At 46.9% G+C, this 144179-nt stretch overlaps 1 protein-coding gene across 1 annotated transcript; it reads right to left on the bottom strand.

Annotated features, from left to right (window-relative positions):
* Positions 1–54639: 54639 nt before the first annotated feature.
* Positions 54640–110939, bottom strand: LOC141191613 (uncharacterized). The gene is made up of 7 exons (XM_073661537.1): positions 110879–110939; positions 71167–71316; positions 70862–71041; positions 70650–70773; positions 70469–70566; positions 62390–62480; positions 54640–57077 (listed from the first exon to the last, which is right to left on the bottom strand). Exons 2-7 carry the CDS (start codon positions 71242–71244, stop codon positions 55300–55302), a joined length of 2349 nt encoding a protein of 782 aa, XP_073517638.1. The 5' UTR covers positions 71245–71316; positions 110879–110939; the 3' UTR covers positions 54640–55299.
* Positions 110940–144179: the final 33240 nt, after the last annotated feature.

The raw sequence follows: 144179 nt of genomic DNA, 5'->3' as shown, positions 1-144179 counted from the left end.
CCTGTTCATGGCGCACTGCCGGATGGTCATTACCTGTTGATGGCACACAGCCGGAGGGTGATGACCTATTGATGGCCATAGCCAGAGGGTCATTACCTGTTGATGGCGCACTGCCGGATGGTCATTACCTGTTGATGGCACACAGCCGGAGGGTGATGACCTATTGATGGCCATAGCCAGAGGGTCATTACCTGTTGATGGCGCACTGCCGGATGGTCATTACCTGTTGATGGCACACAGCTGGAGGGTGATGACCAGTTGATGTCGCACTGCCGAATGGTCATTACCTGTTGATGGCACACAGCCGGACAGAGGATCATTACCTGTTGATGGCACACAGCCGGTCAGAGGATAAGATCTTTTGATTGCATACACCGGGTCCCTCCCTGATAACAAGGAACCCTGGGGAATACTGGTCATCTTGATCCCCCATTGACTATATACTTGCTTCACCTCAGCCTTTACCATCATGGAGGACACTTCCACCTGTGTCCACTGTAAGGTTGGACTTTCTTTTATAATTACAGCAGATTAATAAACATCATAAAGCTGTAAAACTATCGAGTAATTTATTATAAAGAAATATAAAGTATAATAGATAGCTATAGAGGGCACATAAGACGACTAACTATAGAAAGCATGGTATCGCCTGATATATACTGTATATTCTAGATGGCGCTATTACACTAAATACATCACAACCTCCAGGGTGATATCACCGTACAATGCGAGATCACTAATAATGGCCACAGATTATGAGAAAATGACCAGCTCCATAGTCCTGGAGTTATTATAAATGTCTCTAGTGTGAGGCAGGGACTGGACGAGTGTTGGAGGGAGGTATATTCCCCCAGGACGTCCTTTATGTATCCATGCTGTAGAATCTGCCGTATACTTCTGTTCTAGCAGTCAGACATTTCACTCTGCAGATCAAAGGCTCAACATTGTGTAAAACTACCACCGTATATAAGAGCACTCAGAATAAAAACTAGCGGCATGCCGTGCACTGCCCACGTCATGTGTACGGGATACAGGACCTGCAGGACCTGGTACGGCCATTATAGTTGACAGATTAATGATACCTGTGCAGATGAAGGGAAAAAAATATGTGCAACAACAGGAGGAGAAAGTCTCAAAATGTAATTTGAAGAGTATAATAGAGAAATGGGAAACTTCTGGAGATGCAGATAAGTGGTACCAGGGCGAAACGTAAGTGTAGTCAGACAAGGGAAAAGTGCAAATGATCCAGCGTAAAGGTTTGTTTAGTAGAAAAAATATTAAAACTTAGCTTTTATTAGCCATATAAAACACTGCTCCACAAAGAATACAGCAAATGTGCAACCATCATAGCTTACAGACCTACGCGTTTCAACAAATCATGTCTTAATTATGGCCCTACTACTAGAATGACAAAAAGGCATATATATATATATATATATATATATATATATATATATTAACGTGCCTGTATGACCTCCCTACAACGCCTGGGCATGCTCCTGATGAGGTTGCAGATGGTCTCCTGTGGGATCTCCTCCCAGACCTGTACTAAAGCATCCGCCAACTCCTGGACAGTCTGTGGTGCAACGTGACGTTGGCGGATGGAGCGAGACTTGATGTCCCAGATGTGCTCAATCGGATTCAGGTCTGGGGAACGGGCGGGCCAGTCCTTAGCTTCAATGCCTTCATCTTGCAGGAACTGCTGACACACTCCAGCCACATGAGGTCTGGCATTGTCCTGCATTAGGAGGAACCCAGGGCCAACCGCACCAGCATATGGTCTCACAAGGGGTCTGAGGATCTCATCTCAGTACCTAATGGAAGTCAGGCTACCTCTGGCGAGCACATGGAGGGCTGTGGGCCCTCCAAAGAAATGCCACCCCACACCATTACTCACCCAGTGCCAAACTGGTCATGCTGAAGGATGTCGCTCTCCATGGCGTGTCCAGACTCTGTCACGTCTGTCACATGTGCTCAGTGTGAACCTGCTTTCATCTGTGAAGAGCACAGGGCGCGAGTGGCGACTTTGCCAATCCTGGTGTTCTGTGTCAAATGCCAAGCGTCCTGCATGGTGTTCGGCTGTGAGCACAACCCCTATCTGTGGACGTCGGGCCCTCATACCACCCTCATGGAGTCAGTATCTAACCGTTTGTGCAGACACATGCACATTTGTGGCCTGCTGGAGGTCATTTTGCACGGCTCTGGCAGTGCTTCTCCTGTTCCTCCTTGCACAAAGGCGGAGGTAGCGGTCCTGCTGCTGGGTTGTTGCCCTCCTACGGCCCCCTCCACATCTACTGTTGTACTGGCCTGTCTCCTGGTAGTGCCTCCAGCCTCTGGACACAGCCAACCTTCTTGCCACAGCTCGCATTGATGTGCCATCCTGGATGAGCTGCACTATCTGAGCAACTTCTGTGGGTTGTAGAGTCTGTCTCATGCTACTCAGGGTGGTCAGGCCAATGGTAGTCTGCTATGCGCTCCAAATAATGTCCGACTACGCCAACCGTGGATTGCGGTTATTAGGAACCGCCGCTGCAAGGCAGTCCGCTGGGGCTGATGATGGGTGCAGCTGAGGTGATGTGACTCCCCACGGGAAGAGTGCAGCCCCAGGGCAGTGTAGTGGATGTTGGGAGTGATGGTAGTGCGAGTCCCGGTGCTGATAGTGCTGGAGGCGCGAAGGAGCACACAGACAACAAGTTACAGTCCAGGGTCTTTACTCACAGTTCGTTTGTTCCAGGTCACTTTGGCCAGCAGTGACCGCCTGAGCCGTGCTGCGTCCACCAGGTGAGGGGCTCGGTCAACTCCCAGGCAGTTCAGGAGCATGGCACAGGACCCCCTTTTATCCTTTCTCTGGCCTGCCTCACCAGTGACCCACTTTTGTCCAGCTGCCGCGGACCTGTGCGGTTAAACGTGGGCCCCGTCCTCCGCTGTCCTATATGGTGCCTTCCTAGCAGGTTTGATGAGGTGTCGCACCAATATATGATCACGACGACCGGTCTTTGGCTGAGGGTTGTTTCTCCTCCACCAACTTGGGATCCGGTACCCTTAATCTGCCTGACCCTGCACCCTGGATTCTCATGGGTTCTTAGGGTCCCTTCCACCTTCTTGTTCCTGAGCCCTTCTGTTTCTCTGTCTCTCCTTCTTTGCAGTTCCTTTCTGTTTCTGTTCCTTTCTCTTGGAGCTGAGATGAGCCAGAATCTCAGCTCCCCTTCACCTCCTCCTCGGCCTCTTCTCCAGGCCCACTTCTCCTTCTCCTCTCAGGCCCCAGCCTCTTCCCTAGGCCTGCCTCTGGAGCAGCACTCAGCCTGAGCTGCTGCTCCCTGTCTTCTCCTCTCCACAGAACCTAGATCTAAGATGGTGCCCACCTTTTATACCTCCCTCTAGCCATGAGCCCAGGTGACCAGCAACCAATGGGCTCCTTCCTACGCTCAGGAACCGCCCCCTATCTGCCCCTACAGCACTGGGTGTTCCACCCCTCCCTCCCCACTCCAGCAGGGACATGGTCGGTCGTGCCTGCACTTCTGTCTAGTGGGAGCACCATTGAGCTGTCCCTCGGAAATGGGGTGTGTGTGCTGCATGCAGCTAACTGAGCCCTGGTCCACACTCCATCCTTACCTGGGAGTGGAATATCACACCCCCGGTCTGAGGTGCAATACCCCTGTAGCGGCCGAACCCTCGGGGCGCTACATTCCCCCCTGGTAAAGCACAGCACGTCCTCGGGCTGGAAAAGAGCAAAAACAGTTGATTACAGGACATGCAAAACTTTTTCAATAACTTTTTTTTTTTTTTTTTACATTAGAAACAGACGTTACGGTTCAACTCCCTTTATGGGACACACTTTTCTTTTCACTAGACATTATAGAAAACTTTTTCAATACTTGAATACTGCAGCTTCTCTTGCTTCACCCGCCGCTCTCGCTGCTCCTTCTCAAACATCTCCAGCTGTTGGCGGCAGGCCTCCCGCCGCTCAGCTGCGCCCGCTCGCGTTTCTTTCGTGAACCCCATCAGGTCCTCCCCTGTGGGGTCCCATTCAAACTGGGCATCTTCCAATGGCAGCTGGGGGATTTCCTGAGGCGCCGGAGCAGGTATGAGGGGCTCAGAGGGTACTTCGACCTCCGCGGACGGGCTCCTCCGGAAGCGGGGGTTGACAAACTCGGGGGGCCAGATGAAAGGCAGCCCATCCGGAGTGGTGTATTGGGCGAAGAGATCCGCGCCCAGTGGTGGTACTGCAGCAGCAGGGGGCGCAGGTGGGTTGGCGGCGCCCGGGGGCACGTGACCTTGCGACCAGGCCCGTGCTGGTTGTTTCCTGGTTGCTCCCAAGGGCGGTACAGCAGGTGCAGGGGGTTCCGTCGGGGCAGCGGCGCCCGGGGGCGCAGGGCCTTGCGGCCGGGCCTGCGATGGTGGTTGGCTGAGCACGCCCGGGGTCAGAGGGCACGGTGTGGGGCGGGGCTCACCGGCAGCGTCGACGGCCTGGGGGCCGGTTGATGGCGGCAGGGGCATGGTGTAGACGGCGGGTCCCGGTGCGTTGGGCTCCCTGACGGGGTGCAGGGGCAGGTCGGCGGCCTCAGGATTCAGTGCAGGGGCGTCTCCGTTACCTGCCTCTGCTGTCGCGGCCTCCTCCGCGGCGTCGTCCTCGGCCTCCGCTCGGCCTTCACTGCCCTCGGTGGCTGGTGCGCTGCTCGTCGATGGCGCCTTCGGCTGCAGGATCACAGCCCGCCGGGCCACTTCCTTCTTCCATCCGGCGATCACGTCCTGCTGCGCCCGGACCATCCTCCGGTCCAGCTCTTCCAATGCCGCCCGTGTATATTCGGGGTCCTCCTTGGGGAGATGGGCTAACAGCTCGGTGAGGCTGCATGGTGGTGTAGCTTGCAGCAGGCCCTTTGCCAGGGTACCGGAACTGGTTTCTCCCTCCATCTCCAGGTGCGGCCTGGCCAGAATGATCCAGACTGCGCCCTGCCCCACAGTTTTCTTCTCTCTCCGCCCCCAGAGGGGGTGGTCCTGGGGCATTCTGCTGACAATCACTTTCAGGGGCAGCCCCCCCATGTTGATGGACATCTCCACTGCTGCATTCATGGCTGGTGGGGGTGGGCTCCTTCTTTGGCGCCATTCTGGGACCTGGCCCACGATGGGAGGTGGCTTCCAGCTGTCTTTTGGTGCGCACATAATGGCGTCCGCTCTGCCAGGGCGGGAAAGACGGATGAAGATGGCGGGAAACGGTCCAAGATGGCGTCTGATGGCAGGAATCGGCTCCGGGTGGCGGGAAACGACTCCGAACGGCGGGAAACTTCATTTAAGGTACATGTGCAATTTTCTTCAGGCACGCAATACCCGCTTGTGGCGGGTTGGTAATGATCCTGCCGACTACGCCAAAGCTGACTCGCCCCCTGGGCCGTGGGGCACGCGGATCCGGGCGATAGGGGAACGATGGGGGTAGTAGTAGTGGCGGCCCGGTCCCGCGGCTCAGGGTGGTCAGGCCAATGGTAGTCTGCTATGCGCTCCAAATAATGTCCGACTACGCCACCCGTGGATTGTGGTTATTAGGAACCGCCGCTGCAAGGCAGTCCGCTGGGGCTGATGATGGGTGCAGCTGAGGTGATGTGACTCCCCACGGGAAGAGTGCAGCCCCAGGGCAGTGTAGTGGATGTTGGGAGTGATGGTAGTGTGAGTCCCGGTGCTGATAGTGCTGGAGGCACGAAGGAGCACACAGACAGCAAGTTACAGTCCAGGGTCTTTACTCACAGTTTGTTTGTTCCAGGTCACTTTGGCCAGCAGTGACCGCCTGAGCCGTGCTGCGTCCACCAGGTGAGGGGCTCGGTCAACTCCCAGGCAGTTCAGGAGCATGGCACAGGACCCCCTTTTATCCTTTCTCTGGCCTGCCTCACCAGTGACCCACTTTTGTCCAGCTGCCGCGGACCTGTGCGGTTAAACGTGGGCCCCGTCCTCCGCTGTCCTATATGGTGCCTTCCTAGCAGGTTTGATGAGGTGTCGCACCAATATATGATCACGACGACCGGTCTTTGGCTGAGGGTTGTTTCTCCTCCACCAACTTCGGATCCGGTACCCTTAATCTGCCTGACCCTGCACCCTGGATTCTCGTGGGTTCCTAGGGTTCCTTCCACCTACTTGTTCCTGAGCCCTTCTGTTTCTCTGTCTCTCCTTCTTTGCAGTTCCTTTCTATTTCTGTTCCTTTCTCTTGGAGCTGAGATGAGCCAGAATCTCAGCTCCCCTTCACCTCCTCCTCGGCCTCTTCTCCAGGCCCACTTCTCCTTCTCCTCTCAGGCCCCGGCCTCTTCCCTAGGCCTGCCTCTGGAGCAGCACTCAGCCTGAGCTGCTGCTCCCTGTCTTCTCCTCTCCACAGAACCTAGATCTAAGATGGTGCCCACCTTTTATACCTCCCTCTAGCCATGAGCCCAGGTGACCAGCAACCAATGGGCTCCTTCCTACGCTCAGGAACCGCCCCCTATCTGCCCCTACAGCACTGGGTGTTCCACCCCTCCCTCCCCACTCCAGCAGGGACATGGTCGGTCGTGCCTGCACTTCTGTCTAGTGGGAGCACCGTTGAGCTGTCCCTCGGAAATGGGGTGTGTGTGCTGCATGCAGCTAACTGAACCCTGGTCCACACTCCATCCTTACCTGGGAGTGGAATATCACACCCCCGGTCTGAGGTGCAATACCCCTGTAGCGGCCGAACCCTCGGGGCGCTACATTACCACGAGTATGAAAGCACAACCAACATTCAAAAGTGACCAAAACATCAGCCAGAAAGCATTGATACTGAGATGTGGTCTGTGGTCCCCACCTGCAGAACCACTCCTTTATTGAGGGTGTCTTGATAATTGCCAATAATTTCCATCTATTGTCTATTCCATTTGCACATCAGCATGTGAAATTGATTGTCAATCAGTGTTGCTTCCTAAGTGGACAGTTTGATTTCACAGAAGTTTGATTTACTTGGAGTTATATTCTGTTGTTTTAAGTGTTCCCTTTATTTTTGGAGCAGTGTATATAGATACATACAGTGAGTACGGAAAGTATTCAGACTCCTTTAAATTTTTCACTCTTTGTTTCATTGCAGCCATTTGATAAATTCTAAAAAGTTCATTTTTTTTCTCATTAAAGTACACTCTGCACCCCATCTTGACTGAAAAAAACAGCAATATAGAATTTTTTTGCAAATTTATTAAAAAAGAAAAACTGAAATATCACATGGCCATAAGTATTCAGATCCTTTGCTCAGACACTCATATTTAAGTCACATGCTGTCCATTTCCTTGTGATCCTCCTTGAGATGGTTCTACTCCTTCAATGGAGTCCAAATGTGTTTAATTAAACTGATAGGACTTGATTTGGAAAGGCACACACCTGTCTATATAAGACCCCACAGCTCACAGTGCATGTCAGACCAAATGAGAATCATGAGCTCAAAGGAACTGCCCAAGGAGCTCAGAGACAGAATTGTGGCAAGGCACACATCTAGCCAAGGTTATAAAAGAATTTCTGCATTACTCAAGGTTCATAAGAGCACAGTGGCCTCCATAATCCTTAAATGGAAGAAGTTTGGGACCACCAGAAGTCTTCCTAGACCTGGCCGTCCAGCCAAACTGAGCAATCGTGGGAGAAGAGCCTTGGTGAGAGAGGTAAAGAAGAACCCCAAGATCACTGTGGCTGAGCTCCAGAGATGCAGTAGGGAGATGGGAGAAAGCTCCACAAAGTCAACTATCAACCACCAGTTGGGCCTTTATGGCAGAGTGGCCAGACGGAAGCGTCTCCTCAGTGCAAGACATATGAAAGCCCGCATAGAGTTTGCTCAAAAACACATGAAGGACTCCTAGACTATGAGAAATAAGATTCTCTGGTCTGATGAGACAAAAATAGAACTTTTTGGTGATAATTCTAAGTGGTATGTGTGGAGAAAACCAGGCACTGCTCATCACCTGCCTAATACAATCCCAACAGTGAAACATGGTGGTGGCAGTTGTTAGAACCCTCCGGTTAGTTTTTTCTATTTTGTGGTCACGTGACCTTCTGTCTATTTATTCCAGCTCCGCCCTTCAGGCTTTGCTGGACTTCAGTGTTACTTTGACTCTTAATCTAGCCAGGTGCTTTGTACCTACTGTATTTCTCTAGTTTGTTTGGTCCTTGGACCACTAAGTACTTTTGTCTGTTTGTCTTCTTCTGCTACTACTTCTGCCAGGAGGTGTCCAATTTTGTCTCAGTCTTTAGTTCTTTTAGGGACCCCTCCCTTTAATCTATGGGTCTGCGTTCAGACTAGCCGCGGACGAAGGCGGGTCTCTTCACAAGGAACAGGTTGCCCACTGCATCGTAGGGAATCAGCTTAGTCCTATTGTATGGACAGATTTCCTCTCTTTCCTTAGTTCTTGTAGCAGATCATAACAGCAGTATCATGCTATGGGTGTGTTTTTCAGCTGCAGGGACAGGACGACTGGTTGCAATTGAAGGAAACATGAATGCGGCCAAGTACAGAGATATCCTGGATGAAAACCTCTTCCAGAGTGCTCTGCACCTCAGACTTGGCCAAAGGTTCACCTTCCAACAAGACAATGACCATAAGCACACAGCTAAAATAACAAAGGAGTGGCTTCAGAACAACTATGTGACCATTCTTGACTGGCCCAGCCAGAGCCCTGACCTAAACCCAATTGAGCATCTTTGGAGAGACCTGAAAATGGCTGTCCACCAACGTTTACCATTCATCCTGAAGGAACTGGAGAGGATCTGCAAGGAAGAATGGCAGAGGGTCCCAAAATGCAGGTGTGAAAAACTTGTTGCATCATTTCCAAGAAGACTCATGGCTGTACTAGCCCAAAAGGGTGCTTCTACTCAATACTGAGCAAAGGGTCTGAATACTTATGCCCGTGTGATATTTCAGTTTTTCTTTTTTATTAAATTTGCAAAAATTTCTACATTTCTGTTTTTTTTCAGACAAGATGGGGTGCAGAGTGGACTTTAATGAGAAAAAAATGAACTTTTTAGAATTTACCAAATGGCTGCAATGAAACAAAGAGTGAAAAATGTAAAGGGGTCTGAATACTTTCCGTACCCAGTGTACATGCATGGAAATAAATGCAGAATTATATTTCTTAATACTGCAGTATCAGATCCTGTCTTGAATTTAACCCCTGTGGTATCCAATGTGAAAATCCACAGGGACTCCCGGTTCAGAAGTTTGCACTTATGATCCCCCCCTCGTGTGGATCTATATACCTTCTCTATCTCCGTATATTTAAAGAATGAGGTGTCACCTTTATGAACTTTCGCAAAATGCCTCGATACTGCTGATGTATTTATGGCTTCCAAATTAATCGCATCAGAAAGATGTCTTCTGATACGGACTTTCAGCGCACCTGTGGTACAACCCACATAGTGGACCTTACACAAGGTGCATTCTATAAGGTATATAACCCCTGATGAATTACAATTGAGGAAATCATGAATTTTATATTCTCTATCATTACTTAAGGACATAAAACGATCTGTTTTAACCGCATGTAGACACGCTTTGCACCGATTGGCTCCACATCTGAAGAAACCTTTTGTGCTGAGCCAATTTGGTTGTACAGTATTAGTCTCACTGGTGTATAAGCTAGGAGAAAGGATGGTTCCCAGAGCGGGCACTTTCCTGGCTACAAAGCCGATGTCATTAGAAAGTAGGTTTTTTAGTTTCTTGTTCTGATATATAATAGGGTTATACTTTTTAATTCTAGATGTAATTTTATTATACTGAGGACTATAGGTGGTAGAAAACGTTACCCTAGTATCCAATGTGTTAATGTTATTTTTCTGTTTATTTCGGAGTATATCTTTCCGATTTATATTGGAGACAATTCTACTCGCTTTTCTTAAAGACCACTCGGGATAGCACCTATTGGATAGTCTGTTACACATTTTTTCTGATTCCTTCTGAAAAGTGATGTTATCTGAACAATTTCGTATTGTTCGTATTAGCTCACCGTAAGGGATATTTCTCTTAATATGTGGCGGATGACAACATTTAGCTGATAGAATAGAATTTGAGGCTGTAGATTTTCTGTGGGGATTAATTTTGACCAATTCTTTCTCCTTGGTAGCCTCAAGTTCGAGATCCAAAAAAGTAATTTTGGATGAATGGTAGAACTAAGTGAATTTAAGATTAAAATTATTGCAGTTGATGTACTGTACAAATTGTACCACCTCCTCCTGTGTGCCCCCCACACCAGGAGGAGGTCATCAATAAATCTACCGTACCACACAATGTGTCCACTATATGTGTTATCATTATGGTAAATGAAAAGCTCCTCCACCTACACATCACTATGTTCGCTAGCGAAGGAGAAAATTTACTGCCCATGCGGACTCCTCTTTTCTGTAAAAAAAAACTTTTATCAAAGCTAAAATAATTACTCTCTAAGAGGAACTGTACTGCTATGACCAGAAATTCTTTTATTTCTATAGTGTACGAACTGTATGTGTCAAGGTGGTAGGTTAAACATGCTAAAGCAATATGGGGTGGAATTGAGGGGGTATAATGCCACCACATCACAGGACAATCATCCAAAGTTTTTTGCCATTCAAATTTATCAAAAATGGTCACTATGAATTTTGAATCCCTAATGTAACTCGGAGTTTCCTGAACCAGAGGCTGTAGGTAAAAATCCATCCAGGCACTTAATTTTTCACCATGGGAACCAATCCCCACCACTATGGGTCTTAACCCCTTTACAGCCCTGGGCGTACTAATACGTACAGTACAGACCAAAAGTTTGGACACACCTTCTCATTTAAAGATTTTTCTGTATTTTCATGACTATGAAAATTGTACATTCACACTGAAGGCATCAAAACTATGAATTAACACATGTGTAATTACATACTTAACAAAAAAGTGTGAAACAACTGAATGTCTTATAATCTAGGTTCTTCAAAGTAGCCACCTCTTGCTTTGATGACTGCTTTGCACACTCTTGGCATTCTCTTGATGAGCTTCGCTGTAATCGCACCGACCCAAAGAATAAAGTCGTCTAATCACTTATACTGCACAAGGAACGGTGTAAAAAATAAACTCTAGGGTTAGGGTTGTGCTAGGGTTGGGATTTTTTTCAAAAGCAAAAAAAAAAAAAGATGACGATATGGCGACTAGTGTTGAGCACAAGTGCTCACTACTTGAGTTTGTATCGGGTGCTCGGTTATGAATTGAGTATCGCGGGTGCTCGAGTCTCTGCCCCATATGCTTCACAGTCAAAAAAAACATGCGGGGATTGCCTGCCATGCACCAGCAATCCCTGCATGTTTGTTTTGGGTGTCTAATAACCGTGAAACCTGTGGGCAGGACTCGAGCATGTCACTCGAGCACGTGCGATACATGGTGCATACCCGAGTACATGATGCAAACTGAAGTGGCGAGCACTTGTGCTCAAGACTAATGACAACTTATTCAATATGATGACCTAATGTTATCAAATTATGTGTCGTACCGGGTTCAAATGTTCATTATACCCCTTCATAAAATCCTTGAGGGTTGTAGTTTCCAAAATGGGGTCACTTGTGGGGGGTTTCAACTATTTAGGCACATCAGGGGCTCTTCAAACGTGACATGGCGTCTGCCCTCAATTCCAGCAAATTTTGCGTTCAAAAAGTCACACAGTGCTCCTTCCCTTCTGAACTCTGCCGTGCACCCAAACACTGTATTTTCCCCACATATAGGGTATTGGCGTACTCAGGAGAAATTGCAAAAAGTTTTTGGGGTCTATTTTCTCCTCTTACCCTTGTGAAAATAAAAAAATTGGGGCTAAAACATAATTTTTTATTTTCATGGCTCCATGTTATAAACTTCTGTAAAGGTTCTCTGAGGGGTCTAGTTTCCAAAATGGTGTCACTTGTGGGGGGGTTTCCACTGTTTAGGCACATCAGGGGCTCCCCAAACACAACATGGAGTCTGCTAATTATTCAAGCAAATTTTACTTTCAAAAAGTCAAATGGCGCTCCTTCCCTTCCGAACCCTGCCGTACACCTAAACAGTGGTTTTTCCCCACATATGGGGTATCTGCGTGGTCAGGGGAAATTGCACAACAAATTTTGTGGTCCATTTTTTCTTCTTAACCCTGTGAAAATAAAAAAAAATTGGGTCTAAAGTAACATTTTTGTGAAAAAAGTTAAATGTTAATTTTTTTCTTCCACATTCCAAAAATTTCTGTGAAGCACTTGAAGGGTTAATGAATTTCTTGAATGTGGTTTTGAGCACCTTGGGGGTGCAGATTTTAGAGTAGTCTTACTTTTGGGTATTTGCTGTCATAAAGACCCCTCAAAGTGACTTCAAATGTGATGTGGTCCCTAAAAAAATGGTTTTGTAAATTTTGTTGGAAAAATGAGAAATCTCTGGTCAACTTTTAACCCTTATAGCTCTCTAATAAAAAAAAAATGTGGTTCCAAAATTGTGCTGATGTAAAGTAGATATGTGGTAAATGTTATTTATTAACTATTTTGTGTGACATATCTCTCTGGTTTAAGGGCATAAAAATTCAAATTTTGAAAATTGCTAAATTTTCAAAAATTTTCGCCAAATTTCAGTTTTTATCACAAATAAATGCAAGTGATATCGGAGAAATTTTACAACAATCATGAAGTACAATATGTCACGAAAAAACATTCTCAGAATCAGGGGGATCCATTGAAGCGTTCCAGAGTAATTACCTCATAAAGTGACAGTGGTCAGAAATGTAAAAATTGGCCTGGTCATTAATGTGCAAACCACCTTGGGTAGTAAAGAGGTTAAAGGTGGTGGGAAAATATTTTTATGTATTTTTGGCAGCGAATGGTAAACTGGAACAATTGGGTGATCTACGTATAAATATTCCATTAATTTTTTTTTTAGGGCCCCTCAGTGCAAACCTTCGTTTAATAGATTATACATAGCAGCATTAAACTCAACAGTAGGATCTCTAGCTAACTCCAAATAAACATCCCTATTTTCTAAATCCATCAAATTCAATTTTTTATACAATCCTGCATTCAGTACTATAGTGCCACCTTTATCCGCTGAGCGGACTAGTATGTCTGAATTATCCTTTAATTTTTTCAGAGCGTCTTTTTCTCTATATGTCAGATTAGAGTCCAAATGATTAGTAGAAGATAATTCATTCTTTAATTCCACTAGTTCTTTTTCAATTAAGTCCTGGAACTGATCCAGAACCAATGGTCTGGACTGAAGTGGGTAAAAGAAAGGATTACCAGCCCGAAAGTCGTCATTTAAATTTATATTTGGAATTAAAGATTCCGTCTCGAATTGTTTCATTTGTAATAAAGACTGTTGTTCTGTGAATAATAACATGGAATCCTGGCTTGTCCTAGGAGAAACTTCTTCTGAAGCTGTATTCTGTGGATTTTTCATGTCCATAAAATGACATCGGATGGAGAGGTTACGTGCTAGTTTGATAACATCCAGAATTGTTCTGAAAATGTCGAATTCGTTAGAAGGTGAAAAGCTCAGGCCTTTAGCCAGGAGAGAAATTTGACTCTCAGATAAGATGTAGCTAGAGAGATTCCAAACAGGTGACTATTATAATGGCAGTTTTTGCTCTGTGTCGGGTTCTTGTTTGCATTTGCGTTTACGTCCCGCCCTTGTGTGACCCGCCACTAGCTGTTTCAGTAGTGGCTAGCCCTCCCTGGGAAAGGGTGTACTCGGACGGCGGGCCCAGTTGGTAGAATGGGGATGCAGTAGCGGCCTCGGCCCGGTCCGTGCCCAGGGCGCACACATTAAAAATAGGGGCTAGTTGATGAGTGGCAATTATGAGTGGATAAACGACTACACCACCTGTGGTGTCTGGTGATGCGCCACCAGCGCTGCTGCAGTCCTCTGAGGCGGGATGTTGTAGCAGCCGATGGTAGTACTACTCCCCACAGGCGGAGCAGGGCCACAAGGCAGAGGAAACAGGAGGATGCAGTGGTGCGGTGTCGTGTCCCGCTGCAATAATGGACTGGAGGCAATGGATGTAGTCTTCCAAGCTTTACTCACGTTGTTAGAGGTCAACTGCAAGGCTTCTCCTTGCTCCTCACGGCGTGCTGCGGCCACCAGAGAAGGGGGTTCGGCACACCCCGGTAGTTCATGTGCGTCTATCAGGACCCCCAGCACCAGTGTGTTCCTACAAATCTCCCCCTTGGGCCTCTCCTTGTGTTGCAAGGCTGGGTCTCCCTCTGGCTATACACAGAACAAGGGCACGGGTGGCGACTCCGCTCCGTCTGTTACCCGGTGGGACCTTGACCGAGTAGAGACCTCCGTTAACTCTATCCCGCTCCTCGTCTCAAGGCCAGAGCACGAGGACCGTGCATCTCCAGCACGCTGCAGGCTCCTACACAAGGCCACTGCCAGCTGTGAAGACCACAATCAAACAACCTTGAACTTAAGATGGCTGGCTATTAAATATGTATTTACAAGTGTAACTGTAGCACCCTGAGGATTCGGCTGCTACAGGGGTATTGCACCTCAACCCAGAGGTGTGATATTCCACTCCCGGGTAAGGAAGGAGTGTGGAACTGAGCTCAGATAGACTGCATGCACTACATACATCCCATTTCAGAGGAGCAGGCCGACGGTACTCCCACTTAGAAATGTGCAGGTACAACCGAGCCTGTTCCTGGCTGGAGTGGGAGGGGGGTGGTACATCCCATGTAGTGTAGGGGCAGATAGGGGGAGCAGTCTGGGTAGTGATAGGAGCTCATTGGGTGCTGGTCACCTGAGCTCACACATAGAGGGATATATAAGAAGGGCACCAACTTAGATCAGGGTCAGTCAGCTGCAGAGGACAAGTTCAGACGCAGAAAGTGAGTTGGAGAGGAGAGAGAAGGAAACAGCAGCCCTGGAGAGAGAGAGAGTGGAGCAGAGAAAGACCCAGAGGGGGAAGACTGAAGGGACCCAAGAACCCAAATTAGAGCACCGGGTGAGGAGTCAGCATCAGGGTACCGGAACCCAAGCTGGTGGGGGCAAAAAAACAATCCCCAGCCAGAGACCGGAGATCGTGGGCAGCGTTTGCCACGGTCACCCACCATATTCACCCCGAAGGCACACCACATGAAGGGTCAGGGAACCCAGGGCCAAGGGTGTCCCAACAGAAGGCCCGAGGGAGCTGGACCTAGGTGAATCACTGGTGGGGACGGCTGAAGAAAGGACAGAGGGAGAGCTCAGGGCCACGCTCCGGACTTGTTTGGGGGTTGGCTGGATCCAGGACCTGGTGGACGCAGCACGGCTCGGGTGGTCACTAGCAGCTGGAGTGACCAGTACAACATCTGCAGTAAGTAAACACCCTTAACTGCACAACCCGAGTCTGTCTTCATTGCCGGCTGCACCGCACCACCACAACCCCCATCCTCTGCGCCTGTCCCCTCTGAGGCTATACCCCTCCCGTTGGGGGTTATCCCACCAAGCTGCGCATCCACCATCAGCCTCAGCGGACCCTGCTGCAGCGGCGGCCACAGTGACCGCATCACAACGGGTGGCGTAGTCGACACAAAAGAACTTTAGTAACATCTGTAAAGCTGCCACATAACACTGAGCTTGACGCCCTGGGCACGGGGCCGGGTCACAGCCGCTCGGAGACTACAACCCCCCATCTGATCCGGTGCCGGGTATTCCCCTCAAAAAGGAATATGTCCCAGGGGGCGCGTCAACTTTGGCGTAGTCGGCAGGATTACGTGCCCGCAACACCCGGGTACTGCGTGCCTGAAGAAAAGTGCAAGTTTACCTCAGAAAGAAGTCTCCCGCCGGTTCCGGAAGGTCCACACCATCGGACTCCATCACCAGTCGTTTCCCGCCGATTGTCCGCCATTTCCAGCTTGTTTCCGCCATCTGCAGAGTTTCCCGCCACTGGGCGACGCTTCCCGCCAAAACCGCAGATTTCCCGCCTTGGAAGAGCAGCGGACGCCATTATGGGCGTGCCAAAGGAGGGCAGGAGGCCACCTCCCATCGTGGGCCAGGACAGAAAATGGCGCCAAAAGTGGAAACCGCCCCCACCAACAGAGACTGTGATGCTGGAGGTGTCTGTCAGCGTGAAAGAACTACCCCTGGAGCTGACAGTCACCGAGTTGCCCCGGGACCGCCCTCGAAGTGGGAGGAGACGAAAAAAAAGAACAAAGATGGGTGCCGCTTGGAGCAGTCTGGAGCGAGCGCACCCGGAGGCAAGAGGTCTAATGAGGAGTAGCGGAGAAGCTCACCCGGAGATGGAGAGAAAGCAGAACAGCACCGGCCCGCTGGCCAGGAGTCTGCTAGAGACCGAGGAAGGAGGGCAGAGCAGCACCGGCCCGCTGGCCAGGAGCCTGCCGAGAGCAGAGCAGAGCAGCACCGACCCGATGGTCAGGAGCCTGCTAGAGTCCACAACCCCGCTAGGTCTAGCGGAGATCCTAGCGCAGCTCCCCCGAGACCGGGAGTGTGCACAAACTGCCCTGGAGGGCCTCGCAAGGAGGATGGCCCGGGTACAGCGTGAGATACTGGCGGAGTGGAGCCGGGAGATAGCCCAGCAAGCAGAGACCAGTCAACGGAGCACGCTACCCTGGAAGAGGAAGCAGACCGCCTCTGAGGATGGCGCGGGAGGACCCAAGGCCGGAGACGGCGCCGAGAAGGGAGCCGAACGCATGGAGGCAGGTAAAGGGGACGCATATACCCCAAGCCGTGACACCGCTTACCTGCCCCAGCTCCCCGTCGCAGAGCCCGAAAGTCCCCCTGCTGTGCCCGTAGCCGCCATGTCACCGCCATGGACTAGGCCCCGACCGGAAGCCGCCGCAGCGACCCCTGTGACGTCACGCGCCTCGACCCGGAGCGTGACAAAGCAGGAATTACCACCAGCCTGGTCGCAAGGCCTAGTACCCCCGGGCGCCGCACCACCAACAGCGCCCCCTACCTCCGCGGAGCCCCCGGCCTGGCCGCAAGGCCCGGGCAACCCGGGCGCTAACACCACCGCGCCCATAACAAGAGGACCCGGACGGGTCTGAAGCAACACCATATCACCAAGAAAAAGCAGGAGGGAGCCGTCGTTGAGGACGGGAGTAGAGACTGTATATAGTTGCCCGTCGGGGCACAGTGAACCGTTACTGCTAAAATAGTCCCCGTTGGGACCAGTGAACTGTTTACCCGTTAACCCCTTCATCCTACAGGCTGAGGACTGTGAGCAGCCATTCCCTTCCCTCTACCTGGCCGAGGACTGAGAGCGGCCAACTTTCCCTGTATATAGTTGCGCTTCCTAAAGCGCCCCCTACCGGTTTTATAGAAAACCAGATTTTCTAAGAGACTGTCGCACTTTTCCCGGACATACGTTGCACAGTGTCCGGAGGAGGAACCAGAGACAAGAGAAGTCTACGAGAATGTTTATATAAAAAAGTTTTATATATATAATGTTTTATATGTTTTATATGTTTATATGAAAAAAATTTGTATGTTTTTGGTGTTTTATGTCTTACAGCCCGAGGACGTGCTGTGATTTACCAGGGGGGAATGTAGCACCCTGAGGATTCGGCTGCTACAGGGGTATTGCACCTCAACCCAGAGGTGTGATATTCCACTCCCGGGTAAGGAAGGAGTGTGGAACTGAGCTCAGATAGACTGCATGCACTACATACATCCCATTTCAGAGGAGCAGGCCGACGGTACTCCCACTTAGAAATGTGCAGGTACAACCGAGCCTGTTCCTGGCTGGAGTGGGAGGGGGGTGGTACATCCCATGTAGTGTAGGGGCAGATAGGGGGAGCAGTCTGGGTAGTGATAGGAGCTCATTGGGTGCTGGTCACCTGAGCTCACACATAGAGGGATATATAAGAAGGGCACCAACTTAGATCAGGGTCAGTCAGCTGCAGAGGACAAGTTCAGACGCAGAAAGTGAGTTGGAGAGGAGAGAGAAGGAAACAGCAGCCCTGGAGAGAGAGAGAGTGGAGCAGAGAAAGACCCAGAGGGGGAAGACTGAAGGGACCCAAGAACCCAAATTAGAGCACCGGGTGAGGAGTCAGCATCAGGGTACCGGAACCCAAGCTGGTGGGGGCAAAAAAACAATCCCCAGCCAGAGACCGGAGATCGTGGGCAGCGTTTGCCACGGTCACCCACCATATTCACCCCGAAGGCACACCACATGAAGGGTCAGGGAACCCAGGGCCAAGGGTGTCCCAACAGAAGGCCCGAGGGAGCTGGACCTAGGTGAATCACTGGTGGGGACGGCTGAAGAAAGGACAGAGGGAGAGCTCAGGGCCACGCTCCGGACTTGTTTGGGGGTTGGCTGGATCCAGGACCTGGTGGACGCAGCACGGCTCGGGTGGTCACTAGCAGCTGGAGTGACCAGTACAACATCTGCAGTAAGTAAACACCCTTAACTGCACAACCCGAGTCTGTCTTCATTGCCGGCTGCACCGCACCACCACAACCCCCATCCTCTGCGCCTGTCCCCTCTGAGGCTATACCCCTCCCGTTGGGGGTTATCCCACCAAGCTGCGCATCCACCATCAGCCTCAGCGGACCCTGCTGCAGCGGCGGCCACAGTGACCGCATCACAACGGGTGGCGTAGTCGACACAAAAGAACTTTAGTAACATCTGTAAAGCTGCCACATAACACTGAGCTTGACGCCCTGGGCACGGGGCCGGGTCACAGCCGCTCGGAGACTACAACCCCCCATCTGATCCGGTGCCGGGTATTCCCCTCAAAAAGGAATATGTCCCAGGGGGCGCGTCATAACCTAAAAGTGCGTCTTGCACCCTCACCCACTACATGGTTCCCCCTATCTTTGGTTCCCCCATCTCCATTATCCTGCTGGGGCAGCACCCTAGTGCATACTAGCCCCCCATAGGACAGGAGTGTGTAGTGTTGAGTGATGAGGTGGGGTCCTGACAGGTGCTCCATCCTAACCTGGGAGAGGAGATACCACACCTCTTTCACAAGATGCAATACCCCCCTGTGGCGACCGAACCCTCTTCCTTCGTTTTTTGTAATCGCACCACCAGCACTAGATAATTTATTTTTGATAAAATACAATTGCTGCATTTCTCCCATTGAACTTATAGATGAATTTGAGTAATCATCAGAGGTGGCAGCAAAAGAATTATCCGTAACATCATCATGCTCCTTAAAACTCCCTCTTCCAGATCTCTGAAAACATTTGTGGGAGCGTTTTTTTAAGATGGATGGTAATTGTTTATTCCAACTATAAATCTTGTTCTGCGCATAGTCCTCACTGTCCCTTTTGAACGTGGATCTTTTTATATCCATAATGGTGTTCTCCACCTGGCCAAATTAGATTTCAGTTTGATATTACAAATATTAAATTCTTTTAGTTGCACATATTTCCCCAAAGACGATTGTATATTTTTAATATCCAATTTAATTTAAGTCAGTTCCAGTTCCTCATGTTTGATTATGAGGTGCATAAGATTCAGTGAACATTGACTAAGAATCGCATTCTGATCTTCTTGAAAACCGTCATTGTATATAGTGGTGGTGACTTTTTTTTAAACGCAGACCTCTAGGGATCATTTCCTTTTTTATATATGTGTCCAAGGTTGTGAGATCCCACCAAACTTTAAGTTCTCTGGTCATTTTGTTTTCCATTTGGAACATGAGATCTTTAAATTCATCCGGTTCTGTTGTCACCACTGACGGTTTATTATCAAAAATAGATGCTAGTTTGTTCAGTCTAGCCGAACAATCCTCTGTGTCACTGAAATTCATTATGTCAAATTGAGGGGATGTGAAAATCCACAGGGACTCCCGGTTCAGAAGTGTGCACTTGCAGTCAGACAAGCCAATGGACTGGTAACAGAGGCCAAGCAGAGCCGGGTAAGTGGTAATACAAGTGGGCAGTGGAATGAGTCGAGGTTTTGGTAATCATGGTGTAACAGATCGGGCAGACTGACTGGGCAGGAGAGAATTTCATGTTTTCTTGATTATAGCATCATGCGGAGAAGTCCTGCTCCTTAATATTAAAAGGGGTTGTCCGGGACATTTTTTTTTTTTTTTACCATGGACCTAAGAACTAACAGGCAAGTATTTGCTAACTATGTGCCTGTTGTGCCAGGCGCCGATATTTGCTGGTTCAGAGTGGTCACAGAGCGCTCCTGACAGTGATATTTCAGCTCCCGCTCTGATCTGTTGATGGGGTGTGACTGCCGATGTCATGCTGATTGACAGCTGGCTCCCTGCTGCCTAACTGCAGGGAGCCATCTGTCAATCAGCATAAAGTTGGCAGTCACGCCTCTTTGACAGAGCAGTCGGGAAGAGGAAGAGCTGTTCTGTTGACGTGAAGCAGCAGAATCGCTGTTAGGAGCGGTCCAGGAGCAATCTGAGCCACCACAGGGTAGAACAAGCACGTAATAAGCAATTACCTGCCTGATAGTTCTTAGGCTCATTGCATTTTTCTATCTCACCCTGTAGGAGTCACCTTCTCCTCAACCAAAAAGAGAAGGTGCATATCCACCGACATTGTGATGCGCCAGCTTCCAGATCCAATTGCAGATAAAATTATGATTTTATTGTTAATCCATTAAAAAGATATACACATTGCAAAAATAAAATAAATAAAGGTGGAGACCTCTGTGAAACCTACACGTTTCGAACGCCAAACGTTCTTAGTCCTGCTATAGAAATACATGTAGGGAGTTACAATTTACACGCTCGACCGCGCCATCATATGGGCGTGTTGATCGTTCCTCACGCCCAATTTTCTAAGTAAAGAAATGATAGGGTGTGGGAATAACAGAATAAAAACAAGTGATCTAATCTTGAAAAGTAGGCAGTGTGTATAAAAAATACACAAAGATGATACAAACAATATGATATATACATTAACATAAAATCAAAAAGATAATAAAAGAAAAGTGCTAAACCTGTGTCAGAGAAATAGCTTAGAGCTTAGCGCAAGGAAGCACTCCTTAGAAGAACTCCTTAGGAAAACAGATACAACTACAGCAAGCTGTACCTTCCAGGACTGACCAATGACCAAAATCCAAGCTCTGATTTAATAAGATCACGGTTACACCCACATACCTTCTATTGGTGAGCTCATATGAGGACTTGTCATAGGGGTGCTAGATCTTTTAGAAGTTTATGAGATCCCCAACTTTCAGGATATCTTCGCCCATGGAGGTCTCGGGCGGGAAATATCATGGTCATGTTTTCTATCATGATTTTACCTTTCTATAGAGATGAAACATGGCATGGATAGCATTATCCATCTAAACGATATTAAGTTGGGGGTGTTCGGCTGGCCTTACAATGATGTGAGTGAATGCGTTATGATCGTCCCTTTGCTACGATGTCGAAAATACATCTCCCATGAATATTGGATCGATGCAAACCCCAATATTCATCACTGACTACAGTCTTCAGAGTGTCTGAGACAAGTCCTTTGAAAAGAGGAAGCCCTTGCTTCGAAAATGTACTTATCCGCCTCTGAGTATGCAAATTCTAGACTTGTTGGCTGGTTCTCATCAGATTCTTTGTTGAATTTACCTGACCACGGCAGGAGGCCCTACGTCAATAGAGGTTGAAGTGTCAGCTCTTTCTCACTTTTCTAGTTATAATCCTATATGTTCAATGTGAGGGTGATATGTCCCCTCTCCAGAGATGTCTTTTTGGATTTTACAATTTTTCTTTACGACAGGGTGCAAAATTACCCTCCCCACCCCCAACCAGGATCAAACTGGGGTGTCTGGGGCCCCAATAGGAATTGATTCTAGGGGCCCACACTACAGCTGTATATGAAAACCTGTTAGCCATTATCCCGATTATAGAGGAGCATCGGCTGTAAAATACAGGAGGCTCCTGCACCTCTTACTGTGCGCTACCATAACTGGGATGTACAATTACGGTAATTTGCAGTAAAGGACTTTGTTGGTGAAAACAAGTTATGACCATAGGATCCACAGGAGAGGTGATAACTCCATAGGATCCACAGGAGAGGTGATATCTTATTGGTCAGTGATTGATTGGTCTGACCATTTGGGACTGTACCGATTGGAAGAATGGGGAATTTTTATCCCTGACAGGGCACTTTTATTCCTATTGTAAAATGGAGCGGCAGATCGGGTGTGTCATCTTCTTTGTCAGAAAAAGCCAAGTGCAGCGCTCATATAAAATACATATAATACAGACTGTCTTTGATGTGAGCTCAGGAGCAGATGATGGGAGTGTTACAGATTCCCCTTTAAAAAGGACCTTTTGCTGACAGCCTCTTCACATGGAAGCTCTGTGCTTTGCTCCTGCTCTGCATCCTTTCATTTCCACCTATTAGCAGTGAAATATTGATTCCTTCACACCAAAGGCTGGGGGAAAGTACACAGAGAAGCTTAAAGTGCACTCAGACATGACCAGAAGCAAGCATCAGAAGGAGCAGAGTCCAGATAGTGGGCCTTCCAACATGGCGCCTCCTCCCCCACACCAGCCAGAGTGAGAGATGCTGAGGCTGCTGCAGCAAAGCTGGGGAGATTTGCCAGACTGACCTTAGATTCTGACCCTTCAGATGATTTACAACCTGATCAGGTATGCTCACAGAGGAAGAGAGATACAGAGACTGTGCAGGGGAGGCAATGTCGCACCACTCTCACAGCAACAGTTAAACAGAGAAGTGCAGGAAATGCAGAGCACTAACAACACCTATGGAGAAGTCAATGATTCTGGGCAAGAGCCTACACGACAAGATGTTTTCTCTGCTGGAAAATCCTGTAGCTTCTCATTAGAAATTCTCAACAAACACATGGGAGGGCTTAGAGAGGACATTAATCTCATCAGACAAAACATGAAGAAAATAAACAGCCGAGTCAATGAGTTGGAGGAAAGAGTGAGTTCTGTTGCGGACCAAATGCCTACTATACATAAATATCTCAGGAGAGGTCTTCAGAATATCAATGCCCTTCTCAAGAAGGTTGATGACCTAGAGAATAGGCATCGGCGAAATAACATACGTTTAGTCGGGGTTCATGAAAAAGCGGAGGGTCGTAATTCAGTTGATTTTTTTTGAATCCTGGCTGACTACAATGTTCGGCAAAGACACTCTCTCTCAATTTTTTGCAATTGAAAGAGCTCACAGAGTTCCTACACGTCCTTTGCCACCGGGTGCTCCACCAAGACCTGTACTCATCAAATTACAAAATTTTAAAGAGAGAGACCTTATCCTACGAAAGGCCAGGGACCACTCTTCACTTACCCTTGATGGAAGGAAAATATCTATTTATCCTGACTTTTCAACAGAAGTTCAGAAGAAGAGGGTCAAGTTCTGGGATAGAAAAAGGAGGCTCTGTGAAAAGCAAATTTCCTATTCTATAATCTACCCTGCTCGGCTCAGGGTTGAGTTCATATGTTTTACTCCCTTCCAGATGCTTTATCATGAATGGATGCCAATAAGAGATCTCTGCGAAATGGAGCTGGATGAGAGACTTCTCCTTGAGGCGGTTTTCTCCAAGCACTTTTCATATACCATTATGAAAAAATGCCTATCCCTGAATCTATTCCGTTATTCTATTATGAGCGGGAAATGTTGAGCTATGATGAGTTATGTACCTGCCTTATTGTACATACAAGGTATTCTTATTTTGTGAGTGGAGCATCTGTGGAGAAAATCTCTTTTGACAGAAAACTTCATCCACTATACATTTACTTTCAATTATTTCGGTATTTTTCTTGTTTTTGGTTTCTCTTTATCCACTATAAGTTCATGCTCAAAACTTATAATTCTGCTCTCCATCTGGCTAAACAAGTCTACTTTACCACTCTCATCACATCTCTAGCCAACAATCCTAAACAACTCTTTGAAACCTTCCACTCCCTCCTGAGCTCTAAAGTACAGACCCCCGTCTCCAACCTAAGCGCTGACGATCTGGCCACTTATTTCCTACAAAAAATCAATCATATCTGTCAAGACATTTTTACACAATCCCCTCAGAGTCTGGATTCCCTTCCCTCCCGCACCTCAAGTTCACTTTCCATCTTCGAGCTGGTCACAGAAGAAGAAGTGACCAGACTCCTCACTTCTTCCCGCCCTACAACCTGCAACAGTGACCCTATTCCCTCACAGCTCATTCAGTTCCTTTCCCCAGCTGTCACTGTGGAGGTTTCACCAATTTAAGATACACTAGGTAACTGCTCTCCTCCTAATTAAAGATGTCCGAGTGAATGCAAATCAACCAAATTTGCTAATATGGTTGAAAAACTTCACTCAGAGACTAAACCACGCAAAATGACATACTTTATTATGTAGACATGGGGTTATATAGTATTCTACTTTTAGGTGGGATTAGTAAAATTCATTGCTCCTTCTGATAACTTGGCACACTGCAATTTGCTCATCCATGTATCTCCTGGCCTCAGTAACACCTTAGGAATTCTGATGGGAGGGGTGAAGTCGTCTCTCAGCGCCATCTTTGCCAACTCGACATGAATCTCTCTGTTATCAGCCATGCACATACAGTGCCTACAAGTAGTATTCAACCCCCTGCAGATTTAGCTGGTTGACACATGCGGAATTAACTTGGCATTGTGACATTTGTACTGTAGATCAGCCTGGAAGTGGGAAATGCACTGCAGCAAATTTTTTTTTTTTTTTTTTTGTTGTTTTTTTTAAAACGTTAAAAGTTAATTCAGAGTGTCATTTATTATTCAACCCCTCAAACCACAAGAATTCTGTTTGGTCCCCCTAAAGTATTAAGAAGTAGTTCAGGCACCAAGAATAATGAGCTTCACATGTGTGGATTAAAGATCTCTTTTGCCAGCCTTTTCTGACTATTTAAGACCCTCCCCAAACTTGTGAACAGCACTCAGACATGGTCAACATGGGAAAGACAAAGGAGCATTCCAAGGCCATCAGAGACAAGATCGTGGAGGGTCACAAGGCTGGCAAGGGGTAAAAAACCCTTTCCAAGGAGTTGGGCCTACCTGTCTCCACTGTTGGGAGCATCATCCGTAAGTGGAAGGCTTATGGAACTACTGTTAGCCTTCCACTGCCAGGACAGCCTTTGAAAGTGTCCTCCCGTGCCGAGGCCAGGCTTGTCCGAAGAGTCAAGGCTAACCCAAGGACAACAAGGAAGGAGCTCCGGGAAGATCTCATGGCAGTGGAGACATTGGTTTCAGTCAATACCATAAGTAACGTACTCCACCGCAATGGTCTCCGTTCCAGACGAGCCCGTAAGGTACCTTTACTTTCAAAGCGTCATGTCAAGGCTCGTCTACAGTTTGCTCATGATCACTTGGAGGACTCTGAGACAGACTGGTTCAAGGTTCTATGGTCTGATGAGACCAAGATCGAGATCTTTGGTGCCAACCACACACGTGACGTTTGGAGACTGGATGGCACTGCATACGACCCCAAGAATACCATCCCTACAGTCAAGCATGGTGGTGGCAGCATCATGCTGTGGGGCTGTTTCTCTGCCAAGGGGCCTGGCCATCTGGTCCGCATCCATGGGAAGATGGATAGCACGGCCTACCTGGAGATTTTGGCCAAGAACCTCCGCTCCTCCATCAAGGATCTTAAGATGGGTCGTAATTTCATCTTCCAACAAGACAATGACCCAAAGCACACAGCCAAGAAAACCAAGGCTTGGTTCAAGAGGGAAAAAGTCAAGGTGTTGGAGTGGCCTAGTCAGTCTCCTGACCTTAACCCAATTGAAAACTTGTGGAAGGAGCTCAAGAATAAAGTCCACATGAGACACCCAAAGAACCTAGATAACTTGGAGAAGATCTGCATGGAGGAGTGGGCCAAGATAACTCCACAGACCTGTGCCGGCCTGATCAGGTCTTATAAAAGACGATTATTAGCTGTAATTGCAAACAAGGGTTATTCCACAAAATATTAAACATAGGGGTTGTATAATAATTGACCCACACTTTTGTTTAAAATTTAATAAAACTCAACTGAGCAACATAACTTTTTGGTTTGTAAGATTTATGCTTCTGTTCATAAAACCTACTCTCGTTTGCAGTTTGAAGGCTCTAACTTATTTGCATCTTATCAAACCAGCTAAATCTGCAGGGGGTTGAATACTACTTGTAGGCACTGTACATACGTCATTCCCAGGAAATCATTTAGTTGTTCATGTCTACAATAAGGCTGTGTGCCCACGATGCGTTTTTTAAGCGTTTCCGCAGCGGCAATTCCGCTGCAGAAACGCTTAAAAAACGCTTGGTAGAAGGCCTGCCATGTTCCCCAGTGATAATCCGCATGTGCTGTGCACATGCTGCAGAAATTTCCGCTGCGTCTTATCATTGCGGAAAAAAACGCAGCACGATCAATTATTTTGCGGAAGCGCTGCGTTTTTGCCGCCATTGACTTGCATTGGAACGCATGGAATCCGCATCACTGGATCTGTACATGCGCATTCCATGCGTTTCAAAGTGCGGATGGTACCCGGGTCTGGAGAAGAGGAGACTCTCCTCCGGACCCAGATACCATAGTACCTGTAAAAAAAGAATAAAATAAAAAATAAATATTATACTTACCTTCTGATGGCCCCCGGTGTGCTGGTCTTGGCTTGCCGGCAGATCGCGGTGGACTCAAGGACCTGCGCTGACGTCATTTAGTCATGTGACGACAGGTCCTTCAGTGTACCGCGAGCTTCCGGCAAGCTGAGACGCATCGGATAAAGACACCGGGGGCCATCAGAAGGTAAGTATGACTTTTTTTTTTTATTTTTTAACATTCTTTCGGACACACTATATAAATCCATGCCGTTTGCATGGATTTATATAGTGTGACCAAGTTGTCAAGCACTTTCCAACTGATGTTAAAATCGATTGGAAAGCGCTTTTCAACGCGCATGCGGAAATGCATGTGAAGAAAGCTTCACATCCGCTTGTCCCTGGCAGGAAAAACGCATGTAAAATCCGCTTGTACAATCCGCATACATTTTTTCTGCCAGGGAGATGCAGAAACGCTCAGGAAAAATCCGGAGCATTTCTGCATCGTGGGCATATAGCCTGAGAACAGAAACTGTTATATATCATTAACTATTAACATAATCAATGTGCATATACACATTTGCATACATACATACACATAGATTATACCATCATCTCTATATTAATTCACACTGATTAGGTAATCTATTAAAATAAACTAATTGATTTTCTATAATATATATATTTTACCTTGACATCACTACCCACCTAACTAAAATATTTGACCTCTCTCTTTCTTCAGGTTTCTTTCCCTCCTCAGTTAAACATGCCATCATAACCCTTTTACTGAAAAAGTCATCCCTGGACCAGAACTGCACTGCTAACTACAGACCGGTCTCTAATCTTCCCTTCATCTCTAAACTTCAGGAACGCCTGGTCCATTCCCGCCTAATCCGCTATCTCTCAGATAACTCTCTTCTCGACCCTTTACAATCCGGTTTCCGCTCCTCACACTCTACTGAAACTGCCCTCACTAAAGTCTCTAATGATCTACTAACAGCTAAATCTAATGGTCACTACTCCCTGCTGTTTCTCCTGGATCTCTCTTTTGACACTGTAGATCATCAGCTCCTCCTCACTATGCTCCGCTGTATAGGCCTCAAGGACACCGCTCCCTCCTGGTTCTTCTACCTCTGACCACTCCTTCACGGTATCTTTTGCTGGCTCTTCTTCCTCTAATCTTCCTCTTACTATCGGGGTTCCACAAGGATCAGTCCTAGGTCCCCTCCTCTTCTCCTTGTATACTGCTCCTATTGGACAAACCATCAGCAGATTTGATTTCCAGTACCATCTCAATGCTGATGACACCCAACTATACATCTCTTCACCTGACATCACCCCCACTCTAATACAAAATACCAGTGATTGTCTGTCTGCTGTCTCTAACATCATGTCTTCCCTCTATCTGAAACTGAATCTCTCCAAAACTGAACTCCTTGTTTTTTCTCTCTCTACTAACCTACCTATACCTGACTTTTCAATTTTCTTGAGTTGCGCCACCATAACCCCCAAGCAGCAAGCTCGATGTCTTGGAGTCATATTTGACACACAACTTTCCTTTATCCCCCATATACAATCATGTGATGCAGGTGCGGGAATGCAACGCACAGAGACACAAGGCGAGAACAGTCTGAGATGAAAATAAACAATTTTATGCAACAGGTATTCTGAACAAGGGATTAGTAACAAGGGTAATGAACAGTAATTCAATATATCAGCAAAAGGCAAAACCTCTCAAAATAAGACGCAGTCTCTCAAAGTAAGGTGAAGCCTCTCAAAGTAAGGTGAAGTCTCTTAAGTAAGGTGCAGTCTCTTTAGTACGGTGAAGTCTCTTAAGTAAGGTGAAGTCTCTTAAGTAAGGCGAAGTCTCTTAAGTAGGGTGATGCCCTCAGTCATGGGAGACACCACGTAAGTTCTTTAACTGTACATTTGGCCCTAGCGGGGGTCACCGGTTATTCCAGCTAGGCCGTGAGTCTCTTCCGCATAAATTCAATTAGATCACGTTGTGCTCCTTTAGTCCCAACCGTTCCCCTCCCAACCTGAGTATCTAAACCCAATTGTCCCCGGTACCGTGGGTGAACAGTGGAAGTGACGGCCCTGTTCACGTACGCAGCTCCTCCGCTTCCGCTGGCGTGACTTTCCTGGGGCAACCATCTCTCAACTCCTCTCTGCTTGGCTGTTGGAGGCAGTCTCTCGAGCCTTGGATAGGGGGGTCCAGGCCTCGTCTGTTGGCGGGCGACGTCGGGTTCCGCGAACTCACTCAGCACCGCAATCAGGTTCCTTGTCTCCTCAGCAGGCACAGCACTCAGGTAACATCCGCGAGATATCCGGAGCTCTTTTACCGGTGCCCGGCTGTGGCACCTCACAGGCCTCTGGCTTAGGCATGTCACGCGGGGTTTCTCAGGATGCAGGGAACACGTCTGCTCCTTTCTGCTGCTTGGCGCCAAAGACCCCTCAGGTTTGGCGCGCTGGCCTCTTATTTTCCGGAACTCCTTCCTGGAAGTCACCTGATCAGGTCCAGCGTCTGAACTTGCTCTCCCTGCAACTTCCCTTGAATATCTTGGTTCTGCTTGACTGCATCTGGCCAGTAGATGGCAGTCTCTTTCCATCCTTGAAACATCATGTAGAAGTTCTTTTACAAGCTCTCTTGACTGGGCTACATTCCTCCCTCCTTTTTGCTCGCCAGTCCTCGGGCGAGTTGGCTTCTCGCAGAACTGATGCCTCCTTCCAGGCAGTGCAAGCTCAGACAGGAGTTGGGCACACTCCTGCGTTTTCTGTTGGATTTGAGACCAGATGAACTCTTCCTGAGCATACCGGTTAGGAAGGATTCCGGCATTAGCCCGCTCAGTTCTGCGGAGCTCTTCTTGCGGAGGTGACTCCGGGAGATCCGAGGAATCAACCACTGGGGATTGCAAATCATTTCCCGACTCATTTGGAATTCCACTCGGGGTTGGCATCAACGGTTCTGACGGGCCCAACTGCATTGTGGCCCATCCTTCTTCATCCCCTAAGGTTCCTGCATGTGGCACTTCAGCCAATACGTCTGGTGGCCCAACTCCGTTACAGACTTCTGCTTCAGAGGAGCAAGGTCGCAGCATATTACGGTGCAACACCCTGGGTGTCGCGGCGTCATCCCCTTCGGGCCTAACCTCGTAGACTGGGTTGTCTGGGTGAACTTTCTTCACCACCCGATATGGTATCGCCTCCCAATGATGGTCCAGTTTACTTCCAAATCATTTAGCCCTCACCAGCACTCGGTCTCCTAGCTGAAGTGATCCACCTGTCGTCGAGGGCCGAACTGCATGCTCTACTTCCTGAAACGTCTGAGCAACCAGTCTTCTTACTGTATGGAGCCGACACCGGTGTTCTCGAATCCAGGTACTTGGGCTACCGCCCGGGCCGGGGTCTTCTGAGTCTAGCTCCAGTTCAGTGATTTCTCGGCCACTTCTTCCAAACAGCAATATGTAAGGGGTGTAGCCGGTGGTCGCATGAACTCGATTATTATACACCCACACCAGCTCGGACACATATTCGGGCCACTTCATCTTTTTGTCCGCTTCCAGGGTTCGCAACATTTGCAACAGGGTTCGGTTAAAGCGCTCGCATGCGCCGTTCCCTTGCAGGTGGCAGGGCGTTGTTTGGGAACGGTCGATTCCATAGATGCGGTAAAACTTATCCATCACTCGCCCTTGGAAGCAGGCCCCCTGGTCAGAATGTATTAGCTTCGGGCACCCATAAATCCGGATGAAATCTTGACAGATGGCCTTAGCTGCGGCTTCTGCCGTCTGGTCTTTAGTAGGCGTCACTACTGCGAACTTGGTGAAGTGATCAGTCATGACCAAACAGTGTCCATAACCATTGTATGAAGTTCCTATCATCAAGTAATCAATCATCAAGACCTCCAAGGGGGCAGAAGTTCGGATGGTCTGAATGGGAGCTCTTTGTTCCGGGGGCTTATTCAACTCACACTGGCGACATGCTCGGCAGACTCCCTCGACTTCTTGTTGCAGTTGAGGCCAATACACCAGCCGTTGCAACCAGCGAAAGGTCTTTTCTACTCCGAAATGAGCACCTCTTCTATGAGCTTCTTGGGCTAGCTGTGTTACTAGCGCTCCTGAAACTACCACCTGCCAGGTAACATCAAACTCTCGAGGCAGCTGGATTCTTCGGCATAGCAAGCCGTCCTTCAGGAGAAGCTTCTCCCACTGACCTAGGATTTGTAGGGTAGTTGGAAGTGAAGCGGCTCTGGTTTCCTGGTCGGGTCTTTGATTAAGGGCGACCCATTCCCTCAATTTTGCTAACTTCGGATCGGATTGCTGCAGATGTATCCATTCGTCTCTTGAACGGCCCAGAATCTGAGTGGGCTTCGGCTCCTCTCTGGTCTCTTGGGCAGCGATGAACTGGCTGAAATCCGGAATCTCGTCGCCTTCGAGCTCCTCATCTCTGTCCTACTTCGGCCCCGCCTGAGTGACCCGGGACAGGGCATCGGCATGGGTGTTCAGGGCCTTGGACCGATAGGCAATCTTATACTGGTATTTGGACATCCTTGCGACCCACCGCTGTCCTAACGCGCCCAGTTTGGCGTTCTCCAAGTGGGCCAAAGGGTTGTTATCTGTCCGCACTTGCACTTCTGACCCTGACAAGTACTCAGCAAATTTCTCGGTCATGGCCCACACCAATGCTAGTAGCTCCAGCTTAAACGAACTGTAGTTCTCCGGATTCTTCTCCGTATCTCGGAGTGACCTGCTGGCATACGCGAACACTCGCTCTTTTCCTCCTTGTACTTGAGCCAGCACTGCTCCCAGTCCATGCAAGCTTCCATCGGTGTACAACACGAAAGGCTGCGAAAAGTCGGCGTAGGCCAAGATTGGGGCATCTGTTAGTGCCATTTTCAATGCTCGGAATGCCTCTTCTTGTCGTGGGCCCCACTGGATGGGCTGTCGCTTGACTCCCCCAGCTGTTCCTCTCAGCAATTCATTGAGCGGGATCGCAATCTTAGCGAACTCTTTAATGAATCTGCAGTAGTATCCAGCAAGCCCCAGGAACGCCCTCAGTTCCCTTAGGTTGGCGGGCGTGGGCCACTTCTGCACGGCAGCTACTTTCTCTGCAGTGGGGTGTACTCCTGCACTGGACACAATGTGCCCCAGATACTCAATTTCTCGTTTGAAGAGACGACGCTTTCGAGGCTTAATTTTCAGGCCGTGTCTCTGAAGCCGTTCTAACACATGTTCCAATCGGCGGAGATGATCCTCAAACGTAGCGGAATAGATAATTATATTGTCCAGATATATTAAAGTGGCTTCAAAGTTGAGGTCCCCCAAGCATCTCTCCATCAGCTGTTGGAAGGTCCCTGGCGCATTTGTTAGTCCGAACGGCATCCGATTGAACTCAAACAGGCCCATAGGGAGAATAAAAGCGGTCTTCGGATGATCCTTCTCAGCTACTGGGACCTGCCAATAGCCACTGGCCAGGTCGAGGGAAGAGAAGAATTTGGCGCTCCCTAGTGCAGATAGAGACTCTTCGATTCAGGGGAGTGGATAGGAGTTCCGGACGATACAGGCATTCAGCTTTCGATAGTCCACGCAAAATCTCAGGGTACCATCCTTCTTTCGGACCAGCACTATCGGAGCCGCCCAGGGGCTCTGACTTTCACGGATCACACCGTTCCGCAACATGTGGGCCAACAGCTCTTTCACCTCCTGGTACATTTGAGGCGGGATCTGCCGATATCTCTCTCGGATGGGAGCAGTATTTCCAGTGGGTATTTCGTGCTGAATGTCCCAAGTGCACCCGAAATCATCTTCATGCTGTGCAAACACTCCCTGATATCACTGTAGAAGTTGTTCGATCTGCCTTACTTGTCCAGCAGAAAACTCAGTCAGATTAGCCTCCATTTCTTCCAGAAGGTGGCGTCCAGCCAAAGGTTCTCTTCCATTCTCCTGGCTTTTGAGGGACACCTCCAGGGTACATGGTTTTCCTTCCACAGGTGCCAGCCCTATAGCGTCCGCTCTAGTAAGGGCCTCTGGCATTATGTACACTCGCGCCACCTCTTGTCGGGGCAACAACTGTAAACTGGTGCCACCTAAATTGATGCAGCGCACGGGTACTTGGCCGTGCCGCACGGTGGCCAGGGTTCGAGCAATCAGGAATCCAGAGGGCGCTTCTTCTCCTTCCATCGGTTCAGTTTGAATGTCCACGCCCTCTAAGGACACATGTGCCAGCACCGGCAACGTGAGTACAGTCTGTCCCACCGGCAGTGTCATTGTGGCTTCCGGCGGTATCGATACCTTGCCAAGGTACTGAGAGGTAGCAGGCAATTTTTGAATCTGGCTGACCCGCACGAGGTGTTGGAACACTCTCTTGCTAGCTGGGTCTCGAGTGGTGCGGGTCCAGTTGTTTTTGCTACAGCCCTCAGCCAGGAACTGTCCGACTTCTTTCAGCACATTCATGCCCAGGGTTACAATGGGCCCATCGCCCCTGTGGTTAGTACGATCCCTTTTCGACCGAGGTCCTTTCCACATGCCCGCATGGACATCCATACTACTCCCGCTACTGGGATAGGTAGTTGATTGGCCGCCACCAATTTGACAGTGGGTTCCCGGCAGGAACGAGTGACTTCAGGAAAGTGACTTTGGAAATACGTCTCAGGCATAGTGGTCACTTGAGACCCGGTGTCCATTAAACAGCGGATCCTCTGCCTATTGAATTCAGCCCAGATGATGGGCCTCTCGGAGACAATGTCTTCAGAGCTCCCTCTTCTACTCTCTGAAGCACGAGACCCCACGGTATGTTCCACAACCGTGGGGCATTTTAGTTTAATGGCTGTCCCCTCCTCCTCCTTTCTCGGTTGGGACAGTCTTTGGAGATATGTCCCCTACCTTCGCAAGTCCAGCACTCCGGTCCTCTTTCTGCCGATAGGTCAGGTACATGCCGTGCTGGGGCCGGGTAGGAACGTCTCTCTAGTTCTGGTCTCCGTCCGCGTTGAGCAGTACGGTCCGTCGGCAAGGGGGCAGTAGGGGGCTTTCTAATAGCATTCAGCTCACCCCGAATGTCTCGAATTTCCTGACGTATTTCCCATACCCAATCAGGCTCTTGGTTGGTGAATCTAGGAGCAATTGCCTCTTGACTTCTAACTGTGGCTTTGAGAACAGGAACTTCTCTCTCCAGGACTATAGCTTCAGCCCCTACCTCCAGGAAGCCCATATCAGGGCTCAATCGCAGCCGCTCCTTCAGGATCTGCCTCAGGGAAGGGTCTTTCAAGTCGGCAATCAGTTGGTCACGCAACACCTCATCCAATGGTCCCAGTCCTCGGTTCCCATCTTGAGCTTTCTTAGTGATATGGGCCGTCACTTCCTGCAACGCATTAACATACTGATTTACTGTCTCATTTTCCCTTTGGACCCGCTGGAACAACCGTAAGTGCAAGTGTCCCAAATCTGTAGTGTCACCGTGCATGTCCTCTAAAATTTTTATCACTTTATCCACAGTGTCACGGTCCCCAGGTGGGCGGTACATCACAGTCTGTCGGGCCTCTCCATCAAGGGTTAGGAGGGCCAGCTCCGCCTGGGCTAGGGGATCAAGGGGGTACATCCTTAGCATACTTCTCAGTCTTTCTACCCAGTCCCACAGTGACATGCCATCCTCTGAAAACTTGGGAAGATGGCTGAGCATAGTCCCCAGGGGTATATGGGTCCGACCGGACCCAGCCACAGACTGATCCCCCATCTCTGCATCTGAATGTTGCATCCTGCCGACTACGCCAAATGTAATGCAGGTGCGGGAATGCAATGCACAGAGACACAAGACGAGAACAGTCTGAGATGAAGATAAACAATTTTATGCAACAGGTATTCTGAACAAGGGATTAGTAATAAGGGTAATGAACAGTAATTCAATATATCAGCAAAAGGCAAAATCTCTCAAAATAAGACGCAGTCTCTCAAAGTAAGGTGAAGCCTCTCAAAGTAAGGTGAAGTCTCTTAAGTAAGGTGCAGTCTCTTTAGTACGGTGACGTCTCTTAAGTAAGGTGAAGTCTCTTAAGTAAGGCGAAGTCTCTTAAGTAGGGTGATGCCCTTAGTCATGGGAGACACCACGTAAGTTCTTTAACTGTACATTTGGCCCTAGCGGGGGTCATCGGTTATTCACGCTAGGCCGTGAGTCTCTTCCGCATAAATTCAATTAGATCACGTTGTGCTCCTTTAGTCCCAACCACTTCCCTCCCAACCTGAGTATCTAAACCCAATTGTCCCCGGTACTATGGGTGAACAGTGGAAGTGACGGCCCTGTTCACGTACGCAGCTCCTCCGCTTCCGCTGGCGTGACTTTCCTGGGGCAACCGTCTCTCAACTCCTCTCTGCTTGGCTGATGGAGGCAGTCTCTCGAGCCTTGGATAGGGGGGTCCAGGCCTCGTCTGTCGGTGGGCGACGTCGGGTTCCGCGAACTCACTCAGCACCGCAATTAGGTTCCTAGTCTCCTCAGCAGGCACAGCACTCAGGTAACATCCGCGAGATATCCGGAGCTCTTTTACCGGTGCCCGGCTGTGGCACCTCACAGGCCTCTGGCTTAGGCCTGTCACGAGGGGTTTCTCAGGACGCAGGGAACACATCTGCTCCTTTCTGCTGCTTGGCGCCAAAGACCCCTCAGGTTTGGCGCGCTGGCCTCTTATTTTCCGGAACTCCTTCCTGGAAGTCACCTGATCAGGTCCAGCGTCTGAACTTGCTCTCCCTGCAACTTCCCTTGCATATCTTGGTTCCGCTTGACTGCGTCGGCAGTAGATGGCAGTCTCTTTCCATCCTTGAAACATCATGCAGAAGTTCTTTTACAAGCTCTCTTGACTGGGCTACAATCACTCACTCACTCATGTCACCTGCACCTTAAAAACATCTCCAGAACCCCACATTTTCTCACCTTTGATACTGCAAAAACTCTTACTGTCGCTCTTATTCACTCTCGTCTGGACTACTGCAACTCTCTTCTAATCGGTCTCCCTCTAAACAAACTCTCTCCTCTCCAATCCATTCTGAATGCAGCAGCCAGGGTCGTATTTCTATCAGGTCGCTTCACCAACGCCTCTAACCAGTGCCAGTCATTGCACTGGTTACCCATTCACCACAGAATACAATACAAACTCATCTCTCTCACCCATAAAGCCCTCCAAAGTTCTGCACCACCCTATATCTCATCCCTCATTTCTGTCTATCACCCCTCCCGTGCCCTCCGTTCTGCAACTGATCTAAAACTAACATCCTCCTAAATCCCAACCTTGCAGGGGGAGGGGATTTTACCACCTACCTCCACCCTTTCTGAGATAAATTCCATACTGGAAATATTTTTCAAAATGCACAATATACATCTCTACATTATCTGCTAGAGGAGGTAGGCATAGTGGACCTATGGAGAATACGGCACTCTGAAGTCAGACAATATTCCTGTTACTTCGCCTCCCATCATTCTTTGTCAAGAATAGACCAAGCTATTGGCTTTGAATCAATCATACTTATCATGGTACCAGCATTGTAAGCAACCCCGATGAGCTTTTTCAGCATGTGTTTCTACCTTACTATGACATTTCAATGTTACATTTCATTGATGATGAAACTGCGACCATTAACTGGAAATATGCAAAAGGCCATCATACCGTCAACAAAAACACAAACATTTTTATAGCGTGTTTTACAACCGCGTATGCCCGGCTAGAGCTCTATTCTCTGCTGGACCGGCTGCAGGAGAGGTGCCTTTATCACGACACAGATTCGGTTATTTTTGTGCAGAGAGAAGGTGAGTGGCAGCCGACTTTAGGCGATTACCTGGGCGAGCTGACCAGTGAGATACTCGATGACACTCACATCACAGAGTTTGTATCTGCGGGTCCCAAAACTTACGGATACAAACTCAACACTGGTAAAACGGTCTTAAAAGTTAAGGGCATAACACTAAATGTCGGTAACACTCAATCTATTAATTTTAGCAGTCTGAAAGATTTAATTCTGGACTACCCGCGTAATTCTGACACAGAAACACAGAAGCGTATTGTTGTAGAACAGCCGGGCATTGTGAGAAATAAAAAGTACTGGGACATTGAAACAAGACCGCTGCGCAAAACACAAAAGTGCATTTATACAAAGCGGCGCCTATTAGATGATATCACCACCCTGCCATTTGGCTATTAGTTGAGGATTGTGATGGATCCGCGGCTACAACACCCATTCTCCTGTATTCTAGCCGGCCCGTCTAATTCTGGAAAGAACTATTTTGTAAAACAGCTGTTACATAATATTGAAACTCATTTTTCTCACAAACCCGATAATATTGTTTGGTTTTATTCGTGCTGGCAAAAACTATATGATGAAATCTCTCTCTCTTTTCCCCACATCAGATTTGTGGAGGGCCTGCCGCATACATTCGCAGATGATGGTTTATTCCTGCCTGACAAGGTAAATTTGACTATTGTTGATGATCTCATGGAGAGCGCTAGCGAAAACTGCGAGATAGAAAAAGCATTTACCAAGTACGTTCACCACAGAAATCTCAGCATTTTCTACCTGGTACAAAACATATTTTGTCAGGGTAAGAAAAGCCGCACAATAACTATAAACACAAAGTATATGGTGCTTATTAAAAATTCACGAGATAAATTACAAATGTTAACTCTAGCCCGCCAGATGTACCCCGGAAAAACACGTTTTTTCTTAGAAGCTTTTGAGGATGCCACGTGGGAACCTTATGAGTATTTGCTGTTAGACTTGAGAGCTAATACCCCTGAGGATCTTCACTTAAGGACGGGGTCGTTTCCACCAGCATTGCCCGCTGTCTATGTTCAAACGAAAAATAGTTCTAAAAAGTGAATTTTACATGGAATTAGGCATTCTACACTGCGGCCATAGTGTTGTAAAGATGTCTGAGAGACTCCGTCGTAACTGGGCTCTTCTAAAATGCTGGTGAAGGCAACACCCGCTGTCAGAAAATCTATTTTGCGCAATGCAAGCAAAGATTTAATTACAGCCATAGGTGAAATTGCTTTAAACATTTTAAAAGGCCGAATACCCCTGAAAGAGCGACAAAAAAACATATTAAAGAAGAGCCGTAAAGCTATAAGAACCCTGAGTGATAGATCGCAGCCCATAAAGAAAAAGAAGCGCCTACTAAAGCTGACCGGTGGGTTTATAGGGACTCTTTTAGGATTTGCAATACCGATAATAACAAGTCTGCTCACAGGCAAATAATGGGGCATACAGAGAAAATGTATCTAGCCTCCAAACAGGATCAAGTCAAACGAAGACCCTCTAATACAGATAACATACGAGAGAGTGTTATTCGTGGCCTTGATGATGAAATTAGCGCAGTTTTACAACGTCGTGACATACCCGATGATGTGAAAATTAAAATGTATAGTTCCGTGCTACAACGATACTTGGTACATGCGAGGCACAGCTCAAAAGAAGTAACAACTTTATATCTCGTCAGCACTCCTGAATCTGATCAGCAACAATTGCCAAATACAGGCCCTGATAAAAATCAAGAGGTCACTGAAATTGTAAGCCATGTAAACCAACGATAGAAAAAGAAGGCTGAATTTTTACTAAACAGGCTGCTGCAGAATAAAAATGTTACATCCTGGAATGATAAAAGCAAATTTATTTTCAAAGGAACTGTAATACCAGGATCTAACTTGCTGGATTTGGTACGTCGTACAACACAGAGCCATGCCCTGACCAGCAGGAATCTGCCTCGGGGTTGGGATTCATTTATGCAGGCAATGGCTGAGCTAAATATTTCATCTACAGTTGTGGGCAATCGCGCTACTAGACAGCTTTTAGATGGATTAAAAATCTCCATCAGTGAAGGTAGCGATGTATCTACACCCCGGACGCCATCCACACCAACCCGCGCTATTCAATCTTTACACTCTCCATCATTAGGTATCACACAAGGAACTTCGCTGCCTAAAAAAAGGTCTCTACCAATACTACAATCCATGTGGCTCACGATGTAAGTGATGTATTGGATAAATGATCTGACTGAATTATAACACTCTATATCAATCTGCAAGAAATGTAATGATGTATATTATTATTATTACATGCAATTTGGTACATGTGAATGTAACACTTTTTATATTATGTTGTAAGAATTGTAATGATGTATATTAATTGTACTTGTGATACTTTTTATATTATTCTGTAAGGATTTTTATATTATTGAAATGTCTTTGAGATGTATTTATTTTTAGAACAATAAAATCTTTTAATACTTTTACTGTGTCTTTGCTTTTACATCCGTATAAAACACACACTTTATATACTTGGGGGTAGTTGTAACTTGGCCATATAGATAATATGCCCAAGCAATAAGATCCACACTATCAAATAAACAGTATGGGGATATAAAACTCATATAAAATGATAATTGTAACTTGGCCACATACATAATATGCCCAAGCAATAAGAATCAGCCTATCAAATAAGAATAAACTCTTGGGGCTATAAAACTCATATAAAATGAGAATCTTCATCAGTGAAATGTGATCAGTGCTTGGTGATTAGCAGTGTTGGTTTTTACAAACGTATAAAATATATGACCTAAGAATCACACTATCAAATTAGAGTAAATACTCTGATAGCAACATCAAAGTCATATGAAATTCATATGAAATGCTGAACAAGATACAATACAGGGGAGGGGGAGGAGGGGTGCAGCTACACACTGATACACTTTGATACACTTTGATAGGGGCGTGGCACCTGTCAAATTGAGTTTGAAGATACATAGGACTGCTACACTACTGACCAGGATGGGGCACATTATCCAAAGAACGGGACAAGGATGAGTTACAGTATACCAGGAAGGAGACCAGGATGGTGCACATTACACCAGGAAGGGGACCAGGATGGGGCACATTATCCAAGGGACAGAACTAGGATGGGGTACATTATCCAAGGAACAGGACCAGGATGGGGTACATTATCCAAGGAACGGGAACAGAATGGAGCACATTATACCAGGAGGGGGACCAGGATGGGGCGCATTATCCAAGGAACAGGACCAGGATGGAGCACATTATACCAGGAAGGGGACCAGGATGGGATGCATTATCCAAGGAACAGGACCAGGATGGGGCCACATTATACCAGGAAGGGGACCAGGATGGGGCCACATTATACCAGGAAGGGGACCAGGATGGTGCACATTATACCAGGAAGGGGACCAGGATGGGGTGCATTATCCAAGGAACAGGACCAGGATGGGGCCACATTATACCAGGAAGGGGACCAGGATGGTGCACATTATACCAGGAAGGGGACCAGGATGGGGCGCATTATACCAGGAAGGGGACCAGGATGGTGCACATTATACCAGGAAGGGGACCAGGATGGGGCCACATTATACCAGGAAGGGGACCAGGATGGAGCACATTATACCAGGATGGGGCCACATTATACCAGGAAGGGGACCAGGATGGGGCGCATTATACCAGGAAGGGGACCAGGATGGGACGCATTATCCAAGGAACAGGACCAGGATGGAGCACATTATACCAGGAAGGGGACCAGGATGGTGCACATTATACCAGGAAGGGGACCAGGATGGGGCGCATTATACCAGGAAGGGTACGCTAGATGTGATATCGTGGAATGTCCGGTTGATGGGGAAGCCACTAAGAGATGTGCGGTTTTTACGTATTTAAAACAGTTCCATCCAGCTATACTATGTATCTCTGAAACGCATATGGTAAAAGATAGGGTCCACTTAATGCATAAGCGAGAAATTGCCTATGAATGTCTTTTCAGTGTCATGTTCCTCGTAAATACCTGAAGATGTAAAAACAGATCAAAGTCTTTGGGTTTGTTTGTGGCACAAAAAGAAAGTCCTTTTGATAATATTAATTTATCATCATTTTATAAAAGGTAGTCTGACAGATTAAAAATATTTGTGAGTATTATTGTTTGGGGCTTGGGGTAGGTTTATTTTCCCTCTTTTCTTTTTTTTGCATTCCTCTAGTAGGTTTTTTCTTTTCCCTGGTTTGGGGGAGAAGTGTTGGTTAATTGCCCTTTCTTAGGAGATACAGCCCGAGGTAAAAAAGCAACCAGACCTTTAGTACCAGTTGTGGTATTGTCCACTATGATAATATTGCTTGTTTTTTTTTGTAGATGAAACAATGTCTGATGTAGTGTCATATATTGAGAGGTCCAGTAGTGGAGTAGAAATGGGATCTGAGAATTCGATTAGAGCAAGAGATTCAATTTCATTAGGTGGAATTAGACTTTAATTTATTGCCTCTAGTTGTCTCTGTGTCACCCTGGCCTGGATGCCACAAGTTTAATAAAGCTATGTCTGAGAGCAAGGGGGAGGTTCTCTAGTCAGGGGAACATTAGCATGCAGTACCTCCTGTCTCAGGCCAGTAGGGGGAGCTGGCTGCCCCTATAAAAGCTGGTGCTGGGGGCAGGGTTAGGGAGAACTGGACGACCTGTCTCAGGACTGAGACGTGTCCCAGAGCAGAGCAGGGACAGAAAGTTGTATTGCACCTAAGAGGAAGTGTGGCAGGAGGAGAGCCACAAGCCAGAGACAAGAGGCGAAGTGAGCCTGTCTTGGCAGATAAAGGACTTAATTTACCAGACTTTGGTGTCTGAGGCTGGGAGGATTCCACATCCTACAGCAGATAACCAGTCTGTAGGGGACTGTATATTCCTTGGTCTAAGAAGCCTGGAGGCTCTGCCACAACAGAAGGGACCAGCAAAGCCGTACCAGGCTGGGAGCAGAAAGGAACCCACGTCGCAGGCCATACAGGCGAGAATACACGGAGAGCTCGGAAACATGGGCTGTTACCCTATAAGGAGGAGATAGCCAGAAGGAGCGCAGAAAGCACGGTAGGCCTACACCCTCACCCTGACCAGGGCCAATTTCCCATTGCTCTCAGACATCCAGGTCCCCTCCTAGCCAGGACTGTTTTGTGGGCCAGTTTACCTGTTCTAGTAAAGACCCTGGACTGCAACCTGTTGTCTGTGTGCTCCTTGCTCCTCCAGCACTAACGGCACTGGGACTCTCACCACCATCACTCCCACCATCCATTATACTGCCCTGGGGCCGCACTCTTCCCGTGGGGAGTCACACCATCCCAGCTGCATACATCATCAGCCCCAGCGGTCTGCCTTGCAGCGGCGGTTCCTAATGACCGCAAATCCACGGGTGGTGTAGTCGGACATAATCATCAGCACATAACGGACTACCACTGGCCTGACCACCCTGAGCCACGGAACCGGGTTGCCACTACTACTCCCACCGTTTCCCTATTGCCCGGATCCGAGTGCCCCACGGCCCAGGGGGCGAGTCATCTCCATTTTATTTTAACTTAGACAAGCTCTTTCCCTTTCTTCATTCATTCTATTTATTTGTAGTCTAATGTTGTCTAGATTTGTTTTGCATTAAGAACCGAAATGAAGGTAGAGGTTTTCCATTCAGAAGATGAAAGTAGTGTGTTTGAATTTTGTATAGGAGGAGCGTTTGTCAAAATTGTTCTCCTGCTCACAGTGCTTTTTGTAGATTCAACTGTTGAAATTGATAAAGGTTCAATTCTATTTGGTAGGACAATTATTTTGTTATTTGTTATCTTCGGTTCGATCTTATTATTTTCAATATTTTTTTATTTGTATCAGTACATTCATTAGCCTTGTCCTTTAATTGCATAAGTAGAGAATTTTTAGATTTTTGTTCAATCACTCAGGGCACACTTTGTGTTTCTTTCTTTTTATATGATAATCATCCCTGTCTCGTTGCATTTTTTTCAATTTATTCATTATTGGCTCATGTTCCAATTGTAATATGGATGTGATAGTGTTAGAATTTATTTTTTTATATTTTGGATAAGATTCAAACCTTAATAGGTCCTTGTGACAAAACAGCTTTTTATCTTAATCAGCCAGAAGTCTACATTTGTTAAGGCAAGAGAAATCCAGTATTGTGTTTGTGAATGTATGTGTATTTCTGTGGCTGGTCAAGAAGGACATACGATTATTTGTATAAAGCTGAATGTTGACATCTCTTGGTTTTTAAACAATGATGTTTGTTACTATGCTAATTGCATATTGTACTAAAGCCATCTAGATGTTGATTTACAAGAACCCCTGCTATATCAACTATATATATTGATTAAATGCTCAAACAATGAGACATGAGCCCTGTGGAATAATACCCTCCCTAATCCTTGACCTGTGGATGCGTACGTGAAAGGACAACTGTAACTATTTAAGGGACATATGCCTCTGTAGCAGTGAGAATTGAAAGAGAGAATCAAAAATCAGTCAGAGTCTTCAGGGCATCAGCTTGGTAGCATAGCTCAATCCAGAGAGACACAGATTTGGATTCTACATGACTCCGCCTAAAGATGTACGGCCCTGACTGGAAGGATATGGATCTGCTCCATTGACCATCAGAGAACCCATAGATACATTTGGGGAGACCAGGTTGGGAGGATGAAGTCACCTGGCCCCATGGATATGTTTTGGGTCGCCAGGTCGCCTGGAACCCATAGAAACTCTCGGCGAGGCCAGAGTTGGACCCTTGGGTCTTTTAGCCTTGTACCTCGATGTACTGTCAGCTTCCAAAGCTTGCTGCTACCTCCTCTCTGTGGGCATCCGCCAAAAGCGGGGGCCACTGGTTGAGTTAGTTGGCCCTGGAAGTCCCAAAGTTGCAGTTCTATCGCTGGCGGGTCAGCGGAAGGACGAGACTGTGTAATGTTGTACCATCTTGGGTATTTACTGGGACTGTTCTGTTTAATGTCCGTTTTTGGTTCAATAAAATATTGCCACACTGCTTTACCCTCACACTGTGTTGTCTGAGTAGTATTATTCCAATGGAAGACCCCAGGTCTTCACAGTCCTTAGCTAAAGATAGAACTTTTTCAGTTGTAGTTTCACACAATTCTGTTCTCTTTTTATGTAAACATGTTAACTGTAACATCGGCGTCTCTGCCCCCTGCCAGGCAGAGACGCCCTCCCCCTTACCGCCGCGGTCCTGGTCCGGCGTCTTCTGGCCTCCCTGCTGGTGCACGCGGCTTCCCGGGCTTAGGGCGCGCGCGCTCCCTTTCTCGTAAAGGGGCCACGCGCGCCGTCCTAAAGAGTCCCTGGCCGGAGGACTTCCCATATATAAGGCACCTCCTCCAAAATGGAGGTGCCTGTGCAATGGTTGTTGTTCCGTGTGCTAATACTTGCTTCAGCCCTCAGGTCCCGCTGCCTGTCAGTCCTGCTCGCCAGCCTGCCTGTCTGCCCGTCAGTCCTGCTCGCCTGTCTGCCCGCCAGTTACCTGTTGTGCCTGCCTGCCTACCTGGAAGCACCTGCCAGTTACCTGTCGTGCCCACCAGCCTGCTTACCTGGAATCACCTGCCTGTTACCTGTCGTGCCCGCCTGCCTGCCTACCTGGAGCAGCTGCCTGTTACCTGTCGTGCCTGCTAGGTTGTCTACCCGGACCACCCATCAGTCTTCCTGCCGTGCTCATCCGCTGTATCGGTCAGTTCCTGCCATCTGACCCGTGGGAGTCACCTGCTCTCATACAAGGTCGGTCCCAGAGTGGCACTTGGTCCCCCTGCTCAGTCCCTCCTTGGTTCACGGAGTCGATTGAGCCGCCGTGCGACCTTGGTCAGGCCGAGTAGGTACTTAGTCATGCCCCTCTGGTCCCTCCTTGCACCGCAGCACAGAGGTTCCACCACCCGGACCTGCAACAGTTTGCACAGGCCATGGAACCCGGTAGCCCCCAGGCTCCTTTGCTCTCTGACCTGTACCAGGAGATTTCACGTCAGAGATCCCAACAGGAAACTATCCTGACCTACCTGCGGTCTGTCAACTCCGGCCTGGACACGCTGTCCACCCCATCTGTGTCTGTCTCTAGCAGAGCGGCACCTGCTCCGGCGGCGCCTCAACCTACTAGCACTATGGCATCCGGCTCTGGCCCCCGGCTCTCTGCGCCTCCACGTTTTGGTGGTGACCCAGTCTTATGTCAGGGTATTCTAAATCAGTGCTCGCTGCACTTTGAACTCCTGGCACATCAGTTCCCCTCCGACCGGGCCAAGGTGGCGTTCATCATGTCTCACCTCACCGGGGAGGCATTGGCATGGCTAAACCATCTGTGGGAAAGAGGGGATCCCCTGGTATCCGATCTTCCGGCTTTCCTCACTGCCTTCCGGAAAGTCTTCGATTAGCCCGGACGAAAAACTTCTTCTGCCTCCTCAGTTCTTCGTCTCCACCAAGGGAGTCTCACCGTGGGCCAGTATGCCATACATTTCCGTACCCTCGCATCAGAGCTTGCCTGGAACAATGAGGCCCTAGTGTCCACCTTCTGGGAGGGTCTTTCTGGACGGATCAAGGATAAGCTAGCCGGTCGTGACATCCCTTCCACCCTGGACGACCCCTTGTTATTAGCTACCCGGATTGACATCCATTTTTTGGAACGAGCTAAGGAGACTACCCAGGAGAGAAGATTTCCGTGTCTCGCTCCTGTACTCCAAAAGCCTGCCTCCCAACCAGCAATTCCCCGGGCATGCTCACCTGAACCCATGCAAATTGACCAAACCAAGATGGTCAAGTTGTGCCAGGAGACGCGCAGAGCCGAGGGGAGTTGCTTCTACTGTGGCAGTAAGGAGCATCTGATCCGTTCCTGTCCGGTGAAGCCGGGAAACTCCAGTGTCTAGGACCGCTTGGAGAGGTCGTCCTAGACAAGAATAAATCCTCTCCGTCCTTGACTCTATCTGTTTCTATTTCCTGTGGTGAGACCCGCTTCTTTGAGACCGCTCACCTGGATTCCGGAGCCGCTGGGAATCTCATTTCTCAGGCCCTTGTGGAGCGGTATCAAATTCCTACCATACGTCTGGCTGAACCGTTGGCGGTCGCTTCCATTGATGAGAGACTTCTTCCGGAGACCATCTTGCTCATCACAGAGCCTGTAACCCTTCAGGTGGGAATGCTGCACTCGGAGAAGATCTCCTTTCATGTGCTGTCCGGTCTCTCTCACTCCCTCTTGCTTGGTCTTCCCTGGTTTCGGAGACATGAACCCGTCCTGAATTGGAGTTCAGGTGAACTGCTCTGTTGGGGGCAGGAATGCCATGAGTCCTGCCTGGTTCCGGTTCGTCCAGTTCGACCCCCGTCTACCCCGGCTAATCTACCTGGTCTGCCGGCACCTTACTGGTCCTATGTGGACGTCTTCAACAAGAAGGAAGCAGAGACTCTGCCACCTCATAGGCCATATGATTGCCCCATCGACCAGGTACCTGGTGCTTCTCCTCCCCGTTGGCGAATCTACCCCTTGTCGCTGGCTGAGACCCGGGCCATGTCTGAGTACATAGAGGAGAATCTTGCTAGGGGATTCATCCAGAAATCTACCTCCCCGGCTGGAGCAGGATTCTTCTTTGTTAAGAAGAAAGATGGCTCACTACGTCCCTGTATCGATTACAGGGGTCTTAATCAGATTACTATAAAGAAAAAGTACCCCCTGCCTCTCATCTCGGAGCTGTTCGACCACCTTAAAGGCGCGAAGATCTTCACCAAGCTCGATCTTCGTGGGGCGTACAATTTGGTCCGGATCCGCCAGGGAGACGAGTGGAAGACGGCATTCAACACCTGGGACGGTCACTATGAATACCGCGTGATGCCCTTTGGTCTCTGTAATACCCCAGCCGTCTTCCAGGAGCTGGTTAACGACATCTTCCGTGATCTCCTGTAATCTTGCGTGGGGGTTTACCTGGTCTTCTCTCCGGACCTGCCCACACACCGGAGGGATGTTTGTCAGGTTCTGCTAAGGCTCCGGCAGAATCGCCTATATGAAAAATTTGAGAAATACCTCTTCGAGCAGACCTCCTTTCTTTTCCTGGGCTATATTATCTCCGAGACTGGTTTGCGGATGGATCCCGAGAAGGTTTCTGCCGTCTTAAAGTGGCCCTTACCGGAGGGGTTGAAGGCGATTCCTGGGCTTCGCAAATTATTACCGCCTCTTCATCCCACATTTCTCCTCCCAGACTGCTCCCATCTCCACACTCACCCATAAGGGAGCAAACCCCAGGGAGTGGACTTCCGAAGCGGAGGAGGCCTTCGTCTCCCTGTTTCTGCCGGTTGTACTGTCATTTGGGTGGTCGCTGACCACTTTTCTAAAATGGCCCACTTCATCCCTCTGCCTGATCTCCCATCTGCATCTGTGCTCGCTAAGGACTTCATCCATCATATCTTTCGTCTCCACGGCCTACTCCTCCACATTGTGTCTGATCACGGGGTCCAGTTCACTTCGCACTTCTGGAGAGCTACGTGCAAGCTTCTGGATGTCTCCTTGGATTTTTCCTCTGCTTATCACCCTCAATCCAATGGTCAAGTGGAACGTATCAACCAGGTCCTTACCAGCTTTCTTCGGCACTTCGTCAACGCTCACCATAACGATTCGGTTGAGCTCCTACCCTGGGCCGAGTTCTCCTATAACAATCATGAGAGCGAGTCTACTTCCAAATCCCCGTTCTTTGTGGTCTACGGTCAACACCCCCGGATTCCGTTTCCTGTCTCTTCTTCAGTGGACAATCATGCTGCGGAGTCTCTTGTCAGTGAATTTTCTATTTGGGAGGACACTAGATCTGCACTTCTTCAGTCCTCCGAGCGGATGAAGAGACATGCTGATAACAGACGTCTGGATCCACCTCAATTCCGTCCAGGAGACAAGGTCTGGCTCTCCTCTAAATATGTTCGTATCAAAATACCATAGTATAAGTTGGGTCCGCGGTTCATCGGCCCATTCGAGGTTTTGAACCAAATCAATCCCATGGCTTACAAGCTAAAACTCCCGGCCACCCTACGGATTCCCAACTCCTTCCACGTATCTCTCCTCAAACCAGTTGTCCTTAATTCTTTCTCTGACGATCCAGGTACCACCCCAGCTCCGGTCTCCGCTGAGGACGTCTGTGAGGTAGAGAACATTTTGGCCACCAAAAGGGTAAGAGGAAAAACCTTTTTTCTGGTGGATTGGAAGGGGTTTGGCCCAGAAGAGAGGTCTTGGAAACCCAGGGAGAACATCCATGCCCCTCATCTTCTTAAAGAATTTCTTGCAGGCCTAAAGAAGAGGGGGCGTAAAGGTGGGGGGTACTGTAGCAGGGGGCAGAGACGCCGTCCTCCTTACCGCCGCGGTCCTGGTCCGGCGTCTTCTGGTCCCCCTGCTGCTGCGGCACGCAGCTTCCTGGGCACGGTGCATTAGCCGGGGACTCTTTAGGATAGCGTGTGTGGCCCCTTTAAGAGGGAGTGACCCTCTTAAAGGGGCCATGTGCGCCGTCCTAAAGAGTCCCCAACCAATGGCCGGAGGACTTCCCATATATAAGGCACCTCCTCCAAAATGGAGGTGCATGTGCAATGGTTGTTGTTCTGTATGCTAACACTTGCTTCAGCCCTCAGGTCCCGCTGCCTGTTAGTCCTGCTCGCCAGCCTGCCTTTCAGTCCTGCTAGCCTGTCTGCCTATCAGTCCTGCTCGCCAGTTACCTGTTGTGCCCGCCTGCCTGCCTACCTGGAAGCACCTGCCAGTTACCTGTCGTGCCCACCAGCCTGCTTACCTGGAAGCACTTGCCTGTTACCTGTCGTGCCCGCTAGGTTGTCTACCCGGACCACCCATCAGCCTTCCTGCCGTGCTCATCCGCTGTACCGGTCAGTTCCTGCCATCTGACCCATGGAAATCACCTGCTCTTATACAAGGTCGGTCCCAGAGTGGCACCTGGTCCCCCAGCTCGGTCCCTCCCTGGTTCACGGAGTCGATTGAGCCGCCGTGCGACCTTGAGTAGGTACTTAGTCATGCCCCTCTGGTCCCTCCTTAAGGACTGTATGGACTATAAGCGAGTCAAAGAAGTGATCTTGGCCCGGTATGCACTAACACCACAGGCATACCGTCAAAAGTTCCGCAAAACCACAAAACGGGAAACGAATACCCACGCAGAATGGGCCTGTAAACTATGGTGGTCACTGCTACAGTGGGTACAAGGTAGCAAAGCAGACACGAAGGAGGATGTCCTACAGCTCATCGCGTTAGAACGATTCTTTACTGGGTTAACTCCCGAGACGCAAGAATGGCTTCGGGACCGACGACTCTTGAGGAGGCCGCACGGCTGACCGATGAACATTATGATGCCAGGAGGGCCCAATTGTCAGGGTCCAAAACTGTCTCAAGGGGCCCTCCCATGGGTCTGGAGGCCCCTAAACAGAAGCTTGGCGGGGGACCCACCAATACCCCGGCCTACCAGAGTCCTCCTGGGGTGTGATGCCACACCTGCCATCAGCTGGGTCACCTGCAGAGACACTGTCCCAACCGGACCCAGCGCACCCAGTGGCCAAAACCGGAAATGGCTACCTTCAACCAGGCCGCTGTACACTGCTACCAAGGCGAAGCCAACCCGGCATCGGTGGCTATGGCTAATTATGGGATGGAAGAGATAGAGGGAGTGCTGCATGAAGTGGACCCTGTGCAGGCAGCCCAGGCGGATAATCGACAACAACATCGACAGTCGGTGTGGATTAATGGGAAACGGCTGCAGGGATTAAGAGTTTCTGGAGCTACTCTGACCCTTGTGAAGTCACATCTCGCCCAAGGCCAAAAGACGGGTCGGACAGTGGCGGTCCGAGTAGCTGGGGGAGCCATACATCGACTGCCCACGGCCAAGATTCACCTGAACTGGAGGGGTCGGGGATGGCCTTGTCGAGACCGGCATGAAGAAGGATTTGCCTGCAGATGTCCTGCTGGGAAATGACTTGGGGCCCATGTTGTCTTCCTTCTCGGTCGCCCCCCTGGCTGAGACATATCCTGTGACTACCCAGAGACAAGCTCGAGCTGCGGAGGCAGAATCACACTCGGAGGAGGCCCAGGTAAGACACTACAGCCCTTCGCGTATTCCCATAGCCAGACACATTTCATGGGACACCCCAGCAGAATTTAGGAGGGAGGTACTAGAGGATCCCTCATTGCAGGGTTATCGCGGGAAGGCACAGGAGGGGAGAGGGGTACTGGAAGGTGAACAGTTTATATGGCATCAGGGACTCCTCTACAGGGGTTACAGAGCAAACTCACTCAGGGACGAGCCCCACTATAAAACGACAGCTGGTAGTTCCCAAAAAGTATAGGCAGGAGTTGCTGCGAATTTCTCATGACATACCCTTGGCGGGGCACCTCGGAGTTAGCCACACCAGGCATCGTCTGACACAAAACTTCTTTTGGCCAGGGTTATCCCATGATGTTCGTCAGTACTGCCAGACCTGTGACAGTTGCCAGCACATTGGCAAGAGGGGAGATCGCTGCAAGGCCAAATTACATCCCCTTCCCATTGTGGAGGAGCCATTTAGCCGAGTAGCGGTCGATCTGATAGGGCCGTTAGCCAAACCCAGTCCATCAGGGAAAAGGTATATATTGACAGTGATAGATTACGCCACGCGGTATCCAGAGGCGGCTGCCTTACCTAACATACTGGCAGAGACGGTGGCGGCTGCCCTGCTCCAGGTTTTCTCACGGGTTGGATTTCCCCGGGAGATTATCTCGGATGAGGGCACCCAATTTACGGCAGAGGTGACCAACCAACTGTGGAGACTGTGTGGTGTAAAGTCCATTAGAAGCGCCCCATACCATACCATCCGCAGACCAATGGGTTGTGTGAGTGCTTTAACGGAACGTTAAAACAACTCATTGGGACGTTCACCAGGACCTACAGGGACTGGGAGAAATTCTTGCCGCACCTCCTGTTCGCCAATCGGGAGGTGCCCCAAGAATCTACGGGGTTCTCCCCAATTAAACTGTTATATGGGAGGCGGGTGAGGGGGCCCCTAGACTTAGTGCGGGAACTCTGGGAAGGGGAGGAAACCATAGCAGGAACCCCTATCGTGCCCTTCGTGCTGGAACTCCGGGACCGCCTGCAGGAGTTGACTCAGGCTGTGCACGTGAACATGCAGGCAGCCCAATGGCGCCAGCTCGTATGGTAAGATCAGAGGGCTAGAGAACCGGTTAGGCAGAACAAATTCCAGGCCGCATGGCAGGGGCCTTACCGGGTAGTGGGGAAAATAGCCGACACCACTTACAATGTCGCCGATTGTGACGACCCCAGGGTTATCCGCATGTTCCACGTGAATATGCTGAAGCCCTACCGGGAGCGCCCTGAAAAGGTAGCTGCCATCTGCGCACCCGAAACAGAGGATTTAGCCGAACTCCCCTTGCCTGATGTTTTAGGTGAGAGGACTCAGTCGAAAACCTGGGACCAGGTACACTTAGGAGAAAACCTAGGGGCCCGGGAGAGCAGGCCGAGGCATTGCTGAGGTAGCGGCAGAGGATGTTCTCAGAGAGACCGGGATTCACCCGACTTGCACAACACAAGGTTGAGACACAAGATCAGACCCCCCTGAGACAGCCCCCCCTTCCGCGTCCCGGAGTCTGTACGAGAAGGGATGCGACAAGAGATACAGGAGATGTTGCGTTTAGGGGTCATTGAGGAGTCAGATAGTCCCTGGGCGTCCCCTGTAGTGTTAGTGCCTAAGAAAGATGGGACTACCAGGTTTTGTGTAGACTATCGAAAGCTAAATGAGAAAACTGTGATGGATGCGTATCCCATGCCGCGTGTGGACAAGTTGTTAGACCGGCTGGCTGGGGCAAAGTATTTGACCACCATCGATCTATGCAAAGGCTATTGGCAGATCCCCCTAAGTCCTGATGCTATTCCCAAGTCTGCATTTCTCACCCCGTTTGGCTTATTCCAGTTTCGGTTTATGCCATTTGGGATGAAGAATGTCCCCGCGACTTTCCAGAGGCTGGCTGACCGGCTTCTGGTCTCCAGGACTATGCTTGTGCCTACCTGGATGACATCGCCGTCTACAGCGCGACATGGGATGAGCATCTAAATCACCTAGAGACAGTATTGGATAGGATCCACAAAGCCGGAATCACCCTGAACCCCAACAAGTGTCATGTAGGCAAAGCAGAGGTGCAGTATTTAGGACATTGGGTGGGGGGTGGAAAACAACGACTGGAACCCGCCAAGATTGAGGCCGTAGCCAAGTGGCCCACCCCACGTATTAAAACCCAAGTCATGGCCTTTCTAGGGACAGCAGGGTATTATAGGAAATATGTCCCCAATTACAGCAGCATTGCCAAGCCCCTCACTGATCTGATACTTAAGAACCTCCCCCGCCAGGTAACCTGGACCCCCGAGTGTGAGGAAGCCTTCCGCCAGCTAAAAGACGCTTTCACAAATACCCCGATATTGGCCGCACCCGATCCAACTAAACTTTACTTGTTCACACAGACGCATCTATGTTTGGGTTGGGGGCAGTACTGAGCCAAGTCGGGCCGGACGGCCAAGAACACCCAATAGCTTATCTGAGTCGGAAATTACTGCCTCGAGAAGTCAGCTATGCGGCCGTCGAAAAGGAATGCCTGGCAGTAGTATGGGCTGCCACGCAGCTCCAACCATATTTGTATGGAAGACAGTTTTCCCTCATAACGGACCATAACCCCCTGGTATGGCTTAATCGGGTCTCCAGGGACAATGTCAGACTACTACGGTGAAGTTTGGCGCTACAACCGTTAGACTTCACCATCCACTATAGACCAGGCAAGCAAAATGGTAACGCCGATGGACTAAACCGACAAACTGACCTGCTACCAACCTCATGAATCGTGGACCTCCTCCAGCTGATCCGTCGGGGAGTAGACTGGGCAGGCCGATCCTGTCCGGGAAGGGGGAGCATTGTGACGGATCAACCCCGTACTCCAAGATTTTGCCACATGGGGGTTGTCGTAGAGCCTATGCAGCTAATGGGACATAATGTTATAAAGTGGGGTGAATATTGTGGATCACATATTGTTGGACATTCTGTGATGTGACCGAAGCAATCCTGGCCCCCACCTTCCTGTGCTCTCTTAGCAGTGGCAAACAGACAATGTGCTGATTAATGGGTTGTTGCATAACTGCTGTCTGGGAGCCTACTGTGGGTATTATTTGGTGAGAACAATGGGTGCTAAAAATAGCTTGTGTGATTCTCTATAAAACACTGTGTGATAGTCATATTTTATATATCCCAGTGTAAGAAAAGCCTTTGTCAGGGGCCTGCAGAAGAAGATTGGACATCTGCAGATGGGGTAACTAGCTCCCGTCACAGTGTCGTATACCTGCTATCTCATCTTTAAGACCACCAAAATGTACATTGAAAGCAGATGGAGAGAATTTACAATGTACCACTGCAATGAAAACGTCTTTTAAAGTAGGTTCCTCAGGTACATGTATGTCCCATTGGTGCAGATTAGGCCGTCGTGCAGTGAGTATTGTACCACATGCAATTTTGTGGTCTTTTCATCCCCTTCAATGCGGCTGCCTCTCCCATCTCCTGCACACCCAACTCCTCCACTTGGAACCCATGCACAGGTGTGGGTAGCTGCTATAAGAAGGCCACTGTCACCTGATGAGACCTGTGTTTCTGTTCAAGCAAATTGCTACAGCCTGGCCACCACTTCCCTCCGCCTCGTCTCCCCTGCTCAATCTGTCTCCAGCATGACAACTGTGGTGTCATCTTTGAGCTGAGAGCCTGCTTGTCCCGCAGTCTTTGTGTGGCTTTTCCTGGTCATTTTTTTTCCCTGGAGCAAAGTACCTCCACACTCAGAAAGTTAACTGGTAGATGTATGACAATTTTCAGGACGGTCGTCAGGTCTTATATAGGATAAATAGCTAGATGCTCGGCAGGAGCTCTGTGAGGAGCTGCCCACTTTCTAAAGACTATAATACTTTTCCAGCAACGGACCACCATTTTTGTTAATATTATTATTGTGTATTAGTGATTTACTTGTTATGTTTTATATAGTTCTGCTAACTTGTCTGTATGTGCACTAGATTCACTTGTAAAATGTCCAGCATTCCACTAATCTCATCTTTATCTCAGGAGTCCATTGTCTCAACAGCCAATAATCTCATTAGGGGACTGTAGATTGAGACACAGTGGAGCAGTCATCACAGGGGGTCTTACATGCAGTATCAGATGAAGGCTTCTAGATTATTTTTCATTGTTTTTAGCTAACAGTGAATGTTTAAGGGGGGAGCGTGTGATCACTTCTCACCTGGGAGGGGACTGAGCCCAGTGGAAGAAAGGACAGACATGTTTTAGGGAGAGTTGTGTGGAAGGATTGAAAGGAAGAGGATGGAGACCGTGGACTTGGAAGGAGGAATGGATAAACATGTTACCATTATGGATTATGTTCTTTGGATTTACACTTTCTTACAAGGACTGCTGCTACGGGATACATGTGCTTTCATCGTTTTATCTGTCGTCTAGAGGATCATGGACTGTGGCTACAGACTATAGTGGCTGGAGATACGAAATCTGTGGGCCAACCTAAAGTTGGGAGACAGTGAGTATGGCCTTATACAAAGCCAGTGGAACTACTGAACCCAGATTGGGAATTTGAGGACTGAGAGAACGGTATTTTAGCCATTTTCTTGGAATTGCTTTGTTACCGTGGCTGTGATCAATAAAATGTTGTTGCATCGTTAACCTGCCTAGGTGATTACTTACAACCTACAACCTCAGATCTTTACAAGCTCCTACATCTGCTTGTTCACATATGTCGTCAGGGTTGTTGCATGAAAGTACTGCTGCTTTCTGTGTGAGTGGGATAGTCATGCAAGAGAATATTGCTACAAAAAAAAGGGACTGGCCTCTCTGACATTTACTTCAGAAAGGGAGTAAACTGTCCTGCATCCAGAAGTTGAGGATCCACCTAGGCAATGGTGGTAACAAAATCTTATCAAGTTGGGCCTAATGAAGAACTTTGCAAAGGCTATGGATAAAAATGTAAAAGCATTCATGCATCTGATTGATAATTTTCCAAGGTTAAGTGAAGCAAATATAAAAATAAAAGAAGGAGTCTTTATTGGACTTCAGATTTTTAAGCTTTTTCAAGATGAGGAGTTTCTTCAGTTGTTGCAGGGCAAGGAAAAGGCTGTATGGTCTAGATTTGCATTTGTGGTAACTAACGTTTTGGGAAACTCAAGGGCAGATACAGTAACTATGAAGAGTTGGTGTCATTTCTCCTCAAAACATATAAGGATCTTGGCTGTAACATGTCCTTAATGATTAATTTCTTACATTCTAGACTTTTCTTACACCAAACTGTGGAGTAGTGAGAGACGAGGGTTGTGAGAGATGTAACCAAGATATTGCAGCTATGGAGAAAAGATATCAAGGAAAAAGGAAATCCATCAACACTTGCAGATTACTGTTGCATAATTTTAATAGATGATCCGATACAGGAGTACAAGAAACAAGCAAAAAACAGTTGTCACTGAATGAGGACTAATTTTGTAGTGCAATTTCTGTAACTGTTTAAAATTCGCAATAAGGTTTAGACAGGTTTTAGTTATTTGAATTGTTCTAAGTTTTCTCTAAATAAATATCAGGAAAGTGGCATAACAAAATATTCTGCATCTGTATATTTACAAGAATAATAATGTTTCAAAGTACTGAAGCTTTTATCATTAATTATATGTAGCAGTAAAAGGAAAACTCAATTGTCCAATTTAAATTCAGGAGGTCAAACTCATTAAGAAATGGCTCAGTTCATAGCAGAACCTGACAACTTTTAAAAATATGTAAAACAGTGTTACATAATCTGAAAGGTCATTGAGCTAGGTTCTTCAGCTGCTCAGTAAGGAAGTGCAGCCTCTGTACAGGTCCCAGTACCTTCCTCTCCTCTGCACCAATCAGCTAAGTGTGGGGCTGGAGGAGAGAGCAGTTCTCTCACTGATCAGGAAGGACACTGTCTCTCATTGTTCTCGGTCAAAGGAAGCTACCTCCAGTCTATAGTATGCACTCATTTATTAGCAAGATTTTTTCTTGCTAAAAGTGTGTCTTTTCAAGTAAAACATTTTCCACATTAAGGATATAAAAAAGGCTTCTCCCCTCTATGACTTCTCTGATGTCTATCAAGATGCGCTTTCCGGTTAAAACATTTCCCACATTCTGAACAGGAAAAAGGCTTTTCCCCTGTGTGAGTTCTCTGGTGACTAAGAAGATTTGATTTCTGGTTAAAACATTTCCCACATTCTGTACATGAAAAAGGCTTCTCCCCTGTGTGAGTTCTCTGATGTGTAACAAGATCTGATTTCTGGGTAAAACATTTCCCACATTCTGAACATGAAAAAGGCATCTTTCCTGTGTGAGTTATCTGGTGTCTATCAAGATGCGTTTTCCGGTTAAAACATTTCCCACATTCTGAACATGAAAAAGGCTTCTCCCCTGTGTGAATTCTCTGATGTGTGATAAGACTTGATTTCACTGTAAAATATTTCTGACATTCTGAGCATGAAAAAGGGTTCTCTCCTGTGTGAGTTCTCTGGTGCTTAACAAGATTTGATTTCCCTGTAAAACATTTCCCACATTCTGAACAGGAAAAAGGCTTTTCCCCTGTGTGAGTTATCTGATGTCTAACAAGAGCTGATTTGTTGTTAAAACATTTTCCACATTCTGAACATAAAAAAGGCTTCTCCCCTGTGTGAGTGCTCTCATGTGTAACAAGATCTGATTTCTGGTTAAAACATTTCCCACATTCTGAACATGAAAAAGGCATCTTTCCTGTGTGAGTTCTCTGATGTCTATCAAGATGCGCTTTACGGTTAAAACATTTTCCACATTCTGAACATGAAAAAGGCTTCTTCCCTGTGTGAATTATCTGATGCTTGGTAAGACTTGATTTCTCTGTAAAATATTTCCCACATGCTAAACATGAAAAAGGCTTCTCTCCTGTGTGAGTTCTCTGGTGCCTAACAAGATTTGATTTCCCTGTAAAACATTTCTCACATTCTGAACATGAAAAAGGCTTTTCCCCTGTGTGAGTTCTCTGATGTCTAACAAGAGCTGATTTGTTGTTAAAACATTTCCCACAGTCTGAACAGGAAAAAGGCTTCTCCCCTGTGTGAGTTCTCTGATGTGTACCAAGATCTGATTTCTGGTTAAAACATTTCCCACATTCTGAACATGAAAAAGGCATCTTTCCTGTGTGAGTTCTCTGATGTATATCAAGATGCGCTTTCCGGAAAAAACATTTCCCACACTCTGAGCAGGAAAAAGGCTTCTCCCCTGTGTGAGTTCTCTGATGTCTATCAAGATGCGCTTTCCGGTTAAAACATTTCCCACATTCTGAACATGAAAAAGGCTTATCCCCTGTGTGAATTATCTGATGTTTGATAAGACTTGATTTCTCTGAAAAATATTTCCCACATTCTGAACATGAAAAAGGCTTCTCCCCTGTGTGAGTTCTCTGGTGACTAAGAAGGCTTGCTTTCCTATTAAAACATTTCATACACTTGAAACAAGGAAATCTATTCTTTGCTGTGTGAATTTTTTGATGTTTAAGAAAAAACTTTTTGAGGGGAAAACTATTTCCATATACTGACCGTGAAAATGGCTTCTTAGCTTTAGGAGCAGTTAGTTTTTTAATGCTTATTGTGTGACTTTGATTTTCCTTAGTAGTCGGTAATGAATCAGAAGATAGGACCTGTTTGAAAGGATAAGATGACAGATCTTTGCTGTGAAGGGATGATGGTAAATTTGGAGTAACAGCATTCCCTTCAATTGTATCCTGTGAGATCTCCAGCTCATCTGATTTGAAAATTGAAGATGTCAGCCGTCCCTCTGATCTCCTAGTACAGTTATCTGCGAAGTAAAAAAAAATTATATTTGTATAAAATATTCTTGAAATTTATATTTTTGAACAGTTCTACTTAAACTGTTGGTACAAATGGCAAGTTATGTAAAAATATTGAATTATTCACCAAGACAGTCTGATAGAAAATCTCATAGCATGAACCAGTAGAGCTTGGTGTTCAACTGTTTGTTCATTCTGCCTCCCAAATATGAAATATGCGAAAATAATACCAATAAAAATTTCTACTCATCTCACAAAAAACAAGCCTCCAATCAGGCCCTTCATCTGTCAATGGAAAAACAGAGGTTTCCACATGATTAGTGGCTCAAAAACTCTTGAAAAGAAACATGGCTTCCATAAACCAATACAGCAAAATCCGCTCTTCCAAAGTCAAATATGATCCCTACTTAACTCAAATGGAAAGCACCACACCCTATTAAAGCTCACGCATAATGCCGGAAGCAGCCTGATACAGCCTTGTTCTCCGCTGGTTAAGTCTTCTGTGTTCAGCTCCCGTGTTGTGTATTTTCTTCTTAGTTTCTTCTTGTGATCCCAGCCCGTTTACTGACTACTGTCTTCTGATTTCGTATTTTCTCTGCCCTCCTTGTTCTCATCCGGCAACCTGACTATTCTTCTTGTCATCTCACACCACAGAACAGCAGGCAACATTAAGTCCAATCCTAGGGGTCTTTGTGTAAGTCAGGGGTGTCCAAACTTTTTTCTAAGAGTGCCAAATTTGATGAAGTGAACATGTGCGAGGGCCGATCATTTTGCTTGACATTCTTTGGACCATTAAAATGAATGCAAATAAACTTTTTTTGCAAAGTTTATTGAAAACGGCATACTTTTTATTTTGTGACTTGGATGACAAATCTAAACAGGTGTTTAATCAATCTGCCTTAAAGGGGTTAACCCAGACATACCCCCATTCTCACCCAGGAAGCCCCTCCCCGACTTGAGCATCGAAGCAGTTTATGCTCCAATGTCCTACTTTTGCCCTGCACTAAATTGCGCAGAGGAAAGGCATTTTCTGGAGTTCTAGTGACATACCCGGCTCTCCACGGGGCTGGCAGAAAGCCCAGTGACGTCACCGGCACTGATGGGCGGGCTTTATCACCAGTAAACCAGCTAGAGCAGCGCTAAAGCCTGCACATTAGAGCCGGTGAAGCCTCCTACCGGCAGTGTGTCATTGTAAATAGCACAGGGCAAGGGAGCACATCGGAGCATGAGATGCTTTGATGCCCATGGCAGGGGGGCTGCCTGGGTGAAAAAGGGGGTATGTCTGGGTTCTGAACTTGGACAACCCCTTTAATATAATAAAAACAGGAAACTGAGATATCTCAGGAACATTTTAAAGTACATTACACAAAGTAATGTAAGGTTGTCTGTCAACTTATAAGTTCAAAAAATGTGAACAGGAACATAACAGCAAGTATACATGTGTTCAAATATATAACTGTCTATCCAACTGACATTAATTGAGATTTTACAACATATTAATCTCAATTAAAAAAAAGAAACTAGCCTGCACTAATGTGAAGGGTGAAACTGGGATCTGGACTGCAGCACATAGACTAGGTCTGGTTCAATGGCCGTGGTTTTGATGCGCAAAATGTCACGCAGGTGAGAGTCACTTAGTCTTGTTCTCACGCGGTTCTTGTTAAAGTTCATAACAGAGAATGTCTTCTCACACAAATATGTTGAGCCAAACAAGCTCAGGGTTTTCTTAGCCAATGTTCGAATCTCTTGAAACCGGCTCTTATCCAGTTGGCGGTAAAAGTTAACAAGAGAGAGCTGTTGATGACGACTGCGTAACTCGCTGTCACAATGTAGCTCAATGAGCTCGAGCTGCAACTGATCAGGAGCATTGTCGGGGTCAACAGAGAATGGAGAGGAGAAAATGCTGATCTCCTTTTCAATAGCTGCAAAATCTTGAAAGCGCCGTTGAAACTCCCCAGCCAGAGATGTGATGTCTGCTGCATACCTGCTTATTTGCGCATGGATATCATCCTGTGGAAAACTGTTAATTATTTCCTGTAGCGCTGAAAAATGGATGGTATTGGGCGGTGTTTGTGACAACTGCCTTAGGAAAAGTTGCAGCTTTGTTCCAAAGGCTTTGAGGTGTGAATAAAGTTGGTTCACCGCTGCATCTTTGCCCTGAAGATTCATGTTCAGTACATTCAGATGCTTTGTTAGGTCGACTAGAAACCCCAAATCAGCCAGCCAAATTGGATCAGATAGTTCTCGCATCGTTTGTCCCTTTGTTTCCAAGAATTCTCCTATTTCCTTTCTGAGAGAGTAGAAACGTTGCAGTGCAGACCCCCGACTGAGCCATCTTACATCGTTATGATATGAAACATCTTCATATTCAGCCTGGATATCCAGTAGAAACTGTTTAAACTGGCGGTGGCACAGGGCTTTAGAGCGGATAAAATTAATGGTCTTTAGTACCGGTTTCATAACATGATCATATTGGAGATGTTTAGCACAGAGAACTTGTTGATGAATGATGCAATGAAGTTTAATAGCTTTGCCTCCTTCTTCGCTCACCTTGTTACAGATTAGGGTTGATAATCCACTTCGTTCACCAGTCATGGCAGGTGCCCCATCAGTAATAATCCCAGTAACTTTGTTCCAAGGCAGTTTCATGTCATCTATGGCAGAACTAACAGAATCAAATAAATCTTTCCCTCTTGTTTGATCCTTGAGGCTCTGGAGGTCAAGTAGCTCTTCAGTCACATTCATTTCATCGTCCACCCCTCTTAAAAAAATCAGCAACTGAGCCGTGTCAGATAGGTCCGTGCTTTCATCACAGGCTATTGAAAAGAAGTCAAAATCAGCTCCTTTTGACATTAACTGTCTCTTAATATCCGATGAAATTTCTTCAATTCTCCGTGCTACAGTGTTACGAGCCAGGCAAATGTTGGAAAACTCTTGCTTCTTCTCGGGACAGACATTCTCTACCATTTTCATAACACATTCTTTGATAAAGTCACCCTCTGCAAAAGATTTGCAATTTTTAGCAATTAACGCTGCCACCTCATAGCTCGCCTTTGTGGCATTTTCATTTGACTCACGGGCTCTTGTAAAAAATCGCTGTTGTGACAATAAAACAGCTTCAAGTTGCTTATACTTTTCACTTCGGTCGTGCCCTGTTAGCTTGTCGTATGTGCTATGTCTCGTCTGATAGTGTCGCTTGACATTAAATTCTTTATAAACAGCAACGGTCTCTTGGCATATCAGACAAACACAGTGATTCTTTATTTCAGTGAAAAAATATTCTACTTTCCACTTGTCCTGGAAGCGGCGGCCCTCACTGTCAACTTTTCGTTTCTTATTTGTAGTTGCCATTATAAAAATTGGCCAGAAGGGGAGAGATTAAAAGGCGCAGAGGGTGGAACAGCAAAAATAAGATACTGCTATATGCTTTATAACACAGGCAGAGAATAGCAAGCTGTGCAACAGTCGCACATCAGATAATGGAATTATAGCACAGTGACAGGCAGTCAAGGGTTAATGAAGGGTATGACAGCTTGCTACCACAAGCTTGTGTGAGAGCCCTGCTGGCCTAACCTTTCTGGAGGTGTAAGGTGGCGCAGGGACTTATATATAACTTAATATATATATTATTTATATAATTTTACACAACTAAGCTGAGGTCTTCAGCCTATCTGACCTCTGAACGTCTTACAACCCCTGGGGGCTGGAGATCTCGCACGTCGCGAGATCTTGGCTGGCCGGTTGCCGCCGCTCAGTACTCCGGCGCAGGGAGAAGGAAAGCCGAAATCTCGCGATGTCCGAGATTTCGGCTCTTCTCCCTGCGCCGGAGTACTGAGCGGCGGTGGCGACGAGAGCGGCAGCGGCCGCAAGGTACATGCTGCTGGATACCTGGGGGCCTTATTAGTCCGGACCGCGGGCCGCAAATGGCCCGCGGGCCGGACTTTGGACATGCCTGGTGTAAGTACAGATCAATGTAGAGGGGTTAAAGGGTGATGGGCAAAACTTTGACTATAGACAATAACACATCTAATGGAAAGATAAAAAAAAAAAGCAACTAGTGGTGAAACCTCTCTGGGATAATTAAGAGTATGCATCTTGGTAGCTCCTGGCAATTTAAACTATAGTAAGGGCCAATATTTTCTGTCAGATGAGTATCAAGAAGAAATATACATTTAATGCAAACTTTTTATAATAGTGCAGAGCTGAGGTGTCTTAAATGTAAAACTCGGGCATTTGGAAGAGACAATGGAGACCTTTTTTGGAAGACTACCATTGAGTTACAGACTCACATAAGTGAGGCAGGCCAATCCCAACACAATCAAACTATCGTACAGAATGAACCTGTATAAAAAAAGAAGACAGAATAAAAAAAAAACACTTTACATCCCCAGCAAGAATGTATGTTTGGGAGAGGGGGACTCCAACACTAAATCAGAGTTGCACTTATTTATGGTAGACCGTTGGAGCTACTATGAGTCCTGACCAGAAGAGTAGAGAAAGTAGTAATGCTCCCCATTTCAGGATAAATTGTATGTAAATTCTTTAGGATCGATAATATAATTTATGACGTGGAGTGAATCCATGAAACCAGGGCTCGAGTCATGCCAACATATCTCCTGCAAGCATGAATACATTTTTTACAGCCATCAGCCACTCACAGCTTAGAGATATATCATGGCAAAGTTGTGACGTTTTTGTATACTTTATCTATTTGAAGTTATTTGGTTTAAAAATAAATTGAAAAGTCAGGGTAAAGGGAAACTCTGTTGTTATTCTACAGAAATTCACACTTGGCCCTCACTGCACGTTTAATGTTGCCTATCATAAAAGCGAAGTTTGGTCATAAAGACTGGACCTGGTCTTGTAGGGACCATATGAGCACATTCAGCGGCACAGAACAGAGAGAAGGTAGATTCATCTAATAAGATATCAGGGTTCTAAGAAGCCAACAGCGTCATTACCCTCTGCTTTCTCTCACAGGCCCATCATAATATTTTTCTTCAAGTGATTTTCTAACTTGTCAGCACTTTCTACATATGCTGTCATTTGCATTGGTAGTTTACAGATCTGGGCAGGTAACAGTCAGGATCTTCTAATTTCAGTTGGTAGGTGGATCTTCCAGGTTGTAAGTTCTATAGAAAAGGGATTTCAATGCCCAAAGTCATTTGAACTGTTTTTGGTGGAGGAGAATGTTGTGGTCTAGAGGCAAAATGGTGATCACACGATCGTGATACAGCTGGACTACATGACCAGTAAACCAGCCACAGCCTGTGACTGAGAAGAATCTGTGACTTCTCTGCATTTAGTGGTTACTACTCACCTGGACGGTTATCTGTAGGAATCTCCTCTTTACACCGCTCATCACCCCTCACATATGTCTTTGTAGTTTTAATATGGCTCAGATCTTCACCCTGAAACAAATATTGTACAAGTCACAGACAGATGGAAAAGTCACATATATGATCAGTAGTGATGAGCGAGTACCGTAATATCCGTAATCGCTATACTCATAATGAGTACTTTGCAATAATCGCGTATTCATTCCAAATAGCGAGTACAATGTAAGTCAATGGGAAATGCTGGACCCTACAAAGAGGTCTGGGGGCCTGAGGAAAAGGCAGGAATGGATAGGAAAGTGATGAAACAGAATGGGAAGAGCCTGGAGAATGAGCCTGCATGCATTTCTGACTCACATATGGTTTCTGGGAATAAGTTTGTCGCAGTATTACGCCACTTTACAGACACATAAGAACAACTACCAAACCTAACCTAAATTGCATTTAACAGGCCAAAAAGATTATGAAACAGTTTTTCCTGCACAATCACTTGTATATAAGGCTATATAAACTAGAGAAACCTAAAAAATATCCTTTTAGCCTTTGTTCACACATAATGTTGTGGCTTTTTTTCGCCTTTTACAATTGGGTGGGCCCTGAGTTATACATTTTGTAGGTCCCTCGGACATAAATCATTTTTCAGTTCGCTATTCCCCAGCACTTTACAAGCACAGCTAGAAAGTACTAGTAGGTATGTAGATCTTTTACTTGAGAGGCCTCAGGTGGCTCTGTAACATGCGACTTGGAGGGACAGCTGTTACTTAGACATTTGGGCGGTCCCTCCATCATTGACACTCAGATAGTGGAATACATATTCAATAGCAGTTTACAATGTGCCCATTGTAGCGTTGGGCTTGACCCTCCTCCTCCTCTTCCACCACCACCACCATGTGATACTGCGGCCCTAAATTCAAATGTTCAGAGGCCTTTTAGTAGGCAGGAAAGCTGAGTTTTGTGAGAGCCCTCGTGTGGCCCTGTAACATACATTTTGAAGTGCCCTACTCTAGAGATTTTGGAGGTCCCTCGTGTACATCTGAGAGTGCCATCACTTACTCATATTGTAGGGCCCTCACTGTATTATTTAACTCATTTAGGGGCAGAGACTACAGAGAAAATATCCAAGAGAAATGGAGTACTAGTAGGTAGCAGTGAGTGCAGCCTGCGATCTTCAGGTATGGCTGAACTTAGTGAACCGGAAAAATAAAGCTGCACTAGTTAACTGGATGACGAGCTCAAATACAGTGCCTACAAGTAGTATTCAACCCCCTGCAGATTTAGCTGGTTGACACATGCGGAATTAACTTGGCATTGTGACATTTGTACTGTAGATCAGCCTGGAAGTGGGAAATGCACTGCAGCAAATTTTTTTTTTTTTTTTTTTTAAATGTAAAAAGTTAATTCAGAGTGTCATTTATTATTCAACCCCTCAAACCACAAGAATTCTGTTTGGTCCCCCTAAAGTATTAAGAAGTAGTTCAGGCACCAAGAATAATGAGCTTCACATGTGTGGATTAAAGATCTCTTTTGCCAGCCTTTCCTGACTATTTAAGACCCTCCCCAAACTTGTGAACAGCACTCAGACATGGTCAACATGGGTAAGACAAGGGAGCATTCCAAGGCCATCAGAGACAAGATCGTGGAGGGTCACAAGGCTGGCAAGGGGTACAAAACCCTTTCCAAGGAGTTGGGCCTACCTGTCTCCACTGTTGGGAGCATCATCCGTAAGTGGAAGGCTTATGGAACTACTGTTAGCCTTCCACGGCCAGGACAGCCTTTGAAAGTGTCCTCCCGTGCCGAGGCCAGGCTTGTCCGAAGAGTCAAGGCTAACCCAAGGACAACAAGGAAGGAGCTCCGGGAAGATCTCATGGCAGTGGGGACAGTCAATACCATAAGTAACGTACCCCACCGCAATGGTCTCCGTTCCAGAAGAGCCCGTAAGGTACCTTTACTTTCAAAGCGTCATGTCAAGGCTCGTCTACAGTTTGCTCATGATCACTTGGAGGACTCTGAGACAGACTGGTTCAAGGTTCTATGGTCTGATGAGACCAAGATCGAGATCTTTGGTGCCAACCACACACGTGACGTTTGGAGACTGGATGGCACTGCATACGACCCCAAGAATACCATCCCTACAGTCAAGCATGGTGGTGGCAGCATCATGCTGTGGGGCTGTTTCTCTGCCAAGGGGCCTGGCCATCTGGTCCGCATCCATGGGAAGATGGATAGCACGGCCTACCTGGAGATTTTGGCCAAGATCCTCCGCTCCTCCATCAAGGATCTTAAGATGGGTCGTAATTTCATCTTCCAACAAGACAACGACCCAAAGCACACAGCCAAGAAAACCAAGGCCTGGTTCAATAGGGAAAAAGTCAAGGTGTTGGAGTGGCCTAGTCAGTCTCCTGACCTTAACCCAACTGAAAACTTGTGGAAGGAGCTCAAGAATAAAGTCCACATGAGACACCCAAAGAACCTAGATAACTTGGAGAAGATCTGCATGGAGGAGTGGGCCAAGATAACTCCACAGACCTGTGCCGGCCTGATCAGGTCTTATAAAAGACGATTATTAGCTGTAATTGCAAACAAGGGTTATTCCACAAAATATTAAACATAGGGGTTGTATAATAATTGACCCACACTTTTATGTTTAAAATTTAATAAAATTCAACTGAGCAACATAACTTTTTGGTTTGTAAGATTTATGCTTCTGTTCATAAAACCTACTCTCGTTTGCAGTTTGAAGGCTCTAACTTATTTGCATCTTATCAAACCAGCTAAATCTGCAGGGGGTTGAATACTACTTGTAGGCACTGTATATCACTTGTGCAAGTCAATGGACAAAGGATATATGGTGCTTCCCTCGAGGATGGATTGGTGAAGCTTCTCCAAATGGCTCAGTTATTTTTGATTGTTAATATTCCCCAGATTATATAGGAGGAGAAGACTTCTTGATAGTGTACTACTTGGTCCAGTGCAGAATGTGCATCGTACTTCCAAAAATTACTCCTGGGGGCTGTGTCATAAGTGCAGGGACATTCCTTGACAAGGGCATCCCTTGTCAAACATTATCTACAATGGAGTACTGTAGTAGTTATGGCCCTCAATTCAAATTTTCAGAGGGCCATCAGTCGGTCATCAACAGTCAGTGTAAATTTCTATTGAATATGTATCCTCTATCTCAGTCACAATGTGGCACAAGCCAGGCATGTTTTTTGCCAAATGGGGTGACTGACAGTACATTTCTATTGAATATGTATTCCCTATCTCAGTCACAATGCGGCACAACCTGTGACTAGGGCCTCAAACTTCCAATGACAAATATTAGTTTGGTAGGACCACTGTACAATGTGCATAGGGTTTGTAAAAATTAGCCCAATGGGCTGAATCATGGTTGACGCAGGAAGCCACCATCCCAAGGGTCTCCAATCACAAATAGTAGTTAGGCTGGAGTAGGAATACTGTCCTGGTTTGTCCACTGCACAATGTGCATAGTTTGTAAAAATTAGCCCTATGGGCTGAGTCATGGTTGACAAAGGAAGGAATCTGGTTTTTATGAGAAGGGGGTGAGGTTAACAGCAGTAGCATGAATCTGCATGTTTGGTGAATTTAGGTTGGCTTGCTGTCATCTGGAGGGATTACAAACTGTGGAGATATCCAGTCCTTGTTGAATTTAATCAGAGTAAGTCTGTCTGCATTTTGCATGGAGAGGCGTGTGCGCCTATCAGTGATGATTTCCCCAGCGGAACTGAAAACACGCTCAGACACCACACTAGCAGCCGGGAAGGCCAGCACCTCCAAGGCATATAAAGAGAGGTCGGGCCAAGTGTTCAGCTTAGACACCCAATAATTAAAGGGAACTGAAGCGTCAGAAAGGACACACGTATGGTCACTTAAAAGTAATCCTTGACCATGTTCTGCAACTTATCCCTCCTTGGCATTTTTATAGGCACAGATAGCCCTTGCAGTTTTGCTGGTTTATTTAAAATTGGCCAATTTGGGCACATTTTCCCCCCACCTCCGTTGGAGCTGGGGTTCGTGTATCTCCCCATTATCCCTTGGTGTTGAAAAGAGCTGGTACCTATGCCACCATCATTATCTGAAGGTGATATTTTCAGCAACTGATCCACAAAGGCCCTCTTAAACGATTCCATTGTACAACCCCTGGCAAAAATTATGGAATCACCGGGCTCGGAGGATGTTCATTCAGTTGTTTAATGTTGAAAAAAAGCAGATCATAGACATGGCACAAAACTAAATTCATTTCAATTGGCAACTTTAGGCTTTTAAGGAACACTAAAAGAAATCAAGATTAAAAATGTGGTACTCAGTAAGGGTAATTTTTTTCAGACCAAGCAGAGGGAAAAAATTATGGAGTCACTCAATTCTGAGGAAAAAATTATGGAATCACCCTGTAAATGTTCATTTCCAAAACTAACACCTGCATCAAATTAGATCTGCTCGTTAGTCTGCATCTAAAAAGGAGTGATCACACCTTGGAGAGCTGTTGCACCAAGTGGACTGACATGAATCATGGCTCCAACACGAGAAATGTCAATTGAAACAAATGGGTGGATTGGACAACCTTTCAGGGTAGGATCTGGTGTCCGTCAGTGCTGTCCTCTTAGCCCTTTGCTTCACGCCTTTGCAATTGATCCCTTCCTCAGAAGGATCGATTGTGGATCGTTGGCAGGGGTGCGGATGGGCAGGGCGGCGCCGGAGGCTATCTTGAGGGTAGTGGCCTATGCGGACGATATCACCGTATTTGTTTCTTCGCAAGAGGAGGCAATGGTGGTGATGTCAGAAGTGGAGCGCTACTCTGAGGCATCCGGGTCCAAGGTCAACCAGGATAAGTGTGAAAGTCTCTGGCTGGGAGGCGGAGATCCCATGTTTGATCTTCTGGACACCCTCCCCGAACCCCAAGAACACGCCAAAGTCCTGGGCACTGAATTCGGCAAGGGTGATTACCTCATGAAAAACTGGGAGGCCAGAATCAAAGATGTCGCCCAAAGAGTGGACCAATGGAAGGGTTGGTCTTTGAGCCTGAGGGAAAGGGTTGACCTGTGCAAAGCTTTCCTGCTCCCCTTGCTAATCTACCTGGGCAGCGTCTGTGTCTTGCCAAAGCCTCTCTGGACACGGGTCTACAGTCTGTTCTTCCAGATGTTATGGGGGAATAGACTGAACCTAGTCAAGCGGGAGGTCACTTACCGCACAAGGAGACTAGGGTGGTTGGATATGGTGAACCCCGTGGTGTTCCTAGTGAACACCTTCTTGAAAGTTAACGTGGCAAACCTCTGGAAGGAGAGGGCTCCTCCATGGGTATTATCCTGCAAGGGATGGTTTTAGCCATCAATCTTCAGGGGGAAGATTGAAAGATCCTCGCACACTGCATGGGCATCTCCCGGCTTATGTTATCCCGGTTCTCAAAATGATCCACCGGTGGGGTCTGGGAATATGGGGAGTGAGGTCCCTCCCGAGGAAACTCCTTGATAGGAGGGTCTTGCTTTCTCATTTTCAGAGTCCATTGGTCCTCAAGAACTGCCCAAGTCGGGATCTGGAGGTTGGGTTGAGTTTGTTAAATTCTAGCAGGATCCCCAAGAAGTACTGGGACTTGACTTGGTGCTGCTTCCAAGGTAAGCTGTGTGTAAGGGGCAATTTGAAGTACAGGAGCTCTGAGGAATTGCCCCCTGTGAGGCTTGTGCTAACATGCTGGAAAGCATGGAGCACTTCCTGCTTCATTGTCGCTTTAATACAGAGGTGTACAACAGGGCAGGAGATCCATTGGTTGGTCACGGCTGGCTACTCTGTCCTATGCCGGGTGGGCCTATGGAGCGTTCGGAGACCATGGGAGAAGGTACCGAACCACTTTATTCATAATAAGTGTAGTGGTCAAGTATTTCACGTGGAAAGCACGAGTTTTAGTTTTGACGCAGAGCAAAATCCTAAGTGCAGATGAAGTTTGTAGGAACATCCTAGGTGACCTGGTGAAGGTACGTTCTCTGGAGTATGAAAGACTGGCTTCCCAGAGGGCGGCCCGTCTCTGGAGGGGCTTTTCCTTCAGGGTGCCTTAGTCCGGTAGTACTCCTATATCCAGGTGGTGGGCTGATGTCTTTTGTTTTGTATTTATGTCTCCTGAATAGGTTTGCAAGCATCGAACTTGAGCCTTGTGAGAATGTAGGTTGCCTTTGCCCTGGCCTCTGCTCAACTTGGTATGGCAGATGCTACAGCCTACAATGTTTTTCTCTGAAGGACTTTCAGAAAAAAAAATTCCACACAGCAGCTGAACACCCCCTTACCCTGACTTGGCGGACAGCGGGGGTGCTCTTGGGAACAGTTGACCCAGTTCTCACTGGGCAAACCATGACCCCTTGGTGCCTGTGTTGGTGCTACATATCCATCTTCCTCTGTGTTGCTGTCATGGCTACGCATGCCAATGGTCCAGGTCGGATCAGTGGACTCATCATCGACTACCTCGTCTTCCATCTCATCCTCCTTCCCAGTTGACATTGTAGGCTGACCTGATAGCAACTGTGTCTCATCATCATCAGCCTCCACCTCTGGAGACAAAAAATAATGTTCCGCCAAGTGTCATTCTTCTGGCCATAGGTCCTCAAATACATAAGCATCAATGCACGCCACCTCCTCTTGTCCCTCTTCAATGCTGCACAGTGATAGTCCAGAGCCAACCAAAGGATACATACCAAACAGATCCTCGGAGTGGCCAAGCTTGGGGTCATATGTCTCCTGTGACTGATAATGGTTGGAGGAAGGAGAACCAGCTTCAGGATTGGATGGGCCAGTCTTCTGTGTATCCACAGTAGACTGTGTGGTCGTGGAAGATTTGTTGTTGCCTGACAAATGCTTAGAGGCCTTTTCTGCTATCTGCTCTCTTTTCAGAATCTGCTCTTGCTCTTCTGGCTTCCACACACGTTTACGTTCCAGACTGGGAAATTTTCCAGGAACATAGTGGATGCATCAAGCTGCTTCTGACCTGACACAGACTGAGTGCCTTCTCACACACCATTGACACATCCCTTAACAACAGACTTTTTTGGCATTTTGGGTTTTGTTGACAGATTTTCAGATGTTGATGGCACAAGCCAAGCTAGCTGTCACAGCCAAAATAGTGGTTCAAATGGCCTGGTGCGTGCTTTGTTGCAGGCAGTAGGAAATGTTTGGACTACTGCTTTGTGTAGGGCACAAAACACTTTTTTTAGTGGACTAATATGGACAGAAGGCAGGCTCTGACCCCTAAAACAGCAGGGAAAACAGACTGGTGCTAAAAAAAAAAAAAAAAAAAAAAAAAAAGGCAGCACAAAATGCTACTTCTGTGTGTGCTGGCAAAATATTGCTTTGCCTCTGACAGGAGCTGTTTTAATATGGACACTGGAAGAATGCTACTTAATACACTCCCTACCTAATACACAATCTCTCCCTCCTTGTACTCTGACTTTGTTGTGTGTCTTCAGCTCTGAAAAGAGCTATTTTTTTGATGGTATTATGGAGCTAGTGAGCGGCTCCTTTAAACACGGAACTAGCATACACTGCAGGTAGCCCTTAAAAGGGCTTTTGTTTTATCAAGAGGCCTAAACACTCTCCCTAGCAGCTCAGCAATCTCTCCGCATGCTTATAGAATGCAGGCTCCAGATGCAATGTGCACAAAATGGCGACGACAGGGCTTGAATAGACCCTATGAAGCTGGGTGGCCAGCCAATCACAGTAATGCCACAACCAAGATGTCTGAAGCATTACTGTGAATGGTTATGAAGCCCAGAATGTTTAGTGGCTGCAAAGGAGGCGCCAAAACTGCAGAGCAGGACATTCGAATATAGCGAGGCGAACACAAATGCTCGCAATATAACAAGTAACCCGAACACTGTACTATCCGTGCGTATAGCGAATACACTCACTCATCACTAATGATCAGCTCTAATCCAGCCATCTCCACCATTCTCATTATACAAGTACAAACCATACAACTCTGGTGGATAAAACAAGACCGAACACAAGACCTTCACAGCCGTATACACATCACAGGAGAGATCTCATGACACCTTCTCTCCATGTACCTGATAATCCTGAGGAATATTGGGATCTTCTTGTTTACAGTCCTGTGGAAGAAGAGGATGTGGACATCTCTCTGGTGTTGTCCTCTTACTGGATAGATCTAGAGGAAGCACATACAGGGACTGAATTCATTCTTTACATATAGACAATTAAAGGCTGTGTGTATTCAGTCCTGTCTATTACCCAGTGATGTGAGGGGCTGGGGAACTTCCATCTTGACGTCCTTGTACAGATCTTTGTGTCCTTCTAAATACTCCCACTCCTCCATGGAGAAATAGACAGCGACATCCTGACATCTTATAGGAACCTGACACATACAATGATAGTTATCCCTCCAATCCCTTCATAGCTTTACTATAAAATGTCCCAGCATTCCTCATTCCTAGCAGTGTCACCTCTCCAGTCAGCAGCTCAATCATCTTGTAGGTGAGTTCTAGGATCTTCTGGTCATTGATGTCCTCATGTATCAGGTGGTGAGGTGGAAGCTCCGTGATTGGGCTCAGGGGTGTTCTCCATCCCTCAGACACAGGGTCCTGACAGCGTTCACTAGAGGTCTTCTTCACTACTGTGTAATCCTGATTATGGAGAGACACATTCATAAATCTCACTACGAATATTTCCAGAATCCTCACCTCTCCAGTTCTGTCTGTTATTTCCATACATAAGAATGATGTAATGTGACGTCATCAGAATCTCTCACCTCTCCAGTAACCCGGAAGAGGATCTCTAGGGTGAGGTGCATTATTTTCTCAGCCATCTTGTCTGTGTCCATATTCATCTTTGATGCGTAATTCTGGAAAATTCTCTTATATAGAAGATATTCACTGAGAGGATCCGATATTGTAGAGACCTGAATGTGAAGTTGAGCAGATGTAACATCATAAAAATCCTGTGTAATAATACAATTACTGGAGATAATAAGGGAAACATTTGAGGAGATTTATGTTTTACAGTATCTAGTTTTCTTCTTTACATCTACTAATAAAGCCTATATATTTTAGGCCACAGACAACAAGTAGTTTCTTCCTCAGAATCTGCAAGTGAATACCTTTCCCATAGACTCATCTTCCTTATTGCTAATTCTAATCTCATTTACCAACACTGGAATCGGCATTAGCAATACTGCAGGAGATATTGATTACACGTGATATGAGAAATAACTACTTTATGATTAAGACAAAATCTTCATCTTCCACTACGGCTCTAGATACATATTTGGCCAGAGTCTGTCACTGACTACATCACAACCGGCCGTCTATATGTTTCCCGTCTTCACCGGACTGTCATCTTCTATCACGTTAGATCTCAGGTCTGATTCACACTTCGAAGTTTGAGGCATTTATAAAAGCTTGTTTGTAAGACCACAAAGACAGGAGTTATTTGATACCAAAATTTCCATGTACAGTGTTTTATGGGGTTTCAAAACAAAGTGTGAATATCAAATTGAAATCATTGCTGTTGGGATTTTGTGCAAATTTCAACGCCTCCTCCTGTGTGCCTCCCCATATCAGGAGGAGTTCGTCGATAAATCGACTGTACCATATGATTTTTTGGGCTGTAAATATTGCTCTAAAGGTAAATGTGTTGCTCCTCCCATTTGGACATTAATCCAATTACGGTGAAAATTTGCTGCCCATACTTAATCCCCTCCTTTGTAAGAAAAAAAAAAAATTTGATTGTCAAAGCAGAAATAATTATGATCCAGAAGAAATTTAACTGACATGTTAATGAAATCTTTTATTTCTACTGTATACATGCTATAGGTATCCAAGTAATAGCTCAGGCTAGTTAATGCTACACTGTGTGGTATGGATGAATATAGAGCTACACATGTGGTCAAAATTGTTAGTACCCCTCGTTTAACCCCTTACTGGCCTGGGGTATATGAGTACGCCCCAGGCCATCACCCCCGGTTCAGCACGGGCTTCGGCGTTGAGCCCGCACTGAACCGGGCACATTTCAGCTGATTCTTACAGCTGACATGTGCCCGCAACAGCCTCGGGTGGAATCGCGATCCACCCGCGGCTGTTAACCAGTTAAATGCCGCTGTCAATCTCAGACAGCGGCATTTAAAAGGGCCGCGCCGGAAGTGTGTCACTTACCAAGCCCATTGGTGACCCCGTCATGTAATCGCGGGTCACTGATGGGTGGGCATGGCAACCCAAGGTCTGCAGCAGACACCAGTGGTTGTCATGAAAAGATTGCCATAAGTGCCACCTAGTGGTCGGTGCTAATAGCACAGGAGCATTTCTGCTACATAGAGGTGATCTGCTCATCGCCTCTATGTAGCAGAGACAATCAGACAGTTGCTGCTTCTAGTCTCCTATAGAGACTATAGAAGCAAGCAAGAAGTGTAAAAAAATGTTTTTAAAAATATAAAAAGTTTAAATCACCCCACTTTTGCCCCATTCAAAATAAAATAATAAAAAATAAACCCCACACACACATATTTGGTATCGCCGCGTTCAGAATCGCCCGATCTATCAATATAAAAAAATAATTAATCCGATCGGTAAACGGCTTAACAAGAAAAAAATTCCAAAAGCCAGAATTACGCTTTTTTGGTCGCCGCAACATTGCAATAAAATGCAATTATGGGCGATCAAAACATCGGATCTACCCCAAAATGGTATCAATAAAAACGTCAGGCAAAAAATAAGCCCTCGCCCGGCCCCAGATCCCGAAAAATGGAGACGCTACGGGTCTCGGAAAATTGCGCCTTTTTTTTTTGGAATTTGGAATTTCACTACTTAAATAAAAAAGAACCTATACATGTTTGGGGTCTACTAGTGTTGAGCGAACATGCTCGACACTGCTCGGTACTCGCCCAAGCATCACGCTACTCGGGATGTTCGGCGAGCACCGAGCATTTCCGGGTTACTCGGGCGGGAGCTCGGGTCTCCGCCCAGCATGTTTGGCGCTCTTTACAGAGCCAATGAACATGCAGGGATTGCCAGCCAGTCACTGTAATGCCGCAGCCATGTTGTTTGTGGGCATTACAGTGATTGGCTGGCCGCACAACGTCACCTCGAGTATTTAAAACCGGGCGCTGCCATCTTGGACACAGACGCCCGGGATTAGCTAGTGTAGGGAAAGTGCTGCTGAGCTAGGGAGAGATTTATACTGCAAAATAGTTAGTGTAGGGTCTCTAAAGGCTGCCAGATCAAACAAACAGTCCTTCTCAGGACTAATATCCATCTCAGATATCAGGCAGGCAGGCTGTATAGGAGACGGAGTGGTTATACCAGCTGCATTACAGTCCTGTGTGCTCCTGTTGCTGAAATTTCTGGACTTAGCTCCAGGTCTCGGGGGGCCAGGAAAAATTCTTTTTTCTCATCTAAATCCTCTTTTTTTTCCCTCCTTCACACTGTACAAATACCCGTCTTATTAACCTTTTGGTGTCCCCCCCCAAAAAAAAAAAGTTTGTCTGTGACAGTTCAGACACAAATATATCTGTTTAAAAGAGTCTGGTGTAGGCCAGAGAAACAGAAGTGTGGTTTTGCAGTTCCACAGTTCAAACCTCCTCTGTATTATCCACTTTTGGGCCATTTTTACATAAAAAAAAAAACGTTTGAGTGTGTCGCTCACTGTTCAGCCGCAAGTATATATATTTAAAAAAGTCTGGTATACACCAGTAAATTATAACTGTTGTTTTGCCGTTCCATGGTAAAAAATCTCTATTATCCAGCTTTTGGTATTTTTTCCGTTAAGAAAAACAGTAACGGTTCCTCCCTGATTGTTCAGATTGTTTAAAAGAGTCGGGTGTAGGCCAGAGAAATAGAACTGTGGTTTTCCTCTTCCACGGTTGTAATCTACTTTTTATTACCCTTTTTCCATTGATAGGTGAAAATGTGCCACAACCAACAGCCACATCTTCTCACTCCCAGTTCTTGACCGAATTACTAGGGAAATACAGAACAACACCAGTATTGCGACCTGATCAGTGTGAACAGGTTATTCATTGGATAGCAGATAATACTTCCAGTTACCTGGCCACTACCAGCTAAGGTCGGTCTTCCACACGGTCAAATGTTAGTCGCCGTGAGTCTAGACCGCATACTCCTCCTCACCCTGATGCTCCTTCCTCCCACCATGCCGAGTGTCGTCAGACAGCAACTGATCCCACACTGGGACACTCTGAAGAGCTGTTCACTGGTCCATTTCCAGATTTGTGCCCCTCGCCTGCTCCGCTTGAAGTTGTGGAAGGGGAGATCCCATTTAGCGATGCCCAAATATTTGAACAGCCACGGCCACAGGAAGGCGACGCTGGCAATTTGTCACAAGAGGTGGACGATGACGAGACAATTGCCAGGAAGTGAGGAGGAGGATCGTGGTGCGCAAGTGGAAGAGGAGGAGGTGGTGGATGATCTAGTAACTGACCCAACGTGGCAGGAGGACATGCAGAGCGAGGCCAGCAGCACACAGGGTGAGGGAGGCAGAGTACCCCAACAGGCAGGAAGAAGCAGTGTGGTGGCCGCATACAGAAGGCAAGCAACAGTTCCCCATAACACCAACATAAAGGACGTTGCCAGTACAACCTGTAGGTCTTCCAGAGTCTGGAATTTTTTTAAAGACTCTGCTGATAACCCCAAAAAGGCCATTTGTACCACCTGCCAGGCCAGCATCAGCAGGGGTGACAAAACTACCCCTCTGACCACCACCAGCATGATCAGGCACATGGCAGTAAAGCACCCGACTTTGTGGGGTGAACCCCAGGGTCCACGACCAGTGTCAGCAGGTGTCACCACTGCTTCTTCCACTGTTGTGCGTGCAATAGAACCCCCCCTGTTGTGTGTGCAAGGCAATCCCCTGTCCATACTGCATGCAAAGATGCCCCCTACTCTCAGTCTTCACTTGTTATGGCAGTTTCTCAAGAAACAGCATCAACGTCCACGTCCCACCGCAGCGTTCAATTGTCCATATCCCAGACCTTTGAACGAAAGCGGAAATTCGCAGCCAACGCCCCACAGGCCACAGTCCAGCTTGCGCTGGAAATGCTGCCTGTTAAGCTGGTGGAGACGGAATCCTTCCGCAACCTTATGGCGGTGGCCGTCCCTCGGTACTCGGTCCCCAGCCGACACTATATTGCCCGGTGTGCCATCCCCGCAATACACAAGCACGTGTCCCAAAACATCTGCCGTGCCCTGAACAACGCAGTTACTGGGAGAGTCCACCTGAAAACGGACACGTGGACAAATGCTTGTGGCCAGGGACGGTACATCTCCCTGATGGCATACTGGGTAAACATAGTGGAAGCCGGGACCCAGTCGGATCTTGGGACGGAACACATCCTCCCCACACCGAGGATTGCGGGCCCTATGTCAGTCAGAGTTGCCCCCACAGTGTACAGCTCCTGCGCTTCATCATCCTCCTCCTCCTCATGTTCAGCCTCCATCTCAGATATCACCACATCAGTTACAAGCTGGAAGCACTGCAGTACTGCCTCCGCCAAGCGGCAACAGGCTGTGCTGAAACTCATAAGCTTAGGTGAGAAACCTCAAACTGCTTGTGAGTTGTGGACAGCTGTGAAAGAGCAGGCAGATCTGTGGCTGAGACCGCTGAACCTACATCCAGGCATGGTCGTGTGTGACAATGGCAGTAACCTGGTGGCGGCTCTGAGGTGAGGCGAGATCACACACGTACCATGCCTGGCTCATGTGCTTAACCTCGTGGTTCCACGGTTTCTTAAATCGTACCCAGAGTTGCCAGATCTGCTCGTCAAAGTACGCCGCCTGTCAGCTCATTTTCGCAAGTCGGCTAAAACTTCCGCCGCCCTTGCTGTATTGCAGCAGCGTTAGCAGCTTCCGGCACACCGACTGGTGTGTGATGTCCCCACACGTTGGAACTCTACCCTCCACATGTTGCAAAGGATTTGTGAGCAGAAGAGAGCAGTTGTGGAGTACCAGCTGCAACAAGGCCGTCGATATTCAGGTCAGACTCCACACATAAGACCTCAGGAGTGGACCTGGATGTCTGACATATGTATCATCCTAGAAAGAGAAATCTGACAGATTTGGGCAGTAAATATGTAATACACTTATTATATATGTTATATTCCATTGTATTGTATCACCCACCTCGGACCAAACAATGACATGCATAAAAGGGGAAGAGCGAGAACTCAAAAAATTGGTGATCCATCACAATTGTATATAAAAGGTATAAATTTTATTAGAACATCACAATTGGGGTGAATAAACACATACAAAGTCACACTGTGGATTAAAATGATGCACACAGTGGAGACAGAAATTTCATACAACTATGATTGTCATGAGATGTACAATAATCAGATTACCAATATTCATAGTGTAGTAGGTATTCCTAACATGGTAGGCATCTGTTCACATTGCCCTGCACACTAATGCTATGAAACATATATCACATTACAGTACTTAATATAAATCATGTCTATCACATATATCACATTACAATAATCAGCCTGTGGACAGGTGGATATCACCATATACAGCAGGAATTACCTCAGAATAGACTGTCACGTGCGCACCAACCCCGACGCGCGTTTCGGCGACCAGCCTTTGTTTATTCACCCCAATTGTGATGTTCTAATAAAATTTATACCTTTATATACAATTGTGATGGATCATCAATTTTTTGAGTTCTTGCTCTTCCCCTTTTATATATGTACCATCCTGACAAACTTTGAGGAGTCCACCAAGATGGTGAGTGGCGATGACGCCATCATTAGCGTCAGCATCCCACTTGTCTGTCTTTTGCAACGCTCTTTGCAGAGAATTAAAGAGGAGGCATTGCAGCCAGAGTATGATGAGATGGATCAAGAAGCTGTAGCGGGCGATTACACACAGCCCAGCCTCATCTCATCCCAATGTGCATTGGGGGACAATGAGGGAGAGGAGGAGGAGGAAGAACAGGAGCTGGTATCATGCGCTGTAGATGGTAGTACCTGTACAACTGTCATACCGTCGGTTCAGCGTGGGTGGCCTGAGGACAGGGGGAGGAGGAGGAGGAGAGCATGGTCAGTCGTCAACTTGGTGAGGTCACGGAAGTCTTGCCCGTTACCAGTCTGGCAAGCATGGCTGACTTTATGTTACGCTGCCTTAACTGTGACCCTCGCGTTGTCAAAATGTTGGGTGACAGTCATTACTGGTTGGCGACACTTTTAGACCCCCACTACAAGGAGAACTTTTACTCTCTTATTCCTGAGGAGGAGAGGTCTACAAAAATGGGGCAGTACCAGAAGGCCCTTGCTGCAGAACTGTTAAAAAAATTCCCATCTGAACACGCTAGCGGCAGAGGTCACAGTTCGTTGCCCAACCAAGGCGTACATGCGAGAGAGAAGCAACTCCAATCCAGCAGAGGCAGGGGAACACTGTCAACATTCTGGGAGTTTTCTCAGACCCTCCCTTCGGACAGACCCTGAGGCGCGGGGTACTCTCACAAGGAGTGGAAAGTTTCAAAAGATGGTGAGGGAGTACCTTGCCGACCGTACCAGCGTCCTCCGTGATTCCTCTGTGCCTTTTAATTATTGGGTATCCAAGCTGGACACTTGGAATGAACTTGATCTGTACGCCTTGGAGGTCCTGGCCTGCCCTGCCGCTAGCGTGCTATCGGAGCGTGTTTTTAGTGCAGCTGGGGGAATTATAACTGATAAGCGTACTCGCCTGTCAACTAACAATACTGACAAGCTGACCCTTATCAAAATGAACAAGGGCTGGATTGGGCCAGACTTCTCATCACCACCAAATGACAGCAGAGTAACATAAAGTCAAATCCACGGTGTTATTTCGGGAGGTGTATTCCCATGCACCACTTCACACCCACACATGGGTATACGCTTCCTCATTTCAGCTGTTTTTGCTCTTCTCCTTATCCTCAGCCTCCACCACCACTATACCACCAGGGTGACAGTGGTCCGTGTTGCCAGCATTGCGAGTTTCTCCGTCCTAATTTTTGGCAGCTTTTGTTTGGAAGGCATAAGCAAATACTATGGGAGACCCACTCCCCAATAATGGGAATAATATTTTTAAGATGCTGTACTGTATGGCTCTTGTAAGGGGCATTAAAACCGTCTTGTTAAGCTACTGCGACCTCCACCACTCTTCCATGGGGCATTAAAACAGTCTTGTTAAGCTACTGTGACCTCCAACACTCTTCCAAGGGGCATTCATATTGTGTTTTTATTCCACTGCGACCTTCACCACTCTTCCAAGGGGCATTAAAACCGTCTTGTTAAGCTACTGTGACCTCCACCACTCTTCCATGGGGCATTAAAACCGTCTTTTTAAGCTACTGTGACCTCCACCACTTTTCCAAGGGGCATTAAAACCGTCTTGTTAAGCTACTGTGACCTCCACGTCTCTTCCACGGGGCATTGATACCGTCTTGTTAAGCTACTGCGACCTCCACGTCTCTTCCACGGGGCATTGATATTGTGTTTTTATTCCACTGCGACCTCCACCACTCTTCCAAGGGGCATTGATATTGTCTTTTTATTCCACTGTAACCTCCACCACTTTTCCAAGGGGCATTAAAACCATCTTGTTAAGCTACTGTGACCTCCATGTCTCTTCCAAGGGGCATTAAAACAGTCTTGTTAAACCACTCTGAACTCCACAGCTCTTCCAAGGGGCATTGAAATGTTGTTTTTAATTACCTCTAACCTCCACGACTCTTCCAACGTGCATTGCATTTCCTCCTAATTTTAGTCAGCTTTTGCTTTTCAATGCAAAGGTGAAAACTAAGGGAGACCCACTCCCCAATAATGGGTAGGTTTTTAGCATGCTGTAATCCACGTGTTTCAAGGGGCATTGCAGTTCCTCATAATTTTTGGAAAGCCTTCCATGCACTGCTTAGGCCAACAGTGTACAGGAGACCCAGTTGCTATAAATGGCAAAAACGGTTTAGTTAAGGCCCTCTGACCTCCATGTCACTTCAAAGGGGCATTGGAGTGCCTCGAAATTTTTGGTAGGCAATGGGCATTGCACTCACTGTATGCCCTATAACTGTGTAGCCGAACAGCTCAGTTTGTTACAGAAACATATCCTACAAGACATGTGTGGTTGACTGGCCTGATATTGATGTGAATGGTCCCTGTTCGTCCTGCTCTTTCTCCTTTGCCACCACCTCATCCATCATTTATCACCTGAAGCTTTGCTTTAACGGGAGTCATAGAACTGGGATAGTAGCAGGAAAACATCCAGCAATCCTCGGAGGAGGTAAGATATGCGCCAAAACGCTGACCACCTCAGGCCTAGCCGCTGCTACATACATGCGCTTGCATTCCAAGAAAACAAAGCAGATGCTAACTTCTATCATCATCATGCTCCTCACCTTGGCACTCTCAACTCCTCTGATGGAGAAGCAAGGGCCCACAGGAGGAGTCGGGTTCTCTGGTGGGCTCGTCCAATGCGGCCCTAAAGCAGGCCAGTCTAAGAAAAGTGTGTGGGTCGGTAACAGGAGAAATAGGGGCGGCTGGGGACCGTTTATGGTCAGTGAGATGGACCATCCCTGGCCACATTCACTTGTCCACTTGTTTGTGGTTAGGCTGTCCTTCCCACTAAATGCACTGGGGAGGGCACAGGTAATGTTTTGGTATGCGCTCTTGTGTATAAGGCGCACCGGGACAAATAGGGGCGGCTGGGGACCGTGTGTGGACACCCGGCCGCGGGGCGGCTGGGGACTGAGTGTGGACACCCGGCCGCCGGGCGGCTGGGGACTGAGTATGGATAAAAGGGCCGCTGACGCAGCCATGACATGGTGGCCGGTGTCTGTCTCCACATGCCTAAAAGGCCCAATTTCAAGTGCAAGCAAGCTAGCAGTATGGTATTGCAGCATGCGAGTGGGTGGGTGGTTGGCTGCATATTTGTGCTTGCATTGCAAGGAATGTGGGAGGTACAACTGAACACTGCCCTGGGACAAGGACTTGCACGGGGATAGTTGCAAGTCTGCATCTTCTGATGCGGCAAGGATGACTTCTGATGGGCACACTTTTAGGCAGTGACATGGGTGTCAGAGATGCTTCCAGGGGTCTTCTCCATGCTGTTCCCATGTCTTTTCAGCACTGTATGCATGTGTCACACAGCACATGGCCAGATAAGGTTGTAAAATGTTAAAATGACATTTCCCGGTGAATGCATTTGTCACGGTTGAAAGCAATGCAAAAGTGCAAAAACGCATGAAAAATGCTACTTGTGAACATAGCCCAAGGTGTGGAGGAGTATTTTTGTCTTTGGTTATTTATTTTACCTTATACACAAGTCTTTACCCTGGAAACGAAATTCCTTAACATATTTCACAGGAAAACAGTTTGAGTTTAGTTTTTGAACGTTTTATTGTGAGCCCGTAAAAGTGGCTTAATACCTCTGACCACGTTATTGACAGCAGTGACTTGGGGGTCAGAAATGCTTCCAGGGACGATCCCCTTGCTGCCCCCCTGTCTTTTGAGCACGGTCACTATCGTTTTGGTCACTTTTTAGGCTTTCTACAGACTGCCGGGGGTGCCGCCGCAAAAATGCTCGGGTCTCCCATAGACTAACATTGGGCTCGTTGCTCGGGTCGAGTACCCGAGTATCACGGTGAGCTCGGCCCGAGCTTCAAGCACCCGAGCATTTTAGTGCTCGCTCAACACTAGTGTCTATGAACTCATAATGACCTGGAGAATAAGAATGGCAGGTCAGTTTAAGCATTCAGTGAATGTGGAAAGAAAAAAAAGAAAAAACAACTGTGGAATTGCATTTTTTTTGCAATTTCACCTCACTTGGAATTTTTTTCCCCGTTTTCCAGTACACAATAGGGTCAAACTAGTAATGGTGTTTAAAAGTACAACTCGTTCCCAAAAAAATAAGCCCTCACATGGCCATATTGACCGGTCATGAAGGGGTTAATGAAAGAAAAACCCACAATGGTCACAGAAGTAACTTGAATCTGACAAAAGTAATAAATTAAAAATCTCTGAAAATGAACAAATGAAAGTCAGACATTGTTGTTCAACCCTGCTTCCACAGAATTAAAAAAAATTAAACTCATGAAATAGGCCTGGACAGAAATGATGGTACTCTTCACTTATTATTTTGTTGAACAACCTTTTGAGGCAATCACTGCAATCAAACGATTCCTGTAACTGTCAATGAGACTCTTGCACCTCTCGACAGGTATTTTGGCCACTCCTCATGACCAAACTGCTCCAGTTGTCTCATGTTTGAAGGTTGCCTTTTCCAGACGGCATGTTTCAGCTCTTTCCAAAGATGCTCAATAGGATTTAGGTCAGGGCTCATAGAAGGCCACTTCAGAATAGTCCAATGTTTTCCTCTTAGCCATTCTTGGGTGTTTTTAGCTGTGTGTTTTGGGTCATTATCCTGTTGCAAGACACATGACCTGCGACTGAGACCAAGCTTTCTGACACTGGGCAGCACATTTCTCTCTAAAATCCCTTGATAGTCTTGAGATTTCATTGTACCCTGCACAGATTCAAGACACCCTGTGCCAGATGCAACAAAGCAGCCCCAGAACATAACAGAGCCTTCAGAATGTTTCACAGTAGGGAAAGTGTTCTTTTCTTGATATGCTTCATTTTTTCGTCTGTGAACATAGAGCTGATGTGCCTTGCCAAAAAGTTCATTTTTTGTCTTATCTGTCCATAGGACATTCTCCCAGAAACTTTGTGGCTTGTCAACATGTAGGTAATAGTAGAGAAGATATCTGGCACCACCTCTGCTTTAAATACACTTTTCCTTCAATATGGTGAAACTCCTGGCTATATGGTGGTGCATGTCCAAGTGAACAATCAAGTAGTGCAAATGCAGAAATAAAGGTAGCACTCACCAGTGGTTCCAAGGATGTCCTTTATTTGTACTCACAGTACATATTAACTAGCGGCATCGGACGGAGATTCCTGAGGGTGTGCGGGGGAATGAGAGAGAGGACGATGGCCGTTTCGCTCCCTTCCGGAGCTTCAAAGGGTCCGCTAGTTAATTTGTACTGTGAGTACAAATGAAGGACATCCTAGGAACCACTGGTGAGTGCTACCTTTATTTCTGCTTTTGCACTACTTGACTGTCATCATGTAGTTTGGCAAATTCCAGTCTGGTTTTTTTTATGATTTTTTTTTTTTAACAATGGTGTTCTCCTTGATTGTCTCCCATGAAGTCCACTTTGGATCAAACAACGACGGATGGGCCGATCTGATACTGATGTTCCTTGAGCTTGAAGTTCACCTTTAATCTATTTAGAAGTTATCCTGGGCTCTTTTGTTACCATTTGTATTATCTGTCTCTTTGATTTGTCATAAATTTTCCTATGCTTGTCAACTCTTTCCTTTGCTTCCTCTAGTCCATGTTGAATGTGGTGCACAACATGTCACCAAACAGCACAGTGAGTATCTGTAGCCCTATATACAGGCCCACTGACTGATTACAAGATTGTAGACACCAGTGATGCTAATTAGTGGACACAACTTGATTTAACATGTCCCTTTTGTCACATTATTTTCAGGGGTACCATCATTTCTGTCCAGGCCTATTTCAAGAGTTTAATTTTTTTCAAAATTCTGTGGAAGCAGGGTTGAAAAGCAATGTCTGACTTTCATTTGTTCATTTTCATAGATTTTTAATTTATTATTACTTTTGTCAAATTCAAGTTATTTATGTGACCATTGTGGGTTTTTCTTTCATTAAATGAGGGGTACTAACAATTTTGACCACGTGGGTATAACATCGCATGATAGCCAGTGATAATTTTCTTGCTATAGAAAAATCTTCAAATACAGTAGCCACAAATTTAGAGTCCCTAATGTAGCTGGGAATTTCGTGCACTAGTGGTTGAAGATAGAAATCTATCCACACACCCAGTCTCTAAGTCTCTAACCTAAGCCCGCTACTATTGGTCTGAGTGGTGGTGGAAATATGTTTTTGTGGATCTTAGGAAATTAATGATATATAGGTATGAAAGGTTGTTCCACATAGAGCTGTTCCGCAAGTTTTTTTTATCCAAGGCTCCTGTACTCAATCCTTCTTGTAGCAATATATATAATTCCATATTGAAATCATTGGTGTGGTCTCTGGTTAGTTCCAAATACACATCCGTGTTTCTTTTTTCTTAAATCAATCAAATTGAGCTTGAGCTAAATAGATTTTAATACCACTATTGTGCCCCACTTGTCTGCTTGTCGCACTGTCAAATCCATATTAGTTTTGAGTTCCTTCAGGGCAATTTTTTCTTTTCTAGTTAGATTGTTATTTTTATTTCCCTTATGAGTGATTTCATTTTTTTAGAGAAACCAAATCGTTTTCAATAAGATCCTGAAAGTGGTCTAAAACCATAGAACGTGACTGAAGTGGATTAAAGGATGGATTTCCCCTATGAAACAGACTATTCAGAGAGGTGTCAGACTTCATAGATTCCCTCTCCAATGATTTCAATTATAATAACACCTTTTGTTCTGAAAAAGATTTGTTAGGAGTAATATCAGAATTAACTGTTGCAACATCAGTAATATTTTCAACATCATTATCAGAGCTATCAAAATGACATTTCACAGTAAGGGTCCGCGCCAGTCTATTAACATTCAAAATTGCTCTAAATACATCAAACTCATTGGTACGGGCAAAACTTAGGCCTTTCACTAAAAGTCAGAATTGTTCCTCTGATAACACAAAACTGGACAAATTCCAAATTGGTAGCTTAAATAGCGGTGGTTTCTGTTCCGGGTGGTATATCTGTTTCCGCTTGTGTTTGTGGACCCCCTTCCTCCGTTTTCTGGCATGCTAGTAGATGTATTTTGTGGATGTTCAGAATAAAATCTTCCATCTTCGCTAAATTAGCTTTCAGTTTGTCATTACTGCTAGTCAAATCCTTGTTGTGCACAAATTTTTCCAATGAGGATTGGATACAAAAACTAAAACAGAAATAAAAAGTAAGTTCCAGCTCCTCATATTTCAGGATTAACCCATCAACTTCAGTGAACAATCGCTAAGGATGCAGTTCCACTCTGCTTGAAATGTCTCATCATACAGGGTTGAGGCCATTTTTTTTAGCCTTAATCCCCTCTGTATCATCTCCTTTTTCACATACATTTCCAATTCTTGTAATTAGAAAAAAAACATGCAAAGAGCACAAGACACATTTTGTTACTTTTTAACATGTTAAAAATTTGCCTTTTGAGCACCAGAACAGATGTACACCGCAGGGATGGCATAGGTATGGCTGCTACACCAACCCTGGCAGTTTAACCACTTGCTGCAAATGCAAACATGGCATCTAAGAATGTTTGACAGAGTTCGGCTCAATGCCCCTCCTCTCCAAGTACTCAATAGTATGGGGCTGCCTCGTTACTACGATACTTAAATGCCTAATAATGGTGTCTGGGCCTGCAATGTACGAAAGTCTAATAGGCCGGGTCAGAGGCAACGTCCAATAAGTTACTTTTTAACGCCTCCAAACACATTAGACTAAAACACACGCCCCCAGGAAGAAGAACGTGTGCATCGGGGCTTCCTCCTACCCAGTGGCTGCGACTATCCTAGATACTAATCCAATACATTTATCTATGCTCTTATAGATTTATATGGTAGTTCTTTTAACCCCTTCAGCTTTTTAGCTGGTATGTCTATTGCACGCAAGACACTTTATGCATTTATCTATATGCTGTATTATAAGCATTTACTTATTAATATATACATATTCCTTATAGATTTAATTCTGTTTTTTTGTTACTTAAACTACTCTAGTAGTGCATGATCCATTGTCCTGTTACCATTGTGGGTCTGATTAATTTTTATATATTTCATTGTACTAGGAATATGTTGTAATAGAACCACAATGTTATATACTATCCACTTGGTGGCTACACTATAATTATTTATTATTTATCGGTCGACCATGACAGCACCACGAGAGAGGGAATCCGCCCACCAAGGACAGGAAACCTACAGGCTTAAAAGGGGGCGGCCCTCCCTCTCGCCTCAGTTTGGTTTCCTGTCCTTGATGGAGGAAGCCGGTCGCAGGCGAAAGAACGTGGATAGCGACGGCTGTCGATCCTGCGCCCCTGTCTGGGGACGGCAGCTCCAGCGTTGGCCTATGCTCGTGCGCCCCTATATGGGAGAGGCACAGCATCCTGAGCACTGGGGGTACCTTTTGCAGTGGGGCTGCGCCCCTGTCTGGGGTGGCATCCCCTTTTCTGCCTCAAGCCAGGTGCGCCTCCAGTGGGAGTGTAGGCCCTGGCTGAGCCCCAAAAGTGCGGTGGGGTCTGCATCCCGAGTGGGGGTGACAGCCCACCATCACCCTCCGTAAGTATGGGAAGGGGGGGCGAGGGCCAAGGCGATTGTGTCCCCTCGCCCTGCCCTGGGTGAACGCAGCGCGGGGCATCGCTAAAGCGCAGCTTACCTGAGGGAGCACTGACAGCATGCGTCCTCGCGCGAAGCTCGTGCGGCGCGTACTTCCGGGTTTCGGTAAGTCGCGGCCCGATGACGTCACCGCGACTCGGCGATCATGTGACAGTGGCAAAAGAGTGCGAAATTCATAAAAAATGGAAAAAGTGTGCTGATGCGCTGCTAGAGGGGAGGAGTCAATACCTATTTAAACTATCAGGTAACATGGCTCAGTGCTTCCCAAAGCTTCACTCTTTCATTATGGAGTCTGAAGGTGTCCAGTTGCAGCAGCAGCAGGTGGAGCAGCCGCCATCTTCACCATCTCAACGGCTGTCCGGGGAGCCCCAAAAAACGCATCGCGCATGTGGTTCTGGTAGCCGGTCCTCAGGAAAACGGAGCTCGGGGGCAAGGTCTGGTCACCATACCTCCGGTAGAATGGACGAATCTGCAGCCTCTAGGGAAGGTCCCCCGGCTGAGAAGGTTCCTTCCTCCAATCAGGTACCAGCTGTTTTTTCTTCCTGAGCCGCCTGGGTAAGTGATCTTCGAGTAGGTTCACTTAGTAATATGGTATCCCTTCTCCCCTTCTAAATTTTAACAGGGGAAGAAATGTAAAGCCAAGGCAAGGCATAAACAGTGTGCGCTATGCAAGTCTCTTCTTTCTGACGGATACCCTAAAAAGCTATGTCAGTTATGCATAAACCAGACACTGGCAGAAGAGGGTCCTGCTCTAACTTCTGGTTTAAAAACCTTAGTTAAAACAGAGATTCGCAAGGTCCTCTCCAAGAGAGTTAAAGAGAAAGTGAACTCGGACTGTCAGATCCCCTTAGTCTTGGATGACCCCCTATCCTCTCCCTATGAGTCGGATTCAGATAATGCAGCCTTTTCCTCAGCCTCCTCCTCTGATAGTGGTGTGGGACAAAATTGCTTCCCCCTTGGTGAAGTGGACGGATTGATTAAAATGGTTCGGTCCACTATGGGCATCACAGAGGCCAGGCAGGAGAAGCCAGTCCAGGACGTTATGTTCGGGGGGCTGGGTCAAAGGAAGAGAAGGAGTTTTCCGTTGAACGAAAAGATTCAGGGCTTAATCCTTAGTGAATGGAAAAAAACGGAAAGGAAGGGCGCTCTACCTCCATTCTTCAAAAGGAAGTACCCCTTTGAGGAATCGGCCTCTTCCTCCTGGGAAAAAGCCCCCAAGATAGATGTGGCCATTTCCAAAGTCTCTAAGAGTTCCTCCCTTCCGTTTGATGATATGGGAGCTCTTAAAGACCCCCTGGATAGAAAGGCTGATTCTTTCCTTAGAGGGACCTGGGAGACTTCGGCGGGAGCCCTAAAACCCGCGGTGGCAGCTACTTGTACCCCAGGTCCTTAATGATCTGGCTGGACCAGCTTGAAGCCCATCTTAAAAACAATACCCCCAGGAAGGAAATCTTGGCGGACATGTCTCTTCTTCAGGTGGCGGCAGCCTTTCTAGCGGACGCATCGGCAGATTCTGTCAGATTAGCAGCAAGGTCGGCCGCCATGTCTAACTCGGCCCGGAGAGCCTTGTGGCTAAAATGTTGGCCGGGGGACATTCATGCGAGGACAAGACTCTGCGCTATCCCTTGTGAAGGGGGACATCTTTTTGGGTCGGTTATGGATGAGCTACTCGATAGAGCAAGTGACAAAAAAAGGGGTTTTCCTAACCTATCTGCCCCCACGTACAAACGTCCTTTTCAGAAAAGAAGGTTTCTATGTAATAAGCGCCAGAAGGGTCAGGATAAATGGGAAGACCGTAGACCGAAAGGTAAAGGGCTCCTGTTCGGATCCTCTTCTGCTAGCCAAGGCCCCCGAAAAGCGAGCCAATGACTCGCGGCCCAGGTAGGGGGGAGGTTATTGGGCTTCTTATCTGCCTGGACAAATATTTCTTCTAATAATTGGAACCTTGGTCTGGTAGGTTCCGGCCTGAAACTCGACTTTCAGCGAGTCCCTCGTGGGAGGTTAGTCCTGACCCCAAACCGGTCCTCAACACGGGAGCAGATGGCCCTACAAGTGGAGGTCCTGAATCTGGTCCATAAGGATGTCTTAGTGGAGGTCCCAATAGCAGAAAAGGGACTGGGGTTCTACTCACCGTTATTTTTGGTCACTAAACCTGACGGATCCTTTAGGTGTATTATTAATCTTAAGGCCCTGAATAAATTTTTGTTAATTCCAACCTTTAAAATGGAGTCCATTAAGTCTACTAGAAAACTATTGTTTTCAGGCTGTCACATGGTAGTTTTGGATCTAAAGGATGCACATTACCATATACCTATACACAGAAGCTTCCAAAAATACCTTAGAGTGGCCTTGGTCATAGGGGATGAAATCAGACATTTCCAATTTGCGGCCTTGCCATTCGGTCTCGCTATAGCCCCTAGAGTATTTACGAAGGTGATAGCGGAGGTGATGGCTCATGTACGGGAACATAATGTATTAATTATCCCTTACTTAGATGATTTTTTGATCATTGGGGACTCAGCCTCTCAATGTGTCTCCCATCTTAAATTGGTCTCCTATATTCTGGAAGACCTGGGCTGGATTCTAAATCTGGAGAAATCCAGGGTAGTCCCTTCGAGAGTACAGCAGTTCCTAGGTATCATGCTAGACTCAGACCTCCAGATGTGTTTCCTTCCAGAAGCCAAAAAACAGAAGGTCAAAAGGCTGGTGGAAGGAGCTCTTGCGAACCTGGTCATGTCCCTTAGGGCTGCAATGTCCTTACTTGGTACCCTAATATCTTGTCTGCCGGGGATAATGTGGGCACAATACCACTCCAGAGTTTTACAGTGGGACGTCCTGCAGAATGAGGTCTCGTTACGTGGGCACTTGGAGAGACGGATGTTCTTATCTCCTCGGTCTATTGACTCTCAACAGTGGTGGGTGAATTTAGAAAATTTATCTCAAGGAGTTCCCTGGGTGGTCTGAATATCTGAAATAATTACAACTGACGCAAGTCTACATGGATGGGGAGCTCACTTGGGGGATATGATTGCCCAGGGGTTCTGGTCGGACGCTGAGAGAGCTCTTTCCTCTAATACCAGGGAACTACTGGCAGTTGATAGGGCTGTTAATGATTTCTTACCATTCCTTCACAATAAGAACATTAGGATCCTGTCCGATAATAATATAGCAGTAGCTTATATTAACCATCAGGGGGGTACTCGTGCTGGATCGCGAATGAGAGTGGCGGATCATCTCTTTCAGATCTCGGAACGCCATCTCCTCTCTTTGACAGCCCTCCACATCAAAGGGAAAGAAAATTCAAAGGCAAACTTCTTAAGCCGTCATTTTTTAAGGCAAGGCGAATGGGAACTAAAACAGGACATTTTTTCCCTATTAGTCCGGAAATGGGGTCTTCCGGTGGTGGATCTCTTCGCCACAAAGCAAAACCGGAAGACAAAGGTTTTTGCTCCCTAGATCCGAGAGAAAAGCCCCTGACAGAAGACGCTCTCCAAATCCCTTGGAACTTCAGTCTGGCCTATGCCTTCCCACCGTTAAACCTTCTGCCTATGGTGCTAAGAAAGATCAGAGAGGACAAGGCAAGGGTCCTCTTGATCTCCCCCTTTTGGCCCAAAAGGCCCTGGTTCTCATGCCTGAGGATCATGTCCGTCTCGGACCCTTGGGTCCTGCCCCACGTTTCGGATCTCCTCAGCCAGGGTCCAGTGCTCCATCCGCGAGCTCCGGGCCTCCACTTGATGGCGTGGAATTTGAGAGGTCCCTGCTAGAACTAAAAGGTTTTTCCCAGAGTCTAGTATCTACTTTATTACGTAGTAGAAAGCCTGTCACTACCAAAATTTCTGCAAAAATTTGGAACAAGTTTTTATCCTTTTCTAAATCTTAAGTGGATAAGGGAGCGCCAATTGGGAAGATTTTAGAGTTCCTACAAAGGGGCTTCGAGCTGGGGTTAGCAACGAGCACCTTGAAGGTCCAAGTGTCGGCACTAGGTGCTCTCTATAACTGTGTCCTCGCAGAAAACTATTGGATTTCCCGCTTTATAAAAGCAGTAGGTGTTATGTTCTGCTACCAGAGCTAAGGAAAGAGAGGAGATCTGTCCCTACGATAGAACTCAGCTGAATCCCTACGATGTAACAGGGAACCTGATCCTGCGATCAGACCTGCTAAAGTCCTAAGCTAGTCTGTACGGAGACCTATAGATGTGGGGAAGGAATCCCTACAAGTACTAAGGACTGGGAGGAATATGGGACACCTCCTAACAGAAATAGTAGCAGACAGACGAACAAACAAAATATATAGAACATAGAGGTCCGTAGACCAAGCAAACTAACAGAGTAAGATACAGAGCACAGGCTAGCTAGAAAGTAGTTATACAATGAAGTCCAGCAAAGCCAAAAGGGTGGAGCAGGATTAAATAGGCCAACAAGGTCATGTGACCAGCAAAGGAAAAAACCTAAGAGCAAGGTTCTAACAGTACCCCCCCTTCTAAGAGGATCCTCCGGATCCCCTAGGACCAGGTTTATCAGGAAATCTCCTGTGAAACGCTCTGATAAGTCTGGACGCGGAAACATAATCTGACCTCACCCAAGAGTTATCCTCGGGTCCGAAACCTTTCCAGGCCACAAGATACTGCAAACTACCTCTATACCGTCTAGAGTTAAGGATGCGAGAAATTTCATATTCCCCGTCCTCCACCACCGGAGGAACAGAGGCAGAGGCGTCACCATCCGACACAACAGCTTTTTTTAACAGAGAGACATGAAATACCGGATTAATTCTCCAGGAGGTAGGAACCTCCAACCTAACAGCAGATTGGTTGACAACCTGAAGCACCTTAAAGGGCCCTACAAACTTGGGACCCAATTTCTTAGAAGGAATCCTCAACCGCAGATTCCTAGAGGAGAACCAAACCATGTCACCAACAGCGAACAAAACCTCCTGTCGTTTCCTATCAAAGTAGTCCTTAGATTTTCTGTTGGCCTCCTGAAGATTACCACGCACATCCGTCCAAACTCTCTCCAAATCACCGGAAAAATTCTCCTCCTCAGGCACGGCAGATCCCAACTTGGAGAACGACCCAAACGACGGATGTCTCCCAGAACAACAAAAAAAAGGCGAACAACCAGCAGAAGAAGATGTATGATTGTTCAGAGCAAATTCAGCAAGTGGCAGAAACTCAGACCACCCCTCTTGATTGTCTGCCACAAAACAACGCAAGAACTGCTCAACATCCTGGTTTTTCCTTTCTGTCTGGCCATTAGATTCAGGATGATATCCGGACGAGAACGATAAATGAACTCCCAACCTGTCACAAAAGGCACGCCAAAAACGAGCCACGAACTGAGGACCCCTATCAGAAACAATGTCAGTATGAACGCCATGAAGTCTGACAATTTCCTTGACAAAGGCCTTAGCGAGAGTTTTAGCGCAGGGCAGTTTGACAAAGGGAACCAAGTGACACATCTTGCTAAAACGGTCCACGACCACCCAGATGACAGTAAAACCCTCAGAGGGGGGAAGGTCAGTTATAAAGTCCATAGCCAAATGTGTCCAAGGAGCACTGGGAACCTCCAAAGGACAAAGCAACCCCGCAGCAGGAGTATGTGAGGACTTAGATCTAGCACATATAGTACATTGACGCACCCACTTAATGACTTCCTTCTGCCATCCAGGCCACCAAAAACTGCGACCCACCAGTCTCTTGGTCTCAGAGATTCCGGGATGACCTGCCAACCGAGATTCGTGACACTCAACAAATAAATCTCTCCTAAAGGTCCCAGGCACAAACAACCTCCCATGGGGAGTGTTAGATGGGGCATTCTCCTGTGCTTTAAGAATCTCATCTTCCAAAACGGAGTCCAAAGCAGCTATCACAACACCTTCTTGTAAAATGTTCTCCTCTTTCTCAGCACCGACTATGGGAGAAAAACTGCGAGACAAGGCATCCGCCTTAACATTCTTAGTACCAGGGATGTAAGTAACGGAGAAATTAAACCGCGAGAAAAACAGTGCCCACCTAGCCTGACGGGCATTCAGGTGCTTGGCAGCATCAAGATATATCAGATTTTTATGATCCGTAAGAACCTGAACGGGAAATTCCGCACCTTCCAAGAAGTGACGCCAGTGTTCAAATGCGAGTTTAATAGCCAATAATTCCCGATTACCAATATCGTAATTCAGTTCAGTCTCCGAAAATTTTTTTGAAAAAAAGGCACAGGGATGTAATCCATCCCCGTTATCCTGAGACAATACTGCGCCAACCCCCACAGAGGAAGCATCAACCTCAACCAAAAACGGCTTAGTCACATCAGGCTGCATAAGGATGGGAGCAGAGGTGAACCTCTCCTTGAGATACACAAAAGCTTCAATGGCCTCAGAAGACCACTGAACCGCATCAGCACCTTTCCTGGTGAGATCGGTCAGAGGTTTGACAATACTAGAAAAATTTTTTATGAATTTTCTGTAATAATTGGCGAAACCTAAAAACCTCTGTATCGATTTCAAACCAATAGGCCTAGGCCATTCCTGTACAGCTTGAACTTTAACCGGGTCCATCTCAAAACCTTCGCTGGAGATAATGTAACCCAAAAAACTAATTCTCTGTACAGCGAACTCACATTTCTCCAGCTTAGCAAAAAGCGAATTGTCCATTAACAACTGTAATACCACACGTACGCTCCGCCAATGAGACTCCAGATCCGGCGAATAAATCAAAATGTCATCCAAATACACAACCACATTTTTGCCGATCAAAGGTCTCAGGATGTCATTAATAAGATTCTGAAAAAATGCAGGAGCATTAGTAAGACCAAAAGGCATAACCAGATTCTCAAAATGACCCACAGGAGTGTTAAAAGCAGTCTTCCATTCATCACCCTCCTTCATGCGCAACAGATTGTATGCCCCCTTAAGGTCAATTTTAGAGAACCACTTGGCCCCCATTAACTGGTTAAACAGATCAGGAATCAATGGCAGTGGGTAAGGATTGCGTACAGTAATTTTGTTAATCTCACGAAAATCCAGACAAGGACGTAAACCGCCGTCCTTTTTTTTTACAAAAAAAAATCCAACCGCCAAACTTGTCTGTATGTATTCCTCCAAAGCCTTCCTCTCAGGAATAGTAAGGTTAAATAAACGACTTTTAGGAAGAGTCGCTCCAGGGACAAATTCAATAGAACAATCATAGTCTCTATGGGGAGGCAAAACCTGCGATTCCTTCTCAGAAAAAACTCTCCAAAAATCCTGAATAGGAACAGGCAATTCTCCCCTATCCAAAGCTGCAATACGCCCGTTACAACACTTGTCATAACATTTATGGCTCCAGGATTTAATTTCATTGGTAGACCAATCCAGTACAGGATTGTGAAATTTTAACCAGGGCAATCCCAATATTACTGGAGAAGGCAAGTTATTCAAAACTACCAAATCCAATTTCTCATGGTGAACACCATTAATAGTGAGAGGAAATTCACAGACCTTGAGAGTAATATTCTTCAAAGGGGAACCATCCACAGAAACCACAGCAATGGGGGATGATAAAGGTTCGGGTTTTAAATTGAGTCTTTCCAAGAATCCCCCATCAATTACATTCAGAGTAGACCCACAATCAACAAACACCCGAAATTCCATTAATTTTTCCTGAGCAATCGTTGAAGCAGCTAAAAATACACCCTTGGAATTTAAACAGGCAATACGGGCATGACTGACCATTTTTTTTTCTTTCTTCATACGAAGCTCACAGCCTTTAATCAAATGACCAGATTTTCCGCAATAGAAACACAAGCCTTCAGAAAATCGACGGTCTTTTTCTTGAGAGCGAGGTGCCACCGATCCAATCTCCATCGGTTCACCACTGTTAGTACACACATTCTCATAACCAGAAACTGACATAGCAGAGGATTTGCTCTCATTAACCCTTGCACGCAGTCTCCTATCCACCCGTATAGCTAATTGCATAGCCTGTTGCAAATCTTCAGGTGTAGGATAAGCAATTAGCAGGTCTTTAACCCTTTCACTGAGCCCAGCAAGAAATAGACTTTTCAGAGCAGAATCGTTCCACCCTATTTGAGTAGACCAACGACGGAAATGAGTACAATATTTTTCCACATTACCTGATCCCTGTTTCAAACGTCTCAACTCAGTCTCAGCTGATGCGACACGGTCAGGATCATCATATAATAGTCCCAAAGCAGAAAAAAAACTATCCACTGATCTGAAGCATGTATCACTAGGTTGCAAAGAAAAGGCCCACTCCTGAGGCTCTTTGCGCAAAAGTGACATTATGAACCCTATGCGCTGGGATTCATCCCCAGAGGACTTGGGTCTCAAACGAAAATACAATAAGCAAGCATTTTTAAATGAAAAAAATTCTCGATGTTCACCAAAAAATAAATCCAGCAAACATACCTTAGGCTCCAAGAAATGTGCTCCAGGACAGTTACTCACGTGCTGACGGAGCTCGGCCACCTCCAGAGAGAGTCCCTGCAGGCGATGAGCCAAATCCTGAACCGACACCATGATGGAACAGAAAAATCTTTCCTTAGAGAATTTGCGGGCTGGACTTACTGTTATGTTCTGCTACCAGAGCTAAGGAAAGAGAGGAGATCTGTCCCTACGATAGAACTCAGCTGAATCCCTACGATGTAACAGGGAACCTGATCCTGCGATCAGACCTGCTAAAGTCCTAAGCTAGTCTGTACGGAGACCTATAGATGTGGGGAAGGAATCCCTACAAGTACTAAGGACTGGGAGGAATATGGGACACCTCCTAACAGAAATAGTAGCAGACAGACGAACAAACAAAATATATAGAACATAGAGGTCCGTAGACCAAGCAAACTAACAGAGTAAGATACAGAGCACAGGCTAGCTAGAAAGTAGTTATACAATGAAGTCCAGCAAAGCCCAGGTCCTGGACGACAGAATAATTCTTAGAGCAGATCCAGCATACTTGCCTAAGGTAGCTTCCCGGTTTCATAGACTTCAGGAAGTAATATTACCCTCTTTTTGCCCGAACCCTAGTAATCAGAGAGAAGCAGATTTCCATGCTTTAGATGTGAGAAGGTGTGTGGTTAGGTACATTGCTGTCACTCAGCCCTTTAGGAGAGATAGTTCCCTGTTTATCTCCTATCAGGGGGTTAGGAAGGGGCTTAAGGTCTCTAGATCCACCATAGCTAGATGGACTAGGGAGGCCATTACACTAGCCTATGTATCCAGCGGAGAGGAAGCACCGCGTGGCCTGAAAGCTCACTCTACCCGGGCGGTGGCAACCTCATGGGCAGAGAGGTCTGGCGTCTCGATGGAGGACATATGTAAGGCTGCTACCTGGTCTTCTCCATCTACCTTCTATAAGCAATATAGACCAGATCTGGGTGCTTTGTCTGACCTCACATTTGGGAGAAGGGTGCTCCAAGCGGTGGTCCCTAGCTAGAATCTTCATCTCTGCAATTCTCTCGTGGTGCTGTCATGGTCGACCGATAAAGAGATTAGTTACTTACCGGTAACGGGATTTCTCGGGAGACCATGACAGCACCCTTATATTCCCTCCCTTCACCCCTTTTTGGGAGCACTTATCTGTTTTCATTCTTTATTCTCACACATTGGTGTTGTAAGAAAATGTATATACTGTTTGTTTCATGATTATATTGCTATGTCTACTAACCGGGCGGTCCTCTCAATGCTCTGTAATCCAAACTGAGGCGAGAGGGAGGGCCGCCCCCTTTTAAGCCTGTAGGTTTCCTGTCCTTGGTGGGCGGATTCCCACTCTCGTGGTGCTGTCATGGTCTCCGAGAAATCCCGTTACCGGTAAGTAACTAATCTCTTTTTATATCACATGAATTTTTGTAATTGTGACATACTCAGGGGTACCATTTCTAATTTATACTGGGTGAGGTGTCACTCTGTTTTGTATCCCCTCCTCTTGAATTTTAATATATTTTTGTCTTTGTAAAGTTTGATTCATAAACATTTATGTTTTACTCTATTGGGTTTATATACGCTCTGTCTTTTTGGATGTCTATGTAATTTGGCAGTACCCATTTAATATACAGTAAAGACCAAAAGTTTGGACACACCTCATTTAAAGATTTTTCTGTATTTTCTTGACTATGAAAATTGTACATTCACACTGAAGGCATCAAAACTGAATGAATTAACACATGTGGAATTATATACTTAACAAAAAAGTTTGAAACAACTGAAAATATGTCATATTCTAGGGTCTTCAAAGTAGCCACCTTTTGCTTTAATGACTGCTTCGCACACTCTTGGCATTCTCTTGATGAGCTTCAAGAGGTAGTCACCGGAAATGGTCTTCCAACAATCTTGAAGGAGTTCCCAGAGATGCTTAGCACTTGTTGGCCCTTTTACTTTCACTCTGCGGTCCAGCTCACCCCAAACCATCTCAATTGGGTTCAGGTCTGGTGACTGTGGAGGCCAGGTCATCTGGCGTAGCACCCCATCACTCTGCTTCTTGGTCAAATATCCCTTACACAGCCTGGAGGTGTGTTTGGGGTCATTGTCTTGTTGAAAAATAAATGATGATCCAACTAAACGCAAACTGGATGGAATAGCATGCCGCTGCAAGATGCTGTGGTAGTCATGCTGGTTCAGTATGCCTTCAATTTTGAATAAATCCTCAACAGTGTCACCAGCAAAGGACCCACACACCATCACACCTCCTCCTCCATGCTTCACGGTGGGAACCAGGCATGTAGAGTCCATCCGTTCACCTTTTCTGCGTCACACAAAGACACGGTGGTTGGAACCAAAGATCTCAAATTTGGACTCATCAGACCAAAGAACAGATTTCCACTGGTCTAATGGCCATTCCTTGTGTTCTTTAGCCCAAACAAGTCTTTTCTGCTTGTTGCCTGTCCTTAGCAGTGGTTTCCTAGCAGCTATTTTACCATGAAGGCCTGCTGCACAAAGTCTCCTCTTAACAGTTGTTGAAGAGATGTGTCTACTGCTAGAACTCTGTGTGGCATTGACCTGGTCTCTAATCAGAGCTGCTGTTAACCTGCGATTTCTGAGGATGGTGACTCGGATAAACTTATCCTCAGAAGCAGAGGTGACTCTTGGTCTTCCTTTCCTGGGGCGGTCCTCATGTGAGACAGTTTCTTTGTAGCGCTTGATGGTTTTTGCAACTGCACTTGGGGACACTTTCAAAGTTTGCCCAATTTTTCGCACGGACTGACCTTCATTTCTTAAAGGAATGATGGCCACTCGTTTTTCTTTACTTAGCTGCTTTTTTCTTGCCATAATACAAATTCTTACAGTCTATTCAGTAGGACTATCAGCTGTGTATCCACCAGACTTCTGCACAACACAGCTGATGGTTCCAACCCCATTTATAAAGGCAAGAAATCCCACTTATTAAACCTGACAGGGCACACCTGTGTAGTGAAAACCATTTCTGGCAACTACCTCTTGAAGCTCATCAAGAGAATGCCAAGAGTATGCAAAGCAGTCATCAAAGCAAAAGGTGGCTACTTTGAAGAACCTAGAATATAAGACATATTTTCAGTTGTTTCACACTTTTTTGTTAAGTATACAATTCCACGTGTTAATTCATAATTTTGATGCCTTCAGTGTGAATATACAATTTTCATAGTCATGAAAATACAGAAAAATCTTTAAATGAGAAGGTGTGTCCAAACTTTTGGTCTGTACTGTATGTGGTCAAATATAAGCACATTAGACTGAAGTTGCATGAAAGCACTGATTTCGGGGTTTGGTTGACTATATAATGTATTTGGGGGCCTCCTGACAGCTGATGTCAGGGCAGAGAAGGATTTGGCATCCTGAATTTCAGAGGCTAATCCGTTTGTTCTTCCTGTAAAAAATCCTCCACTAGAGGAGTCTGGAGGCAATTCTCATACAGATCACAGGAAAGCTGGAATATTTGTGTGTATGGGAGAGTCAGGAGAGATAGCCGTCTGCCAAATGACCATTCAGCCAACACTTATCTCTTGTGTATGGGGCCGGTAGTGTTACATGACAAGCAGTGATAGTACACAGCACTACAGTAGAACAGTGCATCATCTGAGAAAGCAGAGGCTTGTATGTTGTATGATCGCACTAAAGAGAGTTGTTTAACCCCTTAGTGACAGAGCCAATTTTGACCTTATTGACCAAGCCAAATTTTACAATTATGACCAGTGTCACTTTATGAGGCATTATCTCCGGAACGCTTCAACTGATCCTACTAATTCAAAGATTGTTTTTAGCGACATATTGTACTTCATGATAGTGGTAAAATTTATTCGATATGACTTACGTTTATTTGTAAAAAAAATTGGAAATTTGAAGAAAATTTTGCAATTTTCAAACTTTGAATTCTTATGCCCCTAAATCAGAGTTATGTCACATGCTTCACAGGAACTGAAGCAACGTGGAAGTAAAAAATAAACATTTAACTTTTTTCACATAAATTTTACTTCAGACCCAATTTTTTTTTATTTTCACAAAATAATAATAGAAAATGGACCACAAAATGTGTTGTGCAATTTCTGCTGAGCATGCCGATATCCCATATGTGGAGGAAAACCACTGTTTAGGTGCACGGCAGGGTTCGGAGGGGAAGGAGCATAGTTTGACTTTTTGAAAGCAAAAATGGCTGGAAATAAGACCGGACACCATGTTGCGTTTGGAGAGCCCTTGATGTGCCTAAATAGTGGAAACCCCCCATAAGTCCCCCCATTTTGGAAAGTACACCCCTCATGGAATGTATCTAGATATGTGGTGATCACATTGAACCCCCAGGTACTTCACAGAAGTTTAGAGCATAGAGAAGTGAAGATAAAAAATTCAACTTTTTCAACAAAAATATAATTGTAGCCCCAAATGTCTTTGTTTTCACAAGGGTAACAGAAGAAATTGAATCCCAAAATTTGTTGTTCAATCTCTCGAGTATGCTGATACCCCCTATATAGAGGAAAACTATTGTTTTGGCGCACGGCAGGGCTCAGAAAGGAAGGAGTGACGTTTTGGAATGCAGACTTTGATGGAATTGTCTGCGGGTGTCATTTCGCGTTTGGAGAGCCCCTGATGTGCCTAAACAGTGGAAAAGCCCAACAAGTGGCCCCATTTTGGAAACTACACCCCTCAAGGATTTTATCCATGGGTATAGTGAGCATTTTGAACACACAGGTACTACACATAATTTGATAACATTAGGTCGTCATATGGAAAATTGTCATTTTTTTCACGAAAATATTGTTTTAGCCCCAAATCTGTAATTTTCACGATGGATAATAGGTGAAAATGGATCCCATAATTTGTTACATAATTTATTCCGAACGCAATGATACAACACTGAAACATGGAAATTATATTTTAGTGGTAAAAATATTATTATTGTATTTGCTTCAAATTTTCAGGTACACAAGGATTAATAGGTGAAACTGGACCCCATAATTTATTGCACAATTTCGTCCGAACACAGTGATGCCCCATATGTCATCAGAAATACTTTAAGGCCACACGTCAGGGCTGAGAAGGCAGGAGTGCCATTTGGCTTTTGCAGCACAGATTTTGGTAGAATAGTTTACAGGCGACATTTGCAGAGACCTGAAGGTGTCAGAACAGCAGAAAAACCCCAAAAGTAACCCCAATGTAGAAACTGCACCTCTCAATGAATTCATCTACGGCTGCAGTGACTATTTTGTAAAATCCAAGTCAGGCTTTTTTTGGAGAATTGCAAATCTTCCAGTTTAATGCCCACACATTGTGCCCCCATACAGTGTAGTGCCCCCATATATTGTAGCGCCCTCATACATTGTGCCCAGCTTGTGCTTCTGGTGATACGCACCCATAAACTGTTAAGTGCTCTCCCCCCACTATGACAATGTCAAACATGTGGCCGCTTATTGTGGTTTAGGCACAGTGTGGCTCAGAAGGAGGGGCATTTGGATTTGGGAAAGCAGAATCCAATGGATTTTAATCGAGGGGGAAGGGAGCCATGTCCCTTTTCAGAGTTTGTTCTACCAGTAACGTGGGAACCCCCTATTAGTTCCAGTGACAGATAATGGACCTCAGTGGGGCTGGATTTGTGCGGGATAAATTAGGGTTTTTTATTGGTAACATTTTGGGACACATAATAGATTTTTTGATAGCTTCCAGAATAAGGCTGTAATCACAAACTTGTGCTCAACTCTGAGCACTTACCGCGGGGTTTCCGTGTAAATTCCACAAAAATGCGATTCAAACGAAACCCTTAATAGACCCACCCACCATAAAGAGGCAGATGGAGACACTTTGCGCTCTGTTTGGCATCAGCTCCGGTGGTATCCATCTTTTTAGGCGTGCACAGATCTGTGGTCGCTCACACTTGTGCGCTAAAAAGAAGCTTAAAATAATGGAAGACCACTGGTACAGAGACGAGTCCAAAGTGACTTCATCGGCCTCATAAGTGAGTGGTTCCGTCCGGGGTTTTGTCTGAATCTCGGTTTTGGGTAATTTACATGGAAATCCCGAAGTAAGGTCTCAGTGGAGAGCGCAGGATAAATGTGAGTTGAACCTTATTCCGATTTTTGTAAGGTAGAATGAACAGACAGCAGTACAAGAATAGTTCTTATTATTATTTTTGCACCGTTTTCTGTAACATAGTTTTTTTGTTTTTTTTGTTTAAGGTTGAAGGAAGACTAGGTCCATCTAGTTCAACCCATAGCCTAACATGTTGATCCAGAAAAAAAACCTGCGAGTCTGAACTGAAATGTAAATTGATGTGCATGCAAAATGTAAATGCATGTTCACATAAGGCCACTAGACAGAGAAAAACCAAAAACAAGCAAAATACCCAAATAACTGAAAGTAAATGGATAAATCGCACAGTGCAAAAAAATAATAAATAATAAAGGGTATTTAGTTAACATAATTTTGTTCAAAATAATGTAAAAGCTATCCCGCAACTTTAAGACAACCCTTAAGGGACAGTCCTAACTAATATTAAAAACCTTACCATTTGTCAAGTGACATACATATGGATAAGGGCAGAGAGACTGAACCCCTAGTAGAAGCATAAGACTAAGTCCATCTAGTTCAACCCATAGCCTAACATGTTTATCCAGAGGAAGGCAAAAAAAAAAACATGTGGCAAACACTAAGCTCGACATTAAAAAAAATTTCTTCCTGACTCCATACGACAATCAGACTAGTTCGCAGGATCAACGTCCTATCAAGGAATCTAGTATATATTGTTGAGGGAGGGCAATGGCCCTTCACGGTTGACCAAGTGAGTGTCAAATTATTATGTTTATTGCGCAATCCAACAGGGAACCAGACGGAGACAACAGTGCTCTGTATGGGAGGATTCAAAAGAATCTCTGATCCCGTTTATTTTGCTTAGTATTTTATATTGTTTTGAGTTTATCAATAGCCAATCCCCTTCAGCCATACTACAGTACTACAGGCTGTTAGTGCAACCTGTAATATTATACTTTTCAAGAAAGGGATCCATGCCCTTCTTAAATTTTAGTAGTGAATCACTCATTACAACATCATGCGGCAAAGAGTTCCACAGTCTCACTGCTCTTACAGTAAAGAATCCGAGTCTGTGATTATGATTAAACCTTCTTTCCTCCAGACGTAGAAGATGCCCCCTTGTCCCTGTCTCAGGCCTCAGAGTAAACAGATCAGTAGAAAGGTCTTTGTACTGTCCCCTCATATACTGGAACATAGTAATAAGATCACCCCTAAGCCTTCGTTTTTCCAAACTAAATAACCCCAAGTGTAATAACCTGTCTTGGTATTGCAGACTCCCCAGTCCTCTAATAACCTTGGTCGCTCTTCTCTGCACACGCTCTAGTTCAGCTATGTCTTTCTTATACACCAGAGACCAGAACTGTACAAAGTATTCTAAGTGTGGTTGCACTAGTGACTTGTATAGAGGTAAAATTATGTTCTCCTCATGAGCATCTATGCCTCTTTTAATGCATCCCATTATTTTATTTGCCTTTGCAGCAGCTGCCTGACACTGGCCACCAAACGTGAGCTTGTCGTCCACCAATACACCCATTGTTTTACAATTAAGCATATAATTATACATTTTATTTCCTCTGCCCAAGTGCATTACCTTACATTTATCCAAATTAAAGCTCATTTGCCATTTATCAGCCCAAGCTTCAAGTTTACATAGATCCTCCTGTAATATAAAATTGTCCTCCTCTGTATTGATTACCCTGCAGAGTTTAGTGTCATCTGCAAATATTGAAATATTACTCTGTATGCCCCCTACAAGGTCATTAATAAATATGTTAAAAAGAAGCGGGCCCAATACTGACCCCTGTGGTACCCCACTGTTAACTGAGACCCAGTCTGAGTGTCTTCCATTAATAACCACCCTTTGTTTCCTATCACTGAGCCAGTTCTTAAGCCACATACATATATTTTCCCCTATCCCCATTGTTCTCATTTTATGTATCAACCTTTGGTGTGGAACCATATCAAAAGCTTTTGAAAAGTCCATATACACAACATCCACTGCATTTCCTTGGTCCAGTCCAGAACTTGCCTCCTCATAAAAGCCGATCAGATTAGTTTGACAGAAACGGTCCCTCGTAAACCCATGTTGATATTGGGTCATAAGGTTATTCTTCTTCAGATACTCTAGTATAGCATCTCTTAGGAAACCCTCCAGGATTTTACCCACAGTAGAGGTTAAGCTTACTGGCCTATAATTTCCAAGTTCAGTTTTTGTCCCCTTTTTGAATATTGGCACCACATTTGCTATACGCCAGTCCTGTGGTACAGACCCTGCTATTATGGAATCTTTAAAGATTAAAAATAATGGTCTATCTATGACATTACTTAATTCCTGCAGTACTCGCGGGTGTATCCCATCCGGGCCCGGGGATTTGTCAACTTTAGTGATTTTTAGACGCCGCCGTACTTCCTGCTGGGTTATCCAAGTGACATTTAATGGAGAATTTTTGTCAATACTGATCATGTTTTCTGTCATGCGATTTTCTTGTGTAAATACGGTTGAAAAAAAATAATTTAGCATATTGGCTTTTTCCTCATCCTCATCCACCATTTCACCCAGACTATTTTTAAGGGGGCCAACACTATCATTTTTTAGTTTTTTTACTATTTATGTAGTTAAAGAATATTTTGGGATTATTTTTACTTTCTCTGGCAATGAGTCTTTCTGTCTCAATCTTTGCTGCCTTGATTTGGTTTTTACAGAATTTATTTAATTTTCTGTATTTAATGCCTCATCACTACCTACTCGCTTTAGTTCTCTAAATGCTTTCTTTTTGTCACTTATTGCGCCCCTTACAGCTCTATTTAGCCATAGTGGTTTCCTCCTATTTCTAGCATGTTTATTCCCATAGGGTATATATTGTGCACAGGTCCTATTCAGGATGCTAATAAATGTCTCCCATTTGCTTTGTGTACTTTTATGTCTCAGGATATCATCCCAGTTTATTGCACTAAGATCATCTCTCAACCATTGGAAATTTGCCTTCCCGAAATTTAGTGTCCTTGTAACCCCTCTACTACACATCTTATTAAAGGATACATGAAAACTTATTATTTTGTGATCACTATTACCCAAGTGACCCCCAACTCGTATATTTGATATGCGGTCTGGCCTGTTGGTTAATATTAGGTCTAGCAGTGCCCTCCTTCTAGTTGGGTCCTGAACCAGTTGTGAAAAGTAATTATCTCTCATGGTTGTCAAAAACATATTATCTTTGCTTGAACTACAGGTTTCTGTCCCCCAATGTATTTCAGGGTAGTTGAAGTCCCCCATAAAAATGACTTCTCCTTGAGTCGCTGCTTCATCTATTTGCTTTATGAGGATATTCTCCGCTGCTTCCATTAATTTTGGAGACTTATAACAAACCCCTATCAGCAATTTATTAATTTTTTCCCCCTCCCCTTATCTCCACCCACAGGGACTCTACATTTCCATTAGATTCACATATATCCTCCCGCAAGAAGGGTTTTAAGGATGATTTTACATACAAACACCTCCCTCCCCTCGCTTGTTTGTATGGTCATTTCTGAACAGACTATAGCCCTGTAAATTAACTGCCCAGTCATGGCTCTCGTCCAGCCATGTCTCAGATATCCCCATCATGTCATAATTATTTTCCAACAAAATTAATTATAATTCCTCCATTTTGTTGGTGAGGCTTCTGGCATTAGTGTACATGCATTTTATGTATCTCTCTGTACCTCTATTCCTTCTTACTATACTGACTGTCCTAACCCCACCCCCAAATTCTTTATTTGTGCCCAGGTCACTATCTGCACTATCTTCCCCACCAATAAAATGAATCCCCCCCCCCAATCCCTAATTTAAACACTCCTCCAACCATCTAGCCATTGTCTCCCCCAGCACAGCTGCACCTTCCCCATTGAGGTGCAGCCCGTCCCTAGCGTAGAACCTGTAGCCAACTGAGAAGTCGGCCCAGTTATCCATGAACCCAATGGGGGCATTACACTGTGTTGGGGCATCATACATACTGTATAAGGGGCATAATGTGTTAGAACCTTGCTCTTAGGTTTTTTTTCCTTTGCTGGTCACATGACCTTGTTGGCCTATTTAAGCATGCTCCGCCCTTCTGGCTTTGCTGGACTTCATTGTATAACTACTTTCTAGCTAGCCTGTGCTCTGTATCTAACTCTGTTAGTTTGCTTGGTCTTCGGACCTCTGTGTTCTATATATTTTGTTTGTTTGTCTGTCTGCTACTATTTCTGTTAGGAGGTGTCCATTTTGCTCCCAGTCCCTAGTACTTGTAGGGATTCCTTCCCCACATCTATAGGTCTCCGTACAGACTAGCTGAGGACTTTAGCAGGTCTGATCGCAGGATCAGGTTCCCTGTTACATCGTAGGGATCAAGCTGAGTTCTATCGTAGGGACAGATCTCCTCTCTTTCCTTAGCTCTGGTAGCAGAACATAACACCGGGTTCTTGCAGCGGAAGTATCCGCACAGGCAGCGGCGCTGACATCCAATTGGTCGCGGATGCTATTTAAAATTGCCGCACAAATCGGTGATTGGTCGCTGTCTTGGCCCGCGACCAATGACTGATCTTGGCGCCAAAGTTAAACACTATTGTGCTGATTGGTCGCGGAAGCTGACCGCGACCAATCACCGATTTGGGCGCCAAATTTAAATATAGGCCGCGACCAATCACCGATTTGGGCACCAAATTTAAATATCGGCCGCGACCAATCACTGATCTTGGCTCCACATTTAAACACCGCTGTGGTGATTGGTCGCGGCCGATATTTAAATTTGGCGCCCAAATCGGTGATTGGTCGTGGGCAGCGTCGGCGACCAATCAGCACAGCGGCGTTTAAGTTTTGCGCTAAGATCAGTGATTGGTCAGGTCCGAAGACCGCGACCAATCATCGAATCGTCTTGGTGAGGACCGGGGAGCGGCGCTGCCTGTGCGGGTGCTTACGCTGCGAGAACCCGGGACATGAGCGGGCGCTCGCAGTAGAAGTATCCCGACCCGCAGCGCCGCTCCTCCCTTCCGCATGAAGGTCAGCGGCGCCGGCGGTCCTTCCGCTGCTACCGGCCAGGAGATGAGTGCCTCGCGCCGCTCATCTCCCGGCTGCATCTCCGTCCCGCAGATGGGTCCGGCGGTCGGGTTCCTTCTGCTGTTGCCGGTCGGGAGATGAGCGCCTCGCGGTGCTCATCTCCCGGCTGCATCGCCGCTCAGCTCCGTCCCGCAGATGAGCCGCTAACGGCCGCCATCTTTTTTTAGAAATCCCCCGGCGCTGATTGGCCGCTGCCGGACCAATGAGCGACGCGGGATTTCCTGGACAGACAGACGGGATAAGACGATTATATATATAGATATGCATTGAAAACTGGACTAACAACACACGTTATATATATATATATATATATATATATATATATATATATATATATATATATATATATATACACACATACACACACATACATACATACATACACAGTACAGACCAAAAGTTTGGACACACCTTCTCATTTAAATATTTGTCAGGACTATGAAAATTATACATTCACACTGAAGGCATCAAAACTATGAATTAACACATGTGGAATTATATACTTAACAAAAAAGTATGAAACAACTGAAAATATGTCTTATATTCTAGGTTCTTCAAAGTAGCCACCTTTTGCTTTGATGACTAGAATATAAGACATATTTTCAGTTGTTTCACACTTTTTTGTTAAGTATATAATTCCACATGTGTTAATTCATAGTTTTGATGCTTTCAGTGTGAATATTTTCATAGTCATGAAAATACAGAAAAATGAGGTGTGTCCAAACTTTTGGTCTGTACTGTATATATACTGTGACATCATCACAGGTCCTGTGCGAACAGAGGGATATATATATCCGGGTGGTTTTGAAACACAGGGGGGTCAATAGACCTGATCCCTGTGTCTCGGACACCATTAGCCTTGGAAGGCACGAGGCCTGGAGGAACAGAACAGAGCTGATGGAAGCTGCTAGACCCGGCAAAGGTAAAATCGGTGCTTGAAATGGACATTGATGTTGTTACCTTGCTGAAGGCTGTATCTGAAGCCAAGCGGGCATAGCTGCCACTGAAAAGGCTCTAGGACAGGGTTCCCCAACTCCAGTCCTCAAGGCCCACCAACAGGTCATGTTTTCAGGATTTCCTTAGTATTACACAGGTGATAATTGCATCACCTGCACAGGCAATAATTCCATCACCTGTGCAATACTAAGGAAATCCTGAAAACATGACCTGTTGGTGGGCCTTGAGGACTGGAGTTGGGGAACCCTGCTCTAGGACATTACATGTGTAACACTCCTGCGAGCCACTGAGATGGACTATGTTATAGGCAGTTTATGATGTTTAATAAACTGATGGACTTTAGACTACCGGAAAACGTTGCACGTGTGCTTTAATTGACCCGGTGAAGTGAGTGCACCCCAACATGATGAATAGCGCTACCTTACAATATATATACTTAAAACTAGCAAAATTACAAGCTGAATGGCTTGTTGTGGTTGTATATAAACAGATGTAAACAATGATGCTGAATAATTGATACAGTCACTACCATACCCTATCCTGCGTGGCCACGGAGGTTGGCACCCTAAGGAACGATAATGGCGCCCCACTCAACTGTGGCTCTCCCTCAGAAGCCGTAGTTAACCCTGATCTATATAAAAAAAGAACACTGATGCATTAAATAGAACTAGATATGTCTCAAGTTATACACTGTGTGCAGAATTATTAGGCAAATGAGTATTTTGATCACATGATACTTTTCATACATGTTGTTCTACTCCAAGCTGCATAGGCTTGAGAGCCAACTACCAATTAAGTAAATCTGGTGATGTGCATCTCTGTAATGAGGAGGGGTGTTAATGACATCAACACCCTATATAAGGTGTGCTTAATTATTAGGCAACTTCCTTTCCTTTGGCAAAATGGGTCAGAACAGAGATTTGACGGGCTCTGAAAAGTCCAAAATTGGGAGATGTCTTGCAGAGGGATGCAGCACTCTTGAAATTTCCAAACTTTTGAAGCGTGATCACCGAACAATCAAGCGTTCCATGGCAAATAACCAACAGGGTTGCAAGAAGCGTGTTGGCCAAAAAAGGCGCAAAATAACTGCCCATGAATTGTGGAAAATCAAGCGTGAAGCAGCCAAGATGCCATTCGCCACCAGTTTTGCCAGATTTCAGAGCTGCCACGTTACTGGAGTATCAAATATCACAAGGGATATGGCCAAGGTAAGGAAGGCAGAAAAACGACCACCTTTGAACAAGAAACATAAGATAAAACGTCAAGAATGGGCCAAGAAATATCTTAAGACTGATTTTTCAAAGGTTTTATGGACTGATGAAATGAGTGAGACTCTTGATGGGCCATATGGATGAGCCAGAGGCTGGATCAGTAAAGGGCAAAGAGCTCCACTCCGACTCAGATGCCAGTAAGGTGGAGGTGGGGTACTGGTATGGGCTGGTATCATCAAAGATGAACTTGTGGGCCCTTTTCGGGTTGAGGATGGAGTGAAGCTCAACTCCCAGACCTACTGCCAGTTTCTGGAAGACAACTTCTTCAAGCAGTGGTACAGGAAGAAGTCGGTATCGTTCAAGAAAAACATGATTTTCATGCAGGACAATGCTCCATCACATGCATCCAACTACTCCACAGCGTGGCTGGCCAGTAAAGGTCTAAAAAAAGAAAAAATAATGACATGGCCCCCTTGTTCACCTGATCTGAACCCCATAGAGAACCTGTGGTCCATCATAAAATGTGAGATCTACAGAGAGTGAAAACAGTACACCTCTCGGAACAGTGTCTGGGAGGCTTTGGTGGCTGCTGCACACAATGTTGATCAAAAACAGATCAAGCAACTGACAGAATCTATGGATAGAAGGCTGTTGAGTGTCATCATAAAGAAAGGTAGCTATATTCATCACTAATTTTTTGTGTTTTGTTTTTGCATGTCAGAAATGTTTATTTCTAAATTTTGTGCACTGATATTGGTTTACCTGGTGAAAATAAACAAGTGAGATGGGATTATATTTGGTTTTTATTAAGTTGCCTAATAATTTGGGACAGTAATAGTTACCTGCACAAACAGATATCCTCCTAAGATAGCCAAATCTAAAAAAAAACACTCCAACTTCCAAAAATATTAAGCTTGGATATTTATGAGTCTTTTGGGTTGATTGAGAACATAGTTGTTGATCAATAATAAAAATAATCCACTAAAATACAACCTGCCTAATTATTCTGCACACAGTGTATATAAAGGAAAGGGTATGACAGTCATCAGAGAATGGTTCAATAATCTGCCTCAATGCATTTTCCCAACAGGTTCATCAGGAGGCTTGATACAGCGATAATTCATGATGTTCAGCAAAGTGTGCCTAATAGCCAGGTGTCCATGTATAAATTTTAGTGATGAGCGAGTATGTTCTGTTAACCCTTTCGCCGAGTACGCTCAGGCCGAGCTCCGAGTATTTACAGCTGCTCGGTGATATGCTTGAATCGCTCCCGTGTGCATGATTTGCGACTGTTTGACAGTTTTATTACATGTGAGGAATGTCTATTTCTTACACATTCTTCACATGTAATAAAGCTGCCAAACAGTCGCAAATCATGCACACGGGAGTGATTCAAACATATCACCGAGCAGTTGTACTCGGAGCTCGGCCCGAGCGTACTCGGACAGAACATACTCGCTAAACACTAATAAATATCCCTCTTCATCAAAAACCCCTCCCCATACTAGGAAACCCATTCTGATTCCTAAAGGTGAATTGTTATAAGACATATAGAATGGATTCTGCGCTACTTCTCGTGAGCTAGAGGTCCGATAATGTCCATCCCCTAGTGTGCATGTCCGGAAGTGACGCGCTTTACACTGAAACACCAGATAAACTGATTGCTGTCGTGCCACTCGTAGTAATGTGTTCCACGCCTGAGAGCATAATGGCCTATATGTGTCCAGACCATCATCCTTGTCAGTAGATAAAGTAACATACAGTTAGAGGGTTTGTCTGTGCGTTACTTCAGGTCACCTGATCACAGGGGCATAATGGGGGCATTACACTGTGGGGGAGCCTCATACATACTGCATAAGGGGCATTACACCATGTGGGGGCATCATACATACTGCATAAGGGGCATAATGGGGGCATTACACTGTGTGGGGGCATCATACATCCTGCATAAGGGGCATAATGGGGGGGATTACACTGTGCGGGGCATCATACATCCTGCATAAGGGGCATAATGGGGGCATTACACTGTGTGGGGCCATCATACATCCTGCATAAGGGGCATAATGGGGGCATTACACTGTGGGGGCATAATACATCCTGCATAAGGGGCATAATGGGGGCATTACACTGAGGGGGGCATCATACATACTGCATAAGGGGCATAATGGGGGCATTACACTGTGGGGCATCATACATACTGCATAAGGGGAATAATGGGGGCATTACACTGTGTGGGGGCATCATACATCCTGCATAAGTGGCATAATGGGGGCATTACACTGTGGGGGCATCACACATACTGCATAAGGGGCATAATGGGGGCATTATACATCCTGCATAAGGGGCATAATGGGGACATTACACTGTGTGGGGGCATCATACATCCTGCATAAGGGGCATAATGGGGACATTACACTGTGTGGGGGCATCATACATATTGTATAAGGGGTATAATGGGGGCATTACACTGTGTGGGGGCATCATACATACTGTATAAGGGGTATAATGGGGGCATTAAACTGTGGGGGTATCATACATACTGTATAAGGGGCATAATGGGGGCATTACACATCCTGCATAAGGGGCATAATGGGGGCATTACACTGTGGGGGGCATCATACATCCTGCATAAGGGGCATAATGGAGGCATTACACTGTGTGGGGGCATCATACATCCTGCATAAGGAGCATAATGGGGGCATTACACTGTGTGGGGGCATCATACATCCTGCATAAGGGGTATAATGGGGGCATTACACTGTGTGGGGGCATCATACATCCTGCATAAGGGGTATAATGGGGGCATTAAACTGTGGGGGTATCATACATACTGTATAAGGGGCATAATGGGGGCATTACACTGTGGGGGCATCATACATCCTGCATAAGGGGCATAATGGGGGCATTACACTGTGGGGGGCATCATACATCCTGCATAAGGGGCATAATGGAGGCATTACACTGTGTGGGGGCATCATACATCCTGCATAAGGGGTATAATGGGGGCATTACACTGTGTGGGGGCATCATACATCCTGCATAAGGGGCATAATGGGGGCATTACACTGTGTGGGGGCATCATACATCCTGCATAAGGGGCATAATGGGGGCATTACACTGTGTGGGGGCATCATACATCCTGCATAAGGGGCATAATGGGGGCATTACGCTGTGGGGGCAATAAAGGGGTCCTGTACTATGAGAACAATACGTTTCCTCCCTTCCTGTCTCCATAGTTGGGTCGTATGTATCTATTACAGGAAACAGAACAAAAACCTTATGATTCTTATAAAGGGGCAACACAAGACCCCAAAAGAGTCTCCGTGCTGAAGGGGTTAATGTCCCCTGCGCCCAGTAATGGGGGTCTCCACATACCTCCACCTGCAGAGCCGCCACCACATATATGGCTGCTCTGTGCGCACAGGAGCTGTGATGAGGTCACAGGAGGGGAGGAGTCAGGGGTCACATGATCAGGGGCCTCAGTGGATGCAAGACTGTGCTGTGCTGGTTGTCATGGTGCTGGATGAGCTGAAGTTTATGTGTGGGGTCAGGAGGGGTTTACAGTGTGGATGTAGCAGAGCCGTGTGTGTACGAGGTGTACGGAGCAGAGCCGCGTGTGTACGAGGTGTACGGAGCGGAGCCGCGTGTGTACGAGGTGTACGGAGCGGAGCCGCGTGTGTACGAGGTGTACGGAGCAGAGCCGCGTGTGTACGAGGTGTACGGAGCGGAGCCGTGTGTGTACGAGGTGTACGGAGCGGAGCCGCGTGTGTACGAGGTGTACGGAGCGGAGCCGCGTGTGTACGAGGTGTACGGAGCGGAGCCGCGCGTGTACGAGGTGCACGGAGCGGAGCCGCGCGTGTACGAGGTGCGCGGAGCGGAGCCGCGCGTGTACGAGGTGCGCGGAGCGGAGCCGCGCGTGTACGAGGTGCGCGGAGCGGAGCCGCGCGTGTACGAGGTGCGCGGAGCGGAGCCGTGCGTGTACGAGGTGCGCGGAGCCGCGCGTGTACGAGGTGCGCGGAGCCGCGCGTGTACGAGGTGCGCGGAGCCGCGCGTGTACGAGGAGTACGGAGCGGAGCCGCGCGTGTACGAGGAGAGCGGAGCCGCGCGTGTACGAGGTGTGCGGAGCCATGCGTGTACGGAGCGGAGCCGCGTGTGTACGAGGCGTACAGAGCGGAGCCGGGTGTGTACGAGACGAGCGGAGCCGCGTCTGTACGAGGCGTACGGAGCGGAGCCGCGTCTGTGCGAGGCGTATGGAGCCGCGTGTGTACGAGGTGTACGGAGCGGAGCCGCGTGTGTACGAGGTGTACGGAGCGGAGCCGCGTGTGTACGAGGTGTACGGAGCGGAGCCGCGTGTGTACGAGGTGTACGGAGCGGAGCCGCATGTGTATAAGGCGTACGGAGAGGAGATGGGTGTACGAGGTGTACGGAGCGGAGCCATGTGTGTACGAGGTGTACTGAGCGGAGCTGTGTGTGTTCGAGGTGTACGGAGCGGAGCCGTGTGTGTTCGAGGTGTACGGAGCACATATGGGGTATCAGCGTATTCAGGAGAAATTGCACAACAAATGGTATGGTGCATTTTCTCTTTTTACTATTCTGAAAATGCTAAATTTGAGCATTAAACAGAAGTTTTGTGGTAAAAATAAGATTTTTTTATTTTCTTGACTCAACGTCATAAACTTCTGTGAAGCACCTGTGGGTTCAAGGTGCTCACCACAAATCTTGATAAATTCCTTGAGGGGTCTAGTTTCCAAAATGGGGTCACTTGTAGGGGGTTTCCACTATTTAGGCACATCAGGGGCTCTTGAAACGCAACAATGCGTCCACTACCGACTCCAGCCAATTTTTTGTTGCTAAAGTCGAATGGTGCTCCTTTCCTTCCGCGCCCTGCCGTGACCCCAAACATTAGTCTTCCACCACATATGGGATACCAGCGTATTCAGGAGTAATTGCACAACAAATTGTATGGTCCATTTTCTCATGTTAGATTTGTGAAAATGCAAAATTTTGGACAAAATAAAATTTTTGTGGGAAAAAATAAAATGTTCATTTTTTTCCATTCACATTCCATTAATTCCTGTGAAGCCCCTGAAGGGCTAATAAACTTCATGTATGTTGTTTTGAGCACCTTAAGGGGTGCAGTTTTTAGAATGGTGTCACTTTTGGGTATTTTCTGTCATATAGACCCCTCAAAGTCGCTTCAAATGTGATGTGGTCCCTAAAAAAATGGTTTTGTAAATTTTGTTGGAAAAATGAATAATCGCTGGTCAACTTTTAACCCTTATAGCTACCTAATAAAAAAAAAAATTTGGTTCCAAAATTGTGCTGATGTAAAGTAGACATGTTAGACATGTGGGAAATGTTATTTATTAACTATTTTTTGTGAAATATCTCTCTGATTTAAAGGCATAGGAATTCAAAGTATGAAAATTGTGACATTTTCGAAATTTTCGCCAAATTTACATTGTTTTTTCACAAATAAACGCAAGTCATTTCAAAGAAATTTTACCAATGTTGTGAAGTACAACATGTCACAAAAAAGAAAAAAAAACAGTCTCAGAATCCGTGGGATCCGTTGAAGCGTCCCAGAGTTATTACCTCATAAAGTGACAGTGGTCAGAATTGAAAAAAAATGGCCTGGTCAATAACCCACAAAAGTGGCTCAGTCCTTAAGGGGTTAAATGGAGTATAATTACTATTATAGCGCCACTAATTCCTTGGCGCTTTACATGTGTAAAAGGGTATACATAGCAAACAACGAGTACAATAATTTGAACAAAAATTAGTCACCGACTGGTACAGGAGGAGAGAGAACCCTGCCAGCGAGGGCTCACAATCTACAAAGGATGGGTGAGTACAGTAGGTGAGGGAATATTTGACACATTCCCTAAAAATTTATGGATTAGTATTGCAGTAATATCTGATATGTCTGATGACCACGGTTTTAGGTACTGGCCTTGTAGTATGGTATTGGTCAGCGACCAAGTGTGAATAGTTTGGAACAACACACAACTGCCAGACTTTAAATGGAGTATAAAGAACGCCTTGTAAACACCACAACACACGGCTCTACTTCGTACACGCACGGCTCCGCTCTGTACACCTCGTACACGTAAAGCTCTACTACGTATGCCTTGTACACGCATGGCTATGCACACCTCGTACACGCACGGCTCCGCTTCGCACCCCTTGTACATGCTGTGACGGATCAGCTATTGGGTAGGCGCAGTTTCACACAGGAATGCAGCCTGCAGATTCAAAAACAAACTGGTGGTTTATTAAATGTCCATAAACCAACCAGGAAAACAAAACACAACAGGCTTTTTTCTGGAACAAAAGGTATAACAGAACAAAACTCAAAATAACCCGTCCATATGCAGTACGGTTTCAGCCGTTTAAATGTAGTGCTTTTCTCTGCCTCCAGAAGACTCTGAGCAGCACATGCAAGGTCTGCTCACCTTGCCCAACACACAGTACACTGAGACAGGCGCAGCTGTATTAAATCAGGCCTTATAAGACCTGGACTGGAGGTAAGTGAGCAGCTGTTCCCCTCCCTCAGCTTTTTCAGCTGCTCGTAAAACCCGGCCCTTTAATCCGAGCCCACTATGTGTGCTGGAGCCTGCTTCTTCGGGTTCTACATCACCGAAGCTTGGTACTTCGGGGACACATACCTTCCGTCCACGACCTGTCCGGTAGCAACCTTACATACCCCCCTTCTGCCCAAAGCGGGGGCCTTGGCACATTCTGCCACCATACAATAGACCCTTGATAGGGCATCAGCATTCCCTGGAAACTAAAATCTTGTAGGGCTAGGAACCATCTAGTTACTCGGGCATTGTTCCCCTTCTTTTCTCACATTCACCGCAGTGGGGCATGGTCCGACACTAACCTGAACCTTCTACCTAACAGGCAATATCTCAGAGTGTCCAATGCCCACTTGATGGCTAAACATTCTTTTTCCACTATAGAGTAGTTCTTCTCGCATGTGGACAGTTTCCGACTGAGGTACAGTGCAGACCAAAAGTTTGGACACACCTCATTTAAAGATTTTTCTGTATTTTCATGACTATGAAAATTGTACATTCACACTGAAGGCATCAAAACTATGAATTAACACATGTGGAATTATATACTTAACAAAAAAGTGTGAAACAACTGAAAATATGTCTTATATTCTAGGTTCTTCAAAGTAGCCACCTTTTGCTTTGATGACTGCTTTGCACACTCTTGGCATTGTCTTGATGAGCTTCAAGAGGTAGTCACCGGAAGTGGTCTTCCAACAATCTTGAAGGCGTTCCCAGAGATGCTTAGCACTTGTTGGCCCTTTTGCCTTCACTCTGCTGTCCAGCTCACCCCAAACCATCTCGATTGGGTTCAGGTCTGGTGACTGTGGAGGCCAGGTCTTCTGGCGTAGCACCCCCATCACTCTCCTGCTTGGTCAAATAGCCCTTACACAGCCTGGAGGTATGTTTGGGGTCATTGTCCTGTTGAAAAATAAATGATGGCCCAACTAAACGCAAACCGGATAGAATAGCATGCGGCTGCAAGATGCTGTGGTAGCCATGCTGGTCCAGTATGCCTTCAATTTTGAATAAATCCCCAACAGTGTCACCAGAAAAGCACCCCCACACCATCACACCTCCTCCTCCATGCTTCACGGTGGGAACCAGGCATGTAGAGTCCATCCGTTCACCTTTTCTGCTTCGCACAAAGACACGGCGGTTGGAACCAAAGATCTCAAATTTGGACTCATTAGACCAAAGCACTGATTTCCACTGGTCTAATGTTCATTCCTTGTGCTCTTTAGCCCAAACAAGTCTCTTCTGCTTGTTGCCTGACCTTAGCAGTGGTTTCCTAGCAGCTATTTCACCATGAAGGCCTGCTGCGCAAAGTCTCCTCTTAACAGTTGTTGAAGAGCTGTGTCTGCTGCTAGAACTCTGTGTGGCATTGACCTGGTCTCTAATCTGAGCTGCTGTTAACCTGCAATTTCTGAGGCTGGTGACTCGGATAAACTTATCCTCAGAAGCAGAGGTGACTCTTGGTCTTCCTTTCTTGGGGCGGTCCTCATGTGAGCCAGTTTCTTTGTTGCACTTGATGGTCTTTGCAACTGCACTTGGGGACACTTTCAAAGTTTTCCCAATTTCTCAGATTGACTGACCTTCATTTCTAAATGTAATGATGGCCACTTCTTTTTCTTTACTATGTGTTAATTCATAGTTTTGATGCCTTCAGTGTGAATGTACAATTTTTATAGTCATGAAAATACAGAAAAATCTTTAAATGAGGTTTGTCCAAACTTTTGGTCTGTACTGTACATTAGAGGGTGTTCCTCTCTGTTAATCTGATGGGACAAGACTGCTCCCACCCCAACATCCGATGCATCCATCTGGACCACAAACTCTTTGGAGAAGTTGGGCGCCACCAAGACTGGCTGTTTACAGAGGGCCAGTTTCAATTCCTGGAAGGCCACTTCAGCTTCCGTGGACCACTTGGCCATAGCTGACTTCATCCCTTTCAGCAGATCCGTCTGCTATCAGGGCAAAGCTAGGGATAAATCTTCGATAGTAGCCCACGATGCCTTGAAATGCCCTGACCTGCTTCTTCGAGAGGGGCTGTGGCCAGTTCAGGATCGCCTCGACCTTATTTATTTGTGGTTTTATTTCCCCTCTACCAACCACGTAGCCCTGATACTTTGCTTCCTCAATCTCCATGGCACATTTCTTCAGGTTGATGGTAAAGCCGCCTTCCTTAGGGCGTCAAGTATGGCTTGAACTTTTCCAAAAATACTTTCCCAGTCCTGGCTGAATATGATGATGTCATCTAGGTAGGCCGCTGCATACTTTTTGCGGGGTGCTAAGATCCAGTCCATGGCTCTCTGGAAGGTGGCCGGAGCTCCCTGCAACCCAAACGCCATCCTGACATATTGATAACATCGGTCTGGCATCGAGAAGGCCATCTTCTCCTTGGCCTCTTTGGACAGGGGAATTTGCCAATATCCTTTGGTGAGGTCCAGGGTGGTGATGTACCGAGCGGGTCCTAGCCTTTCAATAAGCTCATCTAATCTAGGCATTGGGTAGGCGTCGTACTTCAAGACCTCGTTCAGCTTCCTATTATTGTTGCAAAACCGTGATTCTCCGTCTGCTTTCGGCACTAAGACTATAGGACTGGACCAGCCACTCTTGGACTCCTCAATGACTCCCAGGTTCAGGATCCGCTTCACCTCTTTCGAGATCACCTCTCTGCAGGCCTCTGGGCTCCGATATGGTTTTAGGTTGACACGAACATGAGTCTCTGTGAGTACTTCATGCTCTATGACTCGAGTGAGTCCTGGCAACTCCGAAAACAGGTCTTTATTTTACTGTAGCAACTCTTTGCACTGTTGCTTTTGGGCACGTGACAGTGACTCTGCCACCTTGACCTCTTTCACATCAGCGTCAGGCTCAGCCACTAAACACGATGCTTCCACGGGTTCCCTATCTCGCTATGGCTTAATCAAGTTGACGTACACCTGGTAGGGCTTCCTTCTCTCTGGCTGGTGGAGTTTATAGTTGACCTCACCAACCTTTTTAAGTGTTTCGTAGGGGCCCTGCCACTTCGCCAGGAATTTGCTCTCCACTGTAGGTACCAGTACCCGATCCCTAGGGTTGAAGTGTCTCACTCGTGCTGATCTATTGTACACCCTATATTGCGCCTCTTGTGCTTGGAGGAGGTGCTCTTTCATGGTGGGAATCACCCTGGCAATTCTCTCTTGCATTTGGGCCACGTGTTCGATTACACTCCTGTAGGGTATAGACTCCGCCTCCCAGGTCTCCTTTGCCACATCCAGGAGTCCTTGGGGTGTCAGCCATCCAACAGTTCAAAAGTGGACAATCCAGTAAAGGACTGTGGTACCTCTCTGATGGAGAAGAGAAGGTATGGAAGTAGGCAGTCCCAGTCTCGGCCGTCCTTCTCTACGACCTTCTTTAACATGGCCTTCAAGGTTTTGTTGAACCTTTCCACCAAGCCATCCGTCTGTGGATGGTAGACTGAGGGCCGTAGTTGTATGATTTGCAGAGTTTTGCACTACTCTCTCATCACCTTTGACATAAATGGGGTCCCTTGATCAGTTAGGATCTCCTTAGGTAACCCCATTCTAGAAAAAAAATGGACCAACTCCCGATCTATACACTTGGAGGTAGCTTTCGGATATCATGTCGCATAGTCGAGTACCACCAGGATATACTGATGCCATCTGGAGGACTTTAACAGGGGCCCCACCAGATCCATGACTATGCGATCAAAGGGCACCTCAATGATAGGTGATGGCACCGGAGGCATGTCACCGGGGAGGTCAGCTGGCAGGTGGGACAGGACCTACAATAATTTACAATTTCTCAGTGACAACCGGGTCAATAGAACCTCTGGAGGATTAGTTCCTGTGTTTTTTCTACCCCCAGGCAACCACCTAACGCATGTTCATGGGCCATGTCTAATACCTTACGACTGTATGCTCGACGAGCTCCCCTCTCACCTTGGTGACTCGGTATAGCAAGTCCCCATTGACGGCAAAGTATGGGTATCTGGTGTCACCCCCGGCTCTTGAGCAACAACGTTAAGTATAGACACATTATCAAATGTCCCTTTAAGAGTTAAATCCCTGAGTTGGGCAGTTCCAAAGTTTCCCTCGGACACCTCCAGCTCAGGGATGTTGGCATCAGGGGATGCTGCCCCATCCTCATCACCCACAAACACACATGGGAAACTCTTCGGTTACGGCCTGCGGCGAGGTTTCTTCAGGGGTGTTCTGGCTGTCATCTGAGCAACCAGGTGTCACCACTTTCCCCCACGTCCCAGAATAATGCACAGTCCCGTCCGATTATTGTCAGGTGCAACAAGTCTTTAACGACCCCCACTTCCTGAGCTGTGGTGCCACAGTCCACGTTTACATCCACCCGGGCAACAGGACATTTTTTAGCGTCCCCATGGATACACCGGACACCCACCACCTTCCCAGGAACCAGCCAATGAGGGAGTTTGGCGCTTATCAGGGTTACCAAACTTCCTGAGTCCAGCAGTCCAGACACTTGCATCCGTTCACGGACACTGAGCACGCCTGAGGGCTCTCGCCGTGTTGATGAACCGCGCTACAGGCAGGGTAGGCAAAGTAGGAGCAATGCCGGCCTACGCTGCAGTCCATTGGCTCAGAGTTCCTGGGCCACCGAGCAGCTATATGGCCAGGGGCATGACAACTCCAACAGAGGATGGATTGGGACTGATTCCCCGGCTGCGATTCATCAGCCTTTTAGACTTTGGACGAACGCCCAGTGAAGAAGATTTAGTCCCCTTCTTTTAGAGCCCCAGAAAGGTGACCTAACCACTGCTTGACCACCCAAGGAACCCTCTACCTCCCGGTACCTCTCTACTAGGCCCACCAGATTGTCTGCATTTTAGGGATCTCCCTGGGCAACACAGGACTAAATCGGCTTTGGCAGAGAGTGGATAAACCAATCCATGACCACTCTCTTGACCATCTGGCTGGGGAACAATTCTCTGGCTGCAGCCACTTCTGTACCAGGTGCAGAAGACCAAACATTTGTGACCAAGGAGGTTTGTCCCTGTGGAAGTCCCACAGGTGGACTCGTTGTACTCTGACTGCCAGGGTTATGCCCAGCCACGCCAGGATCTCAGCTTTAAACTTGCTATACTCCTTAGAGTCCTGCAGTGCCAGATCAAAATACGCCTTCTGTGGTTCCCCGATCAGATATGGCGCAAGATCCTCCACCCACTGCTCCGGTGGTAGTCTCTCACGGTCCGCCACCCTCTCAAAGACGGCCAGGAACGCCTCAACGTCATCCCCAGGAGTCATCTTTTGCAACGCCCCTCTCACGGTTTTCCTCACCTGGCTCTCATCGCTTTGGCCTGGAGGTGGTGCGGCTTCACTGATACGGAGGGCCTCCGCCAGGAGCGTCATCTGTTCCTACTGCATCTATTGCTGTTGAAGCTGGAACTGTTGTACTATCAATTTGTTAGTCTCCTGCTGAGCTTGCTGCTGATGCATATTCGCCTGCACCAGTTGCTTTATCAGCTCCTCCATGCTGCCGGAGGAACCTTGCTGGCTGGCGGCCTTCACCCAGGACATATACGTTTTCCTGTAGCAGTCACACTGCCCCTTGGGATTTGTGCCCACATTCTCCACCAATTTGTGACAGATTAGTTCTCGGGTAGGTGCAGGTTCACACAGAAATGCAGTCCTCAGGTTCCAAAGCAAACTGGTGGTTTATAAAATGTCCATAAACCAACTAGGAAAACAAAACATAACAGCCTTTTTCTGGCACAAAAGGTATAATAGAACAAAACGCAAAATAACCCGTCCATATGCAGCACGGCTTCAGCCGTTTAAATGTAGAGCGTTCCTCTGCCTCCAGCAGACTCTGAGCAGCACATGCAAGGTCTGCTCACCTTGCACAACACACAGCACACTGAGACAGGCGCAGCTGTCTTAAATCAGGCCTTCCAAGACCTGGACTGGAGGTAAGTGTCCAGCTCTCTCAGCTGCTTGTAAAACCCGGCCCTTTAATCCGGGCCCATTAACTCCCTCTCAGCACTATGTGTGCTGGTGCCTGCTTCTCCGGGTCCTACATCACTGAAGGTTGGTACTTCAGGGACACATACCTCCCGTCCACGACCTGTCCGGCAGCCACCTTACAGCGTACAGATATGCACACCTCGTACACGCACGGCTCTGCACAGTACACCTCGAACACACACGGCTCCGCTCCGTACACACGCTGTTCCTTTCCGTACACCTTGTACGTGCGCGGCTCCACTTCATACACCTCGTACACGTGCGGCTCCGCTCCGTACACCTCGTACACGCGCGGCTCCGCTCCGTACACCTCCGTAAACCTCGTGCACGCCCGGCTCCGCTCCGTACACCTCGTACACATGCGGCTCCGCTCCATACACCTTGCACACATGCGGCTCCGCTCCGTACACCTCGTAAAAGCGGCTCCGCACACTTCGTACACACGCGGCTCCGCTCCGTACACCTCGTACACGCGCGGCTCCGCTCCGTACACTTCGTACACGCGCGGCTCCGCTCCGTACACTTCGTACACGCGCAGCTCCGCTCCGTACACTTCGTACACGCGCAGCTCCGCTCCGTACACCTCGTACACGCGCAGCTCCACTCCGTACACCTCGTACACGCGTGGCTCCGCTCCGTACACGCGCGGCTCCGCTCCGTACACTTCGTACACGCGCGGCTCCGTACACCTCGTACAAGCGGCTCCGCTCCGTACACTTCGTACACACGCGGCTCCGTTCCGTACACTTCGTACACACGCGGCTCCGCTCCGTACACGCTCGGCTCCGCACACCTCGTACACACGCGGCTCTGCTCCGTACACCTCGTACACACGCGGCTCCGCTCCGTACACCTTGTACACATGCGGCTCCACTCCGTACACCTCGTACACGTGCGGCTCCACTCCGTACACCTCGTACACGCTCGGCTCCGCTCCGTACACCTCGTACACACGTGGCTCCGCTCCGTACACCTCGTACACACGCGTCTCTGCTCCGTACACCTCGTACACACGCGTCTCTGCTCCGTACACCTCGTTCACACGCGTCTCTGCTCCGTACACCTCGTACACACACGGCTCTGCTCCGTACACCTCGTACACACACGGCTCCGCTCTGTACACCTCGTACACACGGCTCTGCTCCGTACGCCTCGTACACGCACGGCTCTGCTCCGTACACCTCGTACACACACGGCTCCGCTCCGTACACCTCGTACACACGGCTCTGCTCCGTACACCTCGTACACACACGGCTCCGCTCCGTACACCTCGTACACACGGCTCTGCTCCGTACGCCTCGTACACACACGGCTCCGCTCCGTACACCTCGTACACACGGCTCCGCTCCGTACGCCTCGTACACACACGGCTCCGCTCCGTACACCTCGTACACACACGGCTCTGCTCCGTACACCTCGTACACACGCGGCTCTGCTCCATACACCTCGTACACACGCGGCTCTGCTCCGTACACCTCGTACACACACGGCTCTGCTACATCCACACTGTAAACCCCTCCTGACCCCACACATAAACTTCAGCTCATCCAGCACCATGACAACCAGCACAGCAGAGTCCTGCATCCACTGAGGCCCCTGATCATGTGACCCCTGACTCCTCCCCTCCTGTGACCTCATCACAGCTCCTGTGCGCACAGAGCAGCCATATAAGTGTTGGCGGCTCTGCAGGTGGAGGTATGTGGAGACCCCCATTACTGGGCGCAGGGGGCATTAACCCCTTCAGCACAGAGACTCTTTTGGGGTCTTGTGTTGCCCCTTTATAAGAATCATAAGGTTTTTGTTCTGTTTCCTGTAATAGATACATACGACCCAACTATGGAGACAGGAAGAGGGAGGAAACGTATTGTTCTCATAGTACAGGACCCCTTTACTGGCCCCACAGTGTAATGCCCCCATTATGCCCCTTATGCAGGATGTATGATGCCCCCCACACAGTGTTAATGCCCCCATTATGCCCCTTATGCAGGATGTATGATGCCCCACACAGTGTAATGCCCCCATTATGCCCCTTATGCAGGATGTATAATGCCCAACACAGTTTAATGCCCCCATTATGCCCCTTATGCAGGATGTATGATGCCCCCCACAGTGTAATGCCCCCATTATGCCCCTTATGCAGGATGTATGATGCCCCCACACAGTGTAATGCCCCCATTATGCCCCTTATGCAGGATGTATAATGCCCAACACAGTTTAATGCCCCCATTATGCCCCTTATGCAGGATGTATGATGCCCCCCACAGTGTAATGCCCCCATTATGACCATTATGCAGGATGTATGATGCCCCCCCACAGTGTAATGCCCCCATTATGCCCCTTATGCAGGATGTATGATGCCCCCACACAGTGTAATGCCTCCATTATGCCCCTTATGCAGGATGTATGATGCCCCCACACCGTGTAATGCCCCCACTATGCCCCTTATGCAGGATATATGATGCCCCCACACAGTGTAATGCCCCCATTATGCCCCTTATGCAGGATGTATGATGCCCCCACACAGTGTAATGCCCCCATTATGCCCCTTATGCAGGATGTATGATGCCCCACACAGTGTAATGCCCCCATTATGCCCCTTTTGCAGGCCTTACTAGATATTGAGGCTTTGTACAGTAATATATCGCATGAGGATGATATCAGAGGAGTAAGATGTTTATAGAAATCGAGATCAATAGAGTGTAGCAGACATAATGACTTCATGGACAATCTTCTAAAATTCATTCTTACTCATAACGTCTTTATTTTTGACAGGAAGTACTTACCCGAGCTCAGGGGTACTGCGATGGGGAGCCCCTGTACTCCCTCATCTGCTAATCTATTCCTGGGCTGATGGGAGGAAAACAACATACTCAGGGATGATTATAAGTGGTGGCAACCATATATTGGGGCATGATATAGATATATTGACAACATTTTTATCATCTGGTCAGGGACGAGTGAACAATTTCTTGAATTTGGAACTCAATATCCATAGAGTGGGCCTTAGATTTATATCAGAGTTTAATTATTCCTACCAGTTGCCTTTCCTTGATGTACCAATCAAGAAAGTACGGGATGGGAGCCAGGGCTGTGGAGTCGGCAAGCCAAACCTTCGACTCCTACTCCTAAATTTCCATGACACCGTCTCCGACTTCACAACTCCGACTCCCTCATACATGGCTCATGTTTAAGTGATAAATTTACAGTAGGACAAATTTTTCTCAGCTAAAAGTCTAGACCCTTAGATCAGGAATAGGAAAGACATTTATAGGACATTTCATAACTTTACCAAATTCTTATGAAAAAATATTCCTCACAAACTGCATTGAACTACTGTACCCAATTTATTATTTATTTTAGGCGCCGGAGTGGGTCAATTTTATACCGACTCCAACTCCACCAAAATGGGCACCGACTCCACAGCTCTGGTTTAGACCCTAGGGACACTCATCTACCATAAACTATTAAAGTGGGATAGCCACCACTGCATCCTACTAAAAAAAAAAGCAATATCCAAGGGCCAATATTTACAGTTGAGAAGAAACTGCTCTAATGTCACAGATATTAATATACAGGCAATAGACATAAACACCAGATTCAGGGAAAAAGGTACCTACAGTACATTTTGGATTCCGCATTATTGTTTGCAGAAAAACAGGAGAGAGAGATACTCCTACATACCTAACCAAGACACCAAGAAAAATATGGGATAACACAAGTAATAGGAACTTGTGACAATCAGAGTGACCATATCTTTATTATCCTCAGAAAACGCTAGGATGTACTTGTGGCCGACCTGGACCTGAGGGTGCTGTGTGATCTACTCCCACAATATCTTTCAGAAAGAGTTGGTCAATTAGGGACCGTTTAGTGCATAGTTTCTATAAAAACCTGCACCCAAGGGGACATGGCTAGATAGAAGAATCTGTGGTTTACTTAGATGTGTAGAAAGTTGTACATGTAATTGGATAAGACCATGTAAATCTTTCTCGAGTTCCTCTACAGGTGAAACCTTTCTCCAGAGGGATTATTCCAACTATAAAACCTCAGGACTTGTGTATGTGGCCACATGCACCTACCTCCTAGATTATGTATGCACGACCAAGAGGCAGTCTAAGAGGAGTGTGGAGGGGGCATTTGGGCGAAATATGCCATGGGTGTCACGGGTGTGTCAGAGGTGACAGACAGTCGCCCTGCAGGGGTTTGCAGGAGATCTCCACGTTTGGCAATGCAGACAGCTGCCTAGATGGATGGCTGTGTTTAGGACCCAGATTCTACCTCCATTTAGTCTGGGTGTATTTACACCTGGTGTGTCTATGTTGGCGTCGCCGGGTATACTCATTTCTACTTGGAACTTGGCTGAAGCAGCATCACGTCCTCTTTGGAGTCTTGAGGCCGTGTGCCCTGTTGGAGTTTCTTCTAAAGCGAAATTGTAATTCCCCTGTGTTGTAATTCCCCTGTGTTGTCTTTAGAGTGCTAGCGGAGGTTGACTAGTGCTCATCTCCTTCCACCCCCAGCTATAGCCTTATGCCAGGGATAGTTGGGCGAGGCATGTGATGGGCAACAGCTGCGGAGGGGGGAGACAGAGTGATGCTAGTCCAGATTAGAAGGTCACCTCTTCCCCCTTTTCCCTAGTATCTGGGCTCCCTTTCTCCTCTGTGTTGCACTCACACCTGGCGTGACTCTCTGTGTTGCACTCACACCTGGCGTGACATCGGGACACCCCATTAGTGAGACACATGAACAGTGCACATTGAGGTGAAACAAGAAACATCTCCTTTTGCATCATTGAGGTGGTTAAACCCAATGTGAGAGGTGGTGATCTCAATAAATGTATTCTCAAAAAAAGTGAGTGGATTTCCAGACTGGATTCACTAGGCCCTAAGGGACTGAATGAGCAAATTTCCTATGCCTGTTTTGTATGAATACAGTCCCATTCCGGATTACATTTTAGGATTTTATACTCTACCCATTGCTACTCATTTCCCTGTATTGTTTTACTTCATCAAGAGATCTGAGCTTCTATGTCAGAATTATTTCTTATCCGTTATATCCCACTTATACCATTTAGTAACTAACAAGTGTGGTGTTCCTTGTGTATCTCTAATTATGCAATAGGGGTCAAATATGACCATTTAGGAGTATACTGTGGGCCACCATCCCATATATTTTGTAGTGATAAAGTAGATCCACATGCCGATTGCATGATGGGAGGATGTGCAATACTTGATTTTAGTCTCCCATGACACTGATCTCAGAGAGAGGATTTTTCTGTTGGTTGAATGCAATCCAATACCATATGCGCTCTGGTGTGGAACGCAGACATCTGGGCATGCACATTTGTTAACAATGATCCTAGATGGAATGATAACTACGGGCATGCGCAGTCACAGGTACGAGTTGCGCGGCGGCAATCAGTTTATCTGGTGTTTCAGCATAAAGCACGTCACGTCCCTACATGCACACTAGGTGATGGACATTATCGAACCTCTAGCTCATGAGAAGTAGCGTAGGCGCAGTATATTATTGTAGACAGACTCTATTCTGTATATACTGTGACAATTCACCTATAGGAATGGGAATGAGCCTCCTAGTCTGGGAGGGGTTTGGGATGAAATGGGATATTTAAACATGGACACCTGGCTATTAGGCACACTATGCTGAACATCATGAATTATCATCCCTCTATCAAGCCTCCTAATGAACCTGTTGGGAAAATGTGTTGAGGCGGATTATTGAAACATTCTCTGACTACCATACCCTTTCCTTTATACATATTGTAGGGGTTTTACTCACTGGGGCACAATGGGAGGAAAACGGGAGGCATGTTCCTTTAAAATTTCATGTGGGTTTATTACTTCATAAACCCAGAAGCCAAACAGAAAAGCAAATAGCCTTTAGATCAGGCAAACAAAGTAAATGTCCTTAGCAGGTCTCTGCTCAGCCAGGCCTGTGTGGCACACAAGCTGGGGTAGCGTCCAGTGTCCTGGCTTGGTCTGAAGACAAACATACACAGTAGGCCTTCTACCTCCAAACACACAGACCATGTGCCAAACAACAGCCTTCATTTTATAGGCTGTTAACCACACCCAGAGGTGAGGTATGTGGGTAGCTGGACCCGCCCATTCTCTCCTAGCTGCTCATAACCCGGCTCCCAGGTGCACCAAACGATCCTCTTAGTGCTTATGTGCCCTAGAGAAACACTCCGGGTTACATCACAGAGACCAGCCATCTCTGTGACACATACCTCCTGTTAGAACCTTGCTGTTAGGTTTTTTTTCCTTTGCTGGTCACATGACCTTGTTGGCCTATTTAATCCTGCTCCGCCCTTCTGGCTTTGCTGGACTTCATTGTATATCTACTTTCTAGCTAGCCTGTGTTCTGTATCTAACTCTGTTAGTTTGCTTGGTCTACGGACCTCTATGTTCTATCTATTTTGTTTGTTCGTCTGTCTGCTACTATTTCTGTTAGGAGGTGTCCCATATTCCTCCCAGTCCTTAGTACTTGTAGGGATTCCCTCCTCACATCTATAGGTCTCCGTACAGACTAGATTAGGACTTTAGCAGGTCTGATCGCAGGATCAGGTTCCCTGTTACATCGTAGGGATTCAGCTGAGTCTTATAGTAGGGACAGATCTCCTCTCTTTCCTTAGCTTTGGTAGCAGAACATAACAGTAAGTCCAGCCTGCAAATTCTCTAAGGAAAGATTTTTTTTTTTTTTTTTTTTTTGTTCCATCATGGTGTCGGTTCAGGATTTGGCTAAACACCTGCAGGGACTCTCTCTGGAAGTGGCCGAGCTCCGTCAGCACGTGAGTAACTGTCCTGGAGCATATTTCTTGGAGCCTAAGGTTTGTTTGCCGGATTTATTTTTTGGTGAACATCGAGAATTTTTTTCATTTAAAAATGCTTGCTTATTGTATTTTCGTTTGAGACCCAAGTCCTCTGGGGATGAATCCCAGCGCGTAGGGTTCATAATGTCACTTTTGCGCAAAGAGCCTCAGGAGTGGGCCTTTTCTTTGCAACCTAGTGATACATGCTTCAGATCAGTGGATAGTTTTTTTTCTGCTTTAGGACTATTATATGATGATCCTGACCGTGTGGCATCAGCTGAGACTGAGTTGAGACGTTTAAAACAAGGATCAGGTAATGTCGAAAAATATTGTACTCATTTTCGTCGTTGGTCCACTCAAACAGGGTGGAACGATTCTGCTCTGAAAAGTCTATTTCTTGCTGGGCTCAGTGAAAGGGTTAAAGACCTGCTAATTGCTTATCCTACACCTGAGGATTTGCAACAGGCTATGCAATTAGCTATACGGGTGGATAGAAGACTGCGTGCTAGGGTTAATGAGAGCAAATCCTCTGCTATGTCAGTTTCTGGTTATGATAATGTGTGTACTAACAGTGGTGAACCGATGGAGATTGGATCGGTGGCACCTCGCTCTCAAGAAAAAGACCGTCGTTTTTCAGAAGGCTTGTGTTTCTATTGCGGAAAATCTGGTCATTTGATTAAAGGCTGTGAGCTTCGTATGAAGAAAGAAAAAAAAATGGTCAGTCAGCCCGTATTGCCTGTTTAAATTCCAAGGGTATATTTTTAGCTGCTTCCACGATTGCTCAGGAAAAATTAATGGAATTTCGGGTGTTTGTTGATTGCGGGTCTACACTGAATGTAATTGATGCGCCGGAGCCCTCACTGAACCGGCGGTACGCAAATATGCGTACTAATACGTCCCCGGTAAGTAAGGGGCTAGGCCGTTTTTGGTTGAGGTTGATGCTTCCTCTGTGGGGGTTGGCGCAGTATTGTCTCAGGATAACGGGGATGGATTACATCCCTGTGCCTTTTTGTCAAAAAAATTTTCGGAGACTGAACTGAATTACGATATTGGTAATCGGGAATTATTGGCTATTAAACTCGCATTTGAACACTGGCGCCACTTCTTGGAAGGTGCGGAATTTCCCGTTCAGGTTCTTACGGATCATAAAAATCTGATATATCTTGATGCTGCCAAGCGCCTGAATGCCCGTCAGGCTAGGTGGGCACTGTTTTTCTCGCGGTTTAATTTCTCCGTTACTTACATCCCTGGTACTAAGAATGTTAAGGCGGATGCCTTGTCTCGCAGTTTTTCTCCCATAGTCGGTGCTGAGAAAGAGGAAAACATTTTACAAGAAGGTGTTGTGATAGCTGCTTTAGACTCCGTTTTGGAAGATGAGATTCTTAAAGCTCAGGAGAATGCCCCATCTAACACTCCTCATGGGAGGTTGTTTGTGCCTGGGACCTTTAGGAGAGATTTGTTTGTTGAGTGTCACGAATCTCGGTTGGCAGGTCATCCCGGAATCTCTGAGACCAAGAGACTGGTGGGTCGCAGTTTTTGGTGGCCTGGATGGCAGAAGGAAGTCATTAAGTGGGTGCGCCAATGTACTATATGTGCTAGATCTAAGTCCTCACATACTCCTGCTGCGGGGTTGCTTTGTCCTTTGGAGGTCCCCAGTGCTCCTTGGACACATTTGGCTATGGACTTTATAACTGACCTTCCCTCCTCTGAGGGTTTTACTGTCATCTGGGTGGTCGTGGACCGTTTTAGCAAGATGTGTCACTTGGTTCCCTTCGTCAAACTGCCCTGCGCTAAAACTCTCGCTAAGGCCTTTGTCAAGGAAATTGTCAGACTTCATGGCGTTCCTACTGACATTGTTTCTGATAGGGGTCCTCAGTTCGTGGCTCGTTTTTGGCGTGCCTTTTGTGACAGGTTGGGAATTCATTTGTCGTTTTCGTCCGGATATCATCCTGAATCTAATGGCCAGACAGAAAGGAAAAACCAGGATGTTGAGCAGTTCTTGCGTTGTTTTGTGGCAGACAATCAAGAGGGGTGGTCTGAGTTTCTGCCACTTGCCGAATTTGCTCTGAACAATCATACATCTTCTTCTGCTGGTTGTTCGCCTTTTTTTTGTTGTTCTGGGAGACATCCGTCGTTTGGGTCGTTCTCCAAGTTGGGATCTGCCGTGCCTGAGGAGGAGAATTTTTCCGGTGATTTGGAAAGAGTTTGGACGGATGTGCGTGGTAATCTTCAGGAGGCCAACAGAAAATCTAAAGACTACTTTGATAGGAAACGACAGGAGGTTTTGTTCGCTGTTGGTGACATGGTTTGGTTGTCCTCTAGGAATCTGCGGTTGAGGATTCCTTCTAAGAAATTGGGTCCCAAGTTTGTTGGGCCCTTTAAGGTGCTTCAGGTTGTCAACCAATCTGCTGTTAGGTTGGAGGTTCCTACCTCCTGAAGAATTAATCCGGTCTTTCATGTCTCTCTGTTAAAAAAAGCTGTTGTGTCGGATGGTGACGCCTCTGCCTCTGTTCCTCCGGTGGTGGAGGACGGGGAATATGAAATTTCTCGCATCCTTGACTCTAGACGGTATAGAGGTAGTTTGCAGTATCTTGTGGCCTGGAAAGGTTTCGGACCCGAGGATAACTCTTGGGTGAGGTCAGATGATGTTTCCACGTCCAGACTTATCAGAGCGTTTCACAGGAGATTTCCTGATAAGCCTGGTCCTAGGGGATCCGGAGGATCCTCTTAGAAGGGGGGGTACTGTTAGAACCTTGCTGTTAGGTTTTTTTTCCTTTGCTGGTCACATGACCTTGTTGGCCTATTTAATCCTGCTCCGCCCTTCTGGCTTTGCTGGACTTCATTGTATATCTACTTTCTAGCTAGCCTGTGCTCTGTATCTAACTCTGTTAGTTTGCTTGGTCTACGGACCTCTATGTTCTATCTATTTTGTTTGTTCGTCTGTCTGCTACTATTTCTGTTAGGAGGTGTCCCATATTCCTCCCAGTCCTTAGTACTTGTAGGGATTCCCTCCTCACATCTATAGGTCTCCGTACAGACTAGATTAGGACTTTAGCAGGTCTGATCGCAGGATCAGGTTCCCTGTTACATCGTAGGGATTCAGCTGAGTCTTATAGTAGGGACAGATCTCCTCTCTTTCCTTAGCTTTGGTAGCAGAACATAACACCTCCCATCGACTACGCGACCATTAGCCACCTTACATACCTCCCCCCCTCTGCCTAAAGCCTTGGGCTTGACACCTTTTACTACCAGACAGGGGATTCTCGAGAGAGCATCGGCATTACCATGTTGCTTCCCTGCTCTATGTTCTACAGGGAAGTAGGAGTCCTGTAGGGCTAAAAACCCGAGGGTGACTCTGGCATTTTTTCACTTTTTCCCCTCATCCATCTGAGTGGAGCATAGTCGGATAATAATCTAAATTTTCGACCTAACAGATAGTACAGTAAGGTTTCCACCGCACAATTTATAGCCAAGCGTTCCTTCTCTATGACCGAATAATTTTTCTCGCAGGAGGACAGCTTTCTACTCAGGTAGAGGACAGGGTGCTCCTCCCCGTGTATCTCCTGGGAAAGGACTGCTGCTAACCCGACATCTGAGGCATCTGTCTGGAGTATAAACTCTTTCTTGAAGTCCGGGGCAACCAGGACCTGTTGCCTACACAGAGCCAGTTTCATCTTTTGAAAGGACGTCTCCGCCTCTGCAGTCCACTTGGCCTTGGCTGATTTTGTCCCTTTAAGGAGGTCAGTTAGGGGTGCAGCCATCATGGCGAAGTTTGGGATGAATTTCCTGTAGTATCCCACGATTCACAGGAAGGCTCTGACTTGCTTTTTCGACACCGGTCTCGGCCAATTTTGGATTGCTTCTACTTTAGTATTTTGGGGTTTTATCTCGACTCTACCCACTACATATCCGAAGTACTTGGCTTCTTATTTTCCCATGCCACATTTCTTCGAGTTTATTGAAAACCCCACCTTCCTCAGAGCATCAAACACAGCCTGAATCTTTTCCAGATGACTCTCCCAGTCTGGACTGAAGATAGTATTGTCCAGGTGTGTTGCGGCATATTTTCTTATGGGATGCAAGGATGCAATCCATAGCTCTCTGGAATTTTGCAGGGGCCCCCTGCAGTCCAAACGGCATCCGGGCATACTGGAAGCATTCGTCCGGTGTAGAAAACGCAGTCTTCTCTTTGGCTACCTATGCCATGGGGATCTGCCAATATCCCTTCGTCAGATCCAAGGTGGTTATGTGCCTTGCTGGCCCAAGCCTCTTGATCAGCTCGACGACGCGTGGCATGGGATATGCATCAAATTTGGAAACCTCATTCAACTTCCGATAGTCGTTGCAGAATCTCCATTCACCATTGGGATTTGGGACCAAGATGATCAGGCTCGACCAACCGCTCTTGGATTCTTCAATGACACTGAGCTTCAGCATACAAGCTACCTCTTTGGATATCAACTCTCGTCGGGTCTCCGTTATCAGATAAGGCTTCAAGTTCACCCGCACATGTGGCTCCGTCAGAACCTTGTGTTCTATGACCCTTGTGCAGCCCGACAATTCCGAGAACAGATCCCTGTTCTTCTGCATCAACTCCCGACACTGCTGTTTCTTGGCCTTCGTTAGCGTTTCCGCTATTGCGACTCCTCCACAGCCTCTCTGTCTTGCCACGTCTTGTTGAGGTTGATGTGGTATATCTGGTACGGCTTACGTCGTCCCGGTTGATGAACCTTGTAGTTCACTTCACCCACTTTTTCCACCATCTTATACGGCCCTTGCTACTTGGCCAAGAACTTACTTTCCACTGTAGGAATTAGCATGAGGACTCCGGTCTCCCGGATTGATTTGCCTCACTCTGGCTGACCGGTTGTAGACTCTGGCATGAGCTTCTTGTGCCTGGAGGAGATGTTCTTTTACGATGGGCATCACCTTCACAATCCTCTCCTGCATCAGAGCAACCTGCTCGATGACGCTCCTATGGGGCATGAATTAGGCTTCCCAGATTTCCTTTGTGACATCCAGAAGACCCCGCGAATGTCGGCCATACAGAAGTTCGAATGGCGAGAACCCTGTAGAGGCCTGTGAAACCTTTCGGTTGGAGAACAACAGATATGGTAGGAGACAGTCCCAGTCTCTACTGTCCCTTTCTATGTCCTTCCTCAGTATACTCTTCAAAGTCTTGTTAAACCTTTCGACTAGGCTATCCGTCTGAGGATGGTATACTGAAGTCCTCAGTTGGGAGATTTGGAGGGCTTTACATAACTCCCTCATCACCTTACTCATAGAGGGAATTTCCTGGTCAGTGAGTATCTCCCTTTGGTAAGCCTGTTGGGGGGGAAAAACGTGGACCAACTCACGGGATATATTCTTTGCGGAGGAGTTACTCAGTGGAATCACTTCAGGATAGCGTGTGGCATAGTCCAGGATAACCAATATAAATTGATGCCCACGAGCAGATTCAACCAGGGGACTGACCAAGTCGATAGCAATTCTCTCGAATGGCACTTCAATAATGTTCAATGGCACGAGGGGACTTCAAAAGTGAGAGGTGGGGTCGGTTAACTGGCACGTAGTGCAAGACCTGCAATGCTTAAATATTTCCCGGTGACATCTGGGCCAATAGAACCTTTGTAAAAGATAATGCCTTACCAACACCAGATGCAGCAAGCCTCCATGATAAAGGCGGGGCCAGCACATGTGCAAAATACTGATGCAGACAGCCACTCACTAACCTACCAATTTATGGAGGGGGTGGCTGTCTAGTATTATACATGCACACCGATGGAGTCTGCATAGGGCGCCAGTCACACAGATATGTGCGATACACAGTTTCTGTCTTGCAGCTTGTTGATGACACCCATACTATTAGATCAGGCGGGCTGCCCAGCACTGTATACGTGCACCCCCACAAGACAGACGCCCCAATTCACCCAGCCAACACTAAAGAGGCCTGACCGCATCCTGCAAAAAAATGTGCAAAAAAGATGAAAAATAGTGTAGAAGATAAATACAACACATGAGGTGTTGGTCGATATTTTGGCCAAAATACACAAGCTCGCAACCCAAACGTCAAGGGTCCTCATACTTGCGAGTCCTAACACTAAACATTAAAAATGGTGAACATTGGACATAATTTCAAAAAACATCACAGTAAGGCTGTATGCCCACTATGCGTTTTTTAAGCGTTTCCGCAGCGGCAATTCCGCTGCAGAAACGCTTAAAAAACGCTTGGTAGAAGGTCTGCCATGTTCCCCAATGATAATCCCATGTGCTGTGCACATGCTGCGGAAATTTCCGCTGCGGATTATTATTGTGGAAAAATCCGCAGCACTACCAATTATTTTGCGGAAGCGCGGCATGTTCGCTGCCATTGACTTGCATTGGAACGCATGGAATCCGCATCATTGCATCTGCAGATGCTCAATCCATGCGTTTCAAGGTGCGGATGGTACCCGGGTTTGGAGAAGAGGAGACTCTCCTCCGGACCCGGGTACCATAGAACCTGTAAAAAAAAGAATAAAATAAAAAATATACATTATACTTTCCTTCTGATGGCCCCCGGTGTCCTTAGTGATGCGTCTCGGCTTGCTGGCAGCTCACGATGGTCTGAAAAGGACCTGCCATGACTAATGTTGAGAATTCCAATACTGCGAATATCGGCCGATACCCGATATTTCAGTATCGGAATTCCGATACTTTTACAATATCGTATACCGGAATCGGAAGTTCCCATATTGCAATGAGCCAGTTTCATTTTATTCAGCCAATGAGGATCCTAAGAAGTGTGGGCACATCCTGTTAGGCATGTAGGCATCTTAACTAATGGCATGGCTGTGATTGGCTGCTGAAATGATGTCATGATGCACTATAAAAGCCGCCGCCACCATTTTCAGCTCACTCTGCTGTGAATTCAGTTAGGGATAGGACGCTGTTGTTCTGAGGGACAGTTTTAGCTACCTATTTCGTCTATTCTGCTTTACCCAAGCTACTTTATAAATCGCTGTGCCTTGCAGCACTAGTGCACAGTTCTCTGTGCTGTTCACCGCTGTCTGCAAGGTCTCTGTGTGTGACTGCAGCTCACCCTGCAGTGTGTGCTTCAAACACGTCTGGTTGTAGTGCACTCAGTGTGTGTCACTGCCTCATACATTGTCCTTATTTGCTAATTCATAATTTTTCCTGATATCTCCTATTAGTGTCGTGGTTCCATCCGTATTCAGCTAAATTGGTTCCAAACACACTATATAGTAGTAGTTAGAGGAGCCTTTCTGCAGCATTGTGCCCTGCAGCCCCAGCCAGATTAGTATTAGCCTATTTTTTGTAGCCTCATCTATTGCATTGTAGGTTACCTTCCTACATTGTAATAGCTACAAAAAGTTTGTGATACTATCGGTATTACATCTTTGGGCACATCCAGTGTCTTTTTGTGGCAAAAAAAACCTAAATAAAGTTCACCAAACACTCCACTTTACAGTTGTGTAGGCCACATTAGCTCATATTAAAGTCTAGTCCACACTTTATAAAATTAGTGTTTCTTATACCTGTTAGCAGCTGTTCAGGAATAAGCACACTAAGCCCTTAGTACTTTTCTGCCTATCTTTATCAGTCTACCAAGATGAAGAAGGCAGGGAGTAAGGCATGTGGGCGTGGAGTTTCTGCAGGGAGAGGACGTGGGGATTCTGTGCCTGCTGCGGGTACCAGTGACTCAGCATCCCCCAGTTTTACCAGGGAACAGTCCTTTATGCGCAGCTTTGTAGGAGCTAGCCGTACCCCACTGCTGCGGGAGGACCAAATTGAAGCCGTTGTCGGATGGATGGCAGCTAACGCATCGACTTCAATTAGTTCCAGATCCTCTCAGGTCCTGAGCACTGAAGAGCACCCATCTGTCTCTTCACCACCTGCCAAATTGCCCAGGCAGTCAGAGAGCCCTGGACAGGAGCCATCTCTACTTCTGTTCTCTGAATCTCTTGGCTTGGAAAGAGGGGGCCAGCCAAGCAGAATTTGAGAATTTGAAGAAGAGGTAGTATGCAGTGATGCACAACCGTTTTGTCTCTCTGAATCTGAAGAGGCGGGTGGGCCAGTGCCTATGGTCAGCAGCACACCTCAGTACGCATCTGATGATGAGACTCAGGTGCCACTTTCTGGTGCGTACTGTGCTGTCGAGACTACCCAGGAGAAGCAGTTGTTTGAAGAGGGTGGTGTAGATGATGAGGTCCTTGACCCATCATGGCGTGAGGGACAGGAAGGTGGTGGGAGCAGCTCTGCGGAAGACATTCCCCGAACGGCCCAAAAAGGAGGGAGGGGTAGGGGGCAGACTTGGTTGCCTGTAGCCTCCACTTCGGCACCCATTAGGAGCATGGCTCTTCCAAAATCCAAAGCGGGTGCTCCCAAGACTTACAGTGCCTGGTCCTTTTTTGACACAGTTGCAGGTGACATTTGCTTTGTCAAATGCAAGCTGTGTAATCAGAAGGTGAAAAGAGGGAAAAGTGTCAGCAACCTCAATACCACAAATATGTGGAAACATGTGCGGACCAAGCATGTGGTGGAGTTACAAAAACACACTGAAGACCTAGGCTAACCTACAGCGCCACCTACCACCTCTTCAGCTCGTGTTGTAGAATCTTCCTCCAGCTCACACACAGCTGGTTCGGCTTCCTCACAGGATCGCCATGGAAGAATCTCTGGCACTGTTGTACAGAGACACAGTGTAATTCCACCCACAGCACCACTTTACCTGTCATCCTCACACTCCCAGGCCAGTCTACAGCCATCGTTAGCACAGGCATGGGAGAAAAGGCGCCCATACTTGGCAAACCACCCTCAAGCACAGGCTCTGAATGCTGGCATTGCTAAACTACTGGCCCTTGAAATGCTATCATTCAGGCTGGTGGAGACTGACACCTTCCGTAACTTTATGGCATTGGCAGTCCCACAATACAATGTGCCCAGCCGCTTTTATTTCAGCAGGCAAGCCGTCCCTGCCCTGCAACAGCATGTGGAGGGAAAAATTAAACATGCGCTACAAAACGCCGTCAGTAGCAAGGTCCACCTGACCACCGATGCGTGGACCAGTAAGCATGGACAGGGACGATACCTTTCCCTCACTGCCCATTGGGGAAATGTTGTGGAGCCGGGTACAGATCTTGAGAGTGGCGCTGTACGTGTTCTGCCAACTCCAAGGATTGCAGGAATCCAGTCTGTACACATTGACTCCTCCTCATACTCCAGTTCCTCTGAATCAGCGCTGCTGGAGCCGTCACGGTCTACCTCCACATCGACCCGTGAACGGGTTACCTGTTATGATGACCGATATGAGCACAGCCGTGGCCAAACGTCAACAGGCCGTATTAAAATTAATTTCTTTGGGGAATCGAAGCCACACAGCGCAGGAGCTCTGGAATGCCATCAAGCAGCAGAGCGACGTGTGGTTTGTGCCAGCGAATCTCCAGCCAGGCATGGTAGTGTGTGACAATGGCCGAAATCTGGTGGCAGCTCTGGGCCTAGGCAACCTCACTCACATCCCATGTCTGGCACATGTGCTCAACTTGGTCGTGCAGAGTTTTTTGAGGGACTATCCGGATCTTGATGCACTGCTTCACAAGGTCCGCATAGAGTGCGCTCACTTGCGGCGTTCCAGCAACGCAAGATCGCGCATTGCAGCTCTGCAGCGCTGATTACGCCTTACGGAACATCGCATCATATGTGACCTACCCACAAGGTGGAATTCAACGTTACATATGTTGGAGAGGTTGTGTGAGCAGCAGGCAGCAGTAATGGAGTACCAGCTGCAGCAGGCGCAAACAAGTCGCAGTGCGCGCCGTTCACACTTCACCACCACTGAGTGGGCCTCTATGAAGGACATTTGCCACATAACACCGTTGAACCGGGAGCGTAAAATGCGGGAATACCAAGACGCACTGGTGCATTCCATCATGTTCTCCATTCCAACCGAGAGCAGTGCTGCTAGTGCTTTACAAAGCAGCTCAGTGCGTCGAGGCAGTGGAGGAAGCTCTGCACAAAGAGGGAGCAGAAGCAGCGCCTCAGCACAAGGCAAGACCAGTATGGCCGAAGTGTGGCTAAGTTTTGTGTCCCCGCCGCCACAAATGTCTACACCATCACAGACGGCTCCACTCAGCAGGAGGCAACGTTTCCGTCAGATGGTGACAGACTACATGTCTTGCCCTCTCAGTGTACTCCCAGACGGCTCTTCTCCCTTCAAGTTTTGGGTCTGTAAGCTGGATTCATGGCCAGAGCTTAGCCAGTATGCATTGGAGGTGCTAGCTTGCCCTGCTGCTAGTGTATTATCGGAACGCGTCTTTAGTGCCGCAGGTGGTGTACTAACAGACCGTCGCATGCGACTATCCTCCGATAACGTTGACCGGCTTACTTTTCTCAAAATGAACAAGGCCTGGATCTCGCATGAATTTGCCAGTCCTCTTCCAGAATAAATAATTGGTTGGCAACAGTATCCAGGTCTCCTGTTGTGTTCATGTTTCTACCACCTGAACTGTAATCCCTGAGCTCCAACACCGCCAGTTGGCGCTCAGAAGTGCTGTCTGCACAGTCAACACTTGCTGCCGTGTTATTGGGGTTCAGTCCACTGATTTAAAACTTGCTCCAATTACACCTCTGACTCCTCTGTTTTTAGTATTTACCCTGGGCTCCAATACCGCTAGTTGCTGCTCAGAAGTGCCGTCTGCACAGTCAACGCTTGCTCCAGTGTTATTGGGGTTCAGTAACGTCAGCTGATCCCCAGCTGTGTGTCCGGCAAATTCTCCTGCTTTGTCCACATCCACTGTACTATTGATTTAAAACTTGCTCCAATTACACCTCCGGCTCCTCTGTTTATAATATTTACCCTGGGCTCCAATACCGCTAGTTGCTGCTCAGAAGTGCCGTCTGCACAGTCAACGCTTGCTCCAGTGTTATTGGGGTTCAGTAACGTCAGCTGATCCCCAGCTGTGTGTCCGGCAAATTCTCCTGCTTTGTCCACATCCACTGTACTATTGATTTAAAACTTGCTCCAATTACACCTCCGGCTCCTCTGTTTATAATATTTACCCTGGGCTCCAATACCGCTAGTTGCTGCTCAGAAGTGCCGTCTGCACAGTCAACGCTTGCTCCAGTGTTATTGGGGTTCAGTAACGTCAGCTGATCCCCAGCTGTGTGTCCGGCAAATTCTCCTGCTCTGTCCACATTCACACTACTACAGATTTTAAAGTTGCTCCAATTACGCCTCTGGCTCCACTCTGTTTTTAGTATTTACCCTGGGTTCCAGCACCGCCAGCTGTTTCCCAGCAGTGTCTTTGGCACGGGTACTCCCTCCTGCCCAGCCTAGTTCCAGCACGTCAGCTGTTTCCGGGTAGTGTCAACGTCACTTTGCCTCCAATGCGTTGTCCTGTCATGTTGCGGTCAGGTTAGCTGACTCTATGGTGCCTGCAGTTTAGGTGACTCCTATGTGGGCTGTGGGATCTGGCAATGAAGGCTGGTTCCATAGTGCCAATAAGACAAGCATCCCCTGTAGGACTGTGGGTTTCGGTAACTGCGGCCGGCTCGCGGCCTTGCAACTTTTTTTTACATGGGTACCTTCTGCTACCCATCCGGGTTCCAGTACCGTCAGCTGGTTCTCGGCAGTGCCTTTGGCTTAGGTGCCTCCTTCTCGGTATCCAAGTTCCACCAACGTCTGCTGGTCCTTGGTAGTGCTTTCTGGCACAGGTACCTCCTGCTTAGTAACCAAGTTCCAGTACCGTCAGCTGGTCCTCGGTAGTTCCATTGGCTCTTGTACCTTCTGCTACCCATCCGGGTTCCAGTACCGTCAGCTGGTTCTCGGCAGTGTCTTTGACACGGGTACTCCCTCCTGCCCAGCCTGGTTCCAGCACGCCAGCTGTTTCCGGGTAGTGTCAACGTCACTTTGCCTCCAATGCGTTGTCCTGTCGTGTTGCGGTCGGGTTAGCCGACTCTATGGTGCCTGTAGTTTAGGTGACTCCTATGTGGGCTGCGAGATCTGGCAATGAAGGCTGGTTCCATAGTGCCAATAAGACAAGCACCCCCTGTAGGACTGTGGGTTTCGGTAACTGCGGCCGGATCGCGGCCTTGCAACTTTTTTTTACATGGGTACCTTATGCTACCCATCCGGGTTCCAGTACCGTCAGCTGGTTCTCGGCAGTGCCTTTGGCTTAGGTGCCTCCTTCTCGGTATCCAAGTTCCACCAATGTCTGCTGGTCCTTGGTAGTGCTTTCTGGCACAGGTACCTCCTGCTTAGTAACCGAGTTCCAGCACCGTCATCTGGTCCTCGGTAGTTCCATTGGCTCTTGTACCTTCTGCTACCCATCCGGGTTCCAGTACCGTCAGCTGGTTCTCGGCAGTGTCTTTGGCACGGGTACTCCCTCCTGCCCAGCCTGGTTCCAGCACGCCAGCTGTTTCCGGGTAGTGTCAACGTCACTTTGCCTCCAATGCGTTGTCCTGTCGTGTTGCTTTTGGGTTAGCCGACTCTATGGTGCCTGCAGTTTAGGTGACTCCTATGTGGGCTGCAGGATCTGGCAATGAAGGCTGGTTCCATAGTGCCAATAAGACAAGCACCCCCTGTAGGAGTGTGGGTTTCGGTAGCTGCGGCCGGCTTGCGGCCTTGCAACTTTTTTTTACATGGGTACCTTCTGCTACCCATCCGGGTTCCAGTACCGTCAGCTGGTTCTCGGCAGTGCCTTTGGCTTAGGTGCCTCCTTCTCGGTATCCAAGTTCCACCAACGTCTGGTGGTCCTTGGTAGTGCTTTCTGGCACAGGTACCTCCTGCATAGTAACCGAGTTCCAGTACCGTCAGCTGGTCCTCAGTAGTTCCATTTGCTCTTGTACCTTCTGCTACCCATCCGGGTTCCAGTACCGTCAGCTGGTCCTCGGTAATTCCATTTGCTCTTGTACCTTCTGCTACCCATCCGGGTTCCAGTACCGTCAGCTGGTTCTCGGCAGTTCCTCAGCCTTCTTGTACCTTCTGCTACATTTCCAAGTTCAAGCTTTTTGAAATGGTTCTTGGTAATCACTCTGGATCTCTCTGACGAGGACCCTGAAGACCACCCCGAAGAAGACGAGGACCCCGAAGATGAGGACCCCGAAGATGAGGACCCCGAAGACGAGGACCCTGAAGACCACCCCGAAGAAGACGATGACCCCGAAGATGACGACCCTGAACACGAGGACCCTGAAGACCACCCCGAAGAAGACGAGGACCCCGAAGACGACGACCCTGAACACGAGGACCCTGAAGATCACCCCGAAGAAGACGAGGACCCCGAAGATTAGGACCCCGAAGATTAGGACCCCGAAGATTAGGACCCCGAAGACGACGACCCTGAAGACGACGACCCTGAAGACCACCCCAAAGAAGACCAAGAAGATGACCCTGAAGAAGTTGACCAAGAGGACAAAGAAGAAGAAGACAACCACCAAGATACAGAAGAACAAGAGACAGAAAACCAAGAAGCAGAAGTACAAGAAGGTGAAGAACAAAAAGCGGAAGAACATTAAGCATAAGACTAAAAATCAGAGCAAAAGATAATATCTAAATTATAAGCAGAAGATGACTGAGCAGTGTATGGGGGTGAGTCCGTTCCTCCTCGTGGTGCCCCTGGAAAAGACCTGCTGCTGCAGGCCAAACTGAACGCGGACAAATCCTGTTGTAAATCTTTTGTGACGGGCAGAACGAAAGGTGTAATGTTCAAACTTTTATAGATAACAACTACAGGAATGCCTTTCACAAATAAGAATATGATGAAGTAGAAGAATATGAAGAAGATGAAGAAGTAGAATATGAAGAATGTAAAAAAAAAGAATAATACGAAGAAGATGAAGAAGAAGAAGATGAAGAAGGTGAAGAAGAAGTTGATGAAAAAGATGCTGATGCTGAGGATGATGAAGGAGAAAGTGTGGGAGAAGTAAAAAAGGTGAAGAGCATGGAAGTAGTGAAACATAAATATCTGACAAAATATAAAAAAACTTAACATAGTCAATATTTCCGTAACTCAGAACGTCATAAAAAAAATATTAATTCCTGCTATTTCATTTGATTGGGCTAAACCTCTATGCCTTTGTTGTCTCCCCCACCTCCCCCAATACATTCTACATTATTCTTAGTTGTTTTCCTTCATGTAGAATTAACCTACAAGGAAAGAAAGGGTTTATTTTTATTCCGATATTTCTGTCCCATTGACTTGCATTGGTTTCCGGTATCGGAATCGGCGATATCCGATACTTTTTGGGTATCGGTCCGATCCGATATTTCCCGATATCGGAAGGTATCGCTTAACACTAGCCATGACGTCAATTAGTCATGTAACGGGTCACGCAACCGCTGACGTTGGCAGGTCCTTTAGTCTACCGCGAGCTGCCGGCAAGCCAGGACGCATCGGATAAAGACACCGGGGGCCATCAGAAGCCATCCGGTTGCATGGATTTATATAGTGTGACAAAGTTGTCAAGCACTTTTCAAGTGATGCTAAAATTGCTTGGAAAGCGCTTGACAATCCGCATGCGGAAATGCATGTGAAGAACGCTTCACTTCTGTACAATCCGCATGCGTTTTTTCTGCCAGGGAGATGCAGAAACGCTCAGGAAAAAAATCCAGAGCATTTCTGCATCGTGGGCACATAGCCTAAAAGATAATGCCTTACCAACACCAGGTCAGATTACCAATGCACTGCAGGATGCAGCAAGCCTCAATGATAAAGGCGGGGCCAGCACATGTGCAAAATACTGATGCAGACAGTCACTCACTAACCTACCATTTCATGGAGGGAGTGGCTGTGTAGTCTGCATAGGGCGCTAGTCACACAGATATGTGTGATGCACATTGTCTGGCTTGCAGCCTATTGATGACGCCCATACTATTAGGCTGTGTGCCCACAATGCGTTTCCGCAGCGTTTTTGCTGCTGCGGAAACGCATTAAAAACGGGCACGTGCTGCGGAAATTTCCGGTGCGGATTATCATTGCGGGAAAAAACGCAGCACTACCAATTATTTTGCGGAAGCGCTGCGTTTTCACCGCCATTGACTTGCATTAGAACGCGCCAATTCAGAAAGACTGCATCTGTACTTGCGTAATTGGCGCGTTCTAATGTGTAGATGGTACCCAGGTGTGGAGGACAGGAGACTCTCCTCCACACCCAGGTACCATTAAAAAAGCTGTAAAAAAAGAATAAAATTAAAAATAAATATATACTTACCTTCTGGCGGCCCGCGGTGCGCTCCTCCTTGCTTCCCGGCACTTAGCGATGGAATGAAGGACCTGCTCTGACGTCAGAGTCCTGTGACGGGTGACGCGACGCTGACGTCGGCAGGTCCTTCAGTCTACCACTGCCGGCAGCCGGAACCAAGCGAAGCAAGACAGCGCAGGCCATCGGAGGGTATGTATAGATTTATTTTTTTACATTCTCTCAGGTCACACTATATAAATCCATGCTGGTTGCATGGATTTATATAGTGTGACCAAGTTGACAAGCACTTTCCAAGTGATGCTAAAATCGCTTGGAAAGCGCTTGTCAACCCGCATGCGGAAACGCAAGTGAAGAACGCTTCACTTCCACATGTCCCCGGCAGGAAAACGCATGTACAATCCGCATGCATTTTTTCTGCCAGGGAGATGCAGAAACGCTCAGGAAAAAATCCTGAGCATTTCTGCATCGTGGGCACATAGCCTTAGATCATACGGGCTGCCAAGCACTATATACATGCAAGCACACAAGACATATGCCCCAATTCATCCAGCCAACACTAAAGAGGCCTGGTGGGGTATTTATCATGTTGTGTATTTATCTTATACACTATTTTTCATCTTTTTTGCACATTTTTTTGCACTATGCATCACACATATCTGTGTGACTGGCGCCCGCCTTATGCTGACTCCATCGGTGTGCATGTATAATACTACACAGTCACCCCCTCCATGAATTTGGTAGGTTAGTGAGTGGCTGTCTGCTTCAGTATTTTGCACATGTGCTGGCCCTGCCTTTATGATGCAGGCTTGCTGCATCCTGCAGTGCATTGGCAATCTGACCTGGTGTTGGTAAGGTATTATCTTTTACTGTGATGTTTTTTGAAATTATGTCCAATGTTCACCTATAGAACCTTTGCACGATCCGTTCTTGCGTTTTATCCACTCCCAGATGTCCCCCCAAGACATGTGAATGGGCCATGTCCAACACCTTCCGTCTAAAGGGGCCCGGCACTAACTGCTCCACACTCTCCTCCCTCACTTTCTTGACCTGGTACCACAACTCCTTACTCATCATAAAATGGGGAAACCTTGTGTCAGCCCCTGACTCCTGTGCAACCCCATTTATAATAGTGACATTATTAAAGGTTCCCTTCAGAGTTAGGTCCCTATATTGGGCAGACCCAAAATTCTCGCTGGTCACCCCTAACTCTGGAATTGCAGACTCAGGGGGCACTACCTCCTCATCCCCCACAAGGACACAAAAGGGAAACCTGTCTGACTCTGGGTGTGGTGATACCTCATTAGGGTTAATTTTTTTCTTATCTGAGCCAGCGAACTCAGAACCCTTCCCCCACAGATCCCAAAACAAGCAAAAGTCCCAGCCTATAATAATAGGGTGCAACAAGTCCTGAACGACGCCGACCTCGTGGGACTCTGTACCGTGGGCCATTTCAATGTCCACTCTTGCCCGTAGGGTAGTCTTTAGCATCACCATGAATGCACTGAACGCCGACTTTTTTCCCCGGGATAATTTGGAGAGGAAGGGTGGCCCTCATAAGGGTCACCAGGCTCCCGGAGTCTAGCAGTGCCTTTACTTCCCATCTGTTCACCTTCATGTGACATGCTTGTGGCCCCTCGCTGGGTGGACAGTTCACACTGCAGGCCGGATAAGCATAATATAAACAACGTTGTCCTATGCTGCAGTCCATTGGCTCAAGGGTCAGGGGACAACAGGCAGCTATATGGCCTGGGCCGTGGCACCGCCAGCAAACAACATCACCTGTATGGACCTTGGGCACCACCTCCCTCGTCCATTTGGACCTTGGAAGTCCCACCACCTTTTGGGCCTCCACCCCCTGTTGGGAACTCCAGCATGTAGTGGGCTTCCTTCCCAAGGAACCTTCAACCCCCTGGTATCTCTCGATCAGTCCGACCAGTTCATCTGCATACCGGGGATCACCCTGGGCAACCCAAGGCTGTATGGGCCTCGGCAGGGAGTGCACAAACCGGTCCATCACCACCCACTCTACCATCTGCGCAGACATTGAGGACTCTGGCTCAGCCACTTCTGGACCAGGTGCAGCA

Source organism: Phyllobates terribilis, unplaced genomic scaffold, assembly GCF_046119375.1.
Source record: "Phyllobates terribilis strain yellow unplaced genomic scaffold, ASM4611937v1 Scaffold_49__1_contigs__length_9717188, whole genome shotgun sequence".
NCBI classification, from domain to species: domain Eukaryota; kingdom Metazoa; phylum Chordata; class Amphibia; order Anura; family Dendrobatidae; genus Phyllobates; species Phyllobates terribilis.
The sequence above is the reverse complement of the archived record's forward strand: the minus strand, read 5'-3'. Positions and strand labels throughout refer to the sequence as shown.

What these genes read in the sequence shown, in the direction of transcription:
- LOC141191613 (XM_073661537.1), bottom strand. Translation starts at nt 71,244, where the DNA reads ATGAATATGGACACAGACAAGATGGCTGAGAAAATAATGCACCTCACC. An exon ending in ATATTCCTCAGGATTATCAG is followed by an intron (nt 62,481 to 70,468) that starts GTACATGGAGAG and finishes TATTTGTTTCAG; the next exon opens with GGTGAAGATCTGAGCCATAT. An exon ending in TCCTACAGATAACCGTCCAG is followed by an intron (nt 57,078 to 62,389) that starts GTGAGTAGTAAC and finishes TTTACTTCGCAG; the next exon opens with ATAACTGTACTAGGAGATCA.